The following is a 132,390-nucleotide window of genomic DNA, read 5'->3' as shown; positions in this document are numbered from 1 at the left end:
CTGAATGACATCAAGGTAACAGTATATGTCATTAGGTTGTTCTGTTTCTGCATAAAACTGCATTTTGTTTGTAATGATCTTAAATTGTCCGAGTGACTGGAAAAACTTTTTGCACGCTGTGTTGAAACTGTGTTGTTATGTATGTTTTTGTATTACAAATGCTTGATAAAATCCTGACCTTTTTATGTACTTGTTAATGCTGGTGTTGGTAAGGCCTTAGAGAAGAAGTCATCTTTACTTGGGAAGTGACAAATCCAGACTTAATTTCATTGTAAACAAATATAGAGCTTCATCTTGTGTCTCCTTCACTCTAACAAACAGAATGCATTTCATAGAAACATTTGCTAAACCTTCCTAAACCTATTGCTATTTTTATTGACGCTGCCTGTAACACCAAATGTCCCCTGCTGGGGATTAATAAAGTTGATTTTATCTTATCTTTTTGCTTGCTCCTGGTGTGCGTGTGTGTGCCGTGTGTTTCTGTGTTGCGCCCTCTAGCATTGCTAACATTAACGCAGTGGTCCAGCTGAACAGAACATATTTTTACTGACAGTGAAAGCATGGACATGTTGTCACTCCTTCTGATGACTGACGGTAGCTCATATGAATATAGATGTTAAACTGTCTTAAATCACTCATCCAAAACTGGTTATGACACAGAGCTTGGCAAAGAGATAACCTGCTTTACAAGGTGGGAGCGCTACACCAGCCAACAAGGGCCTGGAGAAAAGATGCCATCGGTTGCATTATGAGAAATGTAGGATTCAGTGTTTGTGGTACTTGATCAACAAAGTGAGGAGATCCCAGTCTCTGCTGCTTTGATTCTGACCCTTCTGTTTTGAATCTGTCTCTCACATGTCTCCTAACTTTATGGAGGTGAAACTCAGCATAACACTTCTAATACTTTAATTTCAGTGCCCCTTTAACTCGTAACCCTTCTCACAGTCGTTTGATTCAGTGTTGATATAAAAAATATTGTGACAAAAGCTCAATAGATTTGCTCAGTTGTCATGGAGATGGTTCAGGTGTCATCACATGACTTAAGTATGGAAACTCAATCGTGTGATAACAGATGGTGGGAAGGGCAAGTATCCGGTTTGTCACACTGCTGTTTCCAAGGTCCAGAAATTCCTACCTACTTAATTCAAATATGTTGCTTAATGCATGTTTGGGAAATGTTTTATTTGGTGCTGGGTGAGCTGAGGGGCCACAGCTAGCTCTGACATGTTGGTAATAACAGCTGTAAAAGTGTTTAGACAGCAGAGGTTACAGCAAAACAATAAATACACTGACTCGAGAAGAGAGTGTGACAGTGTTCATGACACAAGCGTACATTTTCATGGGAGCTGTGGTTTTTCTATGCTAACCAAGTAATCATTTCACTTTGTTGTAAACCACAAGCATCACTAGCAGAAGAAGAGTGGTCCCAGGATCCCGCCTTTTAAGGAATTCCAAAATCTGTGCTGAGGTTATCACTCAATTATCAATTCATTATCGTTCGGCACAGACAGAAAAGATGATCCTGGTTTTTCCACCAGCGGCAAAGATACTTCACTTGCTGTCACACTGCTGAAAACACTTTCCCTGCCCTACACCTGTCGTACGAGTGTGAGCACCTGTTGTTTGCCCACCAGAATGGCTCTGTTGTGATGTAATGGAATGCTATCAGTAGGAACTGTCTGTGGAACAAGGTCTATATATTCCCAACTAGTGAGCCAGGTTCATTTTCAGTACACACAGATGCTATTCTGACTCCCTGCAGGCCTATAAATACATGGAAAGCTGTTATATTAGGCATGAGGGCAGCTCTCCATCTCACAGTGTGTCAGTAATACAAGACAGTGCTGTCAGATTTAGCTGCTGTCAAGACATGAGGCCTATTAATAGGCTACGATATTAGGCCAACAGATACAGTAAAAAACGTGTGTGTGTAGCTGTGTGTGTGATAGGTGGGGGAAGTAACACACACAATGGCAATCAGATTATGTTGTATTTTCCACAGCAAGTGAGTGTTTCCATGCAGTCCCTCGCCACAGGCCTCTGATGCTCTGCGAATGACAGTGTTACTAAGATATCTGCCAATGTGTGGAATAGGGTGTGTACAAGTATTTGTGTGTGTGTGCTAATTAGAGTTGAAGGACGGAGAAGGTCAGATGCTGTGGTGAAGTCAGATGAGGGGAAGTAGAAGGAACATTTAAGGTTGTGTTTAAGGCTTTATGAGTCAATGTGACATGAAGGCTGACCATTAAAATTACATTTTATCCTAACATTTCCTTTCAGTGTATAGACATGCATTATTTGAGCAGTTGGTAGACTAGACAGTTGTGATATGAATGCAGTCCATTTACCTTTTTTATCATTATAAATCAAATCTTGGCAATCAGTGGTGCTCAGTCCCATCGTAATGCAAGGAAGTATTCTTCTATAGCAAAGTGAAACTCGTTTTTGAGGAGCTAAAGCTGCTCGAAAACCCAAGAAACCTAGCACACAGGGTGGAGGTGGTGAAAACTGATGTCTGACATAGGTCTCACCGACAGAATGGCTCATAGCACCTCCTACAAAATTTCAATAAGGTAGCCCCTCGCAAATGATTCTGATGACGAACTCCTCCTTGGAAGTTAATCTGATCCACCTCAAACTTAAGAAAAGACCTTAAAGAAGAACAGTTTCCATCAAATTGTCACATTTCGCCATGAAACAGGAAGTTGTTGTTAGTCAAATGTATTGTCCAATCTGCCCAACACTTCTCGTTTGATGAGTTTCAGATGCCAGAGTCCCCAAGACGACTGGATAAATCATGAAAGAGCTCTGACCATTTTCCTGCTAAGCTGTGCCCAGACATTTATGCTTTATGCTTTTCAACCCATCTTGCTCATTTCTAATAGAATGTGTGGCTCAGTCTCAGGGCACTGTAAACCCATTTTGGTGTCTATACATTAGGAGGTATTGTGTATCACCAGGCAGATGGCTGAAAGAACCAATGCATTGCTGAGTGCTTCTTTGTACATGGACATAAATATTTAGGATAATGCACCAGTGGCATTTTTATAAATAAAACTGGTGTTTATACAATCAAAATCCAAAAGGTTCGATTCATACTGGTGTTTTTCAAATAACTGGAAATGGCAGGAAATCCATGATGGCAGGCTTTTATGGTTAAAGAAGCATTTTTCTAGAGCACACTGAGCTGGACTTGTGTGTTGAATTTCAAGTCAATAGGACTTGTGGTATTAGGGGCATGGCCTTTACAAAATTTCATTTTTGGGCCTTAATTATAGCTCCACCATTAGACAGAATGGTCTCATTAATACTGGGAAACAGTGGCACATTATTTCCAGTTGCTGTTCAAAGTTCCATGTCTCTCGCTCATTCCAGCTCAGTTTGAGCCGATGCAGCTCAATAATAATAATAAATAGAGCCACGAGTGGCGAATCCAGGTTCAAGCCCTTCTGCGCTCAACAGAAGGAAGCAGCTCATTGGGCCAAAAATAAAGCTGAGAGCAGGAATGAGCAGCTTTTGCGCTTCACAAAGAAATTAAGTGATACTCAACGATGGCATTATGAGTTTGTGAAGTCATGTTGACATCGGTGAAGTGTTTTGCAGAGAGGGAAGGAGAGAGGGGGTGCTGTGGTGTAGAGACACACAGCAGAGATGGAGCTGCATATAGCTCAGTCAGGTGCTAACATTTCCAGCTATGCCAAACCAAGCCATTACATCCACGCCCCTTTTTCCACCACGACTGCAGGAGTGTGTGTGTGTGTGTGTGTGTCTTTGCACTGTCTCTGTGTATAATAGTGAAGCCCCTGTACTGTTTAATTAGTTCTATTCATCTCCATTGTATCGGGACAGAGGCATAAGTCTCGCAGATATCTGTAAACCTGGACAAATACTGAGCAAAACTATCTGCAGAGAGAGACATGACTCGATAGAGTGAAACCAGGCCATTAAAGCTGCGTTATCTCACTGTTATTTAGTTATTTATTTGGAACTTGGGGGAAGCTGAACAAGCCAAAAACAACTGACATATTATCATCTTATAAAATCATTGTGACAAATGGAAAAGTCTTGCACAGGACATTAAACGTAATTAATAATACTAATGATTAATATCTAATTAAATAGAAACAATCATTGTAAAAATTCCTGATCAGCTCACTGTTCACGATTCACAAATCTTTCTTAATTTCATCTTGCTTTGAGAATGCTGCTGTCAAGTTTTAGGCTTGATTCTTCTCATGGTTTGTGACACATTTAGTTCATCACCACAATTCTTACATTGTTTCAGTGTACCACCTTATGTTTTACCTTATACCACCTTCAACGGAACACCATTCAAGTCTTGGTTTCCATTGTAACCATGGTGATATCTTTGCAATAAAGCATGCTGCTTACCATTTTTTAGACCACATGATAAAAATACAATGATAATATATTCAGTGTTTTTTATTTTATTTGAAGGGAAAAGAAAAAAAATGCTACAAAACATCCTAGTAGTGTTTTGATAAAACCCCAAGCAGTATAACAACTGGAAAACACCAACATCATTATCATCATCATCATCTCCAGCGCCAGCGTTTCTTATTGGTCTTATTACATTATTGTTTAGAAAGAATGCATATTAAAAAACACACTGAAGGTAGACTTTGAATGTATAAATCTGGACTCGTTTAGAGACTCTAAAGTTAGCAGCAATTGCCTACTTTTGTGACTATTCTGGCAGGGTGACGCCAGATTTCTGTGTAACAATAATATACATCTTTATTTTTTTGGAATTAGCACAAAACTGTGTTTGGGGTAAAGGTTTTGGGCGGCAGTGTCACTTTCACTTGCACAGTTTCAAAGTAAAACTAGAAACTCCCTGTGACTGACTGTTTTTTAGTCGTGTTATGGTGTGTTTTGCTTTTTGGCCAATTTGAATCGGTTTCACAATGGTACTCTGGAGAATTACTGTAGTAGTGCACTTGCATAAAGTTGGGGGACTCAGAGAGACAGTGCTTAAAAAAGGTATGAACAGCCTGGCAGACGTATTTTCATATTTGATATTTTATAGTCCTTAGTATGAGTCAAACTCTAAATACACTGCGTCCTACCTTTCCCACAACTGAACTTGACAGCATCTCTTCCTTAGACCAGTCTTGTTCATCCATGATTAGGAAACTCCCCCAGTTTGTCACACAAATTTTCTATTGTAACTGTCCAAATCAAAGCTGAGATAACCCTGATGACACCAGTATAACATCATAAGGGTTATATTCTCTAGATTTGGCAAAACTCCCCCAGATTCATTAAAAGATAGTTAACCATTGTTTTCACAGGCTGAGTGGGACTTGCCAAGAGAGTAAAGTGACTTTCATGTGTAAAAGATCCGGCTGTCAAAGACCAGCTTAGACAGCTCAGGTTTTATAACGGCGCTAGACAGCTAAGGTAAAAATATCTGACTGAAAATCAGTGTAGCTCTGAAAAGTAGGCTTTACAGTATCACACCACCTCAGTCAGCTCAGCTCAGTCCGATCCGTCTCTGACACCCTGTTAACCAGCTGCTGTCCCGCTTCAAGCAGGCTACAGTTGTACTAGTGAGACTGGAGGGCTTCAACTATCGGGCAACAAGGGTTTTGTTAATGTAAACACATTATTCGTTGTGCTACTATAAAGTAGCATTAGCATGTAGCAAGCTAAATGATCAGCGTGTATGTCACCACATTTAAAGGACACTCACGTCAAACATTGAAAGAGTTCATGGTCACTTCAATCAGTCCTCCTCCTCTTGGAAAAAGATGTTTATTAAAGGCTGCTAAAAATATAAACATTTAACAAACAACGATAGTGGATCGTTTTTCAAAAACTGATGATAAACACATGATAAACACATGAAGTGAGCCATAAACACATGAAGTGTGCCAGGCACCATACTGTTGAGATGGCTGGATGTGTAGTTATTAGTGTAGTTACCACTGGGCTTTTGAATGATGACTTCTGGAACAGAACCCAGACGTTCAGGTTTCATATCGCCTCTTTAGGGCCACTTGATTTGGCTAACTCACATTGCTCATATTAGCTTTAACTCGTCTTGTATGTTTGCTGTGCAGAGGAATGATACTAGGCCAGTATGGAGAGGAAGAATGATTCCAGTGACAGGTAACTCTTTCAATGCACATTAAGAAAAAATCTGAACCAATCCTTGAACCCTTTCAAGCCTCACAGTTTTCATGCACCTCCATATTTGCATCAAATGTGTTTAAGAAGGTGGTTGTTATTTACAACGTCTAGTCTACAGTGTAACACACTTCCTGTGTGTGTGTGAATGTAGAGCTACTGTATCTGTATGGCTGGCTTTAAAGATCATCAGTGATGAGCCGCAAGAGTTTCAGAAAAACAAGGATTGAACACAGATTATTTACATTTCTTGGGAAAAGGAGCTCAATTGAAGAGCTCAGAAAGAAGCAGAAAAACATGGAGCACACAAACTGTAACAAAGTAAGAATCAAGGTAAGAAGGTGAGGTTTCCACTCCAACACAAATTTTAAAAAACAGAAATAATTGTGTTTTTATGCGGCAAGGGGGCTGAAGTCTACTCAAATATATAAAATAGCTTTCATTTATTTCCATTGTTATATTTTGAGCAACATATGCAACTTACGAAAGAGTAATACTGACATGACAAAAAATATTTTAGTTGAGAGATTAATTTTTTGGGACAAAAAGTTGGGCCACTGTGTAAAACACATGGACATTATTTGTTAATCTTTTTTTGACATTGACTCAATTGAAAAACAGTTCATGTCTCACCTCATCAACTTTGTTGACTGTTGTAAATATCTGCTTATTCTGAATTTGATGTCAGCAATGTGTTTCAAACAAGTTGGGACAGGAGCAACTAAAGACTGGGAAAGTTGTTAAAGGCTCCAAAAACACCTGTTTGGATCATTCCACAGTGAACAGGTTGATTGGTAACAGGTGATAGCATCATGATTGGCTGTGAAAGGCTCAGTCGTGACCGCATTCTGCTTTTAGCTATATTTTACACAGCGAAACAGGGTTGTATTAGTTCTTTGTTTTTCTGCACTTCCCAATCATTTTCAATACTGTTCATACATACAGCTGCATTGACTCATCAGCCGCAATGCTCACAAGTCCAAAAAATGTTAATCTTTCCCACCTTCACCATTATTCACACAATGACATGGACTTAATTCTCCTCTGCAGATTCCTCCTTTTCACATGACCTGCTTTACTGTGGGTGCAGCTCTGGTGTTGCATAAAGAAGATTTCCAGTCAATTCAGTTCTTTTGACCACAGAAACATTATTGGAAGAAAAAAATGGCACATGCTGCCCATTTAAAATAAGTACTAAGTCAACACATTTGAATGTTTTGTCACATAAACAAAACTAATGGTACATTTCTATCAAATAACTTCTGACCCCTGACACCTTTAACAATTTACAAGATCTTTGTAAACTTTAACAAAACACAAAGAAATTTAATAGCAAAATCATTAAACAGTTGTTAAGCTTATACAAATAGAATCATTAGAAAACTGAGTGAATTAAAGTGCAAATGATGAATGCATCCACCGTGGAAACATTACCCACGCATCTCCATCGAAAGCATGATCTCCAAGTGTCTGTTTGTATGGCTCTGCATGTCTGGAGAAGGACCACCATCTATTGGTTAAACTATAGAACACACCTGCGTTAAACCAGTCCCATTCCCTCTAGTCCTGCACAAGTTTCTTGCATGTGTGCACGTGTGGGATTCAGCAATTCAAGTTTGATGTCACTGTCCCCGAAAGGGTGCAGACACTGTCTGACCCATGCCTGATATTAGTCCAGTGGTTTGAAACAGAGACATTTTCCAAAAATATATCTTTTTATTCTCATCTATCTTGGCAGATGGATCATAAAAATATTCCTTGTAGCAAGAGCTGAAGAAGCAGATAACAGTCAAACAGAGGTCAGACCTCAGTCCAGCACTGCCATCCTTTCTGATTTCCTTCCCAATAATATCCACAGATCACAAAATGTTGGTAAGTGCAAATATTCAGATGCATAAAAAATAGGAACTGTGTAACTTTACTTTTAGGGGTGATAGTGGATGAGGTGCTAATGTCTGGTATTGTAAATGTTAACATATCATGGAGTTCATCGTGGTATTATTGGCATTCAGGACAAATGATCCTTCCTTCATGGCTGCAGTTTGGTATGTTCAAGCTACACATGAAGCTTTGAAGTCTGTTGTCTCTCTAGGTTTCTGCTGATGTCTTCAGTGAAGCTGGGATGGACAGTAACTCTGTGAAGCTTCCTTTAGGTGTTGCCATGTCAGAATTATGACTGTAACACCAATCCACCATCTAAACATATAAAACTAGTTCAACATCACGGTGAACAGGATACAGACTCAGCTTTCCCACAGGTCTGGATGTCAGCAGGCTGGCTGTCTCTGACAGCTCTGCTAACTTCAACACTTCCATATTTGGCTCTTGGGGTCACTCTACCAGTGAGTCCAGCTGGTCTGGAATCTGGTTAATGGCTCCCGCTGCCAACTGCTGCAGTCCACTGACGAAGACACGACAGAAGTGCAGTGAATGTTGAATTTAATCTTTCACAACAGTAATGGAAAATCTCATAATTCTAACAAAGATGCTCCCGTTGGAGATGATATATTGCCAAGTCTGACAACCTGCCATTAGCATCCCACGTCAAGACTCACCGTGATTTCTCAGTGCCTGACCTGTCACACCACCACTGTGCCACAGCACTCTACACTCTTTATAAGCTTTCATGTCTACAGTTTGTGAAAGAGCCTCCAGCACTGAGACAAAAATGAGCCAAGGAAAGCAGGGCCTGCATGTTTGTGGTGGGTGTATGTTTGGGCGGGAGTAAGGACTACACACATCACTGGTCAGAGGTTAGGACAGGCTAATTGGCCAGACAAACATGGAGAGTGGATTTGGCTCTGTTTGGGTGTTTGTTTGGGCAGACAGTTCACACTGACCACGTAACAGGGGCAAAACGTACGCTTCATCATTCGGATGCAGGAAATATAAAAGATGCTTAAGTCTCCCCTAAATGATTATGGAGATATTACGCTGATGCTTTTTGTAATTTATTTGGTCTTCTGTTGTTTTTTAATGCAGCAGCAAACGTATAAGTAGGTTATTTTGGAGAGGGACAGAAGAAATGGTGAGAAACACAGCTGAGGCAGAGCGGGACAGACAGAGGCCTTCAGTTCCACAGAGCTGTGGTACAGCAGTGTGTGCATGCTGGCAGTGACAGGACTGAACCAAAAGAAACATTTCACCCCTGATTCCGTCAGCTTCCACACAAACCAATATATTCCTCCAGCTGCAGACAGAAATCTGAGAGGAATGATTTCAGTCCATCTTAAAAATCTGTATTTCGCTTGTTAAGTCGTTTATTTAACAAATTCCATTTTTGTGTGCATAGAAAATAACAATAAAGTAGAATAAGATGAAATCAATAAAAATATAAAAACTCCAGCTCAGGAATATCGCTGTATAATATATTCCCATTCATACAAAGAACATATATGGTAAGGTTTAGTAACTTGAGCTTACTTTATATTAACATGGCTGTTTTTATCATTATATGTTAAGACACTCCTATGATCTGTCGGTATTATATTCACATCTCAATTTATCATAAAGTAACGTATGTTCTGTTGCAGCTACTCAACACTGTGATGTATTTATGATATTTTTCTCAATATAATATTACAGGGACAACTGTCAGTCTGCACGTTTGTCTGTCACACGTGCAACGTCAACCTTTCAACAGCGCAGGCAGAATATTCCTCACACACCCTCATCAGGACTGACAAACTGAGCGTAGCAGCGTGGACCACCAGGTTACTGCAGTGAAACTCTCAGGCCAGATAATGGTAGGAGCGGAGACATTTCTTTTGAAATCATGGAATATTAGCCTCTCCATGCGTGATGTTGTGGTGCCACCTATGGGGGATCACTACCTCCAACCTCCTGACCATGACTATTAGAAGATGTCATGGATAGCACCAGTGCAGGCGTTAGCATGTAGCCACACTACGAGCAGCTCAGTCAACAAATCTGCTGAAAGCCTGTTTATCTTCTACAGAACTGAGCAACCTGTCGACAGGCCTGCCGGTGCTGATGTTCTAATATGATTTTGTTTTGTCTGTAAGTGCAATAAAATATATTGATGAATTGAAGAGCTGTTGATTCATGGTGATTTATATTTGAACTTTGTCTGCTTACCTTTGCAAAATAAAAAGTCCCTGCTCGTCATTTCTCAGACTGACCATTGAACAAGTCACTCACACTGAGTGGCAGCAGTCAGGAACGTCCTAGCAAGTGGCTAGTGGTCAGACACCTGAACCATGATGAGGGCTTTAGAGTCAGTGGGCTTCGGGACGTTCAAACTCACAGTCGAGACATTTTTCCATGGAGGTAGCCCTTCATGCTGTCGTGGTCCAGGTGGCAGCTGTCAGGGGAACTGAAGCTGTCAGTGGATAGACTGTTTCCAAGCTGCAGGTTGGGGTTTTTAAAGTCAGTGTGTGATGGGTTTTTAATGTAGTTTATCTTGAAGGTCACTGGATCCATTCCAAATCGGCAGGACGCTTTGTTATCAAACTGAAATGAAGCAGAGAAGATACCTCCGAACTGCTTTTGCTTCGTAGCACAGCACACCGGCTGTACCGCTACACCTGGAGAAACACTGCTGGCGTGAAAACGAAGTGAGAGACTGTGTGAATCTGGCTGCGTCAGGTGTGTCTGTTAGCTGGATAATACCTTCTGAGCCATGGAGGAACAGCAGCAGTGCAGTAATGGTGGAGTCGGTGCTGTGAAAGGATGGTGGTGGTGAGACTGTTGTCAGTTTTCAGCCAGTGACAGTGCCAGAGCTGCCTGCAGTGCTGCCTCTTCATCAATGCTGTAGTCCTGACAAAAGGCAAAATAACAACAGTAGCTGGTCACTGTTAACCACACAGTGAAACCCTAAACACATGTAAATATGGTCACAATCTGCCCCCCTGCTCCTGAGTTATGGTGTTGAATAATTGCCAGAAAATGATGATGTCACAGTAAAGTCGACCTTTGACCTTTCGGATATAAAATGTCATGACCTTGGACTTGAGTCCAAGTGAACATCTGCGCCAAATCTGAAGACTTTCTCTAAAGACGCTGCTGAGATATAGCGTTCACAAGAATTAGACAAACAGAAGGGCAGATGGACGGACGGACAAGCCCGCAGGGGTGGGGGCTTTATAAAATATAAAATCTGACCATAGAGATATCCATCAAGAGGAGGTGAGAGAATATGTTTTCTTTCAGGATCATTAAAATGATTATTTGATTTCCTTTCAGTAAAAGTTAAGCGCTGGACTTACAACAAAGGTGTCATACGAGAACTTGTGTCTGTGGAGGAGGTGCTGGAGGAAGTTGGAGCTCTTATAGCTGGGGTCTCCCCATGGCATGGCTGAACACACCGGACACACCTGGAGGTGCAAACACACAGCTTAGTTTAAATCTTTACTAGAAGTCATAACACATTTCATGTGCGTGTGTATCAAACAGTGAACTGAACAACAGCAGGGGTTTGACCTCTTCTGTAGTCCAGATCACAGCCAATTACAGCTGTGATAACTTATCTGGTCCTGCCCCTCATGGGTCCAAACAAATCTGCTTCTTCAAAGTACACGTGGTATCTGTACGCAGGATCTGTAAAGTATGCTGCTGATTTACTTTGAATGCACTTTCTTCACACAGTGAGATGAGTGAGACGATCAGGGTGGTTACCAGTTGACACACTAAGAGGAAGAGTGAACGACATTTTAACAGCCCTTTTCAACCAAACAGTCACAAAGCTTGAAGTCAGGAACTGATGTGTTGACTACATGTTCTCTCGTTTTTCCACTCTCCCTCTTTTTTCTGTTCACCTTTTAAAGTAGATTTTTGTATGCTGTTGTTTGAAAGCAGACAGTAGAAATCAGCCTGGAAGAGCGGGAGAGAGAGGAATGGCGTGCAACAAAGGTCCCTGACTAGTCTCAAACCAGGGCTGTTGCAATCACGTAAACCATCACCTTTATTTTAGATGATCTAGTAGTCGACTACATACCTGTTGTTTAATGTTTAGAGCATTAGATTATGATGTCACAGTTCCTGAGAAGCCTGGATTAGTCTAGATAATCATGTGATCTAGTGCATTACAGAGTAGTCTCTTACCACTTTATTAGGGTCATTACGGTGGTTGTCCATACAGTGCTTCACCAGTTCCTGCTGGTCCAGGTTTCTGGCCCCACAGAACGGACACACAAAAGTTGACCGGTTCGGAATATTGCTACATATGGGAAGACACACATACACACATAGACACAAACAGAGGACCTGCATTATCAAATGCTTGTAGTTCAAATAGTTTATGATTTGCATACGAGTTTATTTAATTGTGACTTAGGAGGTGTCTCTACTTAAGATAGTCAGAATATATGGAATGGAATGTATACAGTCTGTTCCAGGTTATCAGAGTTATAGAGAGACAGCCCAGTTTTCAAACTAGTTTCTGTGTCTTCACATGGAGGGTTTCTTTAAATTGAAACATGACACTGGGACTTTGTGTCCATAAATAAATAAGTATAGTCCATAAATAAGCATCTTTCCCACACTGAGCATTAAAATGTGAGCCCTTGTCATTTGAACAGGGAATAAACAATGATAAGTTGTGATAAATGTTCAGGAGTCTGGGCAAGGTGTTTTATTTTGAAAATTAACCCTATGCCGTTCTTGTGGAGCTTGACACATCAAGTCCATCAAAAATAGACACACACATATTCCCCACGGAGCAGAGCGGAGAGCAGCAGCGTTTTATCTTCAGTCAGCTCAGCATGGACATGGTCAGAGAGTGTGTACCTTGGTATAGGTTGAGAAGTGGGTACCACAGGGACAAACTTGGGACAGTTGGCTATTTGCTCCTGCACTTTAGAACAGGAAGCAATGTGGGACCTCATCTTTACCAGAGCCACCTGAAAAGACAGACACACACGCACGCACACACACAAACACACACGAATAACAATTAAACCAGTTTAATAGCTCTACTTACAAGGTGTGAGTTCATTTTGTCAGAGCAGTCTGATTAGTGTTGCTCATTGCCATGTTCATAGAGGACCTAACTGACTCAGACTGATCAGCTGTTCTGTCCATGCATCCACATCTCCAACAGTTTTCATTACGGGTATGCATCATTCAACCTTTATTCTACTTTAAGTCAGTTAGTGATTTGTTTGGTCAATAATTTGTTCTTTAATAGTATGTTATTATTTTGTTGTTAAGAGATTTTGATGTTTGTTTGTTCTGCACCTCAGTGCACTATAAGTTACTCACAGTAGCTGTAAAATAAATATAGTGCAAAAACACAATGTAACGTGCATTGTACTTTCAAATGAGTGTATTTCAGTATACTGTACAGCCACAATGATTATTTACTTATGTACCAAAAGATAAGCAACACGCCTTCTAACACGGGCCAGTATCTCCGTACCTTCTTGCTACAGCCCCTGCAGGGTGCTTTGTATGATGCCAGCTGCTTCTCCACACTGGACGAGCGCTCTACTTTCTTAGGGTCAAAGGGCACACGACAGAGAGGGCAGAGGGGCGAGGTCACCTGAAGACATGGCTGCAGACACTCCCCACAGAACCTGGGGAGCAGACAACACACAGCAGGAGGGTGAAGGTTAAGTTCTTGCTCATGGGAACCACAGTGATGGTAATGAGGGAGGGGCGAGATCTCCCTCATTTAATTGGCAGATTGAAGCTTTAACCAGTGTCTCACTGGGAGTCTGACATATTTCACACACAGTAAAGAGGTGAGTCGGCCGATGGCCAGCTGTTTCCCTGTACAACTGTATGTGTGTGTATGTGAAAAACAAGCATTAGTGTCAGTGTTTCCACAAGTTTCATCCATCCCCATCAGCAACAGAGGAGTAAAAAATAGCTGCATTTTTCCTTTATCCAGAAATAGAAGCTGAGGCTACATGAGGTCTGATCTGCTCTTTGTTGTTCTTTTCAGCTCCAGACTGAGACAGATTAGAAATACACCCCTCCAGCTAACTCCCCTCACACTTCATTTGATATAAAGTAAGAAGTCTGTGATGGTAAAAGCTGATAATGTCATTATCCCAACAATTACACACTGCTCTGAGATCACCTTGTTCTAAAGGTGCCTGTTTTCCCCACAGCAACCCCTCATTAAGCTCTCAATCATTATATGAGCAAGTGGAGCACTCAAACACAATTTAATTCAAAAGTACAAGTTTCCAGTCTTCTCTTGAAGATGTTTTTGGCATTGTAGCCTGATCCTGTCAAAACTCTTACTTTTCCTCTACTGGGATCTGCCAACATGCAGCGACAAAATCCCCTTTTAATCTGTGTGATGGCTGACAGCTTTTTTTTAAAATTTCAATCATTTTTACAGAATTTTCACCTTGTTTTCTCCCCGTGCACTACAGTTCACTGGGGAGACCTGTGAAGGGCCGGAGACAGGCCGTGTCACATGATGCCACCCAGCAGAGAGGAGCTTCTCACTTGTGTTCACTGGCACAAACTAACCAGCCTGAGGCACCACCGCAGGGAAACAAGCCCAGGTCTCCACAGAGGTGGGTGGCAACTTAACTCCTGTACCCTACCAAATCTATGGTCGACTCAAGGCGTTAAAAAGCACATGCAAACAAACACACTTCAGCCAGTTGGTTGTAGTCGAATAATTATATATTATACTCTAACATACAGTTATGGCTGTATTTTCTGTTGATTAATTAAATAAATTGGTAACAAATGGCATATGACATCTGACTAACCCTGTCTACAGTGACATAACAACACCATACTCCTGCTGCATTCATGGGTAAGCGGTTATTTTTGTTTCATTAACACCAAACATGTGGAGTAAACATACTTAAAAGGAGACTGACATATGTGTTTTTATATCTTACTATTAAAAGTATTACAATTGTTTTAGGAACGATCAAAGCTTAATAAATGACTGGCATTTCTTTTGCAGCCATCTCAATTAAATGGGCACAAAATGTCACAAACGTGGCTGAGTTTTGGCCTGTGGCACAGTTTTATCACATAGAATCAGGATGAACATTTGGAAAGTCTAAATGAGTTGAAAGCTGCAGTGAGTGGTCCGCTAGTGGAGAAACGGGACTGAAAGAATCTACAACTAAATGTGACTCCACACATGTCAGGCTGTCCCCCACTACTGACAGATGTTTTAGGATAGCAGTACAGTGTGAGCCTAACGACTCACAGGTCAGGTGTTCAACATTAAACACATTCACCTGGATTAAAAACGAAGCTGCTGGACATTTAAACCGCGACATGTCACCGCTAACTTTCTGCATGTCCACACAACAACACACATCCGAACAAGAAGTCGCTACTTTACGTGTGGGCACAGCTGGCGATGCTGACGGGTTTGTGGTAGACCTCCAGGCAGATGGGACAAGAGAACTGGCTCTCGATGCCCTCAGCCTGGGCTGCCAGCGAGCTTGAGCCGCTGTTGGGCTGCTGCTGCTGCCGGAGCTGGGTGCTCGCCGAGACAAAGCTCCGAAACATCGCCATCATGGAGCCGGAGACGATCTGCAATTGTCGACAACAGCTCGTTGCCCGAGAGAGGAAGCTGTTCAACTGTTCTAGCTGCGGTTAGCTAGTGCATTATCCGTGCACAGATTTCAATATAAGCCGTACAAACATGGTGGCTTTTCGATCTGCATGTCATACAATTATCCTCAATGAACCAAAACATTACTTTTCCGCGGCTGGTGAAGACATGCCGGAGAAGTAAACATTGGCAGCAGTGCTCGTTGGCGAATGTCAGCAAGGCGCTATGAGGATGACCTGAATAAAAAACATAAATCTACAAACTCACTGGGAGCATCTTATGCCAGCTCCACTTTGTTGCCAGATTAGCGCTCTTTGGCAAACGTCAGTGAACGCTCGTGAGCAAGACGACAGGCTACAACAAAAGCCCTCCGCGCGCTTTGCTTTCTGGAGGTTGTAGTCCAACTGCTCATTTCCGGTCAGGGCTCTTCATCCCTGTGGAACTACAATCCCAGAGGCCAGTTCGACATGGATAGTTAGCGGACCGCTCCAAAAATGTCCCGAATAAAAGACAGGAACCTCGCGGTAGCAGTTATTATGATTATGCGCGATTTATGACGTCTTGTCAAGGCAATTTCTTTGCCATGTTGACAATAAACTATCGTAAATTAGTTTTTCATATTGGTTTATAATCCATAATCCTAGATAGTAGTAGAGGCGGATAATAGCATACAATACATACAAAGGTCCACATTTTGTATTTTATTTTGCCTGTATTTGTATTCCTTAGTTTCAGCCTCCGCAGAAGAAGAGAGTTGCGACAATCCTGTGGACGTCTGTTGGAAGTGACGCATTTTGTGGAACAACGTACAGAACCAAACACTGAATAGATGGTAAGTTGGTGGAATGAGAGCGTTTTTGACATTTTTACGCATCACCCGACTTCCTGCCATTCTAGTCAATGGTGGTATTTTATTTAGCCAGTTTAGTGAATGGTTACAGTAAGATAATAGCTGGACTGAATTAACCCAGAAGCCATGTTCTCTAGTAGAGCTAGCTACCATTCATAGCAGCAGGTGTGCTGATAGTGTTGCTCACTTTCACAACCAATGTAATAAGTGAAGATAAACTGTGTTTCGACAATAACTGTAATCATTTGAGGTAATGTAGACAAGCTGACATCTGGTTATGGTGTCTAGTGAAGTGTTGCTGACAGTAGCTACCTGCAATTACAATCTAGCTATTATCTTACTGTAACCATTCACTAAACTGGCTAAAATACCAACACTGATTAGAATCAGCCAATGCATTCAAATGTCAAAACAATTTACTCAATCAATCAACTTCCCAGCCAGTGTTCTCACTCCCACTAACTGTTGTCTTTTCCACATCTTCCGCATAACACCTCTACACAACACGTAATCAAGATACACTCTCTGGCAGTTCCCCTTCAGAAGTCAAATGCACCAAAGTGCTCTACTCCATCACCCTTTTTCAGCATCTGGTCAGTCTTCTTACTTCACACAACATCCCATACACACTCGGCCTTCACCAACAACCAATTTACCAATTTTCCTGAGGGTGATGGGCTTTAGCTATCAGACCCCCACACTATGAAACTTGCTTCCTCCCAATGTTCCCTCTAAGCTGCGCGCTTGTGCAATCGCGCACTGCTTGAACATACTCAGCGCACAAGAAAATCTATGCAGCGCACAAAATAAAATTCAACAGAAACGTATTAATCAATATCTATTTTTAGAACTGATATAATGTAGTTAATTAGACCAATAATATTGTTTTCTGTACCATTTTGCAACGTAACTCAATGAGCGACAGGTGTCCAGCCAATAATACCATACAGTTCACTTCCGCTACGCAGCCAATCATAGCATTGACAGTGTTTGCATTATGTGCCCTGCCCAGCTAACAACAGTGCAGCGGAGTGAAGAGACGCAAATGCTAAGCCCTTATCATGGCGAAACGAACGGGCAGCGACATATCAACTCATCAAGCCAAGGTAAAAAAGACATGCGGTTCTTTAAGCATCCAGAAATCGTCTTGAAGTGGCACATTTGGACCAGCTGATGCGCACAAAGTCAAAGCAAGAAGCAGAGGAAGTCATCGACCTGGACAAAGTGTACAAGCGTTGGAGAAGTGAGAAGGACAGACGCGAACAATAAGGTGAAATTTAACACAGATTTGTGCATATTCTAGTGACATATATGTATTAATCATTAAATGCTGTTACTATTTCATAATGTATGGGCAGGGTTTCCGCTACATGTAATTCATCGTGTCGCACCGCCACGTCTTCAGAATGATGATTTTTTTTTCCAGATTTAAAACAATTTTAAATAGATATATATGAACATATATGTATATGTATATACATTGTGCAAAATGTGAGTGTTTTAATGTGAACAAAACTTTATGTCCGAGAGGTGTATATGTGTTATTTCTTCCAGAACATGACCCTCACCCATGCCACAACTGGACCTTACCCAGGCCAAAGCAGGACTCTTCCTATGGTTAAAGCAGGACTCTCACATATAACATACACATCTCATGAACAACGATATTTTTGTCTTTTTCATTTTATGTGGGCAAAATCAATTATATTAAAAGTAAACTAATGAAAATTGCTGCTGTAATTTGATTCTTTTAATAAGCCATGTAACTTGCTATGATCCAAGGTTTTGAACAGGCGTGATACTGGTGTGTGGCCACAGCGTACACATCTGATGTTGCTCACGGTGGTCCTCAGTGTGCTCAGGGAGCTTGTGTGTCTGCTCAGACACATGAAAAATTAGAGGGAACTTTGCTGCCTCCTGAACTCTTGATTCTTTTAAATCTCATCTTCAAACTTTTCTTTTTGTGGAAGCTTTTGGAAATGTTTGATACATTTCTGCCTCATCTGGTTTTATTTTGAGTTTGATTTTGTAAAGCTTTTTCTGCTACAAGGTGCTATATAAATAAAGTTAATTGTTGTATTATTATTATTATTATACATGCATTTTTTCTGTAGTGTGGAAGTCAGTGTCGTATGCCAACACCTCTGGCATCTTAAATCTCCTGGACTTTTGCCTGAAAGGCAACTCCTTGCTGACATTTTCACCTTCTCAGCTTGTTGACGTGATGATATTATGATTACAGCTCACCTTGGGACGACACACCTGTTGCAATAACTGAGCTGATCTATAAGACTCAGTGTTTTCACCCATTGTCTTTTTTGCACCTTTCATTCATTTTGAATGCTGACCTCCATCCAGTTGCAATGAGAGTAACTCATTCATGTCGACTTGGTTGGGACCTAAGCAGTGTGCATGTGTTTCAGCTGAAAGACTGTGATCTCTGCTCTAAAATGTGCATACAGCCAGTCACACAGATGCTGTCATTAACCTGCACTCGTGCTGATTTGGTCAGCCGGGCTGTCAATCACCGCTGTTCTCAACACACCAAAACAACCACTGGAATATAAAGTAGTCACATCTGTGACCTTTTTCTTCCTCTTTATAATTATAAGACACACTTTGGTTTTTCTGCTACAAGTCCAATAGCTTTATTTCAGGCTGTTAACAATCCTATCTACACAAACAAGACACTTTTGCCACCACCTAATTCCATCAAGTCAAATACAATTTGTGTCGGGTTTATTTTAAATTTGTTTATTTTATCGAAATGATTCGTTCTTTGGAGTTACATTTCATTTTGTTGTTGGAAAAAAATGTAAAGGTAATTTATGATAAGGAGGGTCATCAAATTTCAAAAAATAGCCTCCTGCTGCTCTTCTTCTTTGTCTTCTTCTTCGTCGTGAGTTGGATGTTTTCTTGCGTCGGTTGTTGGATGTCTTTGTTCCTTGCTGCCTCTTCGTGGGCCCATATTTGGTCTTTGACCAGCAGCATCCGTTCCAGCTCTTTCTTTTCTTTTTCCCACTGCTCTGCTCTTCTGGCCCAACTCTCTGACAGTGTGGACAGCTCCTCTTTGCACTTTTCTCTGTCGTCTGAGAGCTCCTTTCTAAAGCTCTCCTCTCTCTCAGAGAGCTCCTTCTGGTGGCTTCGGTCTTTTGCTGCCAGCCGCTCTTGTAGTTCTTCGCAGGTCGCTTTGCTCTGATTTAGAGCTGACTCTGCGTCAGTCAGCTGGGCCAAGGTGACGATGTAAGCATTGGTTCGAGCTCGTCTTTTCTTGGTGGCCCTGCTGATCTGTTTGTCTTTCTGCACGAGGACCTCTTTCAGCTGGCTCACTTCTGCCTGCCACTTCTCTTTCAGGGCTGTCGCTCCACTGGAGGCTTCGAGCTCTTCTACAGAGGCTCTCATCCTCTCGGGTTCGTCTTTGAGGAGGCTCTGATTAAGAGAGACCAACTCCTCAGCTCTCTTTTTCAGGTCCTCCTGTAGCGCCCTGCGCTCGTGGTTCCAGCTTTCGATGGCTTCCTCATGTGTGCGCTTCAGATCGGTGACACGTTGTTGCAAATAGCCGATCCATTCGTCCCTCTCGCCGATCCTCTTGATGGCATTCCGGAGATCGGCCTTCAACTTTTTGTTCTCCTCCTCTGCGCTGGAGAGTTTCTCCCACAAGGTCCTTCTGTCTACCCATCTGCCACTGTCCTGTCTTCTTGCCATTGCGGTTAATGTTGTTCTGAACTGATGATCTGATGTTCTCAAAAAAAAGCTAAACTGTCTCTTAATCCAACTAGTCAATATTCCAAAAGTGAGGGACTGGCTTCTTGGCTCTGGGGTGCCAAAGTATAGACAGTGACAGTGACATCAAAGATCAAGGTATCTTTGACTCCGCCTTAAAAAGAATGCACTTTTTTTTGTTTTTTTTTTCAATGGAAGTTGACTCCGCCTTAAAAAGAATGCATTTTTTTTGTTTTTTTTTTCAAAAGTGCATTCTTTTTAAGGCGGAGTCAAAGATACCTTGATCTTTGATGTCACTGTCACTGTCTATACTTAAGCACCCCAGAGCCAAGAAGCCAGTCCCTCACTTTTGGAATATTGACTAGTTGGATTAAGAGACAGTTTAGCTTTATTTTTGAGAACATCAGATCATCAGTTCAGAACACCATTAACCGCAATGGCAAGTAGACAGGACAGTGGCAGATGGGTAGACAGAAGGACCTTGCGGGAGAAACTCTCCAGCGCAGAGGAGGAGAACAAAAAGTTAAAGGCCGATCTCCGGAATGCCATCAAGGGGATCGGCGAGAGGGACGAATGGATCGGCTATTTGCAACAACGTGTCACCGATCTGAAGCGCACACATGAGGAAGCCATCGAAAGCTGGAACCACGAGCGCAGGGCGCTACAGGAGGACCTGAAAAAGAGAGCTGAGGAGTTGGTCTCTCTTAATCAGAACCTCCTCAAAGACGAACCTGAGAGGATGAGAGCCTCTGTAGAAGAGCTCGAAGCCTCCAGTGGAGCGACAGCCCTGAAAGAGAAGTGGCAGGCAGAACTGAGCCAGCTGAAAGAGGTCCTCGTGCAGAAAGACAAACAGATCAGCAGGGCCACCAAGAAAAGACGAGCTCGAACCAGTGCTTACATCGTCACCTTGGCCCAGCTGACTGACGCAGAGTCGGCTCTAAAACAGAGCAAAGCGACCTGCGAAGAACTACGAGAGCGGCTGGCAGCAGAAGACCAAAGACACCAGAAGGAGCTCTCTGAGAGAGAGGAGAGCTTTAGAAAGGAGCTCTCAGACGACAGAGACAGGTGCAAAGAGGAGCTGTCCACACTGTCAGAGAGTTGGGCCAGAAGAGCAGAGCAGTGGGAAAAAGAAAAGAAAGAGCTGGAACGGATGCTGCTGGTCAAAGACCAAATATGGGCCCACGAAGAGGCAGCAAGGAAAGAAGACATCCAACAACCGACGCAAGAAAACATCCAACTCACAACGAAGAAGAAGACAAAGAAGAAGAGCTGCAGGAGGCTATTTTTTGAAATTTGATGACCCTCCTTATCATAAATTACCTTTACATTTTTTTCCAACAACAAAATGAAATGTAACTCCAAAGAACGAATCATTTCGATAAAATAAACAAATTTAAAATAAACCCAACACAAATTGTATTTGACTTGATGGAATTAGGTGGTGGCAAAAGTGTCTTGTTTGTGTAGATAGGATTGTTAACAGCCTGAAATAAAGCTTTTGGACTTGTAGCAGAAAAAACAAAGTGTGTCTTATAATTATAAAGAGGAAGAAAAAGGTCACAGATGTGACTACTTTATATTCCAGTGGTTGTTTTGGTGTGTTGAGAACAGCGGTGATTGACAGCCCGGCTGACCAAATCAGCACGAGTGCAGGTTAATGACAGCATCTGCGTGACTGGCTGTATGCACATTTTAGAGCAGAGATCACAGTCTTTCAGCTGAAACACATGCACACTGCTTAGGTCGCAACCAAGTCGACATGAATGAGTTACTCTCATTGCAACTGGATGGAGGTCAGCATTCAAAATGAATGAAAGTTTTAAGATGAGATTTAAAAGAAGCCAGAGAGTTTCATTGTGTTGAGGGTCTGATAGCAGAAGCCCATCACCCTCAGTCATAAACCGAGACCTGTGAGGAAGCAGCATTTCTGCAAAGGCCCACAAATAAGGCAGAAATAGTCACTAAAAGGTGATGTTAACTGTAAATTGACTGGCTGTTGGAGGCATACAGCCACGAGGCGGCAATTCTGAGTTTGTTCTGTTGTGATCAGCACAGAATCCGATGTTAGAAGCTTCTAGATGGGCTTCCCTGTGGGTTGAAATACACGATAGCTGAGGAATTTCATTTATTTTCCTTTTCTTTAATATAGCAGCTCCTTTTTGTAACATAATTATTCATGGACGGGCCTGTGGTGATGATGAAATCTCTTTTTAAAACTAGGAGCAATTGTACTCAGTTAAGAGTAGAAAGTGTGTGTTACATACGGAAGCAAATCAAATATTACTTTAACAATAATAATGGTAATAAAGAAAAAAAGATTGCTTCATATGGCTTTTCACTGTACTGTATAATGAACTAAGTGGCATACCACGCTCAACACTGTATATCATAACATTGGGCAGCTCATGTGTCTAGTTTAAAAAAAAACAAAAACTTTGTGTCTGTTTAGTGTTTTGTGCAGTGAGCAGACAAAAACATATCACTGAGAATTCAGCCTGCTGCTCCAATTATGGAAAAGTCATTGAGCTTCAATAACATCTGAAGGGACTGGTGTGCACCCAACGATGGATATGCAAAAGAAATGCAGTGAGAAAAGAGTGAGACTCCAAAAAAGATGAAAATGACAAAACACAAACTAGCACTTTGTTTTGAATCCTGACTGCTGGGGGCAAAATGGTGCTCCTGGGATTGACAGAACAAAGGCTGACATGTGCACAAGAACAGTCTGCGTCAGAATTAGCAGAGTGTATTAGAGATCGACAGATATGGGTGTTTCAGTACCCATACCGATTATTAGCAGTTACAGAGGCCGATAATCGATATTTGGAGCCGAAATTCATTTGCAGTAAAAGTGTAAAAATTGGTGAAAAAATGTTGAATAATACAAACACTGAACTTGGTTTAAATGCCTAAAGCATGTTTATTTAACCGAACAAATAGGAAACAAATAGCTCCAGAAGTGCATGGAGTTCCTAGAGTCAGAAGCATCTCTTATAAAGTTAATTAAAAACTTCCATCATTTAAATATAACTGAAATGACTCCTTTGTTTTAAGTTCTAACACAACAAAAACTACATGGCGTTAACAAGCTCAGCAGTAACTCTTGTAAAGTTAAATAAAAACTTATATAACAGCTCCCTGAATTTTATACACAGTAAATAAAGTAAAATTTCACAACAACTGAAATGACTTTCAGATAAATCACTCCTGATTTCAGATCATAGGACCAGAAAGCTCACAGCAACGTTAGTAGTTAAACTCACACTTTTCTCTGCATAACAGACATTCTCCCATTGAGTCTGCTGAGCATTTAGAGCAGGACCAGCGAGCTAATGTTATGCTAAAAGCTAGTCAGCCTTCATCTCAGTGTGCTTCCTTACAACAAAACAAGACTGAATTGACTTTCTTACTCTCTCTCACAATCACACACAGAGGCTTCTACTATCAGGGACTGTTTCTACATCGATATTACAAACAGCATTATTTCAAATGAATCACAGACATGTCGGGAGGTACTACGAGCTAGCAGAGCTGCTGCTAATGTTCACTCCGCTCTTACGTTACTCTACTGCACACTGTAACGTTAGCAGTAGTTGTGAGATGTAGAGCACTGGGATGTTTATTATAATTTCGGGAGAGTTTTCTGCATTTACCTTGGACACATGAGTTTGCTCTCCGGAGCCTGTCATAACGAGAAAATTTCGAATATCAGCTCCGATTATTGGCGTGTACAAAAAGAGAAAATGCGAAACGATGGTAAAAGAAGAAAAACATCTGTCCAGTAAAGCTTTTTGATACCACAGAGATGACAGAGATATCTATTTGTAACCCTGTTGAAATCCTTACCCATAATATTAACAATGAATACTAAATAGAGAATAGATATGTATGTTTTGGTTAAAGCCTTTATTAAAAGCGTTAAAACAAAATTTCATGAAGGTTAAAATAGTTTAATTAGATTTAACTAAGTGGTTTAAATAGTTTAGTTAGATTAAAAAAGTTAAAACGTAACAAATAAGTTTAAAATGTTTAAAAGATATTGAGGTGTATTGTGAAATATTTCATTTTATTTTGAAGGAATTCTTGGGGAAAGAGGAAATACTGATTGAAAAGAGGAAAAGAGGTGTAATCCTGGTCTGTAATGGGTCAAAAGGTGTGATTGATGGGTCAGACAGGAAGAGAGAGTGAGATTGTGCGATGCGGAGTTTCTTTTAAGAAAAATAAAGAAGAGGAAAAAAGAACGAGATGTTGGACGACGAGTCACCTGGCGAGTAGCATGTAATTGAGAAGTAGTAGTTTCAGTGTCTAGAAGAGTGTTGGTTTAATATTCTGGGACTGGATAACTGAACGTGACTGAACAACTAGAGACACCTCCACTCGGAGTTTCTGTACTGTTGTGAACGAGTCGGATTCGTAGCTGCATCGGAGTAGCTAGCATCGCTAGCAGAGTGAGTGTGCTAATGGTCTCCGCGCTGTGGAGCTAAAGCAGCTGCCGCTGTGAGCAGAGCATCGCCGTTTCCTCTCGGACTGTGAGGATTCGTCTGGATCGTTGCCAGTGTGAGACGTCGGTCGGATTGGACGTTGCTGTGGACCACCTGTGGATTGCCCCGCACTCAAGCTTCATCTCTCAGGCCTGCAACGTGCTTTGTTTCGGGTTTGCCGGCTGTGTGTATGTGTGTGTGCGTGGTGTGGGCCCACTGAATGTGAGTTATTACAGAGGGAATACAATTATTTGAGTGTTTAAACAGTACTTACAAATGGTTTAAAGGTTCATTTATTCAAATGTTGGGAGTAATTTTATTTAGAGTCAACTAATTTTATTTAAACTTAAAAGGTATTTCATTTATACTTAAAGGGTGATTTCCTTGATATTTAATAAGTATTTTCTTTGAACATAAAGGATAAATATTGGTTTGACAGTGAATCTGATTCTTTGTGCATGAATTGTTTCTGAATACCAAGAGAACAAGGACATTAAGATATTTTTCCATGAAGTGTTTGTTTGTTACATGTAAGTGAAAGTAAATAATTGATTATTGATTTTTTAAACAGAGTCTGGTGTCATATTTGTTATCATTTCTTGAGTTAAAGGTGTAGTTAGTAATCTTTTTGCCAGTGGGTTTTCATCACTATTATTCTCATTTAGGTTATTGACATTAGATTAAAGAAACACAGGACAATCAAAAAATGAATACTAATCAGGGGAGAGTCCCGTATATTATTTCAGAGAGTTTATTGCCAGTTACAATAGGTTTATTTACGAACTCAGGGCCCCTCTCTGCTGTTCTCGGGAGAAGTGGGCTACATATTGATCTACAATCTCATCCCAGCTGAACTCATCGTTCACAGACTGGAGCAACCAGAGGAAACAGTCACACAACAGCCAGCGGACAGAAAAATAACATTTACAGGTCCAAAGAACCAGCAGCTGCAGGCCCTCAAGGCTCAAAAGGTGAAGCGTAAATGAAATCATCTGCCCAGAGATGTTCCAGTCCTGTAGTCCTGCAGTGCAGAGGGTCGGACATCGAGGTTTTCTGTGTCTTTCCTCTGGAAACAAGTCTGAAGTGAAGACAGGTGATGATGGACTCAGAGGTCATGACCCTCAGTCTTTGCGTCTGTGTGTAAGACAGGATAATCACAGTGTACTGCACTGTGTGTACTTTGTGACAGTGTGTGAATTGAGCAGTTGGAAAGCTTGAAGCGACTGTTCAGAGCAGAGGTGAAGTCCTTGAACTGAGCAGGAGAGACTAAAGAAGAACATTTAAAGTCCACACAGTGGATTCATGAAGAGGCTCTGTGGTTGTTTCAGAGTTTCCAGATGAATAGGAAGCACAGAGCGACCTCTGAGACCTTCTTTACTCGAGTTCACCCTGAGAAGCTCATGTACACACTCTCACACACACACACATATATGAATGCACAGATACGTTCAGGATGGTTTGTACTCCACAAGGAGCAGCAGGTCAGGTCCTCCATCTGTGACTGTTTTCCATGATGTTTGGTCGACTCCTGAAATGTTGCTGCTGTTTCTGGTGATTGATGTGTACAACAATCAAATTCTGTAAGATATATTTTCCACAAAATTCTAGCAGGAAATAGAGCAAAAATAGAGCAGGAAAAGTCAGTTCTAGTTGAATTGTACTGTACAAGTTCTGATTCATGTTAACACGTATAGTATAGGATATATTAATGAATTGAACAGCACTCCAACAGACGGCCATTTGAAAAAATGTTACAGTAAAAAATTAATGTCTCAAAAGCTGTTACAGAAAATAAAAGTAAAAGCCACAATGAGACACACATGCTTTCAATGTGAAAACTGGAATTATGTCTCTGTATGCAAAAATGTGTGAATAGAGGTGATCCAAAAAAAAAAAAAAAAACATGCAGAAGAAGGAAAAGAATAAGTATTAAGAAAGAAATGGACTGAAGACAAGTTTGCTTTCAGTCGCACAATAAATGCTTCAGGTGGTGGTTACACCCGTCAGACTGAGACTACACAGAGCCAGAGCAGAAAATGAGGGCCAGTCTGTGGCCTGAGAGTGTACCAGTGGTAGTAAATGAAAATAGGGGAGCTTCGCTGTGTGTTCAGTGGCTCTTCACCCTTAGCAAACGCTGCTGTCGCTGGGTCAAACAAATGTAGCGTTAGCTCCCTTCAGTTTAGTTGTTGTGAGCAGGGCAACAATACTGCAGCTTAAACAGAAACATTTCAAGTTGCATCCTTTAAACAGCGGTCCCCAACCACAGGACCAGGACCAGTCTGTAGGTCATTTTATACTGGTCCGCACAAACAGACTAAACTTATTCCATTTCTTATCAGTTATGTTTGTTTTATTTCCTTATTGATCAGTCTGAAAGATGTTTTACTTCCAATTACATCTGTCTGTGCTTCACGCATGTCAAGGCTTGTCTCAGTACACGTGATACCCAGAAGCTCGCTAACATGAGTAAAAAAACATGTCTTTGGAGAGCTTCTTTGCAAAGGGGAAACGGCCCAACAAGGAGACAGAAGAGCGTATGACTAACTGGAAAATGAAAGCTGCATTTAACAGACAGTACCAGGCAGGGGCGTCACTAGGTTTTAAGAACAAGGGGGGCTTAGCCCCCAAGAGATGCACAGGATGTGAGTGAATGTAGTGCACAAGTACAAAACTTCAGCCAACAAAGACTGAGAAATTATTCATTATTATTATTTCAGTCTGTGTTTAATACAGTACAACAACAAACAGAGGTTTGCACAGTAACAGTGTGTTTACATCACTGATGAAAAATGGCTACACTTGCGAGTTACTTGGTGGATGGAAGCATCAAAGAAGGCCGTCTGTTTTTAAGGGTGGCAACTTGGTCTATCACTCTGTTGTGACTCAGATGCTGAAGCTCGTCTTTTTCAATTGACATGACTGCAAGACTGTGAAGTCTTTTCTGACCCATTGTTTGATGCAGCCAGGAATGCAGCCGACGCAGTGCTAAAGGACCTTTCACACCAGCAGCTGCTTACAGGCACTGTTAGGGCAACTTGGATGGTTGCCTTCAGAGAGGGAAACATGTCTGAGTCAAGGAGGTTGTGACTCCTACACGTCAATAGAGGTGGTGGAGTGATTATTATTAGTGAATTATTATTATCCACTGATGGTAATCATATGTGAATGAGCCCAGCTCCATGCGTGAAGTGAGAAACACGGCTGATGGCTGATGCTCCAGAAGGAAGTCACCCCAACGATAGTGGTAAAAAAAGAGTGCATACTTAACTCTATAAACAACCAGGACCTTCACAATGCATTTCAGACTAACTAGCTAGCAGCAGCTAATTAGCAGCGTTCTTTCAGAGCTGGGATGTAACTTTTGACCGCAAAACAACAAAGGTAAGACGTGCGCAGATTGTCTGTAGTGTGTGCGCAAGCCAGGTTTTTGTTTGTCAAACACGGAGCATTTGGTTTATTAACTACATGGGACTTTCTGCTGTCAGCTGGGGGCTTGAGCTAACTAACTGTTGCTACCAGCAGTGATGAATGCTTACTTTCTTGAAAAACCTTATGTCCATCCTTCACCCCTCCGTTCGCGCTCTGCTCCTGCCGCTGTGTGCTTCAGAGGGACAAACACAGGCTGCAGTTACCGACTGCGAGCAGGGTCACAGGGAAAACGTGGACTGGATTTCAGTGATGGGGGCGTTCTCTATATGAAAAAGTGGAATGGATTGGATAACGACGCACTGAAGGGCTCTCTCTACCTTACGCTATGAAATGACATTTATGATCATATTTAAGTGAATAATGACAGGTTATATAATTATTGATTTAAACTCATATTCTAACCACTTTGTATTGAATATGTGGGCATTTTTTGGTTAAAATTATTATTATTATTACTATTTTTAATAAAACAACACAAAATTATTTAGGGGGGCTTAAGAATATTTTAGGGGGACTGAAGCTTAATAGGCCTAACGACGCCACTGGTAGCAGGGGTGCTGAAAAAAAAAGGGGTTCATTGCAACCGGTGATTCTCACACACCAAGCCGCTCTGCATTATTTGTGGTGACAGGCTATCAAACGAGGCAATGTAGCCTTCAAAACGACTTTGGCAAAGAGACCAAGCTCCCTGCATTAAAAGACAAGCCACATAGAGGACATTGAGATGCAATTGTTGCAGAGGATTAATAAGTCACCATGGAACAGAATCCAGGTTGATGAGTCTACTGATAGTGACAACAAGGCAATACTACTTGTTTTTGTGCGATACATATATCAGGAGTATGTGTTATGTTCACTATTGTTAACTAACACCACAGCCGCAGAATTATTCAAGTCTCTGAATGATTACAAGGAAAACTGAATTGGTCCTTTCATGTGCATATGCAGACAGAGCAGCTGCCATGACTGGACGGATTTCTGATTTAACTGTGCGGGTTGAAGAGGCTGTCCCTGAATGTGAGGCTACGATTCATTAAAGTCATTAACCACATCAAAGCACCAAAGCCTTCTCCTACTCACAGAAGTAAGGTGGCCATCGAAAGAAAGATCGCTGGCCAGAGAGTTACGAGAGCCGCTGCAGAGATTTCTTTCTGAAAAAAAGTCCCCACCAGACAAAAATATAGGTTTTCTTTTCAGAGAGAAACTGAAGGAGACTCATTCTCCCTGTAGAACAGTGCCATATTAACAACTGTACATATACAGTACATGAGAATGGGTGATGCACTTGCAGTGCCATTTCAGGGATAAAAAACAACACATTTCAGTGGTTTGGTGACCAGTAAGTACTTTTAAGTAGCTTAGCATAAAACTTTGGAATCTGTAAACAAAGGGCTAGTCCATGTGACTGGGTTTAAATACAAATTCAACTGGGCCCATTTAAAACTTTTTTTGGCTTTTGGTAATGACAAATAAAAAAAAAACTCTAAAACTCTGCACACACACACCTATCACTGCAAGGAATGTATTACTCAAATATGAAACAATAAGCACAGCTAGGCAATACACATACTCAGTCATGGAAAGAGCCAGTTTTACTCGGAGTACACATCTGTTCCAGGAGATCATTGACAATTGTGTCTCTGCCCTGCAGTCCAAAATTTAGGTCATTCACGTGTTGGAATATGTCACACAGTAAGCAGGCCGAGGTCTTCCTGCTACAACTGAAGAAAATAGTGTCCTCTCTGAGGAACAAATCAATGATTTACTGGTGCTCAGCCATCGAACATCATTGTGCCGTTCAGAGCGCTCCTGTTCTCTTGATCGCGTACGGCACAGTCTGAAAAGGCCAAGCTCTTGTTCCTTAAGTTCTCTTGTTTGCACTTGATGTTACTGTCGCCCTGAGTTGATGCATTTTGTTGGGGGGGCAGATGGTTTGAAAGCAGAGTGAAGCAGGCTATTTACATAAAAAGTCGAGCTTCACTTCACCTCACCTCAGGTGATTTCAATGACTCTTAACGAGTGCTGTTACACAGCCAGAGACATATTCAAGTCTCTACGGTAAAGCCCAGTTGCCCTTGATTCATCCCTCCTTTGATAACCCTGACTTGGATGACGAGGGAATCTTCACAGAAGAATACAGCAGTCACACTCTCCATTTAAGTTCTACACTTAGTTTTGTGCACAACATCATCTGATGCACACTAAAGTGTAAGGACATCATCTGACATCATCTCTGCAGTCTCTGTGCTGCTGTTCACCGTTCTGTCTTTAATGTGCTGCAGAACAGGAACCTGCTGGAAACCAGTTTCAGGGCAGTTTGAATGTAACACATGTTAAAATCTGTCATGTGACCTTGAATCTTGTCAAAGTGAAATGAAACTCAGGACTGCACTGTGTCCATGTTTTCACAACATGACTTTTTACCAGATTTATGCTTTATAATGTTTGTCAAAGCTTCAGATTGTCTGTTTGATACTCTTTTAAAATACTGCAGAGAATTCTGTATAATTTATATTGTGATCTGTCAACAGCATTATAAATTTGGAGTGAAGTGGAGAAATGTCTTGTGTTGCTTACAGAGTCACTATTTGCTACTTTTAGTAAAGGATTATAAGATGACTCATTTTCTGACATTTCCAGAGGGTGTTAAGTGGTTTTTTCACTTCTACATATATGAAAATCAAATATGATTTTCAAAAAACCTTTGTGAAGGAACATCAGGACTCTCCTTCAAAATAAAGCACTTTTTTCAGAGGCAAAGGAATGGAAACATAAATCGGGTATATATAATTCAACGAGGATCAAAGCCATAACTTTTATGTAAACTGTCCAGATCATGTCCTGCATCAGGGTGAAGGGTTTCTGGTTTACTGCCAGCTGGTAATGGAGCTCTCGGTGGATGTCCTGTGGATAGCTCATGATGCTGCTGGCTGCTGTGTTGTCCTCAGGTCATTGTTTGACTGAAGCACAACACCTTTCCTGCAATAACTTTCTCACTGATGGTTTCTCATACTGTGAGGAGACTCCGGTGGGTCCAGAAAGACCTCATCCAAAACAAGCTTCGTCAGGTCACTCAGATCATCTGTAAAATATGGCAAATTCAGCATTACTTTCATTAGAGTGTCGTGTTTTATCAGGGTCGACCATGTAGACCTACAACTGCAGATAAATGTGGTCTGGAATGGAGGAGAAGCAGGCAGGTGTGTGCTGATCACAGTAAGATCACAGAGGAAACCAAAATGTCAGAAGAAAATGTGTGAAGTGACCAACCCATTCATTCTTGAGTCTAGCATACTGTGTATTGCATTTCTAGGCGATCCGACCACAGTTACTGTCATTTAAACAATTCTTCCTTCACTTTCTATAAGGATCACTTCATCAGTTGATGTAGCCTCATAACAAAAGTCACAGTAGTATTTATAGTAATTCCAGTGGGTATGATCTTCTCATGTGAATTATTTTGAGCACTAAAAATACTTTTCTTTTTTTCATATATTGTCATACTCCCATACACTGTGGGAGGCCTCTGTGGTGATGTCTCCACATCACTGAGGACTGCCGCAAGGACTGCTGCTGAGCCTGGAATAACATGACAGAAAAGGTTCAAACACTGGATTTGACTGCATTAGTTTCAGCAAATAAACTGGCATCTGACACACACACACACACACACACACACACACACACACACACACACAGGGATATCTGAGTAACTCACAATATGTATGTTAACTCTGTCAAAGCTGTGACAGGTTGCATCCACACCTCCTCCACCTCCTCCAGGTCTAGATGAGGTGTCTTATTGATGTGAAATTACTTCTTTATGAACATCAAGCAATGTGAGATAACACAAATACGTAGCAGTTTTACATGATAGTACAACTACTAAAGGCTGCGACAGGTAACTGTTCTAATATATCAGGCTACAAACGTGTACTTCTGATGAGGAGTCCACTGTGGTCCTTATGGTTTGTCTCTGTGGTGGGTCAGTCTGGTACTGATGTGTTGACTGCAGCATCATCTCAAACTGCAGCAGAGGTTCAACTTTACTGTGTGCGATCAGTAAAGTATTTTGTTTCTTTCTGTACTGTTTTAATGTGAAAAAGATGTTTAAAACATAATGTTAAGGACTTCCGGTGACGCCATGTTGGAAGCAGCAGCCTAAAACTTAAGCTCTGTCCCTGCAACTACTAATCTCCTAACAAAACAACAAAAAAAAAAAACTCGGCGAATTGACACAAATTCAACATGTCATCGTCTTCCAGAAGCAAGGGCTCCGGCAGGCAGGAACACACGACACAGGACAAACAAGAAAATTTGAAGCAGCTCACCAGGGGCGTCACTAGGTTTTAAAAACAAGGGGGGCTTAGCCCCCAAGAGATGCACAGAAGGTGAGTGAATGTAGTGCACAAGTACAAAACTTCAGCCAACAAAGACTGAGAAATTATTCATTATTATTATTTCAGTCTGTGTTTAATACAGTACAACAACAAACAGAGGTTTGCACAGTAACAGTGTGTTTACATCACTGATGAAAAATGGCTACACTTGCGAGTTACTTGGTGGATGGAAGCATCAAAGAAGGCCGTCTGTTTTTAAGGGTGGCAAATCGGTCTAGACTCAGATGCTGAAACTCGTCTTTTTCAATTGACATGACTGCAAGACTGTGAAGTCTTTTCTGACCCATTGTTTGACGCAGCCAGGAATGCAGCTGACGCAGTGCTAAAGGACCTTTCACACCAGCAGCTGCTTACAGGCACTGTTGGGGCAACTTGGATGGTTGCCTTCAGATAGGGAAACATGTCTGAGTCAAGGAGGTTGTGCACAGACAATATATCTTCTGGTGGACATCCGGCCTCTGTTTTCCGGGCAAGAAAGTTTCTGGCCACCAGAACCTTCTCTGTTTTCAGGTCAATGCTGTAGTGCTTTGCAAGTTAATTCAAGTGTGATTCACTCAAGAAGTTCTCACATTTAGGACTGCATGCCTTTTAGTAGCCCTGCATCTACACTGCAAAATCTTCCATTGCCAACCATCCTATACTTAATATTACTAACTATCACTACGCCCTGACTCCTACACGTCAATAGAGGTGGTGGAGTGATTATTATTAGTGTATTATTATTATCCACTGATGGTAATCATATGTGAATGAGCCCAGCTCCATGCGTGAAGTGAGAAACATGGCTGATGGCTGATGCTCCAGAAGGAAGTCACCCCAACGATAGTGGTAAAAAAGAGTGCATAATTAACTCTATAAACAACCAGGACCTTCACAATGCATTTCAGACTAACTAGCTAGCAGCAGCTAATCAGCAGCGTTCTTTCAGAGCTGGAATGTAACTTTTGACTGCAAAACAACAAAGGTAAGACGTGCGCAGATTGTCTGTAGTGTGTGCGCAAGCCAGGTCAAACACGGAGCATTTGGTTTATTAACTACATGGGACTTTCTGCTGTCAGCTGGGGGCTTGAGCTAACTAACTGTTGCTACCAGCAGTGATGAATGCTTACTTTCTTGAAAAACCTTTATAGGCGACTGTCCTGATCCACGTAGCCGCCGAGAGGCTGAATTAGGGAAAAAACATACCATGCCCGACGCGCTGGCTGAAGTTGTTGTTGAATGAATAACCTGCTCCAAAAGTATACTGTTTCGTGCATTTATTAGTGATTACAACAGCACTTACATCAGAAAGCAGGAATTCTATCAATGGCAAAATCAAGCGGTCAGCAAAAGTAGCACTTCCCGTTCACCTCCTCTCAGTTCAAAAAAACCCAATAGCAGGTGAACAGCTGACTATACCACCTTTGATGCTGACGTACCACCACCACGTGACCCGCCCACTCCGATGTGACAATACAATAATAACAATAAATTACCGCGGCTATGGCGGCCACAACGAGCTGGCCTCTACATTCCGGCCCCTAATTATTACCATCAATACATAGCAATGAGTAATAATTACAGAATGTTAACCATATCAAAATTCATATAATATACAAAATAATAAACAGTACAATGCAATTCCCTCTTTCTTACAGTATTTGCTCTTTTCAACACAAGATGATTTTCTTCTGAATCCAAACTGTCCATCATCAATTATGTGAGTTCTTTGATTCATTCCTCCTTTAAGTCAAGAAAAGTCATGTCAGGACAGAGGTTACTAGCAGTTGTCCTTTCTTCAGAGTGAATAACCACTCAAGTCAAGTCAAACAAGCAAAAACAAACTAAGGTGAAGCCAAAAAAAAAACAAAAAACAGACTTCACAATTCAGACTCCTGAAGAAGGCAAATCTTGGTCACAGGCCTGCAGAGAGTGCTGGTCCGGGTCTTGATGCGCACCTGCCGTACAAATCCTTTTCGATCTGGCACTACCTCTGTAATCCTTCCAATAATCCAGGAATTCCGAGGTGCAGAATCATCCACTATAAGCACTATGTCCCCAGGGATGAAGTTACGCATCCCTAGAGGATCATAGAAAGAGCTGACGGTTGACAAAATTCTTCTTCGGGTCAACGGTCTGTCTCTGATGGTTACACTGAACTTAAAGATATCAGACTGTACACACCATCTCACCCCCAGGGCCCTCTCCACTGGTAAGACGTCCTGATCCAGGTCCAGATCCTTAACCTCCTTTGCTCTTTCCTCCTCTGGTATTGCTGTCAGCACACCACGACTATTGCTGCTCCATTTAGTCAAATGAAAACCTCCCCTGGCACAGATGGTTCTCAAGTCGTGATACAGAGACATAGCTTCCTGTTCTGAAGCTACCGAGGTCAGGAGGTCGTCAAAATAAAAACTGTGCATGATGGTTTCAAACACCTGCTGACTAAAAAGCTCCTTGTTATCTTCGGCGCACCTCCGTCGAGCAAAATTAGCGCAGCTCTGGGATGATGTAGCGCCAAACAAATGGACGACCATCCTGTATTCTGCCATATCTCTTTGGAAGTCTCCATTGGGCCACCGAAGGAAGCGCAACAAGTCCACATCTTCCTCTGACACACGAACCTGATGGAACATGGCCTCAATGTCAGACATCAGAGCAATGGGCTCCTTCCTAAACCTGGTCAAGACACCAATCAGCGTGCTTGTAAGGTCAGGTCCTTGCAAAAGATGCACATTAAGCGACACTTCTTTGTATGATGCTTCACAATCAAAAACAATGCGGATCTTCCTTTTCTGGGGATGGTATACCCCATGATGAGGGATATACCACACCTTGCCGTCACTGCGGTCCAGATCTGAGTGTGGCACTCTCTCAGCATATCCATTTTTTATCAGGTCATTCATGAATGCAGTGTAGTCTTTGTGGAATGTTGCATCCCTGATGAATCTCCTTTTCAGGCTGGTGGTGCGTTGCTCAGCAATTTTGCGGTTGTTGGGCATGCTGACCTTCCTGTCTCTCAAAGGTAAGGCGACACTATAATGGCCATCCACCAGCTTCACAGTTTTTCCAGCCATTTCCAGAAACCTGTGGTCCTCCCTTGACAGCCCTGCTTGCTCCTCCTGACCACTTTCAGGAAAGTCTGTCTTAAACTGTTGGTTCCAGAGCTCATCTAGTGTGACAGCAGCAATTCTGTTGACGAAAACTCCAGGCTGACACATTAGAGTATCACCACAGTCGCCAAGTGGTCCATTTACAGTCCAGCCAAGCATGGTCTTCACAGCATATGGCCCTCCATCCACACTCCTGATGACCTCCAGGGGCTCCAACGCTCTGGGCACATTCATACCAATCAACATCTCCACATCCATGTCTATTTCTGGTAGATGGACATGTCTTAGATGAGATGCCAGTATGACAGTGACACATACTGGCATTTCACAGTATGTGTCACTGTCCAATTCAGCAACTTCCAAGGGAGATGCAACGCAACTCTCCACAACTTTCTCTTGGCCCATAGTGCGCAAAAGAATCTTCGTTTTCCTCCCAGAGAGATCCAGCTTCTCCATCAGACCCACTGTGCAGAAAGAGGCTGAACTTCCTGGGTCTAAAAAGGCATAGGTTTCCATGACCTTTTGACCTTTGCGTGACTTCACTTTGACTGGCACGATGGCAAGCTTGCAGTCCCGATCACCGGCCCCAGTGAGACCACCGGTGTTCACTTTCACAAGAACACTGTCCACAGCACTTGCTGATTCGGTCTTGTCTTTCTCTGCCTCTACTTCTCTTTCCTTCCGATGGATGTGCAGCATGCTGGGATGTCGTGAGCCACATAATTTACATGAGAGACGTTTCCTGCACTCTTTACTGACGTGCCCAATGCACAGACAGCCAAAGCAAACTCCATTAGTTTTCAGGAACTCCATCTTCTCACTATTACTACTATTTCTCTCCAATAGAGTGCACAAATCCAGCGTGTGTTTACTGTTCTTACAGTAGAGACAAGTCTTCTCAGTTCCATCTTTGACCCTGCTCTTCTCTGAATGAGGCTCTTTTTCAAGTGTCGTAACAGTCGTGGCAAAACTACTCCCTCTAGACTTTGGTCGATGAACAGGTTTTACTTTGCCACTGTCTTTACTTGCACCAACTGTCGGAGCATCCTGTATATCTCCAAATATGGGATCGATGGCCACCTTCACTTGCCGTTCAACAAAGAATGCAATGTCAGAAAACATGGCCCTTCTGCTGTACTTCTCCTGAATATCATATGCCACTGTTCGCCACTTGTCCCTCAACTTGTAGGGCAGTTTCTTGACGACAACAAGCATAGTAGCTGGTGTGTTCAAGTCACACAGATTATATACATCCTTCATGGCAGTACGACATCCACACAGGAACAAACTATATGCTTGTAGAGCCTTTGTATCCTCTGACTTAATTTGTGGCCATGAAAATATCTTATTCATGTAAGCAGATGCTATATGATGCTCATTTCCAAAATGTTCATGTAGTAAAGCCTTCGCTGTGGCATATCCTGTACCATCAATTAGGTGTTGACAGCTTCTAACAAGTTGTTGTGGCTGCCCACTGGTGTATTGCTCTAGATAAAACAGGCGGTCCACAGGATCCTGAGTCTTTGCCTCTATGGTGTGTTCAAAGGCCTGCAAAAAAGCATAGTACTGCAAAGGATTGCCATCAAAAATTTGAATATCCCTCTTTGGCAGTGAGGCAAGAGTTTGCTGATGCACTAATATTGATGTAATTTTGTTCTGGTTTTCCAATATAAACATAATATTGTGTTCACTGCTGTGGCTGAAAAAATGGCCATGCACATCTTCATGTTGAGACACAGGGGGCGCTGCAGCATTAGGGACTGCATTAGGGACTGTCTGGTTTTAGGAGCACTGGGGGCCCCTTGTGGAGATAACTAACGCTGTTTCTGACAGGTGACTTTGGCCTTGCACCTCCAAAGTGTGGACTTCACAGCTTCACAGTTACAGGCAGCATCTGTCCATACTGTCCACCCTTATTCGGCACGAAGGGCTCTGCAGAAATGTTGAGACCTTTTTTGAAATATGACTCCATGCCATCCTTTTTCCGATCCCTACGACTGTGAACGCTTGAGCTAGAGGATTCGAAAACCTTTACTTTTGCCATTGATGCTGCTATCTCAGCCTCCAGCTCAAGTTGCTCTCTCTGCTTTCTTAATTGCTCTTCCTGTTCTTCAAGAGCATGCTTTTCTTTGAGCAACCTTTGCCGAGCCAACAAGGCAGCCATTTCGGCCTCGGCTTTGAGACGCGCAGAAGCAGCAGATGAAACCCTAGATCTTGAACCACTCAACTTGCTGCTCAGATTTGATATGCTGTCCGTGGGTGCTACTGTATCCTGGTAATCGGTTTGAGGATGTTGGTGAAGCTGTATCATTTCATCCTCGACATCATTTTGGCAATTTTGCTGCAAAGAAGCCATTTCCTCTTGATCGTCAATTTGAGGATTCAGGTTTTGGTTAAGTTGATGCTCTCCTCCACCTTCCATATCCAGCTGTGTTTCCTTTTCCAAGGCCTCCTCCTGCTGGAGTGTTCTAGCTACCTGGGTCTCTGACAGAGCTTTGCTTGGGCATCCAGTGTTCAGTTTAAACCAGGCTTCCACATCCTGACCAAATCCTTCTTTCCGTTTGTAAATTCTTGAAAACCATTCATTTTGCCTTTTTTGTTCATCATTTGAAATTAAAGGCAACAAAAAGTCATGCAAAGCAGTGGCATTTTCAGACAGTTGTACAATTACATCAATCTGTGATTTCACAAGTGAAACATTTTTCCCATCCTTCATGAGCTCTTTTGTGGGCAATATCAAGCGTTTTATATCATCCACTTTCCTTTTGCGCTCCTTTTGTATTGATTCAATTTTATTCATAAGGGATTTCTCAGTGAGGATCGGTTTTCTTTTCTCCTCTTTGCCACCAGTTCCACCAGTCTTCTCAACACCACTCATTTTACCACACACAAATTAATCACAGAGAAAATCCAAGCCAAACCAGCAAAATCAAAAGCCACACCAGGCCGCAGCCTTCCAGCGAAACGGCACTACATCACACAAGCCAATTCAGCGTCGCGCGCCAACACACCTCATCCACAACGCTGATTTTCACACGGCAATAACTCGTTCAGACTGTTCCAACAAGCCAATATCACAGCCAAACAGAACGGGTTACACACCGCTGGACACAGCGAAGGATGTCCGCCTGTTGCGTTCTCAGACGTGGCCGCGGGCGCGATGGGATCAATGAATCCAACTATCCAATTGCTCCATGAGGTGCGTCCCAAAGCGATCCTGAACTTGTGTGATCCTGAGGCTCCAATCCGTCGTTTTGTCTTGCGGCTTTTTTGCTGACAAATATAGGCGACTATCCTGATCCACGTAGCCGCCGAGAGGCTGAATTAGGGAAAAACATACCATGCCCGACGCGCTGGCCAAATGAATAACAAATGAGAAAAAGTCCAACTGACTGACTTGATGTAGGCATGAAAGATACTTCCAATTGAATACAATAATAATAATCATAATACAATATGACAACCTTATTTTGGAATATCAACATTATTGAATTGTTGAAAATCATGAATCAATTTACATCAAACAACTTTCAACAGCAATTTTGAAAAAAATGAACAACAGTTAACTCTAACTAGCTAGCAACCTAGCTAGCAAAATAAAGTCCTCCTTTTTGATTTTTTGTAAAGCCACTGTGACAGCTCAGAGTGCAGTGTGATTACCTGAAGTATCATAAAGACATATATGGATATATTGATATGCTCCAGTCCAGCATTTACAGAAAAACTGGATTAGGCCAACAGTATGAGATTTCCATGGTACTATAACTGTCTCAGAGATGATTACACAATAATTCTGATTATTGACAGGTACAATGGCCCTTAAAGGAATGAAAACAAAAGTGCTTTTTTTGTTTGTTTGTTTATTTTGGTTGAACTAAAGCTTCGTTTTCAAATTGTTTCCTCCTTGCTTACTTCTGAAGTGATGAAGTTCTATTTTTCAGTGTTGCTGCAGTAGCTGATATGGATGTCTATGGTCCCTTTTTTCTTTAAGTGCTATTCCAGTAATGTAGTATTGCACTTCCATAAAGTCGGGAATTACAAAACACAAACACAAAAAGAGTGGTGAAAGTCATTTCAGCAGAATCCAAGATATCCTGGCTTTTAGTCGTAGTGTGGGTCAAGCTCCAACAACACTGGCTCTGACATTTCCCATAATGTAAGCAATTAGATTACATCTTTCAACAGAACTTCCCTGCCTGGCAAATCCTCACATCTTTGAAACTTCAAGCCCCCAGTTTGTAACACCAGCTCAAAAATCTGTTGTTTCCAAGTGGAGGAAGATAATCTTGATGACCACGATGACATCACCAGGGGTGTTTTACAGAGTTTGTAACTCTCCTGCCAAACCATAGAAGCCATTACTCTATTCTATTAACTGTTTTCAAGGGATGCAGATAGGCCAAGTGAGGCTTCAGCACTGCATGTAGTTACACTATCTCGCTGCCTAAATCTGAGCTATTAAGCTTGTCTTAATCAAACATTTCTGAACAATCCAAAAATACAGACTGGTAAGACTCATACATGAAAATGAGCATCAAATCTGGCAGGGCTGCAGGTGAAGTGACAGTTTTCACCATCAACATTCTGACTATATCCTGATGTGAAACCAAGAGCTCAGGTAGCATTTTTACATGGAGTGAGGACTGTAGATTTTGTCTACCATCTGTTAGCACTATACTTCATGGCTAATATGGATAGGAAGACTGTAGCCAAAAGTGAATGTATACATGAGCATGTGGGAACTGTATTAAGATAGATACACCATTGCTCCTTTTAGTGATGGAAAGACAGTAAGACAGAAATGAAGACTCAGCGTAGATTGAAGGAAAATGCAGTGGGGATGAAGAGACCAGGGTGATGGCTGATGGAATGAAAGAAGAGTAGGTGTAATGACAAAGAAGCAGAGGTCTGCTGAGGTAGAAGTGGGAAAATGATGCCATCTCGTCTCACATTTGGTCAGTCAAGATCACACAGTACAATACATAAAACTGGAAAACATGATACAGGAAGCAGTGATTTTTGTGATCAAGAGGAGACCTAAAATCAGTGAAATAATATGCCAGGATTGAGACAAGTGATTTCTGAGTCATAGAGGGAATCATTTGAATCATTTTTCAGGAGATTTTTGCAGACAGGTGGTTCAGGAGATAAGAGCTATCTATATTTGTTTTAGATAATTTGATAGGATATGACCAGTCTTATGCAATTATTACCCATTTAAAATTGTTATAACTTCATAGTTTTGGCATTTTTATTTAGTATTTCTTATTGCAATGTCAGAGCCTTTCATTTCCATTCCCATCCCACACTCTATACCGGTTGGTGGTGGTAACGCAACAGTGTGTTGTATGCCAAGATCCATAAAACATCGCACAGATTCTCAGCGTCATCATGTAAAGTACTAATAATTATAATTAATTACTTAATTGCAATAGGAATAATAGAGAGAATGTAGTTTTTTCCCCCTGCCAATCGGCTGCTCCATCTTCCAGTCCAATAGATGGCGGTAATGGGCCTATGAACTGGTTTGCCAACCGCCATTAAAACTCAAAGAACAATACGTCATCAACGAGCGCCATGAGTTCGAGCCATGTTTGAAGCAGAGGTATGAGACAGTCGAGCACGAAGTTTTATAAAGTAAATATTTAACGACATAATAGCTTAACGTATAGCAGTCGGTGATATTTTAGAGAGGCTGTAACATTCTGTGTCGAGTCTCAAATCTCAGCGCTCCTTCAAAGTAGGTTTCGGGACTTTCTCTTGGTGAAAAGAGCCTCAGTTGTCGAGATTTCAGTGTTCTATAAGTTCAGCTCGGTGCTACTGTCAAACCTGTTTATTTGTTCATTAGCGAACTAAACCCTGCGATTAGACCCAGTAGCCCGCTGTTAGCCACCTTCTCAATGTGCCAGGTGGACGAAGACTACCATGATCAGCTGGAGCACAGCGACGTGCCCAGGTAGGTCATCACATCTGTGTGCCCCTCATCACGAGTAATTAGCTGTGTTGAAAATGTGCTGGCAAGTTTCATCAACCGATGAACCGATATATTTAAGTCAGTCCCAGTTTGCGCATCTGTTTCTGTCAGTCCTGTGAAAGCAGTGGGCATGTGAGACGCATGGAGCCAGCAGTCAAATTTAATCACATTTGGTTGATAAAGGTTTACAACATCATCTGATATACAGTTTGCTATCTGGAGTCAACCAGACGTCATTACAGCTGCATTACCAGCGAGGCCAAGTGGGCAACTGCCCCCGAACCAAGACCCCCAAAGGCCCCAAAAGTTTTCTGCATGTCAGCTGGCTTTGGTCATTTAATGAATTGCTGAATGCTAATGAATCGTTTAGGTAGGTAGTTTGCATCACTAACATACACACTATCATCTATGGCAGGTCCTGCATTATGTTAACTTTTTCTTTGGTTTTTCTTATATGTTGCACTGTCTTGGAGAAGGCCCTGTGTCAGAATCTTTATTCTTGTTGTTTTTATTGTGCTCACGTGATGCATAATCCTAAATAGCGTTGTGTTTCTTAATACAGTACTTCACATACTACAAGTGCACTGAAAGAGAGATTAGTTATAAAGAAAGGATCACTTCGTGACTACAGAGAAACAATTACAGCAACCAAACACTCTATAAACATACACTCACATATGGCATGTGAGTGATGTGATAAAGTAGATTTGAAAAATCCAAACTTATGCTTAATCAAATTACCACAAACTACCAGACACTCACAACGTCTGGGACGGTCAGTATCATCCCAGCTCAGCAGTGCCGGTTCGCCGCTGGGAAAATGATGAGGCTGATGTGTAAAATGCTGTGTGCACTGGCTTTGGGAATGGGAACTTGAATGCAACAGGTTACATACACAATGTACAGGGGGAGGCGAAGGGCTGTCAATGGGGGCCCACTATTTGTTCAGTTCAGTTTGAACAAATAACCAAAAAAAGAGACAAAATGCTTATTGCAAAAAAAGACGTGCGAAATTAAAAGCAATTAAAACCATGAGATGAAATTTTAACTTTTGATGCTCTGCATTATTGCAGTAGTGTCACTATTGTAGTATTCTAGTAGACACTTAACCTCCACGTTGTATTTAGACATTTTTTGCAGCATGAAGGACAGCACATAGATGTGTGTGAGAATTTGAATTCTTTGTACGTGGGATTTTAAGGTGTGTTTTGTTCTTACATTTATTAGCGTTTCCAAGAAATGTGTCAAATGCAAAGACGCGACTGCAGCTGTGGTCATCAGGGCTGGAGACCCATACTGCAGGTAAGACATGCAAAAATCAGCACTGCTTTGTTAGAGAACTGCTAGTTCAGGTTATACCACAGATTGAGAAATTATTTGTGCTGACTGAACACAGTGAATTTTGAAAGCTCTGAGGTAATCAATTGCGAGACCAGAGCACTGAGCATCAAGTTCTATACAGATAGTTTTTACTGATTATAGTACCATTCAGATTGAGAATATCCAGGTATACATTAATGCAGTCTTATTAAAGCTTCATTTTCATTACATGAGGGAAGAATTGTAAAGAAAAGAATAAATTGAAGGAGATAAATTATATGCACAATACGAAGGTGCAAGGCTATCAGAAAACACTGTTAATGAAAAAAGGTAATGCTTGCACATTTATTCCATTCCACAGAACTTTAATAATGTTTCAGTCCCACTTGATTTCTTCCTCATGTTAGCTCCTGAGGAATCAGGGTAATAATGAGTGTGATAGTATGATGAATATGAAGAATGTTCGAAGTGGTCCCGAAACGAAGCAAAGAATAACAAATAAGAAGGGCTCGGAAGAATCTATTGGATGGGTGCCCAAATAAATGTTGTGTATTATAGTTGGTCACTCTGGACATACTCCATTTGACTAAAATGTCTGTAATCTCACATCATATCATGTGTGCTAGAATAAGAATATTCCAGATGTTGCACACTTAATTGTTAAAAACATAAAGTATTATCATTTTGTATCAAATCCTGCTTGTAATGCACATTGCATGCCCCGTAAAGCCCAGTAATGTAGCACTAATAAAAGCTGGTGAGTGGAAATTACCTCTACTATAATGGCTCATATAAATTCTGCATAATGTCAATTTCCACAGCACTAATGCCATCAACAGAGTCATGTCATACTTAGCGGTCCCTCTCTTTTTAACACCGGTCCAGTTTTTATTTCCAGTGAGTTACTGCTAATAAAGCTCCACTATTCCTGCAGATAGTTCACATTGAAAGCCGACTTTCCACTGAAGGTTTTCAATATCATGTGAGCAGGAAGTGTTGAGTCACTGATGGTATCTTAACAGTGATTGATCAAAACATGCAATTAAGTGGAAATAAATATTAAATGTAAACATTATTTCTACAACAGTGGAGAAACTCAGCAGCAGACTGGCAAGTATGACAGCAGCACATTAACACACAAGCTTCTACTACAAGCTACTATAAGCTTCTAATACTGATATAAAAGAGAATAGTGGCCTGTCTCTAATGAGCCTGTTAATCTGCAGTTGAGGTATGTAAAGGCTTCTGTTTGAGAATTTACAGTTTAAATATACCTTCCATAAACTAGTTATAGACAGATAGAAAAGGACGAAGGAAGGCTGTGTGGGTGCATCATTTTGAAGCTCTTGTTAGGATGTAAAGTGAGAATTTCTCAAGCTGTGTTGTTCAAGCTGGAGCTGTAGCTACAAAATATTATGTTACAACATTAACAAGGTTTGTTCAAATCGTCTTTATGTCTGTTAGGGGCTGTTTCAAGGAATACTTCATTCATAAGTTCAGAGCCATGCTGGGCAAAAATAGGGTCATTTTCCCTGGAGAGAAGGTAAGCTGTGTGCTTTCTTTGTACACTTAAATGCTTAATTCTCTGAATAATTTCTGTTCTCTCTGATACATCACATTTATTTTACTGCTGTTCATTTTGTGAATTTGTTGTACACACAGAATACTTTGCATGAACTTTAAGAAGTATAATGTGAATCTTTGCAACAGCTCCATATCTGTGAGTGTCTTCTCTGGTTGCAGGTGCTGCTGGCTATATCTGGAGGTCCTTCTTCCTGCTCAATGCTCAGTCAAGTCCAAGAGGTCTGCCTGTTTGTCTCTCTGTTCATTTGTCTCTACATCTCGGTCCAACTAAAGTTGACCTTATTAAAAACAGAATGCAATGATTGGCACATCCTTTTCAATGTATTTTCGATTGAAAGCAGTACACATACAATATATTTCACGTTTTACGTCATCAGCATCATTGATTTTTGGAAGTATATTTATTCAGGTTGTTTTTGGAAATCGTTGGTGCTGCGTTCTACAGGGTGAAGAGGAGAGGGGCCATCCAGATTGTTAAAAGCACAAAGTTTAAAAACCAGCATCTGTGATGGTGTGTTAGTGCCTGTGGCATGGGTCCATCTGTGAACACACCATTAATGCTCAAAGGTACAAACAGGTTTTGGAGCAACATGTGCTGCCATCTAAGTGATGTCCTGGTCGAGGAATGTCTGCTTGTTCAAGCGAGTCATTGCCAAGCCTCAATTCTTCACATGTTACAGCAGCATGGCTTCATAGTAAAAGAGAGTGGCTGTTAGACGGACCAGCCTGCAGTCCAGACCTGTCTCTCATTGAAAATGTGAGGTGCTTTATAAAACAGAAAATACAAAACAAAAGGCCCGGACTGGTGAACAACTGGAGTCACATACCAAGCAAGAATAAGAAAGAATTACACTTTGAAAACATTTTGTGTCTTCTCTTCCCAAATGGTTACTGAGTGAAGTGAGAGGTGATGTAACACAGTGGAGCACATGCCCCTGTCCCTACATGTTTGAAATGTGTGGCTGCATCAAATTCAGAATCAGGATATATTTACTAAAATCAATGAAGTTGATGAGGTAAAATGTGAAATATATTGTACTATTTTCAATTGAATATAGCTCTAAAAGGATTTGCAGGTCATTGCATTCTGTTTTGTTGAGGCTTTACACAGCATCTCAGCTTTTTTGGAATCCGGGTTGGACTGTGTGTTTCCACCGTGAATGCTTCTGTTAACAGACTGGAAGAACGTAGAAAGCACAATAATCCTTGTGTCAGGTAGATGTTTGGCTCCGGCTCTTTTGCTGCGTAAGGCTGAACTTTCTTCATGGCCAGCTCTCTCTGGAATCCTCACTCTTCCATACACGTTAGCCCATGTGGTGTATCTCGTAGTCTAATCGGTCGAGCACATTTATGTTCTGAGGAGCAGGATCTCAAAATCTAATGACTGGTTTTCCATGAAATTGTTGGTCCTCAGAGGATGGATCCTTTAACTTTAATGACCTCATGACCTTTCCTGTTGTGTAGGTTTGATTTGATTTGACTTTCACACTTTTGGGTTGAAATATACTTTTCAGCCTCTAGAGTCCACAAGGCAGACATGAAACAATTAAGGCCTTTTTTTAATCCTTGTATTAGTATTATGAATATGAATGGATGATTTTCACTAATGAACCAAACTACCAGAAACATTAATGTAACATTAGATGGTCTAATAGATGCTATTTAAAATTCCACTGTATGCTCCTAATGTATTCAGACTTTGTATAAACCGTAATAACAGCATAAGCTTGTTTTTGTTGTAATGTTAATGGCTGAAAACCTCTTCTTCTTCTTCCTCCCAGGGTTTGAGTCAGAATGCTCACAAGAAGTTGAGATTCTTACCTGGCATCGTCTACATTGATGGTAAATTAAATGAGGCGTATCACACTTTAAAGGAGCGTCATCACTGTCATGCGTGTGTGGAGGAATTTCTGAGCTGATTTGGGCCCTAACATTTCACCTGGATTTTGTTTGTCTTTGTTCACAGAGGGGGCTGCTGCTGGTCAGTCTGTGGACGAGAGACAGAGGACGGTGGCTGAGCTGCAGGCTGTGTTCAGAGCCACTGGTTTCCCCTTCCACATCGTTCCTCTGGAACAGGTCAGTGTGGATGCAGGAGGGTTCTGCTGAACCTCAGCTGTCTATTACACCACAACATGAAGTTTATGGGGCTTTATCTATCTTTATTCAGGAGCATGGTCTGTCAACTAGAGAGCATGGCTCATTGACTTCACGTTCAGATTTCAGAATGTTCTCCCTCAAAACCCGGCCCGGCCTCAAAACATCAAGTTCAGATTTGCTCTGCTTCTGCTCAAGCTATATGCTTGCATCTGTTGCTGCTCTCCAGCTTCAGACCTTCTCCTCCTTTTGTGCACTCGACGAGGGGGCGACTGTGGCTCAGGAGGTAGAGCAGTCGTTTACTTATCAGAGGGTCGGTGTGTGAGTGTGTTAATGCTTGTGATGAGTGGTCTAGCTACCCTGTGTGAATGGGTGAATGCAGGCTTGTGTTGTAAAGCTAGACTAGACAAGTTCTAGGGTTCCCTTCACTTCTTAGAGCAGGTCTGAAATAAAGCAACCACAACAAGGAAAGGGTCATTCCATTGCATCATCATCAACACTACACCTGGCTTTGAGTGTGAGGAGATGGATTACAGCTGGAGAGCAGGAGATCTTTGTAAGCAGCAATATATCAGAGTGCAAACATACATACATGAGCAGAAACAGAGTCTTAAATACATGCAGGCCCTCTTTAAATGTGAGGGCAGGGTTTTGAGGGAAAGCATTACAAAATCACTCTGAAATTGAAAGACCATACACCTTAATAAAGTTAAAAAGCTCTGCAAAATTCAGTCAATGCAAGCACACACTTTCTTACCTAAATTTGTCAGCAGTTTTTTTTCAGTCTCATGTCTACATAAACAAGTCAATTTTAAATTGAAGTCACAAGGATTTATTATCACAAACAAATGCATTATTAAATGTGTCCCCCAACCTCCTCTCAGGTTCTACACCTTCCAAGCTCAGTTGTGATGACGACCCCATCGCCCTCAGAGCGACCAGCCAGTGCCTACAAAGCAGCTGTGGATCACTTCATCCAGGGCAACAGCAGTGGCTGTTTGACACCACAGGAACAGGAGGAAACAGCACTACCTGATGTTCAGGAGTCCCACACACAGTTACTGCAGCAGCTGATCGGCTCTGCCAAGACACCGACGGCCAGAGAAGACCTGCTGAACACATTAAGGTCCGACATGCTCTCAGTACAGTACCTGATTCCCATCTGACGTGATGGCACTCCTGTATTAAGTTCAACCAGAGATATTGATCTGGGATAATACAGTACTTCCCAAACCACCCTGACCCCACTGTGTGTTCTCCTCAAAGGCAGCATCTACTGGTGCACACAGCACGTACTGAAGGCTACAGTAAACTGATGCTGGGAGACAACTGCACCAGGCTGGCTGTTAAACTTCTAACAAGTATATCACTGGGCAGAGGAGCACAGCTGGCTCAGGACACGGTGCGTATGTATGCGTATGTGTAGAGGTGATGACAGAACGACACTGCATTTACTGTAAAGCAACAGAAAAATCACATTCATGCTACAAATCCATACTGTTCTGTGTCCCTCTCCTTTTTCTTTATAGTGTATTAGATAGCAGAGCTGTAATGAAACTGATTCACTATGGAGCAAATCTGACTATATTAACGCACAATGTTAATATAGTATTTGTGTGTGTATTAACAGGGTTTCTCAGACTCCAGGTATGGTGACATAACAATAGTGAGGCCAATGAGGGATTACTCAGCTAAAGAAATAACTGACTACAATCGTATGTTCAGTGTGCCCTCTGTTACACCAAGCCTGGACACGAAGGTAAGAGCAACCAATAGTAGTTGATCTGACAATAACATTATGCTGTAAACTGTACAGAAAACCACACAGTAGTGATGCAATGAAACTGATCTCAGATCTTTATTTAGTGTATTTCAAGTAGAACAGATCATGGAAAGTCTGTAGATCCTTTTCAGACATGCCTTACACGACATCGCTAGCTTCTTCTATCTTTAAAGTGATGGCTTTGTGCCATTCAGACATAGTTGTCTTTCACGTTACGTCAGACACGACAGGACATTTACAGAGATAGCCACATGCTTGCATCATGCATGGCGTGCAGAGAGAGAGCAGGAGAGGCTGCATGACTGGTTGACTTCTCACAGATACATTTCACCTCAGTTTCATCATTTAATGCGATTTGATGGCAAATTCTGCATGTTTTATAGTATCAAACAGGGCACAGGCATTGAACAACAAAGATGTTAAGTTGGGACTCTGTTTGCTGACATGATGCATGTTAAGTGTTTTCCTGGATATTCATTTTTTCATCCACACAGTTGGCATGAATGAAAATTGAGACTGTTGGCCAGGTTATTACTGTGGTTGTATGAGGGTTTTTAAACCTCCTCTGCTCTGGTCACATTACTGTGAGGGGGAAAATAGACTCATCTGATCTGAGAAGAATCTCCTCAACAGCTTAAAGTTGGCTCTTCCTGGTTTATTAATTTTTTCCTCTGTGCTGAAGAGATGGAGATTGAGATAATACATTTTTTACAGTGATCCTAGAAGTCGGTAGCGTTACAAGAAACATATTTCTCTCTCTTTCTCCTTCTATGAAAACTTAGCCTTGTGTTGGGTTACATGTCTGAAAAGAGCTATAAACGTGAATGCAGTATTTTGTACATACAGGGATCCTGTAGGAATTATGACTGCTGATTGGTCAGGAGCTGGTTCTTTTATATGTTTGATCAGTGCAGGGTTGGCCTGCAGCATTAACTACCGTGGCAACAGTATGATGTTAAGCGTTCCATGAGATACCTGAAAGTCAGAGTTAATCCCAAAGTTAGCTGGCTGTCTAATCCTGCCCTGTAGGACAGGCTGCTGATCTGCTACAGCCGCCCAAAATCTTACCTGATATTTTGAAACTCAGCTCTGAGTAGGAGCTGGATGGAGATGTTGGTATTTGGTTGTGGCAGTGGGCACTATGATGACTATGACATAAATATATCCCTGTTATTGCGGGAGCTAGTCTACTGTGTACAGCTACAGACTGTGGCGTTCAGGGTGTGTTTTTGTCTGTCCCATAGACAACAGACAAGGCCAGCATCCAACGTCTGACAGAGAGCTTTGTCACTAAACTGCAGGCAGACTTTCCCTCTACTGTCAGCACCATCTACAGGTCAGTATGACACTACAAACATCATGGAGATAAGTGCATATTCTACAGGAAGTATATGTGAGGGGTTTGACATGTTAGCACTGGGTAATGGATGGGGGCATTTCAGAAACAGTATATGTACTGCAGCCTGCTTTTGTAATTTATTAGCAAGATACAATCAGTCTAGCTTTTTGTCTACACTCAGAACAGCTTTGTAAGCCTGCCATAACGTGCCTGTCATTAAAGATCTGCTGTGTGTCCTGTAGGACCAGCGAGAAGCTGCAGACAGCGTGTCAGAGCTCCTCCACAGCTGACCACTGCGACAGATGTCTGCTCTGCATGTGCGCCTTGGATAAAACTGTTGGTGAGTGTTGCATGGAACAGGTAGCTTATGGACAGCTACAAAGACTTTTAGAAGAAGCATACATGCATGCATACAGTATTAAAATAGATATATAAACAGAATATTAAAATACACACAACACCATTAATGCAACAAATAAACTTTAAACATGTAGCTGTAAGTGCCAGAGCTTCAGGAAGTGCACTTCCTTTGGCCTGTGTCTGTCTGCTTTAGCCGTGCCGTGACACGCCGAGCCTCATGGTGTGCATGATTCAACCCAACCCAGCTTCACCACAGAGAAAGCTCTCTATGTGTTCAGCTCTCAGCACTTCTGGAGCTTCTACCTGCGCCTGTGGTTTGAGTTTAGTTTCACACCTGTTCCTGATCCCGTTTGTACTTTCAGGCGTCACTGTTTGTTTTTGATGCCAGAAGAAAAACCAAACCAAAGCCAAATGTAAAAAAGAATATGTACTTTTTTACATCATGTCACTTCTTTACTCCTCTTTTCTTCCTTCATCAAAAACAAACACTCTCTCCTCTGGTCTATTTCTCTCTCGAGTTGAAAATAAAGCTGTTCCACTTAGCGCTCCCTCTGGAGGCCTTTGTGTTGACTCGATACGCAGTCTTTTTTGTCTTCTATATGTTTTGGCATTCAGCAGAATGTTTTTTTTTATTTGCAGCACATTTCCGTTGAGCTTGTTTTGGATTTTGGATGTGTTTTTTAATGGAAATATTTTGGGCTGTTGCAGCACTTTTGCCCTTGTGAGCCATTGTATCCACGTTATCACAGAAAATAGTGAACTTGTATCAGACCTCTGCAGAGTGCTCACTCAACCTCATAGCACAGTTTTCCCCTTGCAAATCCTGCCAAAAGACAATTAACTATTGGTCCCTTAACAGGATGCACTCTGTGTTTACATCAGACATGTTTGCATAGTGGTACCAAAGAGCCTGCCACTGATTTGATCAGAGGTTTTCAATAGAGAAAAGCACACCTTCCAGCTGGCTGGAACAGATATAAGTATTTTTTACTCCCTTGTTTCTTCTGCCTTTGTCTCCATCTTTTTTCAGAGAATGCTTCAGCCTTCCAGGCCACAATGATCTCTGAGCAGCTCTCCCAGAATAAATTCCCAGGAGCTACCAGTGCTGAGATTCTGAGACAAAACCAAGGTACAGTAAACTCTCAATGAACACACTTCACCTCCTCTTATGTCTTCTATATTTCTTGTAGCCCTGTCTGTATAGTATGGTAATCATCCAATAACTCTGATATCTGCGATAGAGTTTCTACACTCAGACTCAGGTATTAATAAATTCTGTTTCAATTAAAGCTCCAGTGGAGCCAGAATCAAGTGCTCCCACTGTGCAGTGCTGTTCCTCTGGAAGAGGAGAGGATTGTGGGAGAGCAGTGACTGATGGAGGCTGCTGTTCTTCTGGCAAGTAAGTATTCTGTGATTTACTTCTCTTAATTTGGGCAGTGATCAATCTCCTGTAATCTAATCGGGGACTCACTGTCACTAGACATGCACAGTGATGTCAACAAGCCAATTCCAAACATACCATTCTAAATAGGTCAGATGTTGACCACCTTTTGAACATGTGTCAAATAATTACCATGAGCCTGTCTTTATTGAAACAATTTCCTTTCTCTGGTCCATTAGTGGTAAAAGTTAACAGTATGATCGGCTGTTGTTCTTCATTGATTATCAGAAACAGTCTATAAAGCCCATGTCAGAAAATTGCCATCTTATATCTCATCTTGCTGCTCTGGACCTCTGGTCACCTTTCAGCTCTCTCCATTGACGAGGTGAGACTTCAGGAACATCAGCATGCTAGCATGCTATCACTTACAATACTAACATGCTGATTCAGAATGTTCACAATCTTAGATTAGCTTGTTAGCATGTTGACATTTGCTAATTAGTAGTAAACACAAAGTACAGCTGAGGCTGATGATGTTGTTAGTTTTGCAGGTTCATAATTGTAGAAAAGTCTCAGACATTTGCTGTCATTGACTCAAACTCAGCCAAACCCTGAACTTAATAAACCCCTAAATGCATATTTAGGACCTTTATATTATACAATTTTATCAGCATATATTAAAATAGTGATTATACCTATAACTAATTTACATGTAGCTGCAGGCTGGTCCATCTCTCTGTAGCTGAAATAAGGTGGTTTTCAGTCTCCACTTTGTTGGAGGGAGGAAATGGATCTAGTACAGACGCTGTGATAGAAACAGGTCCTCTTCAGTGTCCAACTTGAACCTGGTTTTCAGCTGTTTTTGCACCACATTCTTACAATTGTGAGCTGCCACTACATCGACTCTTCAACTCTCAGCACCCCATCCTCCATCAGGGTGGTGACAACAGTAAGAAATGGAGAGCCTGATGTGTAAGTCCCCACACATGATTGTAGTTGCCTTTGCCAGGAGTCTCAGCACAGAGGGAGGGCTTTTCTGGAGTTGGATTTGATGACAGTACAGCTTTGAACTGACAACTGACATCTTCTGTGTTTGTGACCATTGCTGAGTTTTCTGCGTGACTGTTTTCTGACAGAGTACCAGAGACAACCGATCTGAAAAGCCTGTTGTGTTACAGCTGTCAGCTGACCATCAAAGACATGGTGAGTGAAAAGCCCTGCGCAGGAACTGAGTGGTCTAAACTTTGTGTTTGTTGTTAACTTTTTAATCCAGCATTGAAATAATGACCCACTCTTATGAACACAATATCTCACCAGTGCCTTTTTGGAATTTCCTCAGATTTAGCACAAACACTTGGTCTGTAGGATGAACTGATGAGATTTTTGGATCAAAGGTCACTGTGAGCTCACAAACACATTTTTGGTCATAACTCTAGAGTTCACAGGCTAATTATGATACAATTTCCCACAGATATCTCACAGATGATAAAGTGATTATAATTTATATCCAAAAGGTCAAAGGTCGACTTCACTGTGCTCTTCTGTGCTGCCTGGTTGAGGATGTGTGTGAAAAGTCCATATTGTAGAATTTGTAGCTCTTTGCAGCAGCGTCCATATCTGAAGCATAGTAGTCCAGCACAGGCTCATTGTTTCTGCTGATACTGATCATCAGGTGATTGTTGCTGCTCCATGTGATGAAGCTCTGTCAGTCCCTTTGAACTCCTCTGGAAAAATAGTCTCTAAGTGAAGACAGCATGTTTCTCACTGGAATCATACACGTTAATAAAGTTCTAACTTCCACTTCAACAAAAAATACACTTAAAACCTTTTATTGTTATTTTGAATATTTATTTGTTATTTGAGTGTAGACAGACAAGGATGTAAACTGCAACTTGACTGGTTGGTGGAGGCAGTAACTATTCTCTTTCTGTTTCCTTGTAGTCGTCAGTGGTCAGTCTCCCACAGTACATCCTGTCAGAGGCTCAGAGGAGGCAGAGGAGGTGAGGAAAATATTCACTTCATTTTCAACAACAGTTTTCTTTCTGGACTCCAAGTGCAACAGTTACTGTACATCTATTTTCCATAACAGCTGATCAGTTATAAAGCACGCAGTTCTTTATATACCTTTTTGATTTCTTTCCCCTTGAATCCAAAAAGAAGTAGCTGTCATGTGGCAGCTTTGGAAAATATAATTGAGCTGAAACATACAGAACGTTACAGAACTTTAATGAGTAGAAAAGAAGAAGAAGAAGAAATACTGCCTGTCAGAGAATCATTTCTTATTTAACCATCAAACTGCTTGTACTGTATATACACAAAACCTGAGAGCAGAAACGCATTATGACAACGAGGAGTGTCATATTTTGATCTAAGGTGTGTTGTGTTCTGTAGGTCTCAGATGAGAGAGGAGATCAGTGAGTTCCTGTTGGATGATGGCGATGAAGGTGATTAAAGGGAGGAGGCCAAGTCTGATGACACAGAAGTGCATTTCTGGATGTTAATCAGCAGCAGTCCACTCGCTAAACTCACGGAGTTAATACCAAAACTGGGCATAATGTTCATATCCCAGTGTCTTAATTGATATTTAAAGGCTGTTTAATAAAACTGAAATGTGTGCTGTATTCTCTTCCTCAATAAATAATCTGCTGTGAGAAACATAACTGCCACTACAAGACAACATGTTTTATTAAAAAAGGCAAAGAATTGAAATGGACGCTTGTGATACACAGTTTAAGACATTCAAGAAACATGTTCAAAGGCAGAATCAGAAGATTTTATGAAAGAAAATAAAGACTCATATAAAAATAATCTCAGTCATCACTTATGACCCAGTGGAGGTGTGGTGGGGTGTGTTTTTGCAGACTCCCTTGTTTCCTGGGTTTTCTTATTGTGCTGTGTTTGGGAAGTTTCAGGGCGTCACCTTTGAGTAGCGGGTGAGTAGCCCCCAACCAATAATGACGTGCAGGCTGTGAGGGCGGGACTGTAAAAACATAGCAGCACAGCAAAGGTGCAAAGGGTAGATGCTGTAGGTCCAAGGTGTGTGCTTAGCCTAGCTTAGCACAAAGCAGGGTCAATACTGCAAACCTAACCACATAAAAAGTGAATTATGCAACAACTCCAAAGCTGTTATCACTCACTGTAGCCCTGTATGGCTTGGTGAGGCCACAAATCTCAGTAATATATTGTTCCAGTATTCTAGTTTACAAGTTGGCAGTGGGCGATTTGGGAGGTTTGTGCGATTTGAATGGCTGTCTGATGTGATTGTGCTTCATGAAGCACTTAGAATATCAGAAACATTTCAGAAAGGCTGCTTCCTGAGCATACAATGGGATGTTCTGAGCACAGAAACATAATAAAGAGAAATTGCTAGAACAAAGAATGGTTTAAGCTAACAGAAATCTGTTCTGTGCTCATGCATTTGCATGTTCAATTGCTATTACCCACATACAGTAAGTGCACAATGCTAACCTGCTCTTCTCAGTTTTACTGGTCTGCCTTCTCAGATTCCCTGCTGTGTGCTGTCAAACATGCTCTCATTGTGTCTCTCAACATCTCTGCTTTGTGCAAAAGAGGTTATCATTGTGTGCTTAGGTGGATAATGGCAAACATGCACATGAAGATGGGGCAAAACAGATTTTTGTTCATTAGAATTACATTTTTCTTTGTGTGATAATAATTACTCCACAAAATCTAATAATGTGCTTGCAAAAAGTATTCTAGTGTGTAGTAAATATCTGATTGTGAGGCATAACTCCACACATGTTGCATTTGCCATTAGTGATTGTCACTTATGGTCACAGTGGCCACTTTTCACTAACACAGGCTCACTCTGCATGGAGAACTTACATGGAGGTCATACAAAACACAAACACACTTTCCAAGAGGACATTCAGAGCCAACCTAGCTACTATATTAAAAACAACAGTACACAGTCGATCGTAAGTGAATAAAGAAGGTCACCACACCAATACAACAGGCTGGAATAACCCACAGCAGGTGTTTCCATCAGCTGACACAGCAAAACATCTGCTTTGACCACAAATTCAAGATGCTTGAATGTTAAGCATTTTCTCTAGTTCTTTAACTTGTTTAAATTGAAAAGGTTGTTTGAAAAGTTTTCTTTGGAGGAACCAACTTGTAGGCTTACAGTTATTGTCTGCAGGGGACCACATGAGGAGCTGATCAGGCTGCTGTGAGTCGGACTCAGATGTGATGGAATTAGTGGTAGAAAATGTTTACGCCACAGACAAGCAGAGACTCTTTTTGATGCCACAGAGGGGGGACATGCATGTGACTGAGTCAACTAGTCCCACTCCAGCATCAGTAGTCACATTCACATTGTGGGAGGACTGAAGTCTCTGATTATTGTTAACGAAGGAATGAAATTCAGTTGTAGCCTCGATGACAGCTGAAAAGATGGTCACTGTGACACGAGATTTGTATCTTGACTCGCTGAATTTTCATTGCTGAAGTGTCTGTTCACATATACATGTGGCTCCAGAGCATCTGTGGACAGTCTCCTGGAGAAAGGAGTGGAACGTCAGCAGTGGCACTGCTCTGAAATGTTCTGCTAGAGGTGCATCTGAATCCAGATCAGTGAGTTCCAGGTGGTCATCACTGGGAGCGTTGTCCTCCTGCCCTGGATGAGACCCCACTGATTACACGCTATGTAGATGTTGTTAGTACTTGTTTGTATTTGCATTACATTTCAATGTGCTTCTCTGATTTGTTTCTATTTGAACATTGTAACATGTATTTTCATCATGGTTTCTTTTGGCAGTTCATGTACCAAAGAGTAAATCCTGATAAACTTTTTTTTAAAAAAAACCCTGTCTTGACAAAAACAAAGGGGTGAATAATTTATGTGGAAAGATAGCTCAAAAGAGTTATAGTATGGTCAGTACCGTTCACAATATGTGTGGCAATATAAACTATATATTGAATATTTAGCTGTTTGGCAGCACACTGGACTGTGCCTGTGCCACCACAGGCTCTGCTGCTGCAGGCAGAGGCCTCCCTGTCGCTCCATTCAGAGCACAGCGTGACGGCAGCAGGGATTTCAGTGTCAGGGAGCAGTTTTAGGAGCAAGTTCTGCAAGGGATACATTCAGATGAAAATGAAGTGGTTCCAGCCTTTTTGCCTTATGACCCCTTACAACAGACCAGTGTCTGGTTGTGGCCCCTTGTCATGTTTCAGATGTTTGAGTTGTTTGAAATCTAATACAAGCCTGAGTCTAAAAAGTCAGGACAGTGAAATGTAAATGAAAACAGAATGTGCTTTGCAACAGTTTTACAAAGTGTTCCTGTGTCCGTGTAATAATCTCCTTTATCCAATCATGTGATCACAAAGTGGTGAATGCTCCTCTCATACCCAATCATGATATTATCACCTGTTACCAATCAACCTGTTTACCTGTGGAATGTTCCAAACAGGTGTTTTTGGAGCCTCTCACTACTTTCCCAGTCTTTAGCTGCTGCTGTCCCAACATGTTTGTCTGAAATGCCGTTTTTAACATGTACATACTCTCATTGTCAATACAAATCCTGCACACTGTACAGAATGTATATAGACATGTATGTATGGATGCGACTGTTCATATTGTTTAGAACCTAGAACACTCAACTTGTAGTTTTATTTGTTGTTGGTCATTGGTGATTTTTGTATCCGCCCATCTTTTTCACATATTAGTGTACATTACAGTCCTAACTTCTACTTGTTCAGTATATGTTGTCCTTGTTCTAGAGTCAAATTCCTTATGTGTTTAAACATATTTGGCTGATAAAGCTGATTCAGATTTTTCTTCTGTCTTGATCATTAATCATCCGACCACTCCTGATTTATCTTTGGACTCTTGAGAGGGGGCTCAATCCCTGCGTTGGCACTGTCAGACTAAGATATATAAAGTAGTTGAAACTAGCTCCACCTTCATCATTTCCAACAGAGAATCACTACTTTTGCATTGATCCATCAATATTAACATTCTAATAATGTCCCATATATATTTGATCTTAACAGGGGGACACGACTCTGCAGAATTTTACTTTGACACTTTGGAATACATTTTGCTGTTTTTTTTACTTTCACAGAAGATTGGGATATCTGACTTCACTCGAGGTCAACCATCATAAATGTGGTTATCAAACAGAACGGGCCAGTTCACATCAACAGATCAAGACAACAAGCAGGATTGTTGTGCAAGTTGTGCAACATTTCTGTGGAGTTTCAGTCAGCACCATGAGACACTGTCACTACCATTAGCCAGCTGCTAAGAAGCTCATCATCTCATTATGGGCAAGTATCAACTTTTAAATGTAAAAAGTTTAAATCCATCCATTCATTTTCTGCTGCTTATCAGAATTGCCTCTATTGGCCACATATGTGTACACATAAAAGAAATTTTACTAAAAGAAATTTTATTTAATTCTGCCAAAAGGGAAAAGAAAAAAAAAACAAACTAATTTTAGGACATATTGTCCCAAATGGTTTACAATACTTTGGTTGGTCATAAGTTGCATTTTACCCTGAATGTTGAGCAGCAATGATGGAGAGAGAGGAAACATTAAACTACTATACTATTACAGCGCAGCACTAACCATCTCTGGCTGCTCTCCTACACATCATCTTATTTAGGTCCCCCTGCTATGATAACATCATGATCTTTTTTCAAAGTGGCATATATGCACATGGGAAACCCATGTTGTTTTTTGTTAAACCCACACCTGAAGCAGACTGGCCTTAATTCATCCAGGTTTCATTTGTGTCCTGGCTCATGAAAAGGGTAATGCCCGTAGCATGATGCAGCATCTTTTACCATTTGAGAACTTGTACAACTTACAGTATGTCAAGCCGTCAGTTCCAGGAAATATACATTAAACATAAGTTTGAAGTGTAGAGAATCACAGAAAGTGCAGTTTTATTGAAAAGACATTGCTGAGAGACAACATTTTACTAAAGGTCTACAACAAATTCACACACAAGTATTTACAGAATGATAATTCACAATGGGCATGAGTGTGTTTGTATGTGAGGTTATGTGAGGTGTTTTAGATTTTGTTGATGCTGGCAGCAGGCAGGGTGGATTTGTCCAAGTCATCAAAGTAAGGGTGAGTCATAGCTTCGCGCGCTGAGATCCTCTTGGGAGGATTGTAGGTCAACATTTTCTACAGCAGAGAAACAAGACAATGAGACAACGTCACTCAGGATATTTTAGGCAGACTCTTACACCTCTTATGCTGACTAGAATTGCAGGCCTGGAGTTGCAGGGCCACTTTGGCCTGTGATAAATAAAAAATGATTGGGGCACCAAGGCCAAAAACAATGGTACAATAACAATAAGTAATCATTACATTTTTATGAAGACAGAACAGTATTCTATCAACAATTAGGAGTCAGTGTAATGAAAAACAGCACTGGGTTTATTAAAACTGTAAGCACAGCGGCTGAGGGTGATCGAGGTGAAATCAGAAAAAATTCCAACACCCATGAAATTATTAGCATTTGAATCTGAGACCATAAGAGTGTCACAAAAATGACTTTTAAACATTAAACACACTGATGAGAAACTTCTCAAGGTGAGACAACTAGTCTCTTCTCATCACTACATACACTGCAGACAGAGCTGACTGAGAGGAAGTCATGATACACAGAAATATCAGCTTTTTCTGGGTGAATGAAAGTTAATGTTACTGTTTTAAAACGGAAGCTAAAAAACACAGAGAATGCTGAGCTTTCAGGTTGCACCAGGAGTTATTAATAACATCATCATCCAGTTTCAATTGGGAAAAAAAACGTTAGGTTGGACACTGACCTAAGGTAATGTATCAAACAGGTACTCATTTCTGAAGTTACTGGGTAATTTCTAGTTACTTTTAACTGTGTAATTGCATCTGCCTGCAATCCTCTTAAATATTGTTGGTTTTTTTGAAATGAGTGAGTGAGCGATTGTTCACTTGTCACAACAGCTTTTTTTTTTTCTACAAAGGGCAGCTATGGCAACATCTTACACAGAGCCTGTTACATTGTCAGCGGGAGGGCCAGTTGGTGTAGAACACAGTTCTGAATAGAAAGGAGGGAAATGCATCTCAGGCTATTATCAGAAAATTAAAACAGTCTTCCAGTCTGGGAAAAACTGGGCCTTGGTCCTGGTCTGGTCCACGGGCCTTGAGTTTGACTGGTCTGTTGTGACTGTACTGTGGTCTAAAGATTCTGTTGAGCTGCATTATGGGAAATGTTGGATTGACTGCTTTTGGAGCTTGCCTTCTGCTATGGACATGAAAGGCCATTAAGCGGACCAGCTCAGCCTATGCTGCTTCAGCTGAGGACTCTCAGCTGTTATTACCTCTGAGAGTTATTACACTAATGAAAAATCTTATCAAATGAGAGTTACATTCTGTTTAGTGTGTCTGCACTGGCCTGTATCTGACTGACTAGTTTGAAGAAGAGCTTAATTGGGTCCTTAGTAACAGTCCTTACCGCCAGTAGGTCCAGGCCATTCTTGTCCAGGTTTTTCACCATTGATGACAAGTTGCCAGACTTCCATTTAGGGAAGGTGTTTTTGTAGTCAGGTAGGCTCTCGACATCAGGCCACACATCATTGTTTGGAGTTCCCAGCGTCCTGGAAAGCACAGAAACAGGAAGATTTAACAACAAAATCAATCAAAGAGGGGACTGCAGGGAGCTACAGGACATTTCCACTGCAGGAACTGTCCCAGGGCACCAAGAACTTTGACCGCAGGAACCAGGGATAAATGTAGTTCCTGTGTGATGAGAGGTTGAAAGCTTGTATATGTCTGGACTGTCAGGGCTGTAAATGAATCTCTTTACCTTTATATCTAGATAGAAAATACAAATGAGCACATAATGTGTGACTAAAAATGTAAATTAGCATATTAATATTTCACTAGAAATGTAATTAAAAACACCTTCCAGAAATGTGCTTAATCATTTAACTTTAGTGTTTGTTGTAATGCTTTTTTAAATCTAATCTTTTTAAATTTAAATCTTTTAATTTGCAAAATTAGAAACAAAGTTATATCATAGCAGCCAGTTTACAAACGGTAATAAAAAATAATATACTTAGAAACTAATTGCACAGAGTAATTTCTTCTTAAATATCATATTATAGAAATATTACTGTTAATCTATCAAATTAAGCATTTTGGCATGAAAACCTACACAGTCTGGCATTTCCAACTAAACAAACTGCTTGAAAGTTCAGTCAGTTAAGAGCATTTTAATTGTGGACAGCTCCTGCCTCCATAGACTTGCACACATTAGGAGGTGCAGCTGCGCTGTGCCAATGTGCCAGCTGTTTCCCAGGAATTGTGGGAATTGGACTCTACACAGTGGGGCACATGAGTTTGAAGTGCACAATAGAGTACGACTACTAACTATAGTAGCATTGGGCAATCAATTCACCTCACAAACACAATTAATAACTCCATCAATCACATCATGTTTAGGAAAGTAGATTAAAAACATGCACACAAGGGAACCATGTAGTGCATACTGCTGTTAGAAGCTGTGCACAATTAGCTGATAATGATCGGTCAATGATTGAGATTTAGTTTACATTGATGAACAGAATTAGGCATCCACACAGCTTCACAAATCTGACAGAAAGGATGTGTGTGCATACTTCTGTCTTTGTGTGTAACTTTACACACAGCGTAGTCATCTTTCTTCAGAGTTTTATGCATCCTGGATTATTCTGTCCAAAAGGTAATGTCAAACTTGGCTAGCAAGCTAGCTTTCCTCTGTATTTCTGGGTCAGTGAGATAAGGTCACAATTCTCTGCTTAATAAGATAGCGTTATTGTTATCTTCATATCCTCGGCCTCCCTTATCCCACTGCCATCGAGCAGCCTGATGTTGTCACCTTGCTGCTATACAGTGGCTCCAAGTTCAGGGGAAGACCAAAGGGAACTCTTATAAAGTGAAGACTGTTAGCAGGTGGGACTTTAAAGCTAATATTTCACTATTCAGGTGATCTGTCAAACGGGCAGTGATGACTGACTTCCACCACCAAGTGTCGCTGTTGCAGCCACCATTTTTTTCTCCTCTGTTTAGTCTTTTTTCACCCATAATGCATTGCACGACAGGCTATCTGAGTCAGTCTTATATTAGTTACTCATAGGGCAGCTTTACACAACAACTAAAGTCAAGTGTCTATAGCAAGTCTGACTTTAAGTTATAGTCAAAAACTGGTCCCTGGTATGTCTACCTGAAGATCCTGAAGAGCTGGTCTATCTCAGAGTCTCCATGGAACAGAGGCTTCTTGGTGGCCAGTTCAGCAAAGATGGTGCCAGTGCTCCAAACGTCGACAGGGGTTGAATATCGAGGTGAACCCAGGAGGACCTCTGGAGCCCGGTACCAAAGAGTTACAACCTGGGAGCACACACAGGGGTTAATTCAGCTCAGTGGTCATTTTGGAGGCTTTTTGTTTTTTGGTGTTGTTAATCGTATCTCCTTCTCCTCAGTGTTGGTGATGCTCTCCCTGACCACTGTGTCAGTGCAGTTTACAGTTCAGTTGTTTTAGTCCATGAACGTGTGAATGGAGTCTCACCTCATGGGTGTAGACCCTAACAGGAACACCAAAGGCCCGAGCGAGACCAAAGTCTGCCAGTTTGATAACTCCCTTGTTGTCGATGAGGAGGTTCTGGGGTTTCAGGTCCCGGTGGAGGACCCGACGACAGTGACAGAAATAAATGCCCTCCAAGATCTGGTAAAGGTAGCTCTAAAAGGTGGTGAGGGAAGAGGGAAGGAGAATGGACATGGAGATGGAAACATGTTTGGGGTTTCAGAAAAAGACAAATGGCACAGTCATCTGTTTGAAGACAACTTTTTTTAAACTTGAGCACACCTTCAGAGATTTTTTTATACACTAGAGAGGTGTCAGTCACTATCAGATAATTTAATATTCTTAGAATTTAGACTATTTAAGATTAGTAGGAGGATAAGGGAGGACTTCTTCATACTACTGCCATTTTTTTTCTTTTTTTCAACAGATTCTACCAGCATGCTACATTAATTTTTTCGTTATTATCATTATTATTTTTTCTTATTTTTTTACGAGTATAATTAGGAAAACATTCGACTATTCAGTTTTGAAAGTAAAGCCCTTTGCACATGACTCGGACAGTAATGAGAAACCGACTCAAAGCCCACAAATTCAAATTAGATGACTGGTATTACTGTTCAATCATTTTAAGTCACCTTGCTCCTTGATAAATATTATTTGATTCTATAATTCAATTCAAAACCAACTCAACTGCAGTAATACAGCTGTCACACTAGTGCCACACATAATCAGACATAAGACCTAAGATGAACTTTATTAATCACAAACAAAGTTACCTTCACCAGCATAGGGTCCATGCACTGGCCAGATGGGATAGAGTCCAGGTACTTCTTCAGGTCCATGGACAGGAACTCAAAGATGAGGTAGAGACGAGACTCTTGCATCAGGACATCAAGGAGACTGACATACACACACACACACACACAGGGTAAGTCCATACTGTATTTATGTATACATTTTCTCATAGGCTGTGCCTCTCATAATTCTTGTTTTCTCACATAATGCATATAAAGGGTTTGACTGGATGAAGGGTTTGCTGAAAGCATAATCTGACAACACACTGTGCTGGGTGATCAAACATGTTATTATTTTGTTGCCTGCACACCATAATTATATTGTTTAGATTCTGACTGTCAAGAGGGAGGATAAAATGATTGTCCCTGTGATAACTTTCTGGAGTTGTAAACTTCCTGGATCCTATTTTATCTTCTCGCTATAGCAACATCTCCACACAAACAAAACCCACGTTCCTTTAAGCCTTTAAAGGATAATATGTCACTACTATTGTAGTGGCATGTTGATTCTGAGTTGTATGTCATAACAAAGACCATCAGTAACATACCACTGAGAATGAACATATGCAATGAGAACCAGGGTTGCATCCCTTCGCCACTTTCAATTAAAATCTTGGCACGACTGCTATTTTCGGGCATGTTTCACTGGGATGTATTACAACTGTTCTCTGCAAGTGTCCAATTGTAGCATGAGCATCTCATAAGCAGAAAAATGTTATTGTACATCCCTTACACCCAACAGAATTTGCTTACATGCCAGTCTGTAACACCCTCTGCTCCATACAAAGTGAACATACCGTACAACGTTGGGATGCTTCAGTTCTTGAAGCAGAGAGACCTCTCTGACAGCAGTGCTGGGGACCCCTTCTTCTTCACTCTCCAGACGGATCTTCTTCATAGCCACAACCTGGCCTGTGGCCTTATGCCTGCCCTTGTACACCACCCCATAGGTGCCTACATGAACAGTAAATTACCAAAAGTTACCAAACTGGCAATGTATACATTTTAGAGTCATGACATTATACACTCCATGGCCCATAGGTGTGTTAAATGGTCTGCCTGTCTATTGACACAAATGCTATGTTAAAGCTTCTACGCAGGCCATACATCATTGGAAAGCAAGGAATCTCGTGAATCAACTGATGCAAACCATTTCGACATACAATCACAACAGCAGGTACAATCAATGCCAACAACCAATTTTAAAATTGAGACAGCTCACTGATGAAGCTCATAGTCATCCAACACTCAGTAACACTGGCCTTGTTCTTTACTTTTGTGTTAAGTTCGAGTCAATTGCAACCAACTGTGCAGATGAGTGGTGCCTCGTATAGCCAATGAATTTCCGAAAATTATGATATGCTGCTTCAGTGGATAATTTACAGCTAAGTCAAGGAATTCGGTGCAAATAGGGATATTACACAGCATTTGAAATTATAAATAAATGGCCTCAACATAAAGCCTATATAAGTATACAGCCGAATATATAAGCATATGTATAGATACCCTAAATATGAAAATAGATTACCTAAATATTCATTACCGAGTTGCTCTCCGTGCTTTTTGGAGAACATTTAGACATTATTATCAGTTTGCACTTGCACTCTGGTAAAACTTAATTCAGTGGTCCCACTGTGTTTTCCATCTGAAAAGGCCCAGATAGTAATCTGTCTGCATTTATTTGCTAACAAGTACTCAGGCAGAAATAATAGCCTTATACATCAGCATGTTCAGACTTCTATTACTGAAAGTCAGTTGCACTTACAGTGATTCTGACTTGTGGAAATAAAACTTCAGTGTAATAAATTCTGATTTGCTTTTGAACCACGTCTCTGCCTGTAGTGCTCGAACCTGTGTTTGCCTTACTGTGTAGAACTGGGTAAAACTCCTTGGGTGAAAGTCCCTAGGTGGCGTTGTCTGGCTTGCAATTTGTATTTTGTTACCGCCCCTATATAATATAACAGTACCACCACCACCGCGTTGCCACATTACCTTTCAAAAGAGACCAAAACCATGCATGTACTCTAAACAGTTCAAGAACACCTTTCAATTTGTTGTGGGTATGCCTTGGATAAGCATTTTAGGCAAAGTGTAAAGGATTGGTAATTAAAGAACCTATAATATAAAGGCGTTGAGAACAATTTGACCATGCAAATTCACTTAAGAACCTCTTCTGCTATAATTTGTCACAAGAAACAAGAAAACATTTAGACCAACCTTCTCCAATTTTCTCTATTTTCAAGTAGTCTTCCATTATTGCCTGAAAGAAAAAAAGAAAACATGTCATCATACAAAGAGTGCAATTTCAACTTTACTTTCCTAGCTTCATCTAATGCTCACCTTTTCATTCCAAACTTTGATTACAAAGACAGTTAACTAACTTGTAAATGTAAACTGTGGCCTAAAAAGTATCAAGGCTGTGAAAGCCATAACGTTAACTCAAGTTAACTTGCAGTCATAGAATTACTGCTTAAATTAGGTACAACATGTAACTAACTAACTGTTGAGTCCATAATTTACAGCGATGTAACTAATCAAGGTTTTTTTTAGTTAAACGTTAGCGATCATTTAAAAACTCGAACACCAAAGCAAATTAACGTAAGGTTAACTTGCGTTGCCTAACGTTAAAAAACGTAACATTACACATCGCTCGCATCACTTATCTCCTTTTATGTATAAATTTCAGTATCAGCTGTTAACTGGTGCTGCCGTAACGTTCAGAGCAATGATACAAAGTTACTGTCGAGCCGTTAAGGCAGCCGTTTTCTTCTAAGCGAACAAGTTAAGGTCACCAGCGTTAGTTTAGCTAATGCTAAATCGCCAAGGCTACCATCTATTGATTTTCTCGTGACAGCTGGTCCACTTTCTGTCCACACTGAATGGTCCAAATGTTTAACTAACCTGATAAAACATTTGCGTCATATTTCAACCGGAGTAAAATGAAATAATAGTTACCTGGCTGCTCCTTGCTTCGTATCTTATGTACTCTCCTTCCACAGACTGCCGCAAGAATGCTGACAGACTTATTTGAATTAACCGCAGTGCAGCAGAGGTTCAAAACGGACCAATGAGCTCAGGCGATGTATTTCAAAACCACCAATCAGGGAGGGGGCTGTTGTCATGTGGGCTGAGCGGGAGAGAGCGCGCCGACTTTCCTCAGAAACATCAGACCTATCAATCCTGCCGTTTTCCCCTGGATTATCCCCGTTTTACCCTTCTCTCACGCTGTCCGCCCATTGTATTTTTTCACCGGAAATCTTACATGTTTTTAACGTATCTTGACGTATCTAAAAGAAGGGTGACTGACGGGAGACATAACCGCACGTTTGATGTTTGCTACATTCCCCTCCGGTACAGCAGGTGGCACTATGTGGAACTTTAGCTGTGATGTCTGTCGACAAGGAGTCATTCACTCAAACGTGCTGAATTTATCTGCCCTTTAGTGTTTTCATTGATATAATGCAGGGATGTTCACAGCATTTCACATTCAACCAGCTATCTCACTCTGACCACCTGACTAGGAACTAGAACTCACAGCTCCCTTAGCAAGCCTCCTCGTTCCTTGCTCCTCTCTCTGATCATGACAGACAACGTCACACCCAGCCACAGCCTGATCCTCATGCCAAGCAATACAGCAGTATGTGCTGCTGTACCATCAGACTACAGAACAGCTTCTTTCTTTGGCTGTTAGAATACTCAATTCATCCTCTTCTATCTACCATAAAAATGTTCTTTTTTTCGATCTATTATTTATTCATCCATTTATATAATATTTGTTTTGTCAGTAGGATAAAGGAATGAGAACTTGCAGACCTATCTGCACCTGAGTTGTACAACCCTGTGCTGTAAAATGATAAATAAAGGAACCTCTACCTCGTGTTAATTGAATTTGCATATCTATAAAATTAAAGGAAACATATTAGTAGTGCAAATAAAATGTTATTTTCTGGGTAAAAAAAAAAACATTTCCTCATTCTGTCTTAAAATAGTGAATTAATAATTGACTTGAAATGAATTGGCATATTACATAGCTTTTCATAGCAGTATTTTACTTTGAGCTAATCAATGTATAATTTGAATTCTAACAGTGGCACACTTCAGACTCAGTAGAAAACAGCTGTGAATTCACAAAAAAACTAGTCTTTTCTATGCACACGGCCTGAAGAATCAAAAGTACCATTTTGAAATTCCTGATTTTTTCTTCTGTTGATGACATTGAATGTAGATAAAACTATTAAACAATTTGAATCCTTTTTGTGACCATAAAATGATTTATACACACACACACACACACACACACACACACACACACACACACACACACACACACACACACACACTATGTTCACCTGTAAATGAAGACAAGTGAGAGACAGCTGAGTTGAGCTGTGTGGAGCCGACCTTCCAGCCCCAAACCTGACTTTATTCAATTTCAACATGTACATACAAGTCACAACCATAGAGATTCTTAAATGAGTGGAACAATATAGGTGTATGTGTTTTCTTAGTGATAACCAACTATTAACAACATCAAAACTTTATAGTAATATCTGCAGATCTGTCTCATATCAGCTTCAGAATAACAACAGCCCTCATTTTTCAAACCACCTTAAAGGCTCAAAAAAACCTAAACAAAAAAAAAAAAGTCCAAATAAAAACCTCCTTAGAAATACAGTAAGATTCAAGTGATGCAAGACATGTACAAACAACATCTAAATTAACAATAATTTAACTGCAAACAAAGTGGGATTCATCTGTCAAAACCTTTCACACCTTTTCCTTATTTACATATTATGTACAAAATGTAAGCCTTATTCACAAGTGTGGTGGATCCTACCAAAAGAAAGGCTCGGAGCAGTAAAACCTGCACCTCCTATATGAGATACAGGATGGAGCAGAGACAATTTGCTTTTTGTTACTGTGCTTAACCAAAGAACTGGCCTCCAAGAAGTCCAGTGTGTCCAATCATCCATTCTGTGCCTCCAAAAGGAATCTAGGCATCTTCCAGACTTTAGGTAGCCTATTTATTCATATGTTTTATGCAAAATCCAAAAAAACTTGTATGAGCATTAGATTCTAAAATATTGCAAGAAAAAATTAATATGCCACTTAATATGACAAAACAAAATGTTCTTCAGTATTATGCAATTCCAGTAGTTTTTCATGCACTGTGCAAATAGATACAGTTTATATTTGTATTTTGAAATGAACGTAAATATTTTCTGCACAGATGTGACATTGATTCACTTTTAAAAATTGATACAGTACATACTGAGTTTGAAGGTACGATTGGTCTATTTTTAAGGAAGATTAAATGTAAAACAGGAGAGCTACTCCCTGGTTCTATGTTGACACTGACACTGGTCTTACAGTAGTTATGCACTCCATTTTAAAAAGCAGTGCTTTTAGATATTTCAGATTCACTCAGCCCTCTTTTAAAAGGTTAAACTGGACTTAGGTAAAATCTCTCTTGTGTCAGGTTGCACCATGGACTCAACTGTTAATGAGAGAACTGAGCACAGCAGACCTCAAATCACAGCAAGTAAGGTGATGAGTAAACTGTTCCATGTTTCCTGATAGGACGTGTGGCCTAAACTATTAAAGATTCCATGAAATGGGCCCTTGAAATTCCTGGAAAACTGCCACTTAGTAGAAATGGTGTTTCTTCAGTGTTGCTTTCATGTTGCACTAGTGGGTGTATTGAGTCCAACCAATACAGTCATCACAAATGTTTCAACAATCCTTCCTGTCTGCTGATCCTATCGAATATGAACCACTGGTTAACACTGATGAATTAACCATCCCTGTGTGCCACCCCAACTCATTAAAGAGGAAATACATCACATTAAGGAAGTAATGATAAAAAATAGAGCTGTTCTTTAAATAACAGTCTTATAGTTTGACACATTTGGTCCAACATCTCTGATCAAAGCATCTAACAAACAAATCTGACTGTGCTTATATACACGCAGGGTTAGGAAAGCAAGTAGACCTCATGGTCAGATTCTGATGCCTGACTTGCCATTCTGTATTTTTACTACACACGTTTACCAGCAGCATTATCTAAACAGTAATGACTGGCAATAACTGACCAGTCCCTCAACCAATCCTCAGACCAGCAGCTAATCGATATGACTGCCTATCTGTAACCTGCACCTGCAGACCTGTCAAGCTTTGCACTTCTCTGCATGTTGATGCAGTGTGCATGAGGCTCTTAGAACAGCAATACTCTGAATCTCAATAGTTTGGAGGGCGGCGTCTTTTTTGTAGTCTTTCAGAAACCTAAAACACAAGCGCAAACATGTAAGAAATGGATTAAATGTTGTCTTTATCTGCTCTAAAATAAGCGGCAAATGTTAGCATGTCTGGCTAACTAGCTTATTACCTACAGTGGTAACCAAGTGGTACATCCAAATACAGCAGCTCAGTCCTCCTCTTTGATTTTTTTGGTTCCACTCCAGCAACTCCAGCCAAACTTGCATTACATACAATTGTATTTGCCAAACTCATGGCTAGCTTTTCATATCCTCAAAACCTTCTCTCTTGTAAAAGTGCAGCACGCCCTCTCAAATGACGAACAAAGCATAGCCTAAAACTAACCGCTGTATTGCTTGTGCAAGTAAGAATTTCTTCGAAAGTAAGTATCCAAATGAATCAAAGGTTATGATAGAATGAACAACATTTTAATAAGCCTCCATTTTATTATTTTTCCATTTTATTTTTAATACCATACTATGGGCGAAGCAGCTCTAATCTGAAATACACAAGCAATGCTGCTCCCTTGTACACATGACCTAGATCAACAACTGGTGAGGATGTTGTTGTTACGCCTGGGTAATGTAGCTTTAGCCTTTGTCTTTTAGCATTATATCATATATGCAGCCATTAAGTATATATCTAAAATATATGGCACATGGAAACGTCAGCTGGACATCTACAAGCATAAGCATTAGCTTACATTAGCTAGCTACACTTATAAATTCTGCCAGTGAGTCATCATTTTAGTTAACAAAATCCACAGTCATCAGCTGGAAGTGAGAATCCGGATTTTGTTTACATCTGCGAGGAACTGAAGACCTTGTGTTTCAGATATTACTGCAATTTTTGATGGTAAACGTGCCACTGTTATCACTGTGCACTCCACATGTGCAGTACCGGAAGGAAAAGCTTGACAGGCACAGGAACGGTAACTGAGAAATGTGGCTTTAACGAAGAGTCAGTTGAAGTAGCAGCAGCTCTACTGTAACAATAAGCAACTTGTTGGGCTTTTATAATGACTCAGGACGAGTCAGCAAATGCCTAATTGACATTTAAACAGCAAACGGACCACAGATTGGAGGAAGTCACATGCAGACAGGAAGCAGCTGACTGAAGAACTAAAGCCAACATTTATCAGTCTATATTTAGTGAAAACCAACATCAAGCATGTAGAACACGAAGAGCAGGGCAGTGAGGAAGAAACCCCCACATTGTTTACATCAACAGTTTGTTTTTTACATTGTTGCAATCGTACTTTAGTTGCCCAAATCATTTGCCCTACAATTTGAAAGACAGAAGAAAAACACAATAATTACTTTACTATTCTTAGAGCCTCATCAGAAGTGTGGCTGAAAAAGTCCTGAGGGTGGTGCTAAAATAAAGATCACAGAAGCATTAAAATCATGACGGTTCATGTCTTTTGGAACATGAACCTGGTCAGTAATTTTTGACAATCTGCCCATATTTCTCTGATATTTCTTGTGTCTAGGTTCAACATTTGGTGACGTGGGGAAGCTGAAGGTGGGGCTGAAGAGACAGTAAGTTTTCAAAAACATTAGAATTTGTCCTTTAGGAAATATGAATATTCATAGAGATTATGCCATTAGTTTCCAGTAACCATGTAATAGACCAAAGTGTGGTCTGAAAATTCTGACCTTATGCTGATGATAGAGGATAAGTCAGGTCAAAGGATCACCAAAACTGTTCAGAGCCTTCCTCTGGGGACCATCAATATCCACAGCATAACAACTGGCCAGTAGTGGAGTCATCTCACTTTGGCCATAGTGCTTGAGCGTACAGTGGAGTGTCACCTCTGTCCTTAGGCCTTACAGCTGCCAAGGCAAAAACTTCACGTAGCACGAATGAACTCTAAATAAGAACTTGTGTTAAAATCGTATCCACATTTACTGTATATGTTCAATGACAATCCAAAACAACACACTACCAGTTTTTTTAAACATTAAAGTTAGAATGTCGAAGATTTTCATTTATATAAATGTCTGTTAAGTCACTATCCATCACTGAATGAGGTAACACAATGGTGATTGAGCCTATGGCTTACTGATGAATGTATTGCAATATTTAAATATTTGTAGTATTACGGACTGGATGTCGGTGTCGACATTCCTGCAAAGAAAAAAAAAATGCTGTATTAAGTCAGTGCTAATGCAAACCAAACATTTACTACTGCTGCAGCTTGGCATTCAAAGCATTTAACTGGCAAAACATGAGTAGACTTTAATTGTGAAGTAGTCATAAGAAGTGCAATGTGTTTGTCAGTGAGTTTTGCACTTACCCCTATCGCCCATCAAAAATACATATACAAAACAGTCATTTTAGGCAAACCTTTTTTCCTATTACAGAGAGCAAAGGGACGAGAAGGAGCAGCCAGAGCGAGCTGTGTCCAGCTTATCAGAGAGCTAACCAACTCCTCTGACTGTCCCTGTCAAATCATAGTCGCTCACAGAGTGATAGAAGAAGGCCAACTATTGCCTGACCTCTTAATTAATTAATAGTAGTTTGTCCCAAAATAATGTGACCTGTAGTATTAAACTGCAATTACTTTTGCCAACAGTAACTACGGGTGTCGCCAAAACAACCGGGACTGAAATCATCAAGAGTGCCACATTAAAATATTATTTCAGTCACCAAGTGCCATGTGCACAGATGTCAGACCAACACTGTCTGTTTGTCTGCCAGTCTAGGTCCACAGCTAAAGACAAGTTTACCATGCAGTGAAGGCATCTGGGACAAACATGAGCAGAGTACTCCAGTTGTCCGACATGACAGTAGAAGCACTATTAGGGTTTTTAAGACAGTCACTAGTCTGTCCGCTTGTTGGCTTGTTATTGGAAGGTGGGATGATGGGTGCAGGTTTGATGTTCAATGTGGAGACAATGACAGTGTCTTTTCTTTCTTTTTATTTCCATCTTCTTTATCACCTTAAAAGGGCACCAGTCATGCAGTCTCTTCTTCTTTCACTTTTCCTCCATTTGTCTCTCGTGGTCCCTCTCCCAGGTCAGAGGTCAGCCATCATCAGGCTCAGCAGGCTGTGCAACTTTTTATAGATGAGACGAGGTGGAGAAACACAGCTTCAGGGTGTATGGGTTGGACCCATCTGAAACCGCACACACACACACACACACACACACACACACACACACACACACAGATACATACACACTTTGTATTAGAGCCTGTCTGAGACATTAGCCAGCCCCTGCCACAGATTTACGGGCATACACTGAATCAGTCATCAGTGACAGGAATGTTAAACTATCATGCAACCTTCACGACACAGGCTTGCCTTCCTGTACTTAAATGTCCAGTATGGAGGATTTAGTGACATCTAGTGGTGAGGTTGCACATTGTAACCAAAGGACTATACCTTACCTTTACTGTGATGTCTTACATGTGAAAAAAATGTTTATGCCTGGTACAGAATTTCCCCAGCTGGGGATTAATAAAGTATATCTTATCTTATCTTATCTTAAAAATACTAGGAAGTATGGTGTGTCAATCAGTATTATGGAAAAGGAACTGGAAAGTGTAACTAGATATACATCGATTTTACTTTCAGGTGTACATGTAATCAAGCTGCATGAGATCTTGACAGAGTGGACATTGAGTTTTATGAATGCTTGTCGGACAGGAGGTGTCTTTCAGACAGACTTACTGGGTATCCTGATCTGGTAGTGGTTGAGAACAGTAAGAACCTCCACAGCCTCTGTCTTACTGTCAAACTCTAACAAGCCAGAGATGGTCTTAGAGGAGGCTGAGGGAGAGAGAGAAATAAAATGAGATTAAATAGAGCAGTAGCTAAGTAAAACCAGAGAGAGAGAAGGTGTGGGAGGAGGGAGTAACATGTAAGTAATAAAATCACTTAACTTTGAAATTCAGCAGTTCATAAAGAGAAGCAAAAGAAACAGTCTTTTCACAGACTGACTACAAAAAGAGGACACAAACTTTATAAACAAGATCCTAGTAAAAAGCCACACACTGAAGTTCTGCTTACGTTTGGCATCAAACATCTTGAATTTGACGAAGCCCGGCACATCATGCTCCGTACACAGCTGCCAAAACACACACAGCAGCAAATGTATGAGCAAAGCTGTATTAGGCAAAACTTAGATGTTAAACTTCAGCCATCATATGGCCTGATCTGGAGGTGGGTTTCAACTCAGACAAGTCTCCATGTGCTCCCAGCAGGACTGCCCCTCCCTGCATCATGACATTTCTGACATCAGCTCAAACAGCTGCAAAAGCACATTTTGATATGAAATATTGGCGTGCTCATTTCAACTGATGATGAACCTGCAAGAATAAGCAGGATGACACTTGAAATAATTATGAATAATATTTAAAAATCTTATGTATATACATATACTGTAAGAGCAGGTGTTGTTTCTTAGAGGGACATGGTAAATGAACTGTATTTATATAGCACTTTTCCTGCCTGATGACCACTCAAAGCGCTTTACAACAAGTCTGCATTCAACCATTCATACACACACATTCATATGATGGTGGCTAGGCCACGTGCTCATTATGGGCTTTACCCATTCACACACACTTACACCCTGATGGTACAGCATTTGGAGCAATTTGGAGTTCAGTATTTCGCCCAAGGACACTTCAACAAGTCGACTGCCCAGGCCAGGGACTGTACCACTGACGACCGCTCTACCGCCTGAGCCACAGCCGCCTTATGTTTTAATATTCAATATCTGCTAAAAACATTATGTAGTATTAGATATAGCATGTAGTAGGTTCATAATATTTATGAAGGCATGCATGTATTTCTAATAAATGTTTAATAAACTATGCAATGTAAGGAAAATTACATTTTTTGGGCATATTTGTCTGGCACACTAACTCAATAATTTGCATTGTCACTGGTCCTGAGTTTGACTCAGCTGGTTGGATTTAATGTAAGAAACAATGCATCCATACTCCAGTATTTGTCTTTGAAAAATCTTTGCACATATCTGCGAAAATAAATGAGGAATTTATGAAAATATTTAGAAACATACAGTATGTACTTTCTATGTACATATATGTGATTTATATGTTTTGACTATTGGCGAGAGGCAAACATTTACATAAATGTTACTTTTGTAAATCAATCAGATTAACACCAGATTGTTGTGCTGAAGTACTTTTATCAGACAGAAGTTCCATACCCTCAGTAAATGGTCCTGGGATATGCATGGAGGAACGTTGTAGTAGTGGAGCACTGCAGATGGTGGTTGAATGATGTTTTTGGAGGCCTGTCCAGCGCTGCTGAAGCGGTTGTTCCTGGTCATGGCAAAGTCCTTATAGCTGCTGCTGCCATCCTCTAACTCAAACACCTGACTGGGGATCACTGCATGCTGCTTAGACACACTGCACACAACACAACACCTGTGTTTCCCATCTGATCAAAATCATGTGTTTGCTTTTCATTAAAGAGCAGAAATACTATAAACACCACCACAACATATCATAAATCAAGGTTGTAGTGTTGAGACTGTGAACTGTGTAGTGCCACCAAGAGGACAAGGGGCCTTTTTGATTTGATTTATTAATGGATATAGAAAACACAACGAACCCAAGTGGTAACATATTAAAGTGAGAAAACATTTTTACATGGTCCCAATTGTCATTCATGGGGTGAAAAAGATTCACTAATGCTTTTCTTTGTTTTATAGCATAGTCAATTAAATATATTTGGCTTTTGGACTGTTGGTCAGATAAAACATCTGAAAACTTGTGGCTCTTATTATTATATTATTTACTATATTATTATATAACTTATTACTACTTATTGAAAGAAATAATGAAGAGATTAACAAACACTATACAACCACAGATACTCTATGTATATATTAAACTTGTGGTGGTGCTTTAGTTGATTCATGCTTTCTGTTCTGACATTTTCAGTTTGCCACTTAATCAGAAACCTTCTATTTGTAACATTAATTTAGATAGATGTGACATATTTAGGATCTATAATTCAGCGATATTGCATCTGACTCATTTTTGCAAGAATAATCTTTATAACACACGTGGCAAGGTAATGACCGGAAAGACGTGAAACTTAGAGTGTAGGTGTGTGTTGATCTACTTCTCACCAGACATTGAGTCTCTTGCCAAACACCTTGATGCTGTTGAGATGTGTGATGGCTCTGTCCACAGCATACTCATCTCCCATCTCAACCAACGCTGTGCCAGGAACACTCTTCATAAACTTTACCTACAACCACATACATACTCACAATTAGCAGCTGTCTTATAAAAGCAATATACATTATGATCCATCTCCACTCACCTTTTCAGATGTAACACTAATAAATAAATACATACAATATAATAATAAATATATTTGTAATGATTCCTTAAAGGACAGATTCAGAGAGAGAGAGAGAGAGAGAGAGAGAGAGAGGTACTCAGAGCAAAGCAGAGGAGATCCTAACTGCCCTGGAAAGACACAAAAACTGCCCCATCACGCAAACTTGGGTTTCGTCAGCTGTGGTACCGGTCTTTTAACCAATGAAGTGCAATTTCCCGGCTTCACACACAGAGGCATCAAAGACCATGATGTGGGACAACACAATGAATGTAAAGTGTAGGGCTAACACAAACAAGCAGTAAGCACAATTACTGAGGTACATCAAACAGCAACAATAGGACTCGACAGTCTGTTAATTAAGTAAGGCTTACACTACAATAAAGCTATTACTAGCTATTATTATTAGCCCGTCTCTGGCCAGACAATAGCCCCTTACTTCAGATCGCTTTAGGGAGCGATTAACATGTGTGTCTGGTAGGTCCAAAGGAGATTCTTCAAGCTCGGACAATGATGGGGCCATTGCAGTGCTTAGTTGGTGGGTCTGACAGCAGGTTAGTCCTTGTATGGCAGCAGGTAAAACAGTGAGATGTCAGCTTATTTGAAAGAGAGCAGGACATAGAAGTTATCCTAGTCTGTATCTTCCTTCTGTTCCTTCTGTTGCTCGTCCAGAAGTACAAATGCTTCATTAGGAACTCCTTTAGCAACTCTTCGTTGCAGTGGAGAAGCAAGGTGGAGCGGGCTGCGGCGATTCTTATATCCTTGGTTATGTCATGCCCCTGTCACAGGGATGAAGGGGCCTAGCTAGCCTGGTAGGTACTTCTTTTAGATTCCCAACGGTTTGGTGAATCTGAAAAAAGACATATTCTCTACATGGTATGGTGACACGATGTCCTGTTGTAGTAGGCTTTGGCTCCTTTAACACTGGCTTCCAAGTTCTTCGGGGCCCAAGCGAACATGGCCCGAACGTTGTTGTGCATAAGTGGTTGCAACACTGACTTCCTCAGGTCGGTACAAGAGGTACAGCGGAAGGTTCATCTCTCTTCCAATCATCATGTGACACCAAGGGGAGTTTCACATCACAATAGTGCAGTAGTTGATTGTGAGTTGAGTTGAGAATCTGCCAATTGGTTTAAACACCAGCCAGATTGGCGAGTTGTAGGTCAAGTTCCATTCCTTGATAATATGCCTCTGTAGCAAATTGTCAAGGGTCTCTTGGATGAATTTGACGGTTGCAAACAGGATTTCACCATCCACCACATTTCCAACAGTTTTGTTTGTTTCTCTAATAGACAAGAAACAGCAAAATCTGTCAAACACCAACTTAAAATACACGCACACCTACCTTCTCAATGTTTCCATAGAGGCAGAAGAGATTGAAGATGCGGGTGCAGTTCATCTTGGATGGATGGAGGCCACTCACCATGGCAACGGAGCTGGGGGCATGGCTAGAGTATGAGGATGATGACTGGGGTAGAGGGTAGGACACCATGTCTGGAACATCCACTGAGGCGAGCTTGTACCTGCTGTTGCCAGGCAGAGGCAGCAGGGGGCAGGGTGGACCTGAGGAGGCAGAGACAATACAAGCTGAGATTCCCAACTCACTTCAGTTCAATAAAGTTCCCTGAAATTCATCTCATTAGAGCAAGACTACTTGCGTGTATTGTTTTATGTGGCTGGAGTATCTTCAGGAGGGTTCCCACAATTTGAAAAAAGTGCAACCATTGTTATGTAGAGCATTTCACTATCACACACACACCTGCATTGTTTTGATAACCCTTTTCACCCCTCACAGTGTGTGTATGTGTGAGTGTTGTGAGAGAGCTGACATTAAAGTGAGTGTAATTGGCAGGGATACATTTTCAAATGCAGGTGAAGGTGCTACACCATGTGTGTGTGTGTGTCTTAGTCTTACCATAGCCGTTATCACTGTAGGATGATGGATGTTCTCCTAAAATGGCCTGTCTCTGCCTGCCCTTTCCACGGTCTGTAACACGCATACACACACACACACAAACACACACACACAATTAGATTATGTGCAAGGCCCACAGTAATTTACAGGCATTTAATCCAGAACAAGGCCACATCAGTGTCATACAGTATGAAACTCCCTGTTTGTTCCAGACAGAGCCAAAATGTACTCTTAGGGCTGGGTGATTACAGACAGTTTGGGTGATAATTTTACTGTTCACCTTTGCTTCCTCTTCCAAATTCGGTTTTACTAACCTGGGGCTTTATTACAACCTGTCTGACGGTCTGACTGCTTGTGTCTCTCGACCCACTGCACCTATCTTTAGTGATGTTGATATGTTCCCAGATCTCAGCAATTACCTTTGTTATTACAACGCTAATTTTGCTGCCAGAAATGATGCAAAAAACCAACAAAAATACGACCCAAGTTGCAGAAAATGTCCTTTGTTATATCCTTTAACAGACAGCCACAAGGCTACACAACAGTAGATTTAAGGGAAACTGCTGTAGCAGAAGGTGAGCTGTCAGTTGTTAGTTGGGCTCTATTGGATGGAAACAGGAATATCAATAGACCATTCCTATAAGCAACCCATGTAACCATGTCATTAACTGCAAACACATTATTGTGAACAGGAGGTTTAACAGAGGTACAAGGTACATTAACAGGACAGCTGGAAACTTCCTTTGCCCTGTGCAATGTACAAAAACACAAAACTTTAAAGGGAAATTTCACAAAACCAGGGTCTTCTTTTCATTATTTTGTCTATCATTTCTATTTATCCAGTCATCCATTTTCAGACGCTGCATTGGCAACAGGTTAAGCAAGGTAGTCCTCATGTCCTTCTCCCCAGCCACAATCTCTAACTCCTCCTGGGGATCCCAAGACACTCCCAGGCCAGATGGGGTATGTAATCCCTCCAGCGTGATCTGGGTCAGTCCTGGGGTCTCCACGCATTTGAATGTGAAAACCTCCAGAAGTCATCCTAATCAGACAACTGGGGTCTTTTGAAGTGAGGGGGCTGCAGTTCTACTACTTTGAGTAACTTTCAAATGTCTGAGCTCTTCATCCTCTCTTTAAGGTTGAGCAGAGCCTTCACCATCAAAAGGAAGTATGCAATAATAATAATAAACTTTATTTGTATAGCACGTTTCATAAAGAAATGCAGCTCAAAGTACTTTACAAGTGCCTCACATAAAAGACACAGAATGAACATAGAAACAGGGATAGAATATGAATGTAAAATACAGTGGAGATAAAACCCACTTGATAATAATTGCAAAAATAAGATAAGGATGAAAATTAAGACAATGCATAATATAAGATGTAAAATAAAACCACTGAACAATAGTAATAAAATAAAGTTGAAGGATAGAATGCATAAAACCAAGCAAAATACAACAATTTAAAAGAAGTGCAGCAGTGTATAAGCATGAGGCAAAGCACAAAAATTCCAGGCCTGTATCAGAAAAGTCACAGCGAGTTAATGGCTAAAGTGAAGAGATGAGTTTAAGCTTCTCTGATATCGATATCGATATGTGTTCAACCGGTGTAGGCAACATAATCCACAAAAATCAGAGACGCACCACACTAGACTTTCCCTTATCTCCTGCACTTAGAGGCACCATCAAACAGAACAAGGTGCAATCCTGGCAGTGCCCACAGGCCACTGGGAACGTTCTCTTCTAGCTAATTGCTGAGATCTGAGACACAATAACATTAACTAGCCTTTGAAATGAACCAAATCGCAACCATTTTGAACATTATCCAAATATATCAGATTAGAGATGGACAAGATCATGCTGCAGGAGTGGTTTTAAGTTTTTATGGATGTTTTCATAATCTGAAAACTTGTCACAATAGAATTCTGACATTATATACAGCTGTAATTATAACAGCTGTGAAGCTTGTATTCTCCGTGGTGGCACAAACTACAGTATTTATACAACAGGGGCACCTTCTAGTTATGCATTTTGTTTGACATATTTTGCAACATTTTGGTTAAAACACACACACACACACACACACACACACACACACACACAATGAAGGTGGCTACCGAAATAGAGATGACCTCATTTCACTCATATAATGTACATAACAGCTCAAAAAAAGATGGACTTTTAAACAGCGTGTCATGTCTGCCTCTGTGTTGGTATTCAGATACTGGAGGGAGGTAAGTCAAGTAGAGGAGTCATTGCTTCATTCACTCTAGTCCTTCCACAAGCCAATACAGACATACAGACAAACCCTATTCCAAACAAGTGGGGGCGCTATGTAAAACATGAATAAAACAGAATGTGATCATTTTCTCATCCAGCACAAAGACAATATGTTTAATACTTTACCTAATCAATTTCATATTTTTTGTAAATATCTGCTTATTCTGAATTCGATGCAGCATCATGTTTTAAACAAGTTGGAACAGGAGTAACAAAAGACTGGGAGTTCCCAAACAGTGTCCACACAGGTGTTTCTGGGGCAATCCAAAAACCCCTGTGTGGAACATCCCACAGGTAAACAGGCTGAGGGGCTCGGCCATTCACAGCGAGGAGGGAGCGAGGTTCAACACTTTGTGACTACTACAGGTTACTACATGGGCTCAGGAACACTTTGTAAAACTGTTGTCAGTGAACACAGTTTGCTTGCAAATGACTGTATCTGCTTTTATTTATGTTTTGCACAGTGTCTGCTCAGTGACTCTGCGCTGTACCTGTTTTGTCAGTTGTTGTGTGTTGAAGGTATATGAGTTTCTATAAACCACACTCGTGACTAATGATTATACACCCCAGAAAAACAAAAATTCAATACACTTTATGGTAATGATGAAGGTGAGTAAATAAGAAATAAACAGCTTTAAGGTGGTTTTATTGAGGGAGAGGCAGGTATAATGATACAGAGGTCATGTGAACAGAGATATGAAAGAGACAGTACCTGTGAGGCATCAAGCTTTCTCTTTTTTTCTCCCTCAGCATGAAAGAACATCAACCTGCATTACATTATCATCATAATGATAAAAACATAATCATCATCATCATCACATCATCAATGCTGTGGCTGTTAAACACATCACTTTTCTCATTCACAACACAGTGAGCATACTTACTACACAATGCAGCAATAACACTGCATACAAGCTATATATTACATTGGAGGCACATTGCAGTGACAGTTTTTTTAAGAGCTTGAGTCAGCTGAAGAGGGAGAAGTATCCCTCCCCCACCCCCCTCCCACCCCCGCACACAGCTCAGCAGTTATTTGGCAGAGTGCTGATGCACTGCTGTGTTATATCCTGAAGACAGGTGCACACACATCAACACACAGCAGTTTAGAGGAGAGATACTACAGCAGTGAAAAGTGAGAAGGCTTGGAGGTAATCCAGACAGCAGGATGGCCATCCACACTGACCTTCACACCACAGATTAGCAGCACACGCAGTCGCGCATGTTTCTCTGGTAATGTTCAGAGAACCTGGTTATTTAGAGGCAGCTGAGCTGAGCTACTGTGTGGATCAGCTAGGTGCTGCCACCAAGAACAGCTTCTGCATTTGATGTTGATCTTCACTGCAATGAATATGACCAACTGAGACAAAAGAAAGAGTTAAATCACAAAAACAGATCCCTCTCAGACCAGGTCCCCTGGAGCTTTGATTATTTCCCAGCTGGAGTTACCAGCTTCTTCATGAAGGCAATGACAACAGCAAATTTAAAATCTACAGCAACCTGCAGTCACTCTGCATCTCCAGCAGACCCAGAGGGACCTGCTGCACGTGTCGACTTTTATCAGACTGTGGACAAAAACACAGCAGCACCGGTCTGTGTGGCTGTCAGGACAGAGGGCTGCTTCTCCGTCCTTGGTTGTGACCTTGTGCAAGCCGATCTGACGCAACATGAGCAATGTACCAACACACACACACACACATACACTCACACACACAAATCTTCTAAATACTGTAACCAAAAGAGGAGAGTAAAGGACGAGAGGGAATAACTGGAGTGGGAAAGAACATGGAAGGAGAGGGTGACAGAAAAGAAAGAGAAGAATAGAAAAGTGACAAGGTTGTTGCTTTCAGAGTAACAGAAGGGAAAGATGCTGGGGAAGGGAGGAAGAAAATCATGTGGATTGAAAAGCTAGCAGAAAAAAGAGAAGGAAGGTATACAAAAACAAGCAGTACAAAGGGACAGGAGAAAGAGGAAGGAGAGAATAGGGTACAGGATGTGAATGGAGGACAGAGGACGAACAGATTGCTGAGGAGCAGGAGGGAGCAGTGGAGGGAGAGGTATGTTGGAGGAAAGACGAGAAGGACGTGACAGGAGGGTGAGAGGATTAGCAGAAACAAGATGATGAGAGGGCAAAAGATGAAAGGATGAGAAGCATGAGAAGATAAACAGAGAGGTGGATGAGCTTAAAGGAGAAGGAGAAACGAAAAGGAGAGGAGTGACATGCTGGTATGAAAGCTGCTACCAAAGAGATGTGGACTGTAGCATAGAGAAGCTACAGAGAAGAGAGTAAAAACAGGAAGTATTATAAGCCTCATAACACGCAAAATACATGTGGAGGTTGAAGTGTTCTATTCTTTTCTGACAACAACGTAGTGCTTAACAACTGTAACTCAGCAGGTGCTATCTGTACAGTAGGAGAAAATTTCACACATCCCGTAAGCACCTGCATATGCAGCACACAATCCAGAGTAACCAATCAGCATCTGTTCATTTTGTGTGTGCTTAGAGTGACATTCAAGATGATCACTTTTCATAAACACATCCAACTTTTCCATGAGAGTATTACAGAAATCACATGATTCAATGCCTCCTCCAGGCTGAATGCTAGCAGTGCAAGTGACTCGATGAGCTCTGGAAAACACAAAGTCTACAAATGATCTGAGAAATGTTCCAGGCCATCCTTAAAGTTAATACTCCATGCTGGAATATGAATCTGCAGGCACATTTAAAACAACCAAACTGTGTTTCTCCTCATTTAAAAAAATGAAAGAGAAGTAGCACTGCTGTGATGTTGTTTGGACTCATGCAGTATGTAATTCATCATGTTTCTGTTTAGAGGTGATAAAAATGAGAGAGAATAGCCAGAGAAAGGTGACTGATCATAGCTGTCATAATATCTTTGTAGTTCAGACAATGAAAACACTGCAGTAACAGGACTTGAGGTTATAAGATCACTTTAGTGGAGCTCACCATTCAGCACCACCACCAGACTAGACAGGGCTAGGACAGCAGCCTGTTATTTTTCATATGACTCTTGTATATGTACTGTTCCTGAATTTGAATGGCTCACAGTAAGTAATCACAATATTTTTATTTTTAATCTGATTCTGGTTCTTTTATTGAGCATGAATGAATTATTTCCTCACATACAGGATTCCTTTTGTGTGATAATTACACACTTGTGTTCCCAAACGTGTCTTCCCCGTGTGTGAAGCATAAATCTGGCTTTAGTAAATATCCCCTGAAGCATCTCACTTGGAGAGAATTTTCAGTAAATCATGTATTTGGACTGTATTTTGGGAAATGGATTGCATCGTGCAGAGCACTAGTCTAGCAACCCTTGAAAAGTGGCCCAGCCCACTTACCCTTTCACACACACTTTCATACACTGATGGCAGAGGCAATGCAAGGTGCCAGCCTGCTTATTAGGACCCATACAAAGCTTTCTATCCAAAGCATCACATCACATTTCTCTCCTCACCAATTCACACACACACTTTCACACACTGATGACACAGCAATTTGGGGTATCTTGACCAAGGACGTTTCAACATGCAGACCGGGGGTGCTGGGGATTGAACCACCAACCTTCTGATTAGTGGTCGACCTGCTCTACCTACCTGCCCCTATATTGGTTAATACTCTCCTCTAAAAAAACTGAACAAATGTTGTATACAATCCTCACTTAACACTCCCCTCATTTCTGTCTGTGATGAACATTATCTAAAAAAGACAGTCTTCCTAATAAACCGTGTGTGACCAGTGATTCCCATGACTGTGATTCCCATTGGACAGTGTTCAGTAATGGCTTGCCCCTGTCTGCGTCCCTGCAATGTGCCTCCACTAAAACAGAAAACACTGGAGATATGATTTATTTAGTGAATATATATCACAGAGTTGGGACCAGTTCACAGTGGTTTCAATCATTTCATGAATCGTTAGAAAGAGTTCAGTGCAATAGTGAGCCCTACAGCCTCCAATGTTCACTATACACCCCAAGAATTAGCAATTAGTGATCTTTAAAGGTTTCCTGTGGAGTTTTAGACCTCTAGTAGGGCCATGGAGCTCTTTTTGGATTAGTGGGTCTTTGTTGTTTATCCTTCGTAAGTGCACAAGGATGCACATGCACATACTCGTGGTTGATGCAATTCACAGTCCTACAAATGGTGTCACACTGTTTCAGTGATCAACAGTGATCGGTGATCTAATCAATGCTGCATTTAAAATGCCATTGCAAATGTTTTATGAGGAAGGGCATGCACTTGACATACGTGTTAGACTTCAACAATACACAGTTCCTTTTTAATGAGAAACACTGTAAACAGTACTTTTGTCTGTTTGCAAGAAAACTCCACAGGCCCCCTTTAAAGTGTCATCACTTTCCCGGGACTCACCACTAATGCGACAAAAATGTAAAAAGAATGGGACATTTATTATTTATTACTTAATTATTTACCAGTTGCTTATAGTTGAACTATGAAGACACTTTAGATGTTGTTGTTACTGCATATTTTCATTCATGTTGTCTCACATCTCATTTCCTGAATTGATTGAATTAAGAATGAACCGACCCCAACATCAAGCTCATCACACACTTTTCAGAAAGAATCCTCAGCTACACACCACATACAGTACAAAGACTGCAGCATTTAGAGAAGGTCACTGTACACACCGAGGCCATGCAGAGATAACAGAGATTGTTGTTGATCAATTACAGTTTGAGCGATGTTTGACCTTGTTTTAAACAAGGCACTGAGGTATTTCAATGAATTGCTGTATCAGAACTATTCCAGTCAGCACTCTGAGAGCAACATTATGAGAAAGGAACATCCATGCATGCGTCTGAGTGTACAGCAAGTCTAATCAGGGGATTCAGATTAGGGGTGTCACAATATACTGGCTTTCACCCGTATCACAATATTTACTAAAGTGTGTAGAATAATGTGTCATTTTCAAATTTAGGTTTGTTTTTCTCCAAAACTGACCCTTCTATGTGCACAGTTCACACACACACACACACACACACACACACACACACACACACATAGGCATTTACTACAAATTGCATTGCTCGACTCTCGTGATGTCAGAGCTGTCATCGCTGAAAGTGAAACTATTCACTGCAGCTACGATCCTGCTGCACACCAGCTGAGAATCAGCTCTTTCCTCATCACTGCATCCATCAGTTTTTATTAAACTAGTTTAGCAGAGCAGCCTTTCATTAAATATTCAGGTGACAAAAATATTATATGTCAAGTCAGACCTCATGAATGCAGTTTGGTGAAATTGTATTTTTCAGTTTGTACTGATGTAGTCTTTCTTTGAAGATTCTATTGTTGAATTCAGTGTTAAATGTTTTATGTCTAAAGACCAGGCTGGAAATGGATGGTTGGATCAGTGTATTTTTTGGATTAATAATTAAGCTCAATAGTGTATTATCTTTTACATAATACCAACCCTGCAATTGTTTTTTCATTATCACTAGGTTGCACACACATGCAAGCACGCACACACTGTGTCCCATGTTCATTTATACAGCCAACTACTCTATTTAACTGCCTATTCTATCTATACACTGTATCTATCTAGCTTTATATTGCGTTTTTTCTGCAATGTGTTCTGCATTTGCACAAAGGAGGATGCTCTTTGAATTTGGCAATGAAATGATACATATTTTAATAATAGTTCTCAATATTATTATAGTATGCACCATAAATGTTAGCATTATTGTGATATTTGTGACACAGTAAAAGTCTAATGAAAATGTGATATTGTGACAGCCCTAATTCAGATGGCATAAAGTGACATAGAGCAGATTAGGCCAGACTTTTATACTGTAGACTAGCCAGAGTTTTGACTCTGAATATGCTATTTCTGGTCCACAATATTGAGCTTCTAACCAGAAAGATTCAGTCAGATTTTTCATTGAAAACAAATCAAAAAGGGCATTCTAAAGCATACAGTACATTTTCACGTGTTTGCTAGAAAACCTGCATGATCGTCATTAAAAAGAATCTGTGTGGACTAGACATCTGGCCAGACTACTTCTCCAGACAGAGAAGGCGATTAAAAACACAGGGTGGAGTAGCTAGATAGAAGGAAGTGCTACTGGAGTCCTGCAGACAGAGGTGGGACTGAGGCCTCCTGGGCATGTTGAAGCAGCAGCTGCATGGTGGTCAGCAGGAGTGAGATCCATCTCTTTTTCTCCCTCTCTCTCTCTCTCTCTCTCTCTCTCTTTTTGCTGGGTTGCAGGAGGTGAAGATGGAAGAAAGCTGCTGTGCATGGTCAGCCTGACGTCCATTCCTCTTTCTCTGTTCTCTCTCTCCCTCAATGTTTCTCTCTCTCTCGCTCTCCTCATGGTAAGCGGAGGTGCAAGGCTTGTGAGACACCGGTGACTGGCTGATGTGAGAGTGGAGATTGGAGATGGAGAGACGGGAGGCGGAGGAGTCTTGGTGTGATGGAGGCCTATGGTCCAAACTGTTTATGACTATACTCTTAATCCACAGTCGGAGACTGACCCTTAATGACTGAAGATCTGGACACAGTTTCACAAATTATGTGAAGACTAAGACCATTTCCATCTTTTGGTGTAACACAAATCAAGGGTGGCTGCAGTGGAGGGAAATGTGCCACTACAGAGCATTCAGACTAAAAACAAAGTCCCACCCTCCACATCACAAGATCTCCAGTATTGCAAAAAAGAACGATAACCCCAAACATCCAGTGTTCATATTCTGACCTCAACGTAAGTATGAAATACACACAAAAGACAAATACAGACAGAGAGAGACAGTGTATGTCTTACCTCGTCTGACCAGGTATGGTTTAGTGTAGTCCCAGCTCTCATTGTCGTTCTTAATCACGTTCAGACGTGTTGGCTGTGGACACAAAGATAAAATAATTTTTAGGATGCAGTTACATGCATCATAGATATACAGGATCTGCATTCTTGGTCTACCTTTATTCACTATATACATAAATAATATCCTCCACATTGTAAAGCACTATTTTATGGAGGTGATGCTATTTTATATGCAGCAGGCTCTTCTTTAAATGGGGACACCGCAAATCTACAGTCTGCCTTTAATACATTTTAAATCGCTCTCATTCATCATGAGCTTGTTTGTTGAAAAGACAAATGCTATAATAATTTCAAGAAGACAGAAGAGAAATATTAATCAGTGCACATCGTGTTAGCATCTGCAGTTTCCCCTCCTTTTTGTCCCGTTGTGTCTTTGTGTTTCCCTCCCCTCTGTCTCCTGTCTGTCTCGTCTGTGTGTCTAACTGCAGGCTGTCTCTGGCAGGTCTGGTCCAGCCTCCTCCTCTCCTGTCCTCACCTGACACGAATCAGTCAATCAAGACTCACCTGCTGCCACAGTATAAGAGCAGCAGCCTTCGAATCCTCTATTCATCATGATTTCAGAACTCTGTATAGTGTTTTGCTCTTTTTGCCTTGTCTGTCCTCCAGACTCCGGTCTTTGTGCCCAGGTGCTGACCTTGTGCTCCAGTCTGCGCCCTGTCAGTCTGTGTTGTGGGTAATCTGGAACTGGACTCTCTTCCTGCCTGTTTCCTCTCTGTTGACTCACAGTTTAGGCAAATGTAGTCCATTTCAGCTTGTTAGGGAAGTTATGGATTTCCAACATCCTAAAATACGTTATTCTGCTATAGATTAACAGCACAGCACTCCCTGATGGAACATACCCAGAGTTTAATTGGATGTGGACAATTTCCAAGGCAGCCATTCCGGCAGCATGGACCATGTCTCCAGCCTGTTTGTTTAACTCTTCCAGGGATGGAGCTTTGATTACTTCATGTTGTCCCTAATTTCTCTGGCAGGGGATTACTAAAGTCACATCTTATCTTAAATTCATATCTTATCAGTTGTCATGGTTTGGGTTTTAGTTGAAGTATTTCCTGTTTCATATTGAAAGAGTTCTCCTCATGGGTCATCTTTTTGCTTTATTTCCTGCCTCTGTGATTGATTAGTTTCACCTGTCCCTTATTAGCCTTCCCTCCCTAGTGTATTTTAGTCTGTTTTCCCTTAGTCAATGTTTGTCCTTTGTGTGTTCAGTGTCAATTCAGTCTTTGCCTTGTTTTCCTTGACTTTGCCTGTTATTGGATTTTTGATTCAAACCTGCACCCTGTTTGGATTTGTTGGCTTGTTTTGGATGGTTCACTTTGGATTCGACCTGCCTCACCAAGAAACTTTCCAAACACATCTGTTTTTTACTAATTTTGCGAGCTTGTGGGTTAAATTTGAGCGCTGAAGTGGCCGAGATGTAACCAAGAGACTCCGGCCATTTTTCAAAATAAAAGATCGTTCAGACTCAGATAACAAATAACTAATATACTAATTATTTCTTGTGCGTCCCGGCACCAATTGATCCACAGACCGGTAACGGCCCGGGGGATTGGGGTTGGGGACCACTGCTATGTATAATGCTGTAGGTGAAAAGTGTCATTTCTGCAGTCACATAAGAAATAAATGAGATCAAGACTACTGCTGCCAGACAAATGACATATTGTGAAATTAGATGATTAGCAGTTTCCAGGCTTGTTTTCAATATTTTTAAGTATTTTTTGCTCTTTGTGCCCTGTCCACAGTAGTGTGGAGGGCTTCCACCAGTGGGAACTTTGAGCTAACATCTTCCTGGTCCAAACATTGTCTTCACTTGTTTCATCGTCTATATTTACACCCACTGGTTTGTGTGTTTTCTGTCTGTTGAACCTTGAATCTGATTTTACGTGACAGAGTAGAATATGTCAGTTCTGATTGCTGTAAATTGATGGTTGACAGTAGAAATAGATAGTCCTGTTAGTGTTTGTTGGCCAAAATAATACATTTTCTGAAACATTCAGTTTCCAGACATCATTGCACTGGGGTCCTCACTGCATTCCTATAGAAATGCACAAACATTGAGCATTGTGACATCTATGTCAGGTGAAAGTGTTTCAGTAGCATAGAGCCTTCTGGCCAAAGACTGAAACTGAAGCTATTTTTATCAGTCAACCTCAATAATGAGTAACTTATCTCTGTCTATCCTCATAATATCCATTTAACCATCTTTTGCATACTTAACTGTTTGTCAGTGCTAACAGGCTTGATACACTTCATGATTCTTTTGTGTTCATTTCATTTTATAGATCAACTGTGTACATTAAGGTATACCTTGCTGCTCTCAAGGCTGGACATTACTCCATGACATGTGAATGGTGTACATAGCCTTCTCCACAGTTTCACCTACAACTAATGGGAATTTGCTAGTTATGTTGTACAATGGGTGTTACAAAAAATGTCTGTCAAGTAAATGTACATACAGCAGCAACAGACACATACTAAGGCAGCTCACAGCAGAGGAAGCTTTCCTGCAATAACAAAGCCAGCTTAGCTTGTTTTGCAGTATGAAGTGTGGACAGAGTGTTCGGTCTGGCTATGTGAGACATCACAAAAAAAACTTAAAACAGTTCCCCACATCTAACCTACTAGTCTGGCTATTTAATTAGCTTCAAATGAGGCTTAACATTTAATTTCTCTTGACTGTGTCTCAATATTAAATACTTGAACACTGCTCCAACATGTGGGTCTGCAATAGATGCAACTAGCCACATTAGCCAGCGGACATGCTAATGCCAAATTCAATTCAATTCAAGATAAATACAAAGTCAAAACTGCTTTAAATTGGCCCGCAAAGCAGTTCAAAGTAAAATTACTAGCTCTCACATATGCCTAAGAATGTTGTTGTTGTTGTTATGGGGACAGTTTTAAAGTGCATTACTTCTAATACGCTAAAACGTTTATGTAATGACGGTATTGCAAAATCCATGTGGCAGAAGGTGACGCCAGTGACAGTAACAAAACTGGTACACTGCCTACCCGTAGATAATGATTTAATTTTGAAACACAAATTGTAAACACCACTAAATCTGGCCTTTTACCATTTAAAGAATTGTCAACAATTTCTCTTGTGGGACAACTGTGAAAATGTAATACACTTCACACTTGTCTTTGTGACTGGAATGTATTGTTACTCTAATGCACTGCTGTTAAATCCATCACAGGCATCCCTAAGAACCTACAGTTTAATTTACTTCTGTAATTTCCTGGAGGAAAACTTGCAAACACCGTGCATCAGTGCTAATATCAATATTTCAGAAGGGCACCTGGCTTTTGACTGCTGATTTGAAAAGTGTCTCTTACCCTTGCATATTCAATCTTGAGTGTACAGCAACCAGCATAGATGTCAGCTCCGTTCAGAGCAGCTTTGGCCTTCTGTGCACACTGAATGGACTCAAATCTGGAGGACCACGGTCAAGGAGAGGACTCCGCACATTGTAGCACAGACACACAGCATGTAAAGATACACATGTTCACATTCTCCGTAAGGATATTCCACCATAGCCTGGATTCCATTTCGTTTAAAGATGACAATCCTCAGGACACTGCCAATGGGGTTACACACAGTGTACAGAACATCCTGGACCAAAATGGGAAAAAAGAAGTTCAACATAAAGTAGAAGGTTGTAATGCTGCAGTATACCTGAGCCTGCATGATGCACAGTGCATTTCTGGAATAACAAAAAGGTACAACAGTTGGTAAGAGAGAACTACAACTCCATGCTGATACATTGTCAGGCCATTTTAGGGACATGATGAATACTTCTCCTCAAGACTCAAAATTCATTCTCTGTCCCAGACAATGCAAATTTACCTCAAGCACAACAAATTCAAGCACAAAGTGCTTTTTGTGGTTTACACATTATGTCCCAAAAATACCTTATACATTCTAAGCCCATTGCACACCGATCAAACACACTAACACAGATGTTTGCTTGGTCTTGGTCGGCTGTCTGCGGTTGTTAAACATTCAAATGGACAATTACACCAACAGTATGCATATACTCCATGTACCCATAGCACTGCAATGCATGCCCAGTATTAGCTCACAGTTTTTGTGTTGAGTGAGACGATTCAGCTGAAACGACTTTGTTTTTGCTCTTGGATAGAGAAGGACTCTTGGTACTCCCTTACTCTGGGAGTTAGGGGGTGAGAGTCAAGGGGTTAGGGTTAGGTTATTAATGTGGTAATTCTTGCAACAACTTCCTTACCATCAATAAAACGTTATTATGAAAAGGTTATTGAAGACCCTTAGCTAATGTCCTAGTATTAGTATTTAATAGGTGCTTTATAATGACTAATACAGTGCCAATAAGCTACTCATATACACACTAGTTAATACTATTGTAGTTATAATATGCAACTAGTTAATAGTGAATAAGTGTACCTTAATATAATGTGTTACCTGTATGTTACCTACCTAAAGCCCTGCTAAAACACTGATCCAGTCTTACACTAATAAAGCAAAGAGAGCTTGTGAAACTTAGCAAACTCGCCACTTGCGTACATCTCCCAACTGAAACTATGGGCGGGTGGAGGCTCTTGAACAAGTGGTGTTACGAGACAGGACGGGCCGGGGCTGGCTGGTTAGTATGCCAACTTCAGTAGATATCCATGCAACCAAATGCATAGAAAACATCAGAACTGTTCTGTTGATAATGTTAATTGTTTATTAAAATGTTGGGTTTTTTGAAACGTGTCCACAGAGATGCCAGTGTGACTGTGTGTGTTTACCGTGGTTATAGGGTAGAGGGGGTTCTGTATGGACAGCAGGAGGACCTTGTTGCCACTGTTGGGGTTGTCAGCATTGGTTGGCCTGGTGATTCTCTTGGATGTGGAGTAATTAAAGTACGCCTGTTGACCTGATGAACAGATGGGTGGAAATATGATCACATTCAGTATGCTACATACAGGCATGTGTGACTAATCAATCTCATCGGTAAGTCTTCTACAGTGATAAGCCTTGGGATCAGACCTGCGATGTATACAGGCTCCTTGGCTCCACAGGAAACACAACAGTCGGCGCTCTCCACTGCAGAGAACTCCACCAAGGCCTGACGCTTGAATGGCATCATCATCACATAACTGAGGACACAAACTTGGAAACATTAAGATTGGACAGATGCTATTCATTCAAATGTTTTCCACCTAATGGGCTTTTGCTGGACACCTCTATGCCAATGTCAGTGAGTGTCCTCACAAGGACAGGAATAGAAACGAGTGTGTGCGTGTGTGCTTGTGTGCATGCACATCTTTCAGACTATGCTTTTATCTGCAAGTCTGTTCAGGTGAATGGGAGGCTAATGAATACTGCAGCATGCAGGGAGTGTAAATAATGGAGAAGGAGTCATTTAGAGTGGAAACCGTAGTATCACCAAGTGTTTCCTTCAATTATTCAGCATCCGTAACTATCTTTACACTAAAGCTACTGAAGCTCACTGTTTTTTTATTACACCAAATCACTTGGTATCTGTGACTTCATGCAGTTTAATTTTTTTAAACTCCTGATTCCATTAAAGTCGGGATGCTTTGTAAAACATCTATAAAAACAGAATCCAATCACTTGCAAACAAACTGTGTTTAATGACAAATGGTTTTAGGAAGTGTTTCTGAGCCCATGTAGTATATCCTTTATACAATCATGAGCTTCACAAAGTGGTGAATTTCGCTGCATCCTTGATTGTGAACAACTGAGCCTTTCAAAGATAGCCCTTTCACAATCAGAACCAGAATCAATCTAACAGATTTATGGTAATAATTGGTCACTGGCTCAGCTGTAACCCAGGTTGGGTGAACAGGCTCTCAACTGTCCTGTTGCTGTGAGTTAGTTGTCTTTTTCTCGTTTGCTGTACTGATCAGCACTGTGATGACTGGTGACCTGTCCATGGCGCACACTAGCTCTCACCTTATGCATGCTGGGATACACGTAAGTTCCAAACCCCCACAACCAACAGAAGAAACCGTTTAGAGACTGAATGGGTATATACAAGATACTGCTCTGTCTGCTACTCTGTGCTCTCTCACGACCTCACACACACACACACACACACACACACACACACACAGTGGTTGCTGTCTCACCATATGGGTCCAAATTTCTCAAGGGCATCTATCAGGTCTGCTTCCACCACGGCCTCACACAGACCCCTGACATGGACCACAGGGCTGGGAGAGATACGATGGGAGTCCTTGCCATTGTCCTGCAACACACATTCAAAAACACAGATATACATATAAGTACTTATATTTACATATACATACATACACACAGTTACATAATGCATCAAAATGATCTGCAGCAGTCCAAACACTGAGCTGTCTGTGCATCAAACACATCCAAGTGCACATCCCTGGTAGATTACTGTGTGACATAAACATCATTCTACTGTTCCCACTGCAGTTGTCTGGATGGAAGATAAAGTTAATGTTAATGGACAACTGTCCAGTTGTGAATTCTTGTCTCATGGTTTTATCATAAACTGCTGTGGAGTGTTTTAGCATCTTAAACCGTAAACACAGTAATCTGTTATTGAAACTGGACTCCCTTGATCACATTTCATTTTCTCACCAGTACCTGAAAGAACATGCTCCCACGTGCTCTATTACGAGCAGCAGATTTAGATTATGTGACACTAAAGGCTGTGGTGGGGTAATAATTCACCACTGTTGCAGTTTTAGCCGTGAAACATTGAGGAGTGATGTGAGTGGGTCAAATATATACTTCTATAGTAAATATGTTGTTGTCCACCTCCTTTATTCATCTATGAACAAACCAGCTCTCAACCACATAGGTAAGTGGTCATATATGGAAGGAGATGGTAACCAATGTCTGTGTCAATTCAACAGCACCTTTGGGACGTGGTGAAACAGGAGATTTGAAGCATGAAAGTGTTCCAAATAAAGTGGCCACTTAGTGTATATGTCTGACGTATTTTTCCATTTAGCTAAACATACAGCCAGTCAGCTTATAATTACTGAGCAAAACAATTGACTTCTGTCTGAAGGAAAGTTAATCAGTGCAAGTTAGATCCAGTTCTCTCACTGTTTCAGCTTGAATTAACATAAGCCACTGATGGCAGGGAGGAAATCTGTGGTTACTAAAGGACAGCAGGGGTGGCAAAAACAAAACAGGACTCTCTGAGCTATGAATAAGGACAACTCAGACTCGAAATGATGATGAGAGGGAGACAGACAGAGAGAGAGAGACAGACAGACAGAGAGAGTAAGAGAGAGAGACGGAAAGAATTTGAAACTCAAAGTCCAAAGACCAACTCATCTCTTACCAAAGAACATTAAACATCACCATATAATTGTGAATTCTCCCACATCTTTGCCTGTAAAAGTTGGGCCCAGATTTAAATCTGACTTTCAACATTCTGATTAAGATGTTTTTTACAGCATAATCCAAAGAACCCTCCATCCCATGTCTTCTTCTGAGGTAGACAGCTATTTTTGATCCAAAACAAAACTAAACACCTGACGTTTCATTCTCCACTCGCAGCCGAGGATGAACACGAGCTAGAAAACATTTCTTCAAACATCCTGAATGTTTGCTGTAGCAGCTGAGACAGGGAACACAGCCTGGCACAGTCCAAAAAACTGCGATAAATGTTTTCTCTTTGTGACAAGGACAAGGACAATTATCACTTACTTTTGGGTCAACAACTGAACCAAATAATTGCCAGCAACAATACAATGCAGAATCCCCCGCTGCAAATCTCCAAGCCTTTTGGTTACATGGGGTTTGTCGCTGCTCTCCACACAAGCTTGATCTAATTTTTACGGCCTCAATGAGCTTTCCAAGGGGCGTCAGACCATTTCATTTGTCCTTGTTTCTAACTTTTATCAGCAGTCTGTACATAGTTTTGCCTCCCATGACATTAACCTGTTTGTCGGACTCAGTGGACCTGTCTTTAAAATCAGGAACATACACCACTGCAGGGAAAGGGTCAGTGTGCATTTCACAAAGAGAGTCAGACTGTCAGCTCACATTTCCAGGTATTGAACAGCAATTGATGAACCTGACAGGTCAACTCCCAAACAAGAGGCCAGATCTGCAACCTAGTCCACGTCGTTCCACCACCAGTGTGATGAACCCCTCCTGGAACCCCTTCATGAGCTCCTCATAGAAGGCAATTGAACATCTGCGAGTCTCTGCAGACTCCTGCAGCAGCTGGCGAGTGTGAGACCAGGGAATGCATGGGCCTTTTTGTTTTGTCCATTTTTCTGTTTGAGGCCAAAGAAAACGTGGCAGGAAGCATCCATTCTGGCAACATATGGGAAACAGGAGGGAACTAGAGCACCTTGAACAGAAAAACCCAGCAGGTCAAATCGAGCTGACTTTTTCTTTATGAGAACTTCAATATGTTCTCTTTCTCCTGTGGAATCTACTAAATCTTGTAGCTGCACTATTTTTCTCTCCAGATCTTTCACAAACCTGGTCCTTGTGACAGTGAGATTGTACTGTAGGCACAGATGGTTCATTTTACCTTTCTCTAGATCCCACCACTGTTCTAAAGAAGTGTATTCCAATTTTCTCTTTGTATAGTTATTCCAAAAGAGGCTTAAAGCTTATTGAAAAATACCATCAGAAAGCTGGGCCATTGCTCTGTTTTACATTTTTAACAAAATAGAAACGTCTGCAGGGGAGTGATCTGAAATACCGACTAAGGTTGTCAATGAATATTCTGAATTCAAATTGTAAATAAATCCAGACATGTGAAAATTAATATTCCATTCTAGAAAAAAAGAGGTACAGCAGCGACGGCTGCACTCAATGTCACATTTGAATGAAGTATGTTTTCCGATGATAAAATAAGTTTCTGTGAATGGAGTCTGGTGGCTTTGGCGAGAGGAGACCAGGATTCCTCCCATTCAGGGTAAATGAAGGATTTTATTGGCTGGAGTAGCAGCGCCCACTACCGTCAGAAAAATGCTCCATGTAAAATTTTGTACATAGATTGATCGGAGATTCGTGTGTCCGGTCAGACCAATCACTCGGTCCGGACCCGGACTGCGGTCCGCCATTTGGTGATGCCTGCTTTATTGATACCTGTAGGGAAATTGCTTTATTGAAAAGAGGGGATAAAATATGAAACAAGGTAAAAAAAACTAATAACTCTGGTAGGCTCCGTGTGGTTCTCGATGGTTTCTGTCTAGACTTGCATTTGCAGAACAGTTTAAGTCACCAATCAGGAACATGTGTCCTTTACAGATGTTAACAGCAGTGTGTCTACTGCTGGAGGATAAACATTAATGAATGGCAACATGACAAGGCAAAGAGGAACACGGAGGAACAGAGGACTGTGTGAGGTCAGAGGAAAACAGACAGAGCTTCACCATCGTTCACTCACTGAAACTTGACTTTTTGAGACTATGAAGCTTTTGTTCAGTAAAGGTTGGTTGGCCAGTGCATTATTTTTGATGAAAAGAAGAAATCATTGTATTTAATTAGTCTCGAGCCTTCTGAGTTCCCTCATGAAGGTGAATCTGTCCTCTGACTGAGAGGAAGAACTCGTCAGGTTGATCTGTTTGGAGCTTGTTTGCTGTTTGACTTGCTTTCTGGATTTTTCCTTTTTACTGACACTTTTACTGAAACGTCATCATCAATCGTGACTTCCTCATCACACAACACTGACTCTGCCACTCTAATCACGGTGTGATCAGTATTTTTGTCTTTAATCTGATAACAGTCACCACTGTTTTCCTCTTGTTTTTCAGGAACGGTGTCACATTAGAAATAACGACCTTTTAGCAGGACTTACTAGTGACGAGACGGTGGTGAGAGCATCTCGGATTGACTTCCTCTGTACTGTCTAGAAAAATCCCAACAGCACTGCTCATTCTGACATATCCACAGTCTCACCTACAGCTAGACTACACTCTTCAACCGAACACGGAACAGCCAGAGGTCGTTTGATGGCATGTCGGTGCATTAAGTCGGATCCTCCGCCCGCAGCCCCGCCTCCACAAACAAAGCCGACCCCTTCACAAAACACTTTCTCCAAACAACACTGCAACTACTACACAAAAACTGAAGTGAAAAAAAAATCTGAAAACAGCACTCACCATGCCCACTCCCAGCATGCACTCAGAGAGAGAGAGAGAGTACACATGAACGCGGATTCTAGTCGAATCCTCACTCTTCTCTCCAGTCTTCTCCTTATCTTGTTGATCCCCTCCCCTTGTCTCGTTCTCCTTATATTATCCATCCATTCCCCTGCTCTTTGTTGTCTTTTTGTTCTTTCACATTGACATTCCTTTAAGTCTATTTATAGAGGCAGATGGCTCATCTAAGTATTTGGCCTGAGACTAACTTTCCTTCTGTTGACCAGGTCACACCATGGATGAAGAGTGGCCAATCATGTGTAATGGAAAACCAACAATCTGTTGTGCTTTATTCCAAATAACTGAATAAAAACCTCCAGACGGCCATGACTGCTGTAGACCTTACACAGTTAAGGGAAATTGCAACATTGCTTCATATGGCAGGTTCAGTACATTTAATATAGAAAGATGCCATCCCCTTCAACTGGGGGTAACCAGTATACCCTACTGTCATACAAGAATGGCTGGAAAGACTAAAGAGTAACTCTAATCCTGTTTTTGCTGATCTCCAGTTCACTGATTGGTGTGGCTACAGAGCAACAGAGCACTGTTCTGATCACGCCCATCAGTGCTGCTGCTGCTTTCAGGGGTGGACCAGACTTTCAACCACAGAGTGCAGCAAAACACAGCCTGCTGTTTGTTGCTTCATATAGATTAGGTTCATTCAATATGTTGGCATATGTTATCCTAATAGTTCTCCTCAACACTGCCACCAGGGGCTTGCTCATGGGGGAACTGTTGGCTCCCTGTACACTAAAGAGTATGGTCCTGTATGTATGACCTGCTCCATATGGAAAGAGTCCTGAGACAACTTCTGTTTTGATTTGGTGCTATATAAATAAAACTGAAATGAATAATAATAACTATACACTCTTTTCCGTGACCGTCTTACCTGTGGTCTATAGCTATGTATACTGCATAAATTTATCTATTTAGTGCTTTATGCTTTATAATGGTTCACATAGCATTTAGTCTTATTAATAACTGCAACTCCCTCAGGTATCGCTGTAATGAAGTACAGTTGCTCCCTTCAGTTCCAGCACAGTTTTTCTGACAGTAGGGGTGGGATCATTTACTTCGAAGATCGAAAATTAAGAGTGCTCGAGTCACTCTTATCTGACTGTTACAAGCTTCAATAAACATGTATGTATGTAGGTGTATGTGTGTAAGAGCATGTGGACTGACAGCCCAGTGAGAGGACAGGCTCTCTAAGGAGAGCATGTGGATGTGTCTGAATTTTCAACGGTCAAATGTTCAGTTGTTAACTTCTTTAGAGGCTACCTGATGTCAGTATCAGGCTTAGCCAAATATGACGCATATTTTTTGTGAAACTATACTGACGTGTAAGATTCCGGTGAATTATTTCCAGTCAGAAACATGCTGTCTTCATTTAGAACCGATTATTACAGAGGAGTTCAGAGGACTGATAGAGAGCTTCATCACATGGTGCAACAGCAATCACCTGCAGCTCAATATCAGCAGAACCAATGAGCTCGTGGTCGACTGCAATGCTTCAAATATGGATGCTGCTGCAAAGAAGCTAAAACAGGCAAAACAACAATGAATTACAACATGCGTCAATCTTTTCCCTGCTGTCACAGTGACATTTTAGTCCTAGAAACCAGCTTTCTTGCTTTTCTCACATGTATGAAACAGGATTACTGCACAGAACTAACTGTAACCAAGTTGCTGAAGTGCATGTAAACACAATAGCTGAAACTGAATCAGGTGACCACCATTTTGACTAGCTACCAGAGGCAAACCCTTGGCAGACTTTTGCACTGACAAATTTAAACAGATTTTAATCTCAATCACATTACTGCTGAACAAACCACATCAAATTTAACAAACAAGTCGTCTGTAGCAGGCCTCAGCTCTAGAGGCATCTTTGATGTAGGTGTGAGGATCCAACAATCATTAAAAAGTCATTTGATGTTTGATGAATATTTTTCCAATACTTTTATGGCCCTGTCTTTAAAATAAGTCAAATTTCTTCTCTTTCATTTTTATGTGATCTTGTTTTTAAACTTCACACAGGACTATCATGCTTCAGTGTAGCCTTTAGACTGTAAACAATGGCTGAAGGAATGAACACCCCTAAGTAGCCCATCCATCTTGATAATTGCCCTCTAATGATCAGATGACGTGTGTGTGTGTGCGTGTGCGTGTGTGTGTGTGTGTGAGTGTGTGTGTGAAGGGGATGAAGGTTTAGGTTAAGGGTTAGGGTTAGTCAAGTAGTGGTTATTGTTAGGGTTAGACTAAATCTCCAGGAAATGAACATAAATCAATCTAATGTCCTCTGAAGTGACGGAAACACGACTGTGAGCGTGTGTGTGTGTTTGTGTGTGTTAGTGTGTCCATACATGCATACCTGAGTGTGTGTGGAAACCAGACTACATGCATGTAATGCTGATTACACAGCAAGGTGATACCTCCTTCACTCAGCACTTGTGTGTGTGTGTGTGTGTGTGTGTGTGTGTGTGTGTGTGTGTGTGTCTTCAGTTTCAGACTGTCATAGTGAGGACCCTTCTGCATTGTTAGGACATTTGGACTTGGTTTTAGGGTTCAGGTTAGAATCGGGTGTAAGTTAGGGTTGAATAATGAGTTACAGGTCCTCAGAAGTATACAAAGACAAACACTTGTGTCTGTGAGTGTGTATGTCATGTCCCCAAAAGTGACCTAAGTCAACTGGAGTGTAAATGTGAATGTGCCAATCTAGTACCCATGCATCCTGTAATGAAGAGATGGTGAGAAAGGAAACAGTGAACTAACACAGTGTGGTTGACACTGATAGCCACACATATACGTTACATCCTTCTACTAGAACCAAAAAACTCCACACATCTCTGTTTACTCTGTTCTTTATTTATGTCTGCGCACTCTCTTATACATGAACCCACATACACATACAGAGATCCTGAACAGACACACAGCAGACCACAGACCCCGTTTAACATCTGCCCCAAAGGAGCAATAATCTAAACGAACGTTTCAGTGTCTTAACATCTATGAGCTAATGAAAACAAGTTGAAATGTTTTCTATTGTTAAATCTTTACTTGTGGGATGTTGCGTTGAAACTGAAGCAACTGCTAAGTTAGTTAACGTGTCAGTCAAAGCGTTTAAAGAATATGCAGTATGAGCTTTAACAATGAAGTCATTTGATATGTTAGTTGAACGTTAATCACTGCAATGAGCTGCAGACTCAGCTGAAAAGTAAATACTAAAAAATATTTAAAAATCCCCAGCCCTGTTGAAACAAATGGGGTGAACTGCATGACATATTGTTGAGCAAAGTTATGTTATAGGGCTGGAGTTGAAAGTTGAAACCAGAAGTGGAAGTTCTGGTTTCACTTTGACTCTCTTGGTTGACACTCATCCATCACGTGACAAAACCTTCATTTTCAACAAGGCATTCAGGTGTTGTTCTACAGACTGCTAACCCAAACCATGATACTGTGTTCAGTCACAAAGCTACAGAGATAGAAATGCTTGTGTATTGCAAATTCAGTGACCATGAAAAGGTTGACTCTACGGTGAAGCCTGAGTATATTTATTAAACAAGGATAAAATTACACAAATGTGACAAAAATATATTTAGCGTCTATGCTCACAAGCAGTTTAATCAGGGTTTCACTTCTCGGTCATACTTCTCTGTTACTTTCATACTTAGTGCTGCTCACCGAGACTGATACCTGGAACTTTAAACTGATGGACTCATACTGACAGAAAGTGTAGATAGATGACCAAGATCGAATCGACTCAAATCATCGCTGAATTTGTCAAATCGATTAAAAATACATGTGCATTATTTCACCTTCCTTTTCAGGCCTTAGCCTTCCCCAAGTCAAACTCAAAACATGTTCTGCCTGTTGTTCACTGAACCTCATGCAGAATTACACATTGTTTTTTGTTATTTGTGCAGCACTATGATTTTGATCCGGTGTACCCAGTTCTGACTGACTAAGCTATATGCGCCCTTGCATCCTTGGAGGTGCATTTTACTATTAAAAAGACATTACATAGAGAAGAGGTTTTGAAACTTTGTACTGCAACTGACTTTTTTTTCAAGGTCAGGGGTCCGGAATGATTGGTGATAACAAAATAACATTTAATCAGTTAAATAATGAGCAACATGAAACCAAAGCAGACAAGGCTCAGTCAGTCCATATTTACTTCTGTCTCATATTCTTAGAACTAAATTTACACTAGTTGTAGAAATTTTGTCCCAGAGAAAAGGAGACATGTTCGGTATCTGTGATTCAAGGAACTGATTAGCAAATTATCCAGTGAACTCTGCAAACACAACACTCTCTTTAGTGGGTGCTATGACAAGATGTCATAGATAGGGAAATCAGCCAAATAAAAATCGCAGTGTGATCTCTAGCTACACTGTATGTTCACAGTCATTAACAATTTATGATCTATAGAACATTTATTGCAAAATAGAAAACGTTATACTTCATAATGTACTTAGCCTATTTATAACGCAAAGTGGCAGAGGTCCTCAATTGCATTTGTCCAATGGCCAGAATTTTTCTAAGAAGACACTGTGGAGGCCAGACTTCAAATGAAGTTGTTACCTCCTGTAGTCCACCAGTATACTGCGGCCGGCTCCAGGGAATGACTGGTTTGATGGTTGTTCCACCATCACCATTGTCAGGATTTATCTTGAAGAGACATCTGTCGGACATGAAATAGAACAAACAACTTCAGTAATATACTGCAATATACTCTTTTCATATACAGTATTAGTGATAACAGTAGCAGAATAGTGGGAATTTGCACACAGCACGTTTGTTTGCATATTCTCCCTGTACCAGACTACCCTGTATGTCAAAAGAGGTTAGAGTAAACTGGTGAGTCCACGTGCCTTTTAGGAAATAGAAAGTAACTTGATAATTGGTGACTCAAAGGTTTTTAGGTAAATTAGGTCTCATTTCACCATTATTTCATAAGAAGGACCTCAGCAAAAGCTCTGAAGTTGAAGTTCACAGTTACATTATTTAGAGGCAACAATGTATTGGTACATGACAAGTACAGCAAATGACAGAATGACTGGAACGATGATGAAAAAGCCCTTAACCATCCAACAGATCAAGAACACTCTCCAGGATGTAGGCGTGTGTGTGTCAAAGACAACTTTCAATAGTAGCTATGTTTTTTCTTATCTATATTAGATTGTAGGGCAATAGACACCTCATCAATAGCAATAAGAAAACTGTTTTATAGAATGTTTGATACTATCAATCAAGTGTATTAAATGCAAACAGGAATGAAAACACATACCAAATACACCCTGGCTCGTTAACAGTCTGTAGATTGCATCTACATAGGGCACTAAAAATGTGAAAAACGTGAAAGGCCCTCTCTAAAGTCAGTGTTTAATTTGTCTGTTCTGGGCTACTGTAGAATCAAATCAAACTCCATGGAAGAGGACCCGCTGCCTCTGTATATATGAAGGGATATAATGATTTTCAGGTGATTATACACTAATGAAAACATACAGTAATTGTGAATATTGTGACTATTATATTCCATTTCTGTCAATAGCATCCCCCAATTCCTATGCAATAGACCTTTAAGCTGGCCTGAATACATTTAGTTCATTTTTACAGGTATTCATTGTTCATGTTTTTTTCTTTTCTTTTCAGGCCAACCAAGACACCTGCATTCACCATTTAAATAAGTTGACAATAACTATCAGTGCAATGACCGAAAAAGATACATTCTGAGCAATATTGGCATGTACTCACCATCTCTGCTGGGAGGACTGTCCAACACAGACTTAATAAAGGATACACAATGCTGGTGTTATGTCTTGTATTACACTTTGCCACAGTAACACAATATAGCTTTATTTGGATAATTCAATACTGGACAATTATATACTTGTAGAATATATATCTTACTATGCTTATTTTCTAATTATGAAAGTATTATTATAACACATTAAAGCACGTACTTAGGGTTTTGAAGTATGAAATAAGGTTCCTCACTTTTACTGGCTTTAGGACATTCTCTTATGTAGTTCAAGTCCTCAAGGTCCTGGACTCCTGATTCCCAAAGAACCTCAAGCAAAGACTCAAGTTCCCTTTGTTTTGGAAGAGTTCATGTAATGAAAGAGGCAAGAACACTTCGTTCATCAGGAGAGATGAGACATACTGACAGCTTAGTTCACAAGATTATTGTTCTTTAATGCAAGTGACTCTGTAAGCAGTAAAATGGGCTTGGATGCTTCTGGCTGATTAAAATATCATAAAAATAATCAGCGTAACAATTCCTGTCATCTCTGAGGAACTCCATCCCACTCTGTCTGTGCTCATATGTGCTGGCGTTTACTGCAACACTTTCTAACTATATGTTGAGTGCTGCTTCACTTTTGGCACCGTGCTGGGATGGAGTCGAAAGGTCAGACCCTGTGCAATGTCAGTAGGTCCAGGTATATTTAACACTGTGAGGTTGTGTTCGAAATAAAATGTATGAGACAGTACTTGTATTCTGGCAGATTTGTGTATTGCCTGGATTCATCTTTACATTTTTCTTTTCATGATCTGTGCTCTGTGACAACAATGCTATGTTTCAGCGAAATGATTCTTGCAGGAAAATGGATAATAATACAGTTTGAGCTCTGCGTTCCTACAACTCATGTTCTGCCTTGCCCCTATTCTAGGAGCACAAATTAATTCCACTACCTCTTTTAACTGGATGAATCACTTGCCACACTGGATGTATCTGTGATATTTTCCCTGATTATAACAAGGAGGTGACACAAAAGATCTTTTATATCATTCAGCTGTGAGGAAGTTGACATATAAAGGGTCCTTGCAAAGTCTCACACTGACACAGAAGATGAGACCTGCTAAACAGCATGTAGACTGGTAATGTGCCTTTATTACCACTTACCTTTCCAGTTTAACGTTAAGCCTTGCCATCAAAAACTCACACAACTTATCTGCTGAGAGAAAGAGAAACAAGTCTGTGTGAGTGCATTGGACAAAAAAATCTACAAATCCAAAGAAATATTTGCGCACTAGCTATTGTGTATAGGTAGCTAAATCAGAGTAAAACAGTTAAAAACACCTTTAGCCAACCATTAGCTACATTACCTTTAGTGAGCTGGCCTCTACTCAATGTGAGAGGAGAGAGTTATCTTCATAGTTAGCTGATACTTCAGTTATATACAATATGACAGGTCATACAGATTTAGTATCTTTGCAAAACTAGAGTAAAGTCTAAGTCATAGTGGTAAATAATTAGCAAGCTAATGCGACTAGCTTGAGTACTGTATACTTGCCTTGCTGCTGTAACGTGTAGGTAACGTTGCTGCTATCCATGCTGTGACTGTGGATGGTCTTTTTCCTCCCTCGAAATCAGACATAACTGTTCTTGGAACAGAAATTTTTGAATGAGCCCGTGTCCGTGTTGCCATCCAAAAATGAACATGTTCACACTGGTTGCTCCTGTAGTCTGTTTGCAAACCTTGTCCTCTTTTTTTCCTGGATTCAGACTATCAATGGTCCCCTTTACTCCCCACAATTTTGCCCCTGTTGTTGGTTATTTACTAACAGCCCCCATGTTCTCTTCCAAACCATTGAAAATTACTCTCTGGCTCATCTGTAGTTACCCGTTAGCTCACTGCATCATTTCCACACACCACTCTTTCTGTCAAGAGGCCCTCCCCACCCCTGAATGTTGCCCCTGTTGTTTAAATCTATTGGAAGGTTCTCATGTTTAGAGTCACTTCTAAATTGTCCCAAAATCCATAATGGCTTGTCTCGCAATGTCTGTTTCCTGACCGACTCTGTGCAGATATGAAAGTTTGTAGCTGTTGAAGATGGACCACAGCATGTTCACTGTATGCATCTGGTATTAACAGCCAAAACTCAAGTACTACTGTGACACTCAGATACTACTACTATATCGTGAGAAATAAGAGGATTTGAGAGAGAAAAGTCAGTGTGCAGTATTAGTTGCAAAATATGTTGACTGTTACCACACAAGAAAAACATGCTCTTTGGTAGGCTACATCGGTAAAAGAGAATTTGATGTTGTGAAAATCTATTTAGTTTTGTTGTATAAAATGTAATTACTCAATAATATGTAATTTAGATTAAGCTTGACAATAATGTAAATAGCAGTTCCCAGGATGTAACTCCATTTCTGTAAAGAAGAAAAATTACATAACAGGATTTGCTATTGGTTTACCCTTACAAGGTTCTGCCTCAGCACCTGAGAACAAATTTTGTACTCACCACCCAATCAGGAGGTAGCACCCACCCCCTATGAACCCCTGTGCATGCATTGCTTGTCTCCCTTTGAACCTCAGCATCACAACCAGGACAAACTGGTTTAGTGTTAGAGGGCTATGCATATACTCATAGAACTGAAGTTACATCCAGGTAGCTACTATTTCCATTTCGCTAAGTTGAAACCTATGGCGATGGCTGTAGGCATGTGATGTGCTCCCAGCTGAGCCCAAAACAACAAACCCTGCCAAGTTCAGAGTAGCGACACAAGTCCAGCAGGCAAGCACCACCCGTCTCTGGGTCTCAGCCATACTGGAACCACACCAGCAAATGCTGAATGCCATGATAAGCACCTCAGTTTGCACCAGATGAGGTCCTTCCAGACAGCACACTAAGCACCAAAGGAGGCACAGAACTAGCAGGAGGCAACCAAGCCAAACTGGCAGTGGCTAGCTACATGTTATGCTAACATGCTAACTCTACATGCTAACATACTATGTTAGCAATGCCGAGAACACTAACAGTGTTAAAACACACACTGCTAACAGAGTCAAGGGGGGTTAAGAACAAACCTAAAGTTGCTCACTCACTGGAGAAAACTGCTTCTAGTCAACGTGGGACATGCATCTGGAACAGACTGCATCAGTCTAGCAATGTGGAAGTACACAGGCACTCTTACTGGTGAACTGGGACATGTGGGGAGAAAATGGGAGTCAGAGTGAACAACCTAAGTGTAGCTAGACATATCTCTACAGCACTATGTCAGCCCAGGAGATTGTTCTGGCTGTACCCATTGTCATTGTGGTCCAGGGGGAAAACACTCTGGCATGTTTGTATTTCTTTAACACAATCACAAGCATCTTAGGTGGCACTAAGGCCAGGATGCAGCAACGGTGCCTTTGCACAATCGTGTCAGGGAATTGTCTTGGTGGAACTTCAGCAAGGCCCTCTTGTATCTTGTCATATTTCAGCCAAAAAATAATATGAACCTCACGTCACCTACGACTTTTGCATGCAGTTTCAATGGACCTGGATCAATAATGTGGACCTGCAACCAAAGGCATTAACATAGTGAGATTGGTTGAGTTAGACCTGAGTGAAACTATCACAGACAACACAGTGTTAAGCAGGATACATACTCCACCAAAGGGGTTAATGGTCGTCCCACAATGGATACCCAAATTTCCCCTGATTGATTGAAACAACACCAATTCCAAAAAAGTTGGGACGCTGTGTAACAATGTGATGATGAGCGTGTGATATGAGACACATTGCTCGTAGAGAAGAACCTACAAAGAATTATCAGCAACTCCCCCCTCAGCTTTACCGGCGACAACTTGACCGTTTTGTTTCAGTGTTAGTTACTACAGGATGAACATAATGGAGCATTTAGCAAGTAATGAGTCAGACATGACCCTCAAGAATTGGTAGAGACCAAAAACAGAGCTAAAACAGAATGAATATTGGACTCGTATTCACCTGTTGGACAGCAGAACAACTCCAAATAATCATGTTGCTCTGTCACTGCTGGATATGTAAATAAGCAACTGTTTGCTAACAAGTTAAAAAAATCAACTTAAAATGTGATATCAGTATTGTGTTCACTGCTTGTTTCTGCTGCCCCCGAGTGGCCATAAAAAATATAAACAAAAATGAGTTAATACAGGATTAAGCTATGTCTATGGCTCAGTATATATAGTTATATATACTCAGTATCATATATATAATCAGTATAACCTGTGCGTCTTTTAGACAGCTCTATAATGTATTCCATAGGATTACTAATAAAAATTTGCCAATGGCCTCCTTTGTTTCAACTGACAAATATACACCCGCCACTTCAGAGGGAAGAGAAAGAGAAGGAGAGAAGGAGGCTGGGAATTCTGATAGCATATGGGGAACAGGTAAGGATGTATTACATATTTTTCTCTCCACTTGTGACAAAGGACAAAAACCATGAACAGCAGCCTTGGCTGGCCTGTCAAGATAAGTGGATTCAGGAGGTCTTCAAATTTTGCAAGGCACCATGTCTGCTGCTCATTAAGTGTTTAACAAAAAAAACTTCAAAGTGCAGTTGAGTGTTTAGTTAGTCCCCTCTAGTTGGAAGTGGTAATGCTATTCATTCTTGAAAAAGAGGGGTTCCTTGAAGACCGGTGTGCAGATGGCTTATGTCCTTAATGTCGACTCATTAATGGCAGTTATATTGTAGACTAAGTGTTCTCAACCTTGTAGGGACCTGGAAGCAAGTGAAAAACATCTGCCATTTGCTTAGTTCTTTCAGGTGGTAGTAGTGGTGGTAGGGTGGTGTGGGAGTGGCTACACAATGTTTGTTTTAGTCAGGTAACATCTTTGCTGTATAGACTAGGGATGGAGAAATGTGGGTCGTCGCTAACAACACAATGGTGGGCACGCTTGTCCTGGAGATGTTGACCATGTCTCTGCATCCCTAGGTGTTGGCTTAGGATGCTAATGTTACATTGTATCCTGAAGCTCCAGCAAATGTAATTCCTGATTTATTACCAGGTTGCTGGAGCATGGTTATTTATTATTTTAATAATAAATTATAATTCAATACATTTATATCTATGTACTTATCTGCTACAGTTTGTTTTACAAAGTTGGCTAAGACATAATCCCAGTCTTTTCCACACAGTGAGGGATACATCTTTTTAAAATTAACTAAACACTGATATCTAATCAGTACTTGGTATCATCAGACATTGAAATTCAGGTATTAGAATAGGACTGAAACTGTAAAAAGTGAATTGGTGCGTCCCTCGTATAAACCAGAACCCAGTCGTTAAGAATCATGGTTATAGTTTGCAGACTAGACTCAAATGGTCGCAATCCAATCTGCACTGCATTGCAGGTTGGTGCTTGCCTTGCCATTTTCAGAAAACTGGCCTGAGAAAATAAAGTGAGATTGGACAATGGAATGAAGGAAAGATAGCTGCAGCTTTATTTTGGATGATTGAGCCTTCTTGTCTTGTTGTGAGTTGTACTTTTCACAGGGCTTGCCACTGCTCATCAATACTTCATAATTCACAAGCATAAAGAGATATATGTAGGCTGTATCCAGTGTATCCAAATTATAACAGTATATAAAGATATACTTCGTTAAGAGACTCACAGACTGAACCACATGACAATAACAAAGAATTACAAAGAATTCTAGCAATTAAAGAACAATGACAGAGATGCTGCTCGCTCTCTGCTGCACCACCATAAATGAAACAGGCTGTTATTATCATGCTGGTACTGGCTCCTGCTGCCGTGTTTTGAGTGAGTGCACAGTCACTTTTTAAAAATGGTTGTGTGTTTTGTTGGCCAAGTTATTGCACTGAACCACATGAGCTGTTGGAGAAGAACAAAGCTTGTTTATTAGACTTTATCTTCGTTGGCCAAACTGCTGCATTGAGTTTCACTCTGAGTCCACCTGCTTACTAGCTGCTTTTTAACTTAAGGTTTAAGATATATATATATATATATATATATATAGGTATAAGAGGCATAACACTAACAAAAAGTATAAACATATAAGATATATATATATATATATATATAGGTATAAGAGGCATAACACTAACAAAAAGTATAAACATATAAGATTACAACTCAACATTTGTGTTTTAAATTGATATCAAAAAGTGAAAATTTTGTTTTTCACATGATGTTTTCTTCATGTCAGAAAGTTGTTACTTAAAGAACCATTTCAACTGCCAGTCAACCTAAGTAAATGCATTATTGACCAACATCAAATGGATTTTGATCAATAAAACATGTTAAACCCTGCGCCTGTGTGTGCTACTAAATTTGTCTTTGTGCTCCTGAAATATTTTGCTTGCTAGTAGCAGTGCTGCCACCTGAGTAAGCATACAGCCCTGGAATGACATAATCATTATGCTTTGATTAAATACTAAAGCCATTTTGTCCAAGAGGAAGAGGGAGAAGTGTTTTTTCTGGGTGGTTTGGCCAGGTCTTAAGATCATAAAACACATACATACATATTCAAATATCGGTGTGCACAACACTATTTTTCCAAGAAACATTTGAAAAAAGAAGAAAGAAAGTTAAAGTTCACACAGTTTGTGAGTGTGAGTGTTTTGCAGTGCAGTTAATTTATGACATATTTCTGCTCAAACTATTTATCTGATTCTTATATCTTTTTCAAAATCTCCCCATTTTTTTAACAAAGTCTTTTTTCAAAACTTTAGAATCTATAATCATTCCTTTTATTTGGAATTTCAAAGCTCATAGAATATCAAAAACTCACTTATATAAATCCAGAGAGGGGGGAGGACTAGGTTTACCATGTTTTTTGCACTACTATTGGGCTGCAAATTTAAGGGCATTGGTCTATTGGCAGGATGATTATACAATGGAGGTCTCAAAAGACACTCCTGCTTGGGTTGCAATTGAAAAGAAAAGTGTCATTAATAGCTCCCTTCCAGCTCTCCTTTTTTCAGCTCCTGGTCTGCCTGCAAACACAAAACCGCATAACAAAATTATCCTGAACAGCCTGAAAATTTGGCAGCAAATTAGGAAGAACTGTAGATTTCCAAACACCATCATGCATGCCCCAGTTCACCGTAACCATGACTTTCTTCCATCTCTCTCTGATGCAGCTTTTGGCATTTGGAGGCAAAAAGGCATTGTCACTATAAAAGATCTATATATTAATAAACAGTTAATGACCTTCTCCCAACTAAAAGAAAAGTTTTCTATTCCATCAACACATTTCTTTAGGTATTTACAAATTAGGAATTATGTCCGTCAGAATATATCTAACTTCGAACATATCCCTGAAGAAAACAAATGTCATACACTTTTGCTGGGCCGACCTGATGCCAAAAACCTGGTTTCTGATTTTGTTAAGATAATGTCTGAACAGGTTAATTTTGACACAGAATCTATTAAAACAGCTTGGGAGGAGGAACTGGGAATACAGATTGATGATATTGTTTGGGGGGAGGGCCTCAGCAGAATCAGATCATGCTCTGTTAATGTTGGACACCAGCTAATCCAATTTAAGGTATTACACAGGCTTCACTATTCAAAAACTAAGTTACACAGAATTGTGTCTGGGTCATTTCAGCCATCAGCCTGTTGTTCTCCTCTATCAGCTGGGCCAGATGTCTTTTTCTTCTGGCTCGCTCCCTCCATCTGCTGTACTTTACAGACAGCCTCAGCTTCAGTGGCCTTCTTCTCCCCTAGCTGAAGCTGCAGGTCCTTGATCTTCTTCTCCATGTTCCACTCAGCCTCATCTTGGAGAGCCTTGTTTGTTTGGAGCGTCTTCTTTAACTGCTCCACCTCAGCTGCCAAAGCCTCATTCTCCCTCTTGAGCTGCGTGGTCTGCTCTGTCTCTCTGATGGCGGGCAGCTGATGCTGGAGCTCAGGGATGTGAATCGTGGCTTGCTGGGGGGAATCCTCCACCATATCACCTTGTCCTGCGTTCCCTGCAACTGCTGCTCCAGATCTGCTACATCCTCATCCTCCTTCTTGAGGTTGATGTTGATCTCACAGCCCTTTACTATGTCAACATACTGTGGTTTGGCAGGTGCACGCTGGGGGGGGGGGGGGGGGGGGGGGTGTTGGCCTGGTGCTGTCCAAACCTTTCTGTGTTGGACAGGGGCATTTGTTTTAATTTTTCTGACACACGGGTGAGCTATTCCTGTTAAATTTGCGCAGCTCAACTGGTGTATGGTGCATTCTCTGCAAGATATTGAGTTGAATTAGTCTGTGCTTAGTGGATCTGAAAATGTATGCGATGCATAGGCGTAGGAACTTTGAACTAAAATAGTCATAGTTATAAAACACTATGCTCAGAGTCTCTCACACATTTTAGTATTTGTAGGTGCACTGCGTCAGTCGTCCGTATTCTGTGCTGGGTTTTGACAGGGACTTTATGATGCATTCAGGTTCCCCGTAAATTCTGAAATCTACATCGCTTTGTACGACAAAGCGCGTGGGCACAGAGAGGGACTTCATGGTGCACTTTTTTTTCCCTACTTGTTGTTGTTGAAATCGAGGACGTCCATGGTTAACTGCTAATTGGTTTATCATCGAGAATATATTTGACCGGTTATGCATATCTGTCTGCAGGTTATCTGCATACAATATGCACATCGGTCCGAGTTCTTCACCCAGTTGGTGTGCCAAATGATTGAGAAGGCGAGGGATTCAAAGAGCTTATTCGGTACACCAAACCCAAGTACATTATGCCATCAGGAGCTACTGTGACTAAAAGCATTGTAAAACACTTTGAGGAGAAGAAGGTTGAGCTAAAAGTCAAACTAGCCAGAGTACACAGGCTAGCTCTGACCACCCATTACTGGACGGCTCTCGCAAATGAAAGCTACATCACAACTACTTGTCACTTTCTGTTATTCGGTAATTACCATTTTTTTGTACAGGGAACATTTGTTTAACTCTCAGATATTTAAGTCTCTCCCGTCATGATAATTTTGAATTAGCTGTGAATGTATTCCTGCTGTTTCCCCCCGTTGTCTATCTGATATCCGCCCTCTCTCCTGCTCCTCTCCTGGTTCAGTGAATGAAGGCTTTAATGAGTCTTGTGGCTTTATTCTTCATTCTGACTCCATGTAGTGATCCTTTCTTTAATGTTATCAGACACTTAGAATAACAATCTGAGCCTGTCAGTGGCAAAAACAAACACTTTTAGTGGACCTACATTGAAGGTGCAAAAACGCCTGCAGGGATTACATTGCTGCTTGTTTCATGGCTGACTGGCAGCTGCAGCACTCACTACTGGAGCAGTTACAAAAAATGTTGACAAAACACACAAAACCATGGGAAAATAGGGTCCATAAACACAGATAATATTTTGTCAGTAATTTCTCCCATTTGTCTGGGACATTAAAATCTTCCAGGACCCGACTGACTGGGAGATACAGTCCAACGTGCTCCTCAGCTAAATATTAACCAGTTAGTCATGGGTTAATGGCTGTCGGGTTACCAAAAGCAATATTAGCTGAAACTGACATCACTAATTAAAATACACAAGCCTATATCTGTCATTACTTTCTTGTTCTTTCACTGCAGCATTTTTAGAATCAGATATTAAAATCATAGAAATATCCCATTCATTTCTACAAGGCAGATTTTAAAAATTCGAATAAAAAATACTATCAAATTGTTTTCAGCAAAATTATTGTAATCAGTAATTGTATATTTATCGCAAGTCATATGGTCAGCACAATACTGACCAATGTTATTGCACAGTGCAGATTTTACTCATATCGTGCAGGCCTCCATACAAGTGTCATTTCCAACAGAACGATGGGACATGTATTACCTTACATTATCACCAGTAACCACTGGTGCCACTAAATCATCCATAGGCCTGTTCCTATGCAAGCCACTAAGGCTCATTAATATCATGAGCTTGTGAAATGATGTGATCAATCAATCAATGATCACAAATAATTTCAAAGCCAGCACTTGTATATCACCTTCTGAGTGCATATGAAAACGGTGCATTACGCATCTGAATTTGTGAATTAATAAAAAATGTGAAAATTTGTGAATGTTGTGAATGTGTAATAAAGTTTTGGTAGCTGTAGAAATATTTTGTGGACGTGTGGCCTTGTGTACACAGGTACACAGATCTAATTTACACATTCACAATCTTTTTTTTCTTCTTCTTTTTTTTTTTTTTTTAGAAATTCGCACATTCAAAGACGTGCATGCTATGTTTTGACAAGCACACATGTCACTGTGATGTTGTGGCCAACATCCTGTTAGTGACGAACATTGCTGACATGACGCGACCTGTAGTGTGTGACAGCTATGAGATGCTCGCGCACTGACAGAATGACAGTGGCAGCAGCCAATAGGGCGCGCGCACACGCACGCGGTCGTGTGTGATGCTGTACTGCGGGGAAACGTTAGATAATATTTTTGCTCTCCTTACCCTTCGTCCGACTCCTCCTCCGTATTGGCTGGCGCTCCACCGGGCTCGGCTGTCCACCGCTGACTCTCCGTTACCGGGCAGCGAGCCGGAGTCCGAATCCTCCCCCTCCTCCAGCTCCTCTTCACCCTCTTCTCTCTCCTCCGCCTCTGTCTCCCTCTCCTCCGTTTTCATCCGCTTTGCCGCCCTTCCGTACTCCCCTTCCTCGCGCTGCCCGGCTGCTTCTGCCGTCGACATGCCTGCGGCTGCGTTGGACCTGTTGGAGAGCGTGACTGTCTGGAGCTGGTCAGACTGACACGTCCATGTCAGCAGTTATCCCGCTGTGTGTCCTCGATATGGAGCCTCCGTGTATCCGTCTGTCTCCTTCTATATATGAAGATATATTTATATATCCCCTTTCCCCGTCTCGCTGGTCCACTGTCTGTCTCCGTATTCTTCTCTAACACCAGTGATTTTTCTCTGTGAAGGTGTGAGTGGACAGCACACATCCCGCCCCGTGCTCTTCTATTATTGGTCACTGTGGCCCTGCGCCTTAGAGACACGGCATCTGATTGGCCGGTGTCGATGCGTCAAAAGACAGCTTTCCTGATTCTGCAGAGGAGTGTGCGGAGAGGGAACAGAGAGAGGAATGGTGGGCTAGCGCGTGCGAGGAGACAGACTTAAATTGCACAGCGCAGGAAAAGAGAGCGACAGAGAGAGAGTGTCTATGTGTGCGTTAATTTGCTGCATCATTAAAGGGATGACTCTGTTATCCAGCATATCTGATCCATTGCTCATATGAAAGCCTTATTAGGCTTTAAGTAGGCCTTATTATAGGCACTACCCTTGATGACAGCTCTTTTAACATTGTTCTGAGTAGGCAATAACGGCCAAAAAAAGGACTGACTATGTTTTATAGATGCCAAATTAGTGCCAGTTGTACAAAATGTGAAATATTCTAACATTGTAATCTTAGATCATGCTGCACTGTCTTTCACACGTCATCTAACAGACACTGCATCAAAACATAGATAGTGGCTGAACCCCTTACTCCTTAAAAACTCAAATCAAATTTTTTTATGAGACAAATCAGGGTCCAGAAACGTCCCCCTCTCTGCTATGGGATACCCTGAAGGCAGTTCTCAGAGGACACATTATCTCTGCTGAAGCTTACAAGAACAAATCAACAAGAAACTAACTGAGTTAGATGAACAGATCAGGTTAATGGACAAGGAAAACTCACAGAATCCCACCAGGGACCTACATCTGAAGATGCTGATTTTACAATAAAAATACAACAAGATCATAACTGCTAGTGTAAACAAGTACCTTTTAAATATGAAACTGGATTTTTTTTTAATATGAGTAGATACCGCAGTCTACTTTCCAGACAAGTGACAAAAATGGATGGTGCAATACACAATGTCAAATGTAAGACTAGAATTAGAATAAGTTCTCTTTCATATCGAACATCTTAAGATATGAGTAGAAATGCAACTGCATTTACAACATGTAATGACTCAAATATAGCTGCACATACACTACAACACTACAGAAAATTGCAGGTGAACATTTGACATTCAGGAATTCCCATCATAGACACTATCTGTGTAACAATTTGGCCATAGCCCGGTCACTATATATGGTCCAGCCATATACAGGGTCAGTGTCAAATGAAAAACAATCAGCTGCCCGGGGGTAAGACAACCTGGCGGCAGCCATGACATACAGTCCTTCACATTAAAATGTGATTAACTGTTTTGTTCGGAATACACCTTTTCACTTTCTTTTCCAAGTCGAAAATTCATGTCCCCGTCAAAATGAATTATTAAAAACAACACACAGTTTTTATATATTTAAAAACTGTGTGTTGTTTTTAATAATTCATATATATATATATATATATATATATATATATATATATATATATATATATATATATATATATATATATATATATATATATATATGTATATATATATATGTGTGTGTATATATATATATATATGTGTGTGTGTATATATATATGTATATATATATATATATGTATATATATATATAAAATAATTAACCAACTATATTATGAAGGAAAATTGAAGTCTAGGATTTATATATGCATTTTTGTCAAGAACTGAACAATCAGCTGTGAAAACTGAATTGTTTAGAGCTCTGACCATATCATAACATCATGTCGACAACATCTCACTCAAGCGCTCAGGCACGAGGAACAGGACTCAAATGCACAACTCAAGCCGACCAATGCAGGAAAAGGCTCAAGGCTGGTTTAATAACAAAAAAAGAATCTCAATGCAAAAAGATGAACAAAAGGTGTTTTCACAAAACAAACAAAAGACACATAGGTTAATTCTTCCTCACAAAACTAGGATATCAAAGCGCACTCAAAGGTTAACTAGGTAGACAAGACAGTAATGCAGGACTGACATGAAACACGAAGGTCACAAGACAATCTGGCACAGGACAAGGGAAGAGCGGACTACATATACAGGTAACAAGGAACAGGTGGAGACAATCAGGGCGGGGCAGACAATCAGACAGGCGGGAAAAACACCAGGAAGCCAGGGGTCTGAAACAAGAGGAGAGCGAGGGTTTCACAATAAAACAGGAAGACGCTTGACGCTAGTGAAACAAACTGCTTAACTGACACGACAAGACATAACAGTTCTTCAGTGTTCTTTAGTTTATTATTTGACACATATATGTAAGGAATTGTTTTAGGCAATGTTTAAGCTAGAAAAAATTACTCACTAAGTTGTATGAACTAGCATGGTTTTATGTGAAACCAAAAGGTTGATATTCATGACTACTTTGGTTATGTCATGGCAATGCAACAGATCAATAAAACGACATCTGTGCATGGATACTAACTTATCACCACTAACTACAAACTTATAGCTAAGCTACTCTCAGAAATAACAGCAAATTTAGAACACCACTGACGTCAAAAAGAGAAAGCATAATGTCTCTCTGAAGTTGACTTTGTTCTTTAATGTGGGCTTTCTGATGCTGTCTAACCACCATTTTTTACAATTTATGTAACATTTTTCTTTATGTGGCCACAATTAATTTCATTTCAAGTTCTATGATGTTGTGTTGTTTATGTCATATTTTACTGTCCGCAAAAATCCAACAATCACCACAAGTAAAAAAAAAAAAGTGTATAATATTAGAATTGGATCATAGTCGGTGTGAAATGCGCAGTATTTGTATTGTCTCTGCCCTGCAAAGGATGTAAGACTCAGCCTAATGAATGACTGAATGGAACGGTCATTTCATTCTGAGCTTTAAAATCACCTGCAGAATTACTGATATTCTCGCCACTCTCAGCTGTACATTGTGGTCAGTGCTATTTAGCAAATGTTAGCATGAACACTGTAAACTAAGATGGTGAACATGACAAACACAACTGACGTAGTCATGGTGATTGAAGAAGCATTTAAGTCATTTACATCAATAAAAGTAGCATTACCTCTCTATAGACCTACAAAGCATTAAATGGTAAGGCACCATCTTATCTTAAAGAGCTCATTCTAATACCGCAGTAGAACACTGTGAATCCAGAATGCAGACTTACTGGTGGTTCCTGCAGTCTCTAAAACCACAATGGGAGCCAGAGCCTTTAGTTATCAAGCTCCTCTCCTCTCCTGTGGAACCATCTTCCAGCTATTGTCCGGGAGGCAGCAACCCTCTCTACATTTAAGAGCAGGCTTAAAACTTTCCTTTTTGATAAAGCTTACATTTAGGGCTGGCTCAGGCTTGCCTTGGACCAGCCCCTAGCTATGCTGCCATAGGATTAGGCTGCAGAGGGTCTTCCAATGACACCCAAACCTCTGTTCATCTCTCCCTCGCCATCTATCCTATTTTGAAGGGTCTCTCCTCAGGTGTCATGTGTTGTTTCACATCTTGTCTTTGTGGCTGTTTATCAGTTTCGCCTGTCTCTCATTAGCGTTACCTCCCTAGTAAATTTAAATCTGTACTTTTCCCTCACTCATTGCCAGTTGCTCGTTGTACCTTATGAGTCATGTTTTCCAGTGGTTTCCAGTATGTCTTGACAATTGCTTTCTTTAACCTGGACCTGGCCTGTTTTTGGACCTTCGGATACTTGCTTGCGCCTTGTTGGATTTGTTTGCATGTTTGGACTGCCTCTGATGATCATGATTTTGACCCTTGCCTATCTCATCATCCTGTAAACCTTTGCTCATTGTCATTTTGTAATCACTCATTTGAACTGCACCAGCTCTGCTTTTGTAGTCTGCATTTGGCTCCACTTCTTGTTTCTCTGTACTGTGCTTGCTCAAGAGTGACAGCTTTCCGCTCTCTCTCATATTGGTTTCCTCTTAACTTCACACTTACTGTATAGATGTGTCTGTTATCTCTGTTCTTGTGGGTTATGTCCTTACGTGTATAACTTGTAGCTGTGTCAGAAAAAGTGCAATAAGTGGTATCTAACCCTGTTAATTCCCATAGGTGACTTTCCAGTGATTCAGACAGTTTGGCCTTTTTGGCTCTCCGTTACTTGCTTTAAAAACTTACAAAAAGGGATAAGATAAAGATAAAAACTTTATTAATCCCACACCAGGGAAATTAAATTGCTACATACAGCAAACAATAAAAGATAGACGGAGGAAGACCAAAAGAGTCAACAAAAGAGGTATACAGAATAACAATAGAATAGACTATGTATATGTACATTATATACAAAAAGTATGAGAATACTGCTGCCACAGGAGTACAAACTGTATGCTGCCTTCAGATTAATAAGAATTATAAATAATGTTAATACTATTGCACAGAAGAAGGAAATACACAAAACAGAAAAAAGTAATATTGCACAATATGTAAAGGAATGATTTTTGGATTTGCTTGAAGCTGAAAGGCTGAATCTGGTGATATTTTAGATTGTTGTTTTAGTCAACTAATCCCATGTGTTGGCGACAAATTACGTTGTGTGAGTTCATTACCGTGAACACACACAACGTAATTTTGACTCTATCCCACATACATTGTCCTGCTGCCCAAAATACTCTCGAGTACTATATGGTATGACAGTGTCCAGTTGTTTTCAGAAACTACTGAGGTTTCATTAACGTGAAACTTGACATTAGTGAGCTATTTTAAAGATGTATGTATTCAGTAGGAACTGGGCTTGGGGCTGAGAGCCACGGACAGGGTAGGGAAGTCAGAAAGTATTGTGAGAAGGACATTGTTGCTTTGAGTCTTCATCCGATTTGACAGTAAAAGCAATGTTAAATGCTGTCGGCCTATTCAACATCCTTTTAAAATCTTTCAAAACTAACTGATGTGTAATATAATATTAACAGCTTGTTTGTTTTTTAAAGCAGAGTGAGTGATACTAATCACGATGAGTGAACTGATTTTCATGTATAAAATTAGAGGAGTGCCCCCTAAAAAAATTGTTTGACACAACCCTTCCAGAAATCTTGCAAGCTTGAAATGTGTCAGTGATGCTATATACTGGCTCAAATAACACATTTGTGTGACAGTGGTGTGAATGTCACAAAGTCGCAGCCTCTGAACAGGCCTGTTGTGTGAGTGTGTGTGTGTGTTATGCATGCATGTGTTTCCACGTGTGTGTGTGTGGCTGTGCTTGTGTGGCTGAGGAGTGAAGTCACAACGGAATAATGCAATATAGCAGAGTCATTTCCTGTTGCTCCGTGTCTGACACACATAATCTGCCTCTGTGTCTGGTCTTTTACACGTTGCCTGTTTTCACAGTGACGCTGTGATTCAGATCAGCTTTCAGGCAGCTTGGCCTGTTGAACACGACTGCAGCTGAAATATAAAATGATGCTTTCACTTAATATATTAAAAGGTGTGATTCACACGCACACACATAACAAATCATACACATTAACAATGGGTGGGGAATGGAGAGAGAATGAATGCAATTATATCATCTTACATAAATACAAAAAATGATGTTTGTGTAATCATTGCCACTAAAGTAGTGTCTAGACGTGACAACAGCATCCAAAATATTTGTTAAAAAAAGATTATAGTAATAGCTATAATAGACATATGACTAATAATAAACTAGTATAGTATATGATGTTGTAAGTCGAGACTAGAAAGCACAGAGACTCGAGGGAAGAAATCGAGTTAGTAAAAAGCGTAACATTGGACTTGTACATTGGACTTGGAACATTGGAGTGTGTACAGATGAAGAGGAGGAGAGAGGAGTTTACTGTATAATGGGACATTCCCTGGCAGTCTAAACCTACAGCCCTAACTGTAAGCTTTATCAAAACACGATAACATGATCAGATGGTTCCACAGGACAGGGGCTTTGACAGCAAAAAGCTCGAGCTCCCATTCTGTTTTTGGAGGCTTTAGGAACACTAAATAAGCCTGCATTCTGGGAGCACAGTGTTCTAGTGGGGTAATAGGATGCTATGAGCTCTTTAAGACATGATGGTGTCTGATCATTTGGGGCTTTAGAGGTAAGAAGTATTCTCAGTTCTATTTTAGATATTCAAGCCTGAGTTTTTTCAATGCTATGTGTGAGGAAGGCAATCATTGAAATATGTTTTATGTGGGAGTTAAAGGACATATCTTGATCAAAGATAATTCCCAGATTCTTAACAGTGGTGCTGGTGTTAAGGGCCAAGCACTGTAACTTCTTTAGTTTGTCTGAGTTTAATAGCAGAAATTTGCAGGTCATCCAGGTCTTCATGTCCTTGAGAGTGGAGGGGAGTGTTTCCTAATAATATTGCCTAAACGATGCATATATAGGGTGAATAGTATTGGTCCAAGCACAGAACCTTGTGGAACACACCTTAAAAATTCCAGTCTTTGTAATAGAATGTGATGGTCAGTGGTGTCAAATGCAGCACTAAGATCTAAGAAGGTGAGCACAGAGACAAGTTCTTTGTCTGATGCAATTACAAGGTCATTTGTAACTTTGACCATTGCTGTCTCTGTTCTATGATGCACTCTCTCAAGGATTTTAGAAAGAAAGTGGAGGTTAACTATCTGTAGTTGGCAACTCTGAGCTCTCCTCTCTCTCTTTTGCCTGGTTGTATTGGTGTCTGCACCGACTAGTGAATGAATGAGGTATGTTGTAAACTGTGATACAAGAGATGCATGCGACATGATTTTAACAAACCTGAATTCTTGCTCTCATTTTAGTTCACCTCCAGTGCTGTGGGTACTCATTGTAAAGCTGAGTTAGCTTGTGCACATTTTTATTAAGGTCATTGTCAGCTGCTGTTTTGCCATTGTTCTAGTGTTTGCCTCTGTTACTGATCTGCTTTTTCTGTAGCCTTAACTTCCCACCTGATGAAGACACTGGAGAGGATTATACTCAACCAGCTTCGTCACCTGGTGAGCAGCGAGCTGGACCTCCTACAGTTTGCATATCGACCTTGCATTGGTGTGGAAGACGCTATCATCTACCTGCTCCATTGCTCTCTTTCCCACCTGGAGAGCACTGGCAGCACAGTGAGGATTGTGTTTTTTTACTTCTCCAGTGCTTTCAACACGATCCAGCCGTCAATGCTGAGGGGGAAGCTGGAAAGTGACGGAGTAGACTGTCACCTGGCTGCATGGACCATCGACTGCCTCACCAACAGGCCGCAGTATGTGAGGCTTTGCGACTGTGTGTCGGATGTGGCAGTTTGCAGCACCGGGCCTCCACAGTACTGTGCTCTCTCCTTTCCTCTTCACCCTCTACACATCGGACTTCAGACACAACACAGACAACGTGAATGATGATGATGGTGGAAACCACGACTCATTTCTGCAGAAATAAAGTGGAGAGCCTCCTGTGAGGATCAATGTTCTGTCATTCACTAAGAATGGAGGGTGTTGCCCTTTAATTGAGAGCGCGGCTGTTGGAATGTTGTCTGTGGGAAGCAGCTGTGTCTTCAGGTCTGCAGTATGATAATCAAATATGGAAGCATTGCATGCTCCCCTTGTCTCGTGCAGCCTCCTGCACAGCCCCTAAAATACTCCATTATTAATATCAATGTTGCAGAATCTCCCACTTGTTGAGATCATGTCTCATCTATACGCCAGGTCCTTCTGCTCTCAGCCGGGCGGGACTAAGCTGCTTCTCTGTGCTAAACCTCATTCAACCTCTGACATTTTAACATTTTCACTGGAGATGAGATCTGCAACAAAATGTTATCAGAGAATATTTCACACTTAAAATTTCAACGTTTAAAGTTTCATATTCCAGTTCTGACATTTTTCAAATATATTCTGACTTGAATTTCAACCCCTTCAGCAAGAGCCACAATTATCAGACTCAGTGTTCAGTGACGTGATTTTCCAAACTAGTTGTTGTGCTCAGGTGAGATCAGATGTGAGGTATATTTGATTAAATTACTAGTTTTACTAAAGCGTTCACAGGTTCACGTTCAGACTCCTGATTGTGGTTCGGTTACCGATTATTAGCAGTTACAGAGGCCGACAACCAATATTTGGAGCCGATATTCATTTGCAGTAAAAGTGTAAAAATTGGCGTAAAAATGTTGAATAATACAAACACTGAACTTGGTTTAAATGCCTAAAGCATGTTTATTTAACCAGACAAATAGAAAATAAATAGCTCCAGAAGTGCATGGAGTTCCTAGAGTCAGAAGCATCTCTTATAAAGTTGAATAAAAACTTAAATAAAGAGCTACCTGAAATGTTTCCACAGTAAATAAAGTAACATTTAAATATAACTGAAAGGACTGATGATATCAGCAAGTCTGTCCAGTATTTCACTCTTCACACCCTTTGAGATGACCATCACAGTTCCATCCTGAGCATAGGCATCATTTGCTGCACTCAGCTGAAACTCAACATTATAGGAGAAAGCTGGAATAACAAAGGGATCAGGCCATTCTGCTGAATCACAACTACTTGGGGATCCAAAGCTTACAGTATGTAGTGTTGAGACAGAAACCCCTTCAGAACATTTGAACAAAACTTTGAGTGTGGCTCGTTCATTCGGTAGGTAGCTGATTCCCAAACTGTAAAATAAAGTTCCCTCTGAGACCCAAAGTGTTGCGCAGGTTTGCACACAGCTCATCAACTGATGGGGTAATAACTCAGAAAAGCATCATTGAAGTGTCAGTAACAGCTGAAGCATGCTGAAGAAAATACAGAACAATATATTATCAGGAAATAACCACTGAGAGTGAATCAAATAGAAGTTGTACAAAAATAAAAATGTACATAAGAAACCAAAAACAGATATAAACACAATATAATTCAACAATGAAATGGGCATTTATTGTGGAGTATCTACACTGATCCTGATACATCATCCAGAGAGTAAGTGTGTCTATAAATGTGCAAAACAACACTCCCCAATCAAACTTTCCCTTAATGCACCCTGTAGTGCGTAATGCGTCCCTGTAGTGACCAGCAGCTTTCCTTCCACACGATATACAGCAAGAGGGGTGTAGTCATTCAGATTATAAGGATCAACAACTATTTCAATCAGCATTTACATTTCCACTTCATGAACTGGACATGCTTGTTCACGTCTGTAACAGAAACAAACTGCATTACACTGTAAACCCTGATTATGGAGCAGAACTCGTTGCCTCTATTACATTGAGTACAGCTAGCTTAAACAGCTTGATCAAATTTCTTCAATCTAACTATTTCCTTGTCCTCTCCCATTTTACACCCTTTGCTGTTCATAGAGACAGAAAACAACATTAAACAAACAAAAGTATGCAAAATGCAATGGCAACGTGCACTTTAGGCTATATGGCTAAAACCTGAGTAGAACAGCAGGATGGTATCTTTGGTGAAATATAATGCCATTAACCATTTATGAGCCCTTTAATTCTAAAACTCTAAAATGTAAATGTGCAACCATTAACAATATATAAATTGGTTCACCTAAAATAAAGTGCAGCTATTTTTAAAACCAAACCTCAGTACAAAGGTACACTGCAGTCTGAGCCACCCGACTGAAAACCTGAAAATGGAAAAGAAAGAATGCTTTTGGCTATCTGGCTAAAACCTTAACAGGACAAGGGGGTACCAACATTGATGAAATATATTGATGTCACAAACTGTTAATGAACCCTCTAATTCAGGGTAGATGTGATAGAGCTGAAATATTGTTCAAGTGAGATATGCACATCAGCCTTTTTCTGGTAACTCCTCAATGTCAATGTGAAATAATTTTCCATCAAAGTCTGAATCTTCATATTGCAAACTGAAGTCAAAGTCTAGTTCCAACTGCTCTTTCATTATTTTAATCAGCGCATCAACAGAGGCTGGACGTGAACTTAGTTTTAATTTTCTAACCTGGTCTGGTGCAACAACACGAAGGATCATGGGTTGTGGTGAGGATGCAGCTGCCATTGTGCTAATGAAAAGAGGCATTTATGATGTTCAAAGGTTATTAAAATATACAGATCATGAACCAGTGATGCTCATAACTGCCGAAAATTAGGAGAGCAGATCCGCTTTCCTGCATGCGGCATGTTACTGGTTTTACTGAGTGATGTCACACACATGCAGTAATGTTGAAACAGTTGAAGTTAATCAAAAATTAAAAGTTTTATTAACTCAAAAATAAAAATTTTTAAAAAATGACAAAAGTAAAATCAAAATATTTAAGTTAATAGAAATGTTGTACTGCCATTTCTCCCCGCTAGATTTCCAAATGGTTTAAAAATGTATTGCTTACATTTAAAGGTCTATAATGGTCTTGTCCCATTTCTGATCTGTTGACCTGGTACGTGCCCCCTTGATCATTAAGATTGGTGGATGGAGCCCTGCTGGTTCCTCGCTGGTCTCGGTTTATAAGTGAGGGTGATGGGCTTTAGCTATCAGACCCCCACACTATGAAACTTGCTGCCTCCCAATGTTCCCTCTAAGCTGCGCGCTTGTGCAATCGCGCACTGCTTGAACATACTCAGCGCACAAGAAAATCTATGCAGCACACAAAATAAAATTCAACAGAAACGTATGAATTAATATCTATTTTTAGAACTGATATAATGTAGTTAATTAGACCAATAATATTGTTTTCTGTACCATTTTGCAACGTAACTCAATGAGCGACAGGTGTCCAGCCAATAATACCATACAGTTCACTTCCGCTACGCAGCCAATCATAGCATTGACAGTGTTTGCATTATGTGCCCTGCCCAGCTAACAACAGTGCAGCGGAGTGAAGAGACGCAAATGCTAAGCCCTTATCATGGCAAAACGAACGGGCAGCGACATATCAACTCATCAAGCCAAGGTAAAAAAGACATGCGGTTCTTTAAGCATCCAGAAATCGTCTTGAAGTGGCACATTTGGACCAGCTGATGCGCACAAAGTCAGTCATCGACCTGGACAAAGTGTACAAGCGTTGGAGAAGCGAGAAGGACAGACGCGAACAATAAGGTAAGATTTAACACAGATTTGTGCATATTCTAGTGACATATATGTATTAATCATTAAATGCTGTTACTATTTGATAATGTATGGGCAGGGTTTCCGCGACATGTAATTCATCGTGTCGCACCGCCACGTCTTCAGAATGATGATTTTTTTTCCAGATTTAAAACAATTTTAAATGGATATATATACATGTATATGTATATATGTATATGTATATACATTGTGCAAAATGTGAGTGTTTTAATGTGAACAAAACTTTATGTCTGAGAGGTGTATATGTGTTATTTCTTCCAGAACATGACCCTCACCCATGCCACAACTGGACCTTACCCAGGCCAAAGCAGGACTCTTCCTATGGTTAAAGCAGGACTCTCACATATAACATACACATCTCATGAACAACGATATTTTTGTCTTTTTCATTTTATGTGGGCAAAATCAATTATATTAAAAGTAAACTAATGAAAATTGCTGCTGTAATTTGATTCTTTTAATAAGCCATGTAACTTGCTATGATCCAAGGTTTTGAACAGGCGTGATACTGGTGTGTGGCCACAGCGTACACATCTGATGTTGCTCACGGTGGTCCTCAGTGTGCTCAGGGAGCTTGTGTGTCTGCTCAGACACATGAAAAATTAGAGGGAACTTTGCTGCCTCCTGAACTCTTGATTCTTTTAAATCTCATCTTCAAACTTTTCTTTTTGTGGAAGCTTTTGGAAATGTTTGATACATTTCTGCCTCATCTGGTTTTATTTTGAGTTTGATTTTGTAAAGCTTTTCTGCTACAAGGTGCTATATAAATAAAGTTAATTGTTGTATTATTATTATTATTATTATACATGCATTTTTTCTGTAGTGTGGAAGTCAGTGTCGTATGCCAACACCTCTGGCATCTTAAATCTCCTGGACTTTTGCCTGAAAGGCAACTCCTTGCTGACATCTTCACCTTCTCAGCTTGTTGACGTGATGATATTATGATTACAGCTCACCTTGGGACGACACACCTGTTGCAATAACTGAGCTGATGTATAAGACTCAGTGTTTTCACCCATTGTCTTTTTTGCACCTTTCATTCATTTTGAATGCTGACCTCCATCCAGTTGCAATGAGAGTAACTCATTCATGTCGACTTGGTTGCGACCTAAGCAGTGTGCATGTGTTTCAGCTGAAAGACTGTGATCTCTGCTCTAAAATGTGCATACAGCCAGTCACACAGATGCTGTCATTAACCTGCACTCGTGCTGATTTGGTCAGCCGGGCTGTCAATCACCGCTGTTCTCAACACACCAAAACAACCACTGGAATATAAAGTAGTCACATCTGTGACCTTTTTCTTCCTCTTTATAATTATAAGACACACTTTGTTTTTTCTGCTACAAGTCCAATAGCTTTATTTCAGGCTGTTAACAATCCTATCTACACAAACAAGACACTTTTGCCACCACCTAATTCCATCAAGTCAAAAACAATTTGTGTCGGGTTTATTTTAAATTTGTTTATTTTATCAAAATGATTCGTTCTTTGGAGTTACATTTCATTTTGTTTTTGGAAAAAAATGTAAAGGTAATTTATGATAAGGAGGGTCATCAAATTTCAAAAAATAGCCTCCTGCTGCTCTTCTTCTTTGTCTTCTTCTTCGTCGTGAGTTGGATGTTTTCTTGCGTCGGTTGTTGGATGTCTTCGTTCCTTGCTGCCTCTTCGTGGGCCCATATTTGGTCTTTGACCAGCAGCATCCGTTCCAGCTCTTTCTTTTCTTTTTCCCACTGCTCTGCTCTTCTGGCCCAACTCTCTGACAGTGTGGACAGCTCCTCTTTGCACTTTTCTCTGTCGTCTGAGAGCTCCTTTCTAAAGCTCTCCTCTCTCTCAGAGAGCTCCTTCTGGTGTCTTCGGTCTTCTGCTGCCAGCCGCTCTCGTAGTTCTTCGCAGGTCGCTTTGCTCTGATTTAGAGCCGACTCTGCGTCAGTCAGCTGTGCCAAGGTGACGATGTAAGCATTGGTTCGAGCTCGTCTTTTCTTGGTGGCCCTGCTGATCTGTTTGTCTTTCTGCATGAGGACCTCTTTCAGCTGGCTCACTTCTGCCTGCCACTTCTCTTTCAGGGCTGTCACTCCACTGGAGGCTTCGAGCTCTTCTACAGAGGCTCTCATCCTCTCAGGTTCGTCTTTGAGGAGGCTCTGATTAAGAGAGACCAACTCCTCAGCTCTCTTTTTCAGGTCCTCCTTTAGCGCCCTGCGCTCGTGGTTCCAGCTTTCGATGGCTTCCTCATGTGTGCGCTTCAGATCGGTGACACGTTGTTGCAAATAGCCGATCCATTCGTCCCTCTCGCCGATCCCCTTGATGGCATTCCGGAGATCGGCCTTTAACTTTTTGTTCTCCTCCTCTGCGCTGGAGAGTTTCTCCCGCAAGGTCCTTCTGTCTTCCAGAGGCGACTCCTGAGCAGAATGAGCAAAAGGATGCCGCTGTCTCTGGTTCGAGGTGTTTACCCATCTGCCACTGTCCTGTCTTCTTGCCATTGTGGTTAATGTTGTTCTGAACTGATGATCTGATGTTCTCAAAAAAAAAGCTAAACTGTCTCTTAATCCAACTAGTCAATATTCCAAAAGTGAGGGACTGGCTTCTTGGCTCTGGGGTGCCAAAGTATAGACAGTGACAGTGACATCAAAGATCAAGGTATGCCCAGATATGGAAGTTGACTCCGCCTTAAAAAGAATGCACTTTTTTTTTTTTTTTTCAAAAGTGCATTTTAAGGCGGAGTCAAAGATACCTTGATCTTTGATGTCACTGTCACTGTCTATACTTAAGCACCCCAGAGCCAAGAAGCCAGTCCCTCACTTTTGGAATATTGACTAGTTGGATTAAGAGACAGTTTAGCTTTTTTTTTGAGAACATCAGATCATCAGTTCAGAACAACATTAACCAAAATGGCAAGAAGACAGGACAGTGGCAGATGGGTAGACAGAAGGACCTTGTGGGAGAAACTCTCCAGCGCAGAGGAGGAGAACAAAAAGTTAAAGGCCGATCTCCGGAATGCCATCAAGGGGATCGGCGAGAGGGACGAATGGATCGGCTATTTGCAACAACGTGTCACCGATCTGAAGCGCACACATGAGGAAGCCATCGAAAGCTGGAACCACGAGCGCAGGGCGCTAAAGGAGGACCTGAAAAAGAGAGCTGAGGAGTTGGTCTCTCTTAATCAGAACCTCCTCAAAGACGAACCTGAGAGGATGAGAGCCTCTGTAGAAGAGCTCGAAGCCTCCAGTGGAGTGACAGCCTTGAATGAGAAGTGGCAGGCAGAAGTGAGCCAGCTGAAAGAGGTCCTCGTGCAGAAAGACAAACAGATCAGCAGGGCCACCAAGAAAAGACGAGCTCGAACCAATGCTTACATCGTCACCTTGGCCCAGCTGACTGACGCAGAGTCGGCTCTAAATCAGAGCAAAGCGACCTGCGAAGAACTACGAGAGCGGCTGGCAGCAAAAGACCGAAGCCACCAGAAGGAGCTCTCTGAGAGAGAGGAGAGCTTTAGAAAGGAGCTCTCAGATGACAGAGACAGGTGCAAAGAGGAGCTGTCCACACTGTCAGAGAGTTGGGCCAGAAGAGCAGAGCAGTGGGAAAAAGAAAAGAAAGAGCTGGAACGGATGCTGCTGGTCAAAGACAAAATATGGACCCACGAAGAGGCAGCAAGGAACAAAGACATCCAACAACCGACGCAAGAAAACATCCAACTCACGACGAAGAAGAAGACAAAGAAGAAGAGCTGCAGGAGGCTATTTTTTGAAATTTGATGACCCTCCTTATCATAAATTACCTTTACATTTTTTTCCCCCCCAAAAAATGAAATGTAACTCCAAAGAACAAATCATTTCGATAAAATAAACAAATTCAAAATAAACCCAACACAAATTGTATTTGACTTGATGGAATTAGGTGGTGGCAAAAGTGTCTTGTTTGTGTAGATAGGATTGTTAACAGCCTGAAATAAAGCTATTGGACTTGTAGCAGAAAAAACAAAGTGTGTCTTATAATTATAAAGAGCAAGAAAAAGGTCACAGATGTGACTACTTTATATTCCAGTGGTTGTTTTGGTGTGTTGAGAACAGCGGTGATTGACAGCCCGGCTGACCAAATCAGCACGAGTGCAGGTTAATGACAGCATCTGTGTGATTGGCTGTATGCACATTTTAGAGCAGAGATCACAGTCTTTCAGCTGAAACACATGCACACTGCTTAGGTCGCAACCAAGTCGACATGAATGAGTTACTCTCATTGCAACTGGATGGAGGTCAGCATTCAAAATGAATGAAAGTTTTAAGATGAGATTTAAAAGAAGCCAGAGAGTTTCATTGTTTTGAGGGTCTGATAGCAGAAGCCCATCACCCTCAGTCATAAACCGAGACCTGTGAGGAAGCAGCATTTCTGCAAAGGCCCACAAATAAAGCAGAAATAGTCACTAAAAGGTGATGTTAACTGTAAATTGACTGGCTGTTGGAGGCATACAGCCATGAGGCGGCAATTCCAAGTTTGTTCTGTTGTGATCGGCACAGAATCCGATGTTAGAAGCTTCTAGATGGGCTTCCCTGTGGGTTGAAATACACGATAGCTGAGGAATTTCATTTATTTTCCTTTTCTTTAATATAGCAGCTCCTTTTTGTAACATAATTATTCATGGACGGGCCTGTGGTGATGATGAAATCTCTTTTTAAAACTAGGAGCAATTGTACTCAGTTAAGAGTAGAAAGTGTGTGTTACATACGGAAGCAAATCAAATATTACTTTAACAATAATAATGGTAATTAAAAAAAAGATTGCTTCATATGGCTTTTTACTGTACTGTATAATGAACTAAGTGGCATACCACGCTCAACACTGTATATCATAACATTGGGCAGCTCATGTGTCTAGTTTAAAAAAAAAAAAAACTTTGTGTCTGTTTAGTGTTTTGTGCAGTGAGCAGACAAAAACATATCACTGAGAATTCAGCCTGCTGCTCCAATTATGGAAAAGTCATTGAGCTTCAATAACATCTGAAGGGACTGGTGTGCACCCAACGATGGATATGCAAAAGAAATGCAGTGAGAAAAGAGTGAGACTCCAAAAAAGATGAAAATGACAAAACACAAACTAGCACTTTGTTTTGAATCCTGACTGCTGGGGGCAAAATGGTGCTCCTGGGATTGACAGAACAAAGGCTGACATGTGCACAAGAACAGTCTGCGTCAGAATTAGCAGTGTATTAGAGATTGACAGATATGGGTGTTTCAGTACCCATACCGATTATTAGCAGTTACAGAGGCCGATAATCGATATTTGGAGCCGAAATTCATTTGCAGTAAAAGTGTAAAAATTGGTGTAAAAATGTTGAATAATACAAACACTGAACTTGGTTTAAATGCCTAAAGCATGTTTATTTAACCGAACAAATAGAAAACAAATAGCTCCAGAAGTTCATGGAGTTCCTAGAGTCAGAAGCATCTCTTATAAAGTTAATTAAAAACTTCCATCATTTAAATATAACTGAAATGACTCCTTTGTTTTAAGTTCTAACACAACAAAAACTACATGGCGTTAACAAGCTCAGCAGTAACTCTTGTAAAGTTAAATAAAAACTTATATAACAGCTCCCTGAATTTTATACACAGTAAATAAAGTAAAATTTCACAACAACTGAAATGACTTTCAGATAAATCACTCCTGATTTCAGATCATAGGACCAGAAAGCTCACAGCAACGTTAGTAGTTAAACTCACATTTTTCTCTGCAGACAGACATTCTCCCATTGAGTCTGCTGAGCGTTTAGAGCAGGACCAGCGAGCTAATGTTATGCTAAAAGCTAGTCAGCCTTCATCTCAGTGTGCTTCCCTGCAACAAAACAAGACTGAATTGAATTTCTTACTCTCTCACAATCACACACAGAAGCTTCTACTATCACAGACTGTTTCTACATCAATATTACAAACAGCATTATTTCAAATGATTCACAGACAATGTCTTTTGTTTAAAAAGACATTGATGTGTATTGTGAAATATTTCATTTTATTTTGAAGGAATTCTTGGGGAAAGAGGAAGTACTGATTGAAAAGAGGAAAAGAGGTGTAATCCTGGTCTGTAATGGGTCAAAAGGTGTGATTGATGGGTCAGACAGGAAGAGAGAGTGAGATTGTGCGATGCGGAGTTTTTTTTAAGAAAAATAAAGAAGAGGAAAAAAGAACGAGATGTTGGACGACGAGTCACCTGGCGAGTAGCATGTAATTGAGAAGTAGTAGTTTCAGTGTCTAGAAGAGTGTTGGTTTAATATTCTGGGACTGGATAACTGAACGTGACTGAACAACTAGAGACACCTCCACTCGGAGTTTCTGTACTGTTGTGAACGAGTCGGATTCGTAGCTGCATCGGAGTAGCTAGCATCGCTAGCAGAGTGAGTGTGCTAATGGTCTCCGCGCTGTGGAGCTAAAGCAGCTGCCGCTGTGAGCAGAGCATCGCCGTTTCCTCTCGGACTGTGAGGATTCGTCTGGATCGTTGCCAGTGTGAGACGTCGGTCGGATGGACGTTGCTGTGGACCACCTGTGGATTGCCCCGCACTCAAGCTTCATCTCTCAGGCCTGCAACGTGCTTTGTTTCGGGTTTGCCGGCTGTGTGTATGTGTGTGTGCGTGGTGTGGGCCCACTGAATGTGAGTTATTACAGAGGGAATACAATTATTTGAGTGTTTAAACAGTACTTACAAATGGTTTAAAGGTTCATTTATTCAAATTTTGGGGGTAATTTTATTTAGAGTCAACTAATTTTATTTAAACTTAAAAGATATTTCATTTATACTTAAAGGGTGATTTCCTTGATATTTAATAAGTATTTTCTTTGAGCATAAAGCATAAATATTGGTTTGACAGTGAATCTGATTCTTTGTGCATGAATTGTTTCTGAATACCAAGAGAACAAGGACACGAAGATATTTTTCCATGAAGTGTTTGTTTGTTACATTTAAGTGTAAGTAAATAATTGATTATTGATTTTTTAAACAGAGTCTGGTGTAATATTTGTTATCATTTCTTGAGTTAAAGGTGTAGTTAGTAATCTTTTTGCCAGTGGGTTTTCATCACTATTATTCTCATTTAGGTTGTTGGCATTAGATTAAAGAAACACAGGACAATCAAAAAATGAATACTAATCAGGGGAGAGTCCCGTATATTATTTCAGAGAGTTTATTGCCAGTTACAATAGGTTTATTTACGAACTCAGGGCCCCTCTCTGCTGTTCTCGGGAGAAGTGGGCTACATATTGATCTACAATCTCATCCCAGCTGAACTCATCGTTCACAGACTGGAGCAACCAGAGGAAACAGTCACACAACAGCCAGCGGACAGAAAAATAACATTTACAGATCCAAAGAACCAGCAGCTGCAGGCCCTCAAGGCTCAAAAGGTGAAGCGTAAATGAAATCATCTGCCCAGAGATGTTCCAGTCCTGTAGTCCTGCAGTGCAGAGGGTTGGACATCGAGGTTTTCTGTGTCTTTCCTCTGGAAACAAGTCTGAAGTGAAGACAGGTGATGATGGACTCAGAGGTCATGACCCTCAGTCTTTGCGTCTGTGTGTAAGACAGGATAATCACAGTGTACTGCACTGTGTGTACTTTGTGACAGTGTGTGAATTGAGCAGTTGGAAAGCTTGAAGCGACTGTTCAGAGCAGAGGTGAAGTCCTTGAACTGAGCAGGAGAGACTAAAGAAGAACATTTAAAGTCCAGTCAGTGGTCGTCAACAGCAGCAGGTCAGGTCCTCCATCTGTGACTGCTTTCCATGATGTTTGGTCGACTCCTGAAATGCTGCTGCTGTTTCTGGTGATTGATGTGTACAACAATCGAATTCTGTAAGATATATTTTCCACAAAATTCTGTGCTGATAGAGCAGGAAAAGTCAGTTCTAGTTGATTTGTACTGTACAAGTTCTGATTCATGTTAACACATATAATATAGGATATATTAATGAATTGAACAGCACTCCAACAGACGGCCATTTGAAAAAAATGTTACAGTAAAAAATTAATGTCTCAAAAGCTGTTACAGAAATTAAAAGTAAAAGCCACAATGAGACACATGCTTTCAATGTGAAAACTGGAATTATGTCTCTGTATGCAAAAATGTGTGAATAGAGGTGATTCAAAAAAAAAACATGCAGAAGAAGGAAAAGAATAAGTATTAAGAAAGAAATGGACTGAAGACAAGTTTGCTTTCAGTTGCACAATA

At 40.8% G+C, this 132,390-nt stretch overlaps 4 protein-coding genes across 6 annotated transcripts; 1 reads left to right on the top strand and 3 right to left on the bottom strand.

Moving 5' to 3' along the window:
* Positions 1 to 4,436: 4,436 nt before the first annotated feature.
* On the bottom strand, positions 4,437 to 15,860 carry LOC121614329 (E3 ubiquitin-protein ligase RNF166). 2 transcript variants are annotated; one of them, XR_006007225.1, is made up of 7 exons: positions 15,440 to 15,860; positions 13,532 to 13,688; positions 12,901 to 13,013; positions 12,217 to 12,331; positions 11,382 to 11,489; positions 10,786 to 10,932; positions 4,437 to 10,700 (listed from the first exon to the last, which is right to left on the bottom strand). XR_006007225.1 is itself a non-coding variant. In XM_041948148.1 (6 exons), exons 1-6 carry the CDS (start codon positions 15,616 to 15,618, stop codon positions 10,867 to 10,869), a joined length of 738 nt encoding a protein of 245 aa, XP_041804082.1. In that variant the 5' UTR covers positions 15,619 to 15,860; the 3' UTR covers positions 4,437 to 10,866. The 2 variants fall into 2 exon arrangements, 1 of the variants encoding a protein (XP_041804082.1); XM_041948148.1 differs by having other exon boundaries at positions 4,437 to 10,932.
* A 25,357-nt stretch (positions 15,861 to 41,217) lies between these two features.
* On the top strand, positions 41,218 to 54,086 carry ctu2 (cytosolic thiouridylase subunit 2 homolog (S. pombe)). Its single transcript, XM_041947470.1, has 16 exons — positions 41,218 to 41,586; positions 42,832 to 42,906; positions 44,389 to 44,467; positions 44,668 to 44,727; positions 46,290 to 46,350; positions 46,475 to 46,584; positions 47,487 to 47,728; positions 47,869 to 48,004; positions 48,233 to 48,361; positions 49,630 to 49,721; positions 49,967 to 50,064; positions 51,115 to 51,213; positions 51,375 to 51,483; positions 52,602 to 52,668; positions 53,407 to 53,465; positions 53,857 to 54,086. Exons 1-16 carry the CDS (start codon positions 41,531 to 41,533, stop codon positions 53,915 to 53,917), a joined length of 1,533 nt encoding a protein of 510 aa, XP_041803404.1. The 5' UTR covers positions 41,218 to 41,530; the 3' UTR covers positions 53,918 to 54,086.
* A 3,901-nt stretch (positions 54,087 to 57,987) lies between these two features.
* Positions 57,988 to 65,874, bottom strand: cdk1 (cyclin-dependent kinase 1). The gene is made up of 8 exons (XM_041947028.1): positions 65,793 to 65,874; positions 65,055 to 65,097; positions 63,635 to 63,791; positions 62,820 to 62,943; positions 62,029 to 62,199; positions 61,687 to 61,850; positions 59,938 to 60,079; positions 57,988 to 58,625 (listed from the first exon to the last, which is right to left on the bottom strand). Exons 2-8 carry the CDS (start codon positions 65,089 to 65,091, stop codon positions 58,509 to 58,511), a joined length of 912 nt encoding a protein of 303 aa, XP_041802962.1. The 5' UTR covers positions 65,092 to 65,097; positions 65,793 to 65,874; the 3' UTR covers positions 57,988 to 58,508.
* Positions 65,875 to 67,263: 1,389 nt separating this feature from the next.
* On the bottom strand, positions 67,264 to 113,220 carry LOC121613877 (heterogeneous nuclear ribonucleoprotein L-like). Of its 2 annotated transcripts, XR_006007215.1 has the most exons (15): positions 112,800 to 113,220; positions 92,594 to 92,712; positions 91,488 to 91,597; positions 91,247 to 91,374; positions 90,007 to 90,092; positions 89,816 to 89,912; positions 86,423 to 86,495; positions 77,339 to 77,410; positions 76,769 to 76,986; positions 75,209 to 75,330; positions 74,279 to 74,480; positions 73,111 to 73,168; positions 72,772 to 72,870; positions 72,038 to 72,213; positions 67,264 to 71,222 (listed from the first exon to the last, which is right to left on the bottom strand). XR_006007215.1 is itself a non-coding variant. In XM_041947568.1 (14 exons), the coding sequence occupies exons 1-14, from the start codon at positions 113,031 to 113,033 to the stop codon at positions 72,158 to 72,160; spliced, it is 1,674 nt and encodes a 557-aa protein (XP_041803502.1). In that variant the 5' UTR covers positions 113,034 to 113,220; the 3' UTR covers positions 67,264 to 72,157. The 2 variants fall into 2 exon arrangements, 1 of the variants encoding a protein (XP_041803502.1); XM_041947568.1 differs by having other exon boundaries at positions 67,264 to 72,213.
* Positions 113,221 to 132,390: the final 19,170 nt, after the last annotated feature.

The sequence above is a fragment of the Chelmon rostratus genome, chromosome 11, assembly GCF_017976325.1.
Source record: "Chelmon rostratus isolate fCheRos1 chromosome 11, fCheRos1.pri, whole genome shotgun sequence".
NCBI lineage: Eukaryota > Metazoa > Chordata > Actinopteri > Chaetodontiformes > Chaetodontidae > Chelmon > Chelmon rostratus.
Note: the sequence above shows the minus strand (reverse complement) of the source record. Positions and strands in the feature narration are given on the sequence as shown.

Bases quoted from the DNA above. Each gene is read 5' to 3' on its own strand.
- LOC121614329 (XM_041948148.1), bottom strand. From the start codon at position 15,618: ATGATGGCGATGTTTCGGAGCTTTGTCTCGGCGAGCACCCAGCTCCGG. The intron at 11,490-12,216 runs GTAAGAGACTAC...TTGCACCTCCAG, and splicing joins GTAATGACCCTAATAAAGTG to GTGTGTCCGGTGTGTTCAGC. The intron at 10,933-11,381 runs GTAAGTCCAGCG...GCCTTTTGTCAG, and splicing joins TCTCGTATGACACCTTTGTT to GACTACAGCATTGATGAAGA.
- ctu2 (XM_041947470.1), top strand. From the start codon at position 41,531: ATGTGCCAGGTGGACGAAGACTACCATGATCAGCTGGAGCACAGCGAC. The intron at 49,722-49,966 runs GTCAGTATGACA...TGTGTCCTGTAG, and splicing joins ACTGTCAGCACCATCTACAG to GACCAGCGAGAAGCTGCAGA. The intron at 53,466-53,856 runs GTGAGGAAAATA...TGTGTTCTGTAG, and splicing joins GCTCAGAGGAGGCAGAGGAG to GTCTCAGATGAGAGAGGAGA.
- cdk1 (XM_041947028.1), bottom strand. From the start codon at position 65,091: ATGGAAGACTACTTGAAAATAGAGAAAATTGGAGAAG. The intron at 62,944-63,634 runs GTATGTTCACTT...TGTGTATGTCAG, and splicing joins AAGCATCCCAACGTTGTACG to TCTCCTTGATGTCCTGATGC. The intron at 60,080-61,686 runs GTAGACATACCA...TGTGCTTTCCAG, and splicing joins CAGCTCTTCAGGATCTTCAG to GACGCTGGGAACTCCAAACA.
- LOC121613877 (XM_041947568.1), bottom strand. From the start codon at position 113,033: ATGTCGACGGCAGAAGCAGCCGGGCAGCGCGAGGAAGGGGAGTACGGA. The intron at 86,496-89,815 runs GTAAGAGACACT...TTGTGTCCACAG, and splicing joins TCAAGATTGAATATGCAAGG to CCAACACGTCTGAACGTGAT. The intron at 72,871-73,110 runs GTAAGCAGAACT...TCTCTCCCTCAG, and splicing joins CAAGATGTTTGATGCCAAAC to CCTCCTCTAAGACCATCTCT.